Source organism: Pongo pygmaeus, chromosome 7 (assembly GCF_028885625.2).
Source record: "Pongo pygmaeus isolate AG05252 chromosome 7, NHGRI_mPonPyg2-v2.0_pri, whole genome shotgun sequence".
Classification (NCBI taxonomy): Eukaryota; Metazoa; Chordata; class Mammalia; order Primates; family Hominidae; genus Pongo; species Pongo pygmaeus.
This window is the reverse complement of record NC_072380.2, coordinates 120,666,063-120,810,241: the sequence shown is the minus strand read 5'-3', so window position 1 is coordinate 120,810,241 and position 144,179 is coordinate 120,666,063. Positions and strand designations below refer to the sequence as shown.

At 37.2% G+C, this 144,179-nt stretch overlaps 1 protein-coding gene across 1 annotated transcript; it reads left to right on the top strand.

The window, feature by feature from the left end:
* The first annotated feature begins 48,575 nt into the window (after positions 1 to 48,575).
* On the top strand, positions 48,576 to 101,800 carry EIF3E (eukaryotic translation initiation factor 3 subunit E). The gene is made up of 13 exons (XM_054498287.2): positions 48,576 to 48,802; positions 55,491 to 55,605; positions 57,333 to 57,450; positions 61,204 to 61,246; positions 62,303 to 62,407; positions 68,170 to 68,295; positions 68,970 to 69,094; positions 79,933 to 80,059; positions 80,878 to 80,979; positions 82,685 to 82,794; positions 100,038 to 100,140; positions 100,424 to 100,558; positions 101,620 to 101,800. Exons 1-13 carry the CDS (start codon positions 48,629 to 48,631, stop codon positions 101,656 to 101,658), a joined length of 1,422 nt encoding a protein of 473 aa, XP_054354262.1. The 5' UTR covers positions 48,576 to 48,628; the 3' UTR covers positions 101,659 to 101,800.
* The last annotated feature ends 42,379 nt before the right edge of the window (positions 101,801 to 144,179 follow it).

The window sequence follows — 144,179 nt, the reverse complement described above, 5'->3', positions numbered from 1 at the left end:
GGTGTCACATGCCTGTAGTCCCAGCTACTTGGGAGGCTGAGGTAGGAGAATCTCTTGAGACCAAGAAGTTGAGGCTGCAGTGAGCTGTGTTCGCAAGACTGCACTTCAGCCTGGGTGACAAAGTGAGACCCTTGTCTCAAAACAAAACAAAACAAGCAAACAATAGAAAAAGGTAGCCCTCTAGGTAGGTGCAGCTTCAGATGCTGGGCCCAAATGTATAATGTATGCAGTGACCTTGGGTAGCCATAGTACTGTCCTTTATAGCTACAGAGGCAGAAAGCTGGGCTGCTGAAAGAGCAGGATGGACCAGATAAGTGAGGGCAAAAACAAAGAATAAACAGAGAGAGAGAGAGAGTGTACTTGCGAGTGTGCTGCTGTCGGTTCCTGTCAGCTTTCCTGATACTGGGTATAGACCCTATAGAAACACTGTTGCTTGTGTTTTTCTTGGGAAAATCCAGTATTCTTTCAGTAAACTCCCTTTTTAGTTCAAGGGCAAAGTAATTCCTGTTTTAGGCATCTAATCCCTCAAGGCCCAGGGTAGCTTTTTAGAGTAACTAGCAATGTCAGGCACCTGGTGGACACATGTTGAATGTAGATTGGATCACTGGTTTTTAACCTTGACTGTAGATTAGCAATACCTGGAATGCTTTTAAACCTACCCATGCCTATGCTCTGGTTTCTCTTCAAAACGAATAAACCTACCCACCCCTGCATCACACGGGAAACCAGTTGAATTCAAACCGGGTTAGATGAGCGGGCACACACATTGATATTTTTTAAAGCTTCCTTTAACCCATTTGAGATAAAGGTTTATCTTCATTTGGTTAGATGTTATAAAACTATATATACTGAGGGAGAGCTGGTACCATACTAAGCCATTTTCATTTACTAACTCATCTGTGTTGAATCAGTGATCAGATTACACCATCTGGGGAAAAAATTGAATAGTTAGGGTAAGGGTTGCATTGGAAGCAGTGGAGGCAAGTGTATAAAAGAAAGGAAGGACAGGCACTGAGTTTAGTACATATTTATACCAAACAGCAAGTCACCAGGGCACAAGGAGTAGCTGCATAAGCCAGCAGCTGATCAAGCAGAAGGAAATGGGGTTACCATCGTCTATTTCATTTCAAAAATATGAAATTCTAATTTTAAAAACATATATTTTTTTAATTTGCTACAATTTTAGTTTGAAGGTCAAGCCAAGACAATGTGACATCCTGGTGAGATCAGCATAATCTCTAGGTCAGCATTAAAGCCCTATATTTAATTATTAGTTCTATATCAATAATTTAATGAGAAATGATGTCATTATTAGGAGGCAGCATAAACTTCTCAGAATACTAAAATGTGTATTTTTAAGTCTCTTTTCTTGATTTTTCCACACCTCTCCCTGAAAGCAAATATGCCTACATCCTGCTTAAAATGTTAGTACTGTGCCTCTTCTTAATGTATTGTCTTGTATTGTGGCTGTTTCAGTGCTTGTCTTTTGCCTTCTGTTAATTACAAGCTCCTGGAGAAAGCAGTCATGGTTTTAACCGTTGTAGCCCCCATAAGAACCATTCTTCAATTTACAGCATGTTACTTTTATGTGTTGTGTTAGACATATCAGTTAGGCATAAGTTCTGCTGCAAATAATGGTAAACCCTACCACAGTGGCTGAAACTATGGCTTTATTTTTCTCGTATAACAAGAAATCCAGATATAGGCAGGGCAATGTTGGTGCAGCTTCTCAAGGAAGCATTAGGGACACACATTCTTCTCATCTTCCTACCTCTGCTGTCCTAAGTATTTAGCCTGTCATTTTATGGTTACTAGTTACCTGCTGCACCTCTAGGCACTGCACTTGTTGAAGGCAAGAAGGAGACAGGTTCAAAAGACCAAAAGGGGCTGGTCACAGTGGCCATCTGTGTAATCCCAGCATATTTGGAGGCCAAGTCGGGAGGATTGCTTGGGCTTGGGAGTTCGAGACCAGCCTGGCCAACATGGTGAGACCTCGTCTCTACAAAAAATACAAAAAAATTAGCCAGTTATGGTGGCACATGCTTGTAGTCCCAGCTACTCGAGAGGCTGTGGTGGGAGGATCACATGGGCCTGGGAGGTAGAGGCTGCAGGGAGCTGTGCGATTGCACCACTGCACTCCAGCCTAGATGACAGAGCAAGACCCTGTCTCAGAGAAACAAACAAACAAAACAAACAAAAAAGACCAAAAGGAACATTCCAGTCCAGTCTATCCTAAAAGTTTTCCTGGAGTCCCAGCCAGTAACAGCTCATTGATCAGAACTAGACACATGGTTACTCCTGGGTCAATACTGGAAGATGTCTAGGAAGAAAGAAATTGTGGATAGGGTTGGGTCAGCCAGAAACATTGTACCACAATGTTTGAGTCTAATTGGAGCTGAAAGGAATACTAAAGATTATTTGGCACCCCCTACTGAGATCTGACAGTTGAGAAAACAGTGGCCCAGAAATGTCTGAGATCCATAGCCAGGTAATGGCAGAAGAGAGACTAATCAAAGATTCAGTTATTATAATTCCTAGGCCATTCACATTCCATGTATCTATACATGGACCATTAGAACTACCTGTTTTAGAAGCTACAATTCATTTCCAAAGATGGAATTTAGAACATTGGAACTTTATTTCAGCTGTCTGCAAAATAACCTCCCCCTTCCTATAAATCTTCAAAGCAACAAGTGGGAAGAAAGATCCTGCAGTCCTCTGACTTGAAAGAAGACAAAATAAACTGTTCAAAATTTCTGTAGGACATGTCCTTCATCAGCTGTCCTCTTGCTCTTTATAATATAGGAGGTTGTTTTTAAAATCTCAAATGCATAACAAATTCAATAAACAAAAATGAACATTCAAAAGTGTTCAAGTATAATCCCAGTTTGCTCTTCTTCCTTAGTATACACTGCCATTTAAATTTTTTCCTAGAAAAATTTTTTAAAAAAGTATTGTTGCTATCAAATGACCTTAATCCTGGTCCTTGGCCAAAAGCTAAACAAAACAAAAAAGGCTTTGCTAAGTGTATACCACTGAGAGAATTATCAATCATAATTTTTTAGTTTCCCTGAATGACCAGTTCTAGCTCCCTAGACATGATATGCACATTGCAGCAAAAAAAATAAAAATGTGTTTCCATTTTAAACAACTAATTTTCTACAAAAGTGTTATTACTTCTCTATAGCTGTGTGACTTTTAATCATTATGAGTGTTCATCAAGCACCACTAATACATCTTTCTTTGTGAAGTGTGATAGTTTCAGTTCCTATCCTCTAAGAGCTTACAATATGATATGTCAGCTAGCTAAATTTAAGCATGCAAGCTGAATTTAAGCTGGGTATAGTAGAGACTCTTTATATAAACATGTCATTGGAAGCTCTCCTAATACCACCATTATAGGCTACCAGTGTTATAATAAGCTTTTTTCATTATAGTAGAAATGAGAGTCAATAAAGTCAGGTTTATACAACTGAAGTTTAAAGCTACTCAGACCAAGGTTCACATCCCATACTATTATAGACCAGGATATCTTACTTCTTTGAGATCAGTTCTCATCTATAGTGGGGGTAAAAATACAAGGCTCCAGGTATTGAATTATAGCAAGAATTAAATAAAATAAGCTTAACATAGTTTCCCACAAAGAGTAAGTGCTGAATAAGTAACAGCTATTGTTATGTTTAGGTTGATATAATTAAACAAGACAGTAGATACATGTCTTTGAAATAGTAAATCACATTAAAACAAATCAGTCGTATTTTTATCATGTTCAAACATATTTGGGCCTAGATTATGTGGACTTACAATTTTTCATAAATACGTCAGTAGCCTTATACATATATGTTTAGCATATATGTTTTTATATCATTCATCCATCTGCTGTAATGTATAGTTATTCTATACCACTTTAAGGATTTATTCAGCAATAATCTGGCTACTACCACCAAACTCTGTTAGGGAGAATGATTTCTATGAACATTTTACTTCATAGGCTATCATTTTAAATAGAGGGAGGTGCAGCAAAAAGATGTTTTATCATAAATTTTGTAATAACCCTACATAGTTTTCCCAAGTCAATTTTAATCTGTTTGGGGTGTATAGTTTATCGGTTATATTTCAGTTTCCATGTCAACAGATGCAATCATTGCATACACATTCTGCAGCTGGGTAGACAGGCAGTCTCCTCTGAGACTTCAACTTGCAAATAAAGCAGTGTGTGAGTAACAGGCAAGCATTCTTCTCCAGGAGACTTAGCACTGCACTTCTAGGATACCAGTCTCAGGTGATAGCCAAAGCAAAGCTTCCAAATACAGCTCTTTCTCCAGGTTTCTCATGGAACAATTGAGACATCTTTAACCAGGGCATAAAGACACTTCCACTTCTGCTTTTAGAATTTGGTACTTAGGTTAAATAAAACACAATGAAAAACTGTACACTAAGTACCTGGTTCTCATCCATCTCTTAGGATTTCCTGTGTTTCTGAAGTGGAAATTTATAAAAACACAGTTGAGCTGTTCTGAAAATAAAACTTAGATGATGAAAAATAAAGTCTTAGAAATCACCACAAAAAAAGTAGGAACCAAAGAAATTTCTGTAACAAAAATTACCTAAGATTCTTTCATGATACTGTGAAACTGAGATTCTACATTCATTTGAGCTACTTCTAAACACAGTGAAATATTTTACATGTAATTGATGCATTTAAAGGAAAAATAATTTTACTTTTTGTTATGGAAATTTTCAAACATACACAAAATTAAAGAGAATAATGAAATGAGCCTTTATGTACCCACCTCCCAGTTCCTCAATTACCAATATTTTGGCACTTGTTTTATCTATATACCCCGCACAAATTTTTTGCCAGATTTTATCAAAGTAAATCATGTAATTTCACTCATAAATATCTACATCTCCAACTGATAAAGATTTTCTTAAAAAGTAACAGTTATACTGTCATCTATAATAGCTAAAAAATGAACAATACCTAAATATTAAAACATTCTATTTTAAGTTAATAATATAAAAGAGATTGATGTTGACAGTTGTATATTATGTTAAAGTCATAAGTAAATTACTTCCATAAAAAATTTTAAATTATTTGTTTTTCCCACGGAGAACAAAATACTTTGTAAACATTATCTGTTGTCCTGGGTTTTTCTCACTCTTTTTCTAGAGGAGGGATGTATAAACCTCTAGTTAGTTCCTGTCATTTTACAATAACAAGGATACCCATTAAAGAAGCTAATCTTTGCTGACTGACATAACATCAGGGATTCTCTGATTCTGTCTTCAGTTCCTCTTCAGTTGGCCCAGAAGTAAGTACCAAGAAGTTATCATTTCCATATGACTGTCATTGCTTAAAACTAGCTAGCATAAGCAGGACTGTGGCCATGGAAGTCAAAATCCACTAAGGAGTGTCAAACAACTCACCTGCCGAATCAACTAGAAGAGAAAAAGAAAAGAAAAAACAAACAAACAAAACTAGCTAGTATGTTCATGAAATCTATCCGTTTCATTAAAGGCCATTGACCAAGCTATTTCTCCATGAAAACCTTTCTCTTAGAACGACTCGTGTTCCATTTGTGGAGTACCAGTCTGCCTTTGCCTTTCCATGTATCAACTTCTATAGAGGGTGTTTCTGATGTTTCCCTTGTCAATCTGTTTGTGGCTTCTCTGCCTCTTTCTCTAGCTTTGGGGATGTCTTTATCTGCCTCATTTTTCTTTTTCCGCATTTTCATCTTTTGTTTCCTCTCTAATCTCTGACTCTCCTTCCTAGTTGTTAAATTTATTGAATATAAGGTGATATTTCCTATTCTTAATCTTCAAAATAGATGACAGAGGATAACAGACCTACATGTAAAATGTAAAACTACAAAACTCCTAGAAAATAAAATCAGAGAAAACTTAGATGGCCTGGGGTATGGCAATGAGTTTTTAAATACAACACCTAAGGCACAATCCATGAAAGAAATAATTGATAAGACAGACTTCAGTAAAATTCAAAACTTCTGCTCTGTGGAAGACAATGTCAAGAACATAAGAAGACAAGCCACTGAATGGAAGAAAATATTTGTAAAAGACATATCTGATAAAGGACTGTTACCCAAAATACACAAAGAACTCTTGAAATTCAACAATAAGAAAACAAACAACCTGATTTTAAAATGGACCAAAGACCTTAACAGACACATCATCAAAGAAGCCATATAGATAGCAAATAAGCATATGAAAAGATGCTCCACATTACGTGTCATTAGGGAAATGGAAACTTAAAAATGAGGTAACACTACACATTTCTTGATATGGCCAAAATCCAGAATACCAATGACAGCAAATACTGGTGAGTGGAGGAACAGGAATTCTCATTCATTTCTGGTAGGAATGCAAAATGGTGGAGCCACTTTGGAAGAAAATGTGATGGTTTCTTACTAAACAAACTTTAGCATATGATCTAATAATCACAATCCTTCATATTTATCCAAAGGAGTTGAAAAGTTATGCCCACACAAGAATCTTTACACAGATATTTATAACAGATTTATTGATAATTGCCAAAACATGGAAGCAACCAAGATGTCCTTCAGTGGGTGATTAGATAAGTAATCAGTAATCTATGGTACATCCAGACAACAGAATAGTATTCAGCATTAAAAAGAAATGAACTATCAAACCATGAAAAGACTGAAGGAAACTTAAACGCATGTTACTAAGTGAAAGAAGCCAAGCTGAAAAGGTTGCATACTGTATGATTCCAACTACATGACCTTTTGGAAAAGGCAAAACTATGAAGACAGTAAAAAGATCAGTGGTGCCAGAGTTTGGAAGAGGAGAGAGGGATGAGTAGGTGGAGCACAGGGTATTTTTAGAGCAGTGAAGATACTCTGTGGAATACTGTAATGATGGATACATATCATTATACATTTTTCCATAGAACGTATAACAATGAGAATGAATCCTGGGACTTTGGGTGATTGTGGTGTGTCAATGTAGGTTCATCAATTGTGACAAATGTGCCAGTCTGGTGTGGGATGTTGATAATGTGGGATGTGGTGCTTAAGTGGAGGCAGGGAAGTGGGGGAATTTGTATAGGAGATCTCTGTATCTTCCTCTTCATTTTGTTGTAAACCTACAACTGCTCTGTAAAAGACTTTTTAAAAATAAGAAATAGATAAAACAAAGTCCTTTAAAAAATTAATTTAAAAATAGATGAGATAAACATTTGGGGCTTCTCTAAAAGAAAATAAAATTGTTTTTCACTTATTTTTTTTTCTTCTTTCAGACTGGTAGCTCTATTAGCATATTTTGTTAGAATACATATTTAAGCATTCTAATAGTTAGCTAGCTATACATTGTATGTTTACTGCAGATGATTTCCGAAGAGCTCTAAGCAGTTTTCTAATTGGGAATTTTACTCATTCTCATGGCATGCGTGCTCATAGGACAAAATACATTGTATGATGCTCTGATATTTGGAAAGGGTCATATGGTTTAGAGAGCTTCAAAACATCACTCAGCGGATGAGTGCAGTCCCCTTGCTAGTGCTCAGTGTTTTACCTAGAAAATTTATAGTTATTCCAATTGGATTATGTCATTAAATACAGATTTTGTCAGCCTTGTTAAACCCTTACATCTAGAAGGCATCTTAGAGACTGGCCTAAAATTCTTTCATTTTACTCATTGGGAAATTAAGACTAAGGGAGGCCAAGGATTGCCTAATAAATTAGAAATGGAGTTAGAACTAGAACCTCAGTTTCCTGACTACCAGTCCAGTACTTTCTAGAACTTTCCTTATAATTTTGGGAAATAAGGAATATGTTGCATGGTATGAGAGGGCAGTGCTTGCTCTCATCAGTATAACACGCTCTGTGAGTTCTTTTCCCAGGGTCCCTGATCCTCCCACACTCTTTAAGCCAATGGGGTCTAGAACAAAGGATTATATTAGGACAGTGGCTGGAGCAAGAGTATGATGGAAGAAGGTTTAATTGGCTTTTGTTAGCATCATGCTGGAATGCAGCTAATGATAATGTATTAATACATCAGGATACCCTTGCAAGGGAATTTCAAAATAGAAAAATCTCTCAGTGGAGCAGAAAATATTGAAATAACTTGTAAAACAGCATTCAAGTTTACATCTGTGAAAGGGAAAAGATGTTCATTGTTTCCTCCACCTTTAATGATTCACTGCATTTGTTGGCCTAATGCAATTGTCATTTTTATTCTGTTTCATTAGTAAGTTCCCAAAGAGCCTGTCACTAGATTTGATTATATGATGACATGTAAATGAGAAAACATGCCACAATGTTTTTTGTGTGGATAAAATGTCTTGCTAATAACAATGGGGAAAATAATAATATGCAGGCCCTAAATACTTGTGAAAGTGCTTTAATGCCAATGCCTTTTGCTCTCCAAAAGCAACCTCAGGACATATGTTTTGGTTTTCAACCCTCAAAATGGATAAGCTCTATTTTAAGGCACTATTTTCAAAATTATTAGCTTTATTTATATTTATGTTTAAAAGAACTCCCTTTAGTAATATCATTTCAGAAACAAATAAATAATAATAAATGACATCATTTCATTGAGAGAGTAAAGAGTCAACAATTCATTGTAGTTTTTAAGTAGGTTAGAATTAGAGTTACTGCTGAAAAATCACTGTTCTTCATTCTGTGTTTCCAATGAGAAAAATAAATCAATATTAGAAAATGTCATTTTGGTGAGGTTATTAACAACCTTAAATTACAGGGAGGTTCCTCTAAAGAGGAAAAAAAGGATGATAAAACACGTCTACTTGAAATGGCTTCATAGTTTAAGCAAACAACATAACCAAAAAATGTCCCACCCAGCAGGAAATGGTAACAGCCTTAAAATAGTCCAGAGAAATAGACGGTTTCAAAAAAAAGTTAGGGAAAAAAATCAACCCACTACATCAATTGAATTTTGACTGAGACTGTCAAAGACTTGGGCTGGAAAAACATAATACTAGGGAATCTAAAACCCTTAAACAGTATTGGAAAATGCAGACCCTTGGGGAAAAAAATGTAGGATAATGCATAAAAATAAGGTATGGATACTGATTATATGCTCTAATTCCGTGTTTTTCTCTCACATTAAGCTTTGAGTATAAAACTGAACAATGTCACAATATAGCTACTTTAATCAATCTAACTAAAATACACTCACTAGAAGATATACTTCCAGATCTTTATACTTCACATCTAACTCATGCTGTGAACTACTAAAATTATCTTTACAAAAATATCCCCTGACACCCTGAAAAATGTTTGTAAATTGTAGCTCCCCCCTCCCATTATAATATCAAACAATCAAGAAATATAAATAATATGTAGTCATAGAAGTTTATATAATTGAAAGAACTGAGAACTTCAAAGTTGGTTTAAATGTTTATATCCTAGTTGCCAGTCCATGGGCTTAGATAGGTTATTTACTTTCTCTGAGCCTCAGTTTTCCTTATCTATCAGGTGGGACTAAGAATATTTACCCTATTGGGTCTCCTTTACCACTTAAGCAAGATTACATATATCTTAGTGCATGGTAGATGCTCAATTAATGTTTGTTTCTTCCATTTTTCTGATTAGGATGCAGCTCGAATTAAAACCTAGAATTTTTTTTTTTTTTTGAGATGGGGTCTGACTCTGTTGCCCAGGCTGGAGTGCAGTGGCATGATCTTGGCTTACTGTGACCTCTGCCTCCCGGGTTCAAGTGATTCTCCCAGCTCAGACTCCCCAGTTGCTGGGACCACAGGCAGCGCCACCACGCCCGGCTAATTTTTGTATTTTTTAGTAGAGATGGGGTTTCACCACGTTGCCTAGGCTGGTCTGTAACTCCTTAGCTCAAGCTATCTGCTGGCCTCAGCCTCCCAAAGTGTTGGGATTACAGGCGTGAACCACCGCACCCAGCCTAAAACCTGGACATCTTAAAAAGGAGGCCAGGCTGGGCATGGTGGCTCAGGCCTGTAATCCCAGCACTTTGGGAGGCTAAGGCAGGCGGATCACAAGGTCAGGAGTTCAAGACCAGCCTGGCAACTCCATCTCAAGAAAAAAAGAAAAAAGAAACAGGCCAGTGCTTTTTCCCCACAGATTACACAGACTGTTGTGATAAACTGGAGGGCCACCCTGGGAAGAAGGCTGGGGAATAAAGAAAAAGAAGCCCTAATAAAATTTAGACTGTTCAGATGGATAGTGTGATAAGCAAGAAGAGGGCTGTGTATGTATTAAGCATGGAAATGATGTGGCACCCCCTGTGTCTCTGACATCTAGTGTATCATAGGAATCTTGGTGGGTACACAAGTACTCTAACACACTGGGCTGGGTTGTGTTCTGCATTGCATTTTAATCTTTTCTTGCAAATCTCAATTTTTCTCAATGAAGCCTGGTAACTCTTTTTTTTTGTGGGGGCAGGCGAGTGGTTCTTTAGCAATTTAATTCTCAGTGTATGCTGTTGTGACATTTGTTTTACAAAACACAGGTAACAGTTAAGGGACTAGTTAGCATTTGTATAGAATACCGCCACCTTTTGGTTAGATTTCAATGAGAAAGGCAGATGCTTTAAGTGAGCTATCTGAAAATACATTTTTACAAAACTCTGATTGGGCCAGGCAAGAGCTATCTCAAATACATTTACTTTTATTTAACAATCCTATTCGTGGTTGGATATCGTATTGTCTGGTCAAGATAAGAGTGTTCCGTCTTATTTTCTACATACTCAGTTTCTGAAAGTGCTCTGGGAATGCCACTCTTTCAGCAACAACTGGATAAGCCTAAATTCGTAGTTGTTGTCTATGATATGGAAGGTTAAAGTCACTGCGGATGGCCATTCCTACTTAAGAGATGATGTTTTGAGAAAACTAATATATCCTCATCAGCTAACTGAAGCTTCACCATACTTACTGCGTGTCATCACTCAGACATTGCTATGCGAGGTTTGTATTTTTAAATTTTATTTCTTGGCCTATCTTTAAGAGCTTGCTTTACATTTTCACCAGCTTTTTACAGATGAGAAAATTTCAACTTAGGTTAAACACAGGAAAGTCACAGCTTGAGTGGGACAGAGGTGTCTTGGAAACCCTGTCTGATGACTCCAGAAACCATTCTCAGAAGACCTATGTTGTATTCCTGAAATAGTCATAATTTATTTCCCCTGATGTCAACTCATCTTCTAAAGTAGAAAACAAGAACTGCCATGGCAAATCAGCGGGAGGCTGACCCTGTCTTCCATTCTTTCTTCACCTACCCACTCTTGAAAATTCCATGTGCTCCAATGACTTCAATCTACCCACTTATTCATCCTGCAGCCCCTACCTTAGCCTCTCTCTCTCTCTCTCTCTCTTTTTTTTTTGAGACAGAGTCTCACTGTCACCCAGGCTGGAGTGCAATGGCATGTTCTCGGCTCGCTGCAACCTCTGCCTCCTGAGTTCAAGCGATTCTCATGCCTCAGCTTCTCGAGTAGCACGCCACCATTCCAGCTAATTTTTGTATTTTTAGTAGAGACAGGGTTTCACCATATTGGCCAGACTGGTCTCAAACTCCCAACCTCAAGTGATCCGCTCGCCTCAGCCTCCCAAAGAGCTGGGATTACAGGCATGAGCCACTGCGCCTGACCCCTTAACCTCTCTCTTAAATTCAAATTCCAAACCCACATCAGTAACTTCTGGCTAGAATATTTCACCATTACAGAGATTAAACTTGACTAAAGTGAATGCTCCTTTTTCTGAAATAATTTTCCCTTCCTAACTCTCCCTAAATCACTCCTGATTTTTCCTTCTTGCTCTTCCCCCACATCATGTCAGTTACATAATCCAATTAGTTGGTTTATTGATTTAGCTCTTAAATATTTACTGGATGCTCATTTTGTCCCCAAGCACAGGGCTGGGAGCTAAGAATTTATCAACGTAAATCCCTGCCCTTGAATGGATTTCAGATTCTTACTTAATGTCTTTCACATTCAATACTTTCTTTCCATGCCCACTGGCAATGTTTTAATCTAACTCATTGTCTTGTCAGGCCTGGTCCCTTGCAGGAGTTTCCTAGCTGGTGGTTTATCTGCTTCTATTCTCCCTGCTTGTCCCCAGGCTCGCCCCCATCCTTAGACAGTATCTAACCTTTCTATTTGTTACCAACAGGAAACTCTTTCTTGGCAAGGTTCTTCTTTGCTCATATGCCGTTAATTGTTGTTATTGCTGGCAGAATTATGTTCAAACCTATTAGTCTGTGTTTTAAGGATCTTTACAATCTGCTCCTCCATTTTCAGCCCTACTTCTTACCATAGGAATAGTTATTAAAGCATGGTCTTAGATTCTTTCAATCAGAATCACATAGGTATCTTATTAGAGATACAGATTTCTTGTCTGCCAGTGAATCACTATCTTGTGCTACATCTGAGAAACTGGAAAGCAGTCTCTGACATCCAGGAGCTGGCTGGGCTTCGCAGTGAGGCCATGATGTACTTCTGTTGAACACAAGCAATTTCACAGAAAGCCAACATTAGACAAGGCTGTTCGGTGATCATGATGACCAATATGTAATCAAGAAGAAACACAGACAAAAACAAGAACATTGGGCAAACCAGAAGAACAGACAAATATCCCCCATCCTGGCGAGTATGACTGCCTGTTGCTTCTTTACCAACTACAGTTTCAGCATTCTTTGGTTCGTCCCACCTTCTAGATAAAAATTATTAAGATACTTAATCATAGAAGCGCCTCTGCTTCGTGACAGCACCTAATCCAGAGCAAAAGCCTGCTTCCTTGGACCCTCCTCAAGTTCACCTAGTACAATTCGAAATCCTTTTTAACACCTTTTTACGGAGACATTCCATGGGTTTTCCACGGTGTGTAATTTTTCTCTTCGTAATTAATCCTTCAACTACAGATATGTTCCTGGTGGCTTTGGCTGGAGGGCATTTGACAGATCACATGAATTTTCATTTTACTGAGCTCCTAAAGTAATTCTGAAGTTGAGATTGAGAACCATGGCTACAACCAAGCTGTTGTCTATGTTTTTCTGTAAACAAGTCATATACATTCTTACTTATCTAATCCTTCTAGCCTGCAAAGATAACTTATTTTTTGTTTTGTTTTGAGACAGGGTCTCACTCTGTTACCCAGGCTAGAGTGCAGTGGCACAGTCATGGCTCACTGCAGCCTTCACCTTCCAGGCTCGAGCCATCCTCTACCGCAGCCTCCCAAGTAGCTGGGACTACAGGTCTGTGCCACCAAACCTGGCTAAATTTTTAATTTTTTCTTTTTTTGTAGAGTTAGGGTTTTCCCATGTTCCCAGGATGGTCTCCAACTCCTGGGCTCAAGCATTCCTCCCACCTCGGCCTCCCAAAATGCTGTGATTAAAGGTGTGAGCCACTGCGCTGTGCCCAAGATAACTTATGTCTTCCTTCATCACTGAAGGTCCCTGAGCTGCCATCCCACATCATCTCCCCTTCACTGAACTCATACCAGTGACACCCACTTGGAACCAAGTACAGACATTGTATTGCTCCTCACCCTTTAACATTCAGTTCACGGCCTTCCTCTAAAAAACTATGGCTGTTCAACACCAGACCTTCAGAGAAAAAGCAATTCCAATCGCATCTTCCTGAACCCTGCTTTGCAAAGTCGCTTTTTGGCTCGTACATCTTTTGTGATTGCTATTGCTGGCAGAATACCGTCCAAACATTTCGGCCTGTTATGAGTGAATCAACTGGGCTGTTTGATATCAGACTTTTCAGAGCAAAAGATAAGAAAGAGAGTGAGTTCTAGAAATACTGTCTCTCTGCCAGGGCCAAACCTAGGAAGAGTCCCCAAGGAAGGTTCCAGAGGACAAACAGGAGATGAAAAATCTGGCTTTGATGAATATGAAGGAGGAAGGTAATAAATGAAGAAATGAATGAAAAAGAATGAATGAATGCTTGTGCTCCTAGTGAATTATTTATCATCGGACAAGCCTGAATAGCCCTACATGCGGATCTCATTTCTTTCAGGTGTTTTATCTTTTTAAAGAAATCGTGTATGTAGTAACTGGGCTGGTGGTTGTTATTATTGTTTGATAACCCCTTTTTACCTCCATTTACTTACTCCTTCATTCATTCCACAAATATTTTTAGGAGACTTTTCATGTGTGAGGCACTGTGGTGGGAACTGGCAGTACACATTTAATCAAGAAAGGTCACTGCTCTCATTGAAAGCCCAGAATTTATTGGTGGAAATAGATAATTAATTATGGAATTACTCTAAATTGTGTTTAAAAAACAACTATTCAACTGCAAGGGAGGGACTCCTGGAAGAAATTTCTTTAAATGGACACCTAATGAATTAGAAAGAGTTAGTAATTTTACAAAATTGTAGTGAATCATATTTAAGATATGTATTAAGGTCTTTTTAAAATATGCTCTATATATCTACTTGTTCAAATGAAAATTTTTAAAGACCAAAGTTTTAGAAGTTATTTTCTAAGGTCTTACCTCCCTTCAATATACTGTGACAATTGCTAGCTGCCTGTTTTTAAGATATTGCATTTCTGTCTCTCCAGCATTTTTGTGCTTTGAATCCTTTTATGTGAGTGCATTTTTCTATTTTGAAAAGCATTCTGTATAAGAAAGTCCTATGGAGTCTTCTTTGGTAAGGAATATTACCTACTGCATAGTGTCAGATCAAAAAATAGACCCTCCATAGGGCAATATCATGACATGTCACTGGTAGTGCCTTCAAACAATCCCAGAAGATGCCACAGCTTAAGTGTACTATTGTTCAATTACCTTTTTTCCTAGTACTGCACAGACTATGTGAGTAGAAAATAACCAGAATGCAGAATCCATGTCTATCTGTTCCATGGCAGCATGTCTTTCCAACACCTAGCACCATTACTTGCGCCACATAGTAATATTCACAGCGTCAAGAAAATGACAATACATCTCCATAAGAACTGGAAAGAACATAACTAATAGTCTAGAGAGGCAGAAGAGGGTAGAAGCAAATAATCCAGAGGACCCTGAATCTCACTAGAGAGAAGACGGTGGCAACTTGAAATGATTCATGCATGGTGATCCAAAATTCTTGTGGCTTCAGAGAAGGTATACAGAAATAAGTCCGTATAGACTCATATTTCAAATAAGAATAACTTGTGGTTGGAGGGGATTATCGAAGGAGACATGATCATTTCCTTAAGTAGCCTACAGTCTAGCTAGGAGACAGGACTAAAGAATGAGAAACAACCTGGTAGCAATTAAGGGCTAGACCTGAGGTGCTGAGAGCTCAAGCTAAGATGGTGGCAGACAGAATGATGAGGAAGAAGAACGTGCTTCTAGAATCTGGAGTTGCATCCTTTTATATGCTGGCCCATGTCAATTTATCCATTTAAAAATATTTCTAAAGGGTAACAATGATGCATATTTAACTGACTGAATGCTGATAACTATAACAACTTCCACATCGACTATCTTATGGAGTCTTTCAATTTGTAAGGTAATTTTAGCTTCTCTCTAGCTGTGTCCATGCAGCCTTTAAGATTAAATACTTAGGTATCTTCTAAAGTGTGCCAATTTTGCTGTCTCTCTGATCCTGCAGGCTTGACATGCTGGCTATTAAGACCGACTTTAAGTGACCTACTTAATACGTTTCTGTCTAGTCCTGTCACTGAAGTGAATTCCTGGCTCTTCTTTCCAGGATGGGCTGGCATGTTGTGACTCCTGCCCTTTTGTATCAGTTACCTATTGCTGTACAACAAATTAACCCCCAAATTTAGTGGCTTAAAACAGCAAACATTTTTCTTACACAATTTCCCAGGATCAGAAATCTGGGAACAGCTTAGTTGGGTGGTTCTGGTTCAGTCTGTCATGAGTCTGCAGTCAAACTGTCAGTTGGGGCTGCAGTCATCCAAAGGCTTGAATGGGCTGGGAGGATCCACTTCTGAGATCACTCACATGGCTGTTGGGCAAGAGGCCTCAGTTTCTCAATTCATGGGCCTCTCCATAGGATTGTTTATGACCAGGCAGCTGGCTTCCTCCAGAGTGAATGATCTTAGAGACAAAAAGAGAGGGAGAGAAAGAGAGAGAGAGACAGGGAAGGAGAGAGACAGAAAGAACATACTTCCTTTTATGACATACACCATTAGTTCTACCTTATTTTATTCATTCAAAGAAAGTAAGTCTAGCCCATGCTTCATAGAAGGGGATTACACAAGAATGAGAATACCAAGAGTCAGGGACCACTAGCGGCTGTTCTGGAGGCTGCATACAAAACAACCCTTTATAAAGTGACTGTTCAATTATTTATTTGAAGTTGTTATCCTCATTTTCCCATGTATTTATTAACTCCCTCATGAAGTTAGAGTGAATGCTAATCTGTCTGCATGTGAAGCTATATGAAGTTAATATTTTATACTTTAACCTCAAAATGAGAGTTCCTCTTCCTCCTACTGACAGATTTTACCCTTTTGAGAATGAAAATATACTTGTCTTTTCCCCCACTTATTATCTTCCACTGAAAGCTGTAGGTTACCATTTCTTTCTTATTTTGATTTGTAAGGTTGTCAGGATAACAGCACAAAGCATTTCTTATACTCACAATGTCAAAAAGAAAATAGAGAATTCTTTCTCCTCCTTACTGCCAACTGAAAATATTCATATCCAAATCCTTCGCCACTCAGTCAACAAGCCAAAACCTATTCACTGTCGAAGTGAGCAACTGCCAAGAGTTTCTTCACTTACTTGTATCAAATAAATAAAGAACTGTACTAACCTGAGCATTGGTTTATTTTTTAAATAATTGAAACAATTTGGTGCTTGAGTCTTCAGTGTTTAAAGGAAGCAAAAATTAACCAACTGAAACAAAATGTATTACATATTACCATGGCTTGACTCTGGGCACGATTTTTTTGCAGCCAGAAATAAATTGGATATGGGAAGTCAAGGTCATGGCCTCTGGCACTCAGGACTTTATAGTCAGGGAACATATTAGAGCTTGGGTCCTGAAACCGTAACTGTTGTCAATAAGAAAGCAAAGACTGTTGCTTGATACCTTATTATGAAGAAAAAAAGCAAGCAAGAAAGCAAAGACTGGTCTGATAATACTCTTCATGCCTTTAAGGAGGTTGTGTAGATTTTGTCCTTTCTTAAATTCATGTCTACTTTGACAGCACTGAAATTGTCTGATGAAGAAATAATGCTTTTAAAATACACATTATGGGTATTTTAAAACAGATTCTCAAACAGATTTCTCCTGCCTTTGTAGATTTTAGATAGATTCAAGTATATGAACAGATTGAAGACAGAACTGTATTCCATTCTCACTTCCATCACAGATGTGCTAACTTTGGCAACATCTCTGAGCTTACTTTCCTTAAAAGTGAAATAAGAATAATAAATAGCTATACTTGGAGATATATTTTGATGATTGAAGTGTATTAAAATACTAGTAATAGGGCTCTCACATAGTAGATAGTAAAAAAATGTTGCTTCTTCTTCCTTTTGTGTCTTATCAAAATATGCTGGAAATAATTCTGCAAGAGAGATTCTCACAGAGTTGTTGCTTCATTTTCTGGCTCTACTGGAGAATATGGGTATGGAGGGGAGCTTTTCTACCTTCTGCATGCAGGACATTACATTGTTAACTGTATTCCGAAAGCTTAAAAGAGAATTGGGCTGAATATTTAAGTACTCCCCAAAGTCAATGCAAGATATAGGAAATTATGCATATTAGAATGTTATGCTGCAACATGATACATTAAGTCCCAGTGAAGCTGTGGTTCCTAATTCAGACTGTATTAAGTTTCTCTGCTTAAATTTTGTTATAGTGTAGATCATCGATATCAAGTGAATCAAGCCAACTATGAAAGCATCGGTAATAAGAGAAAAACATTTTAATGTATTAAGAAACCACTCTATGAAATTTTACACAAAACACACCGCTTCAGATACATTTGCTGGAAAGTTGCTAATGTTGAGTTTTATATTAATTTATGTTTACCAAATGCTTTGCAATCACCTTTATTACTCATCTTCAAAGGCTTTTGGTAATGGATCAAACCAAACCACTGACCTGGAGAAGCGATTTTGCTAAAGTAGAAGGCACCATTACCCCGCATTACAATTGAAAATTTAGGATAACTTGGTCTGCAGTCTTTCGTAGAGCCCCTTTCACTGTCAAAATAACCAAGCATAGTCTTGAACCTTTTTGCAAACATTCTATCTCCCATTAATTGAAAGCCATACTATCTCCTAAACTCCTTCTCTTTGCCCACAGAGCCAGGAGGAAGAATCAGCACACTCTTTACACTTTCTGCTCCTTCCAAGCTATTTATCATTCCACTAGAAACTTTCACTCAGATCCTTTTCCTACCAGAACTTAATGTAACCCTCTTCTTGTCATACCATCTTGGTTTCCTTGTTATAGCCATGCTTGATATATTTTTAAGCAATAACCCCAACTCTGCTTAGTTGTCTTCATCTCACACTACTCAAATTCACAAAGGACCAGTATATAAACCATGGTTCAACTTTAAAAATTAACAACGATACATATGACTATAAAGAAGACAATTACACATTGTAAAAATTAGGGCATTTAGTCCATGCACACCAATTTATAAGGAAGCCTCAGTAGAATCACAAAGCTGTTTGGTGAAAAGGAAGCAGAGTAGGTAAAGTTAGTTAGATGGTATTTCTAGTTTATGTCTTTCAGCTATAATTGCCTGGCACCCCTCTTCACTAAGGGCCATGCTGCTAAATAGACTGGGTATTTGACCAGTTTATCAGGAAGCAATGTTTTGTAACTACACTGAAGGTACACAAGCTTCTATAGTCTTTTGCCTCCCTCTTACCAGACCCCATATGCACGATTGAAAACATGGGATATATTCTTTAGCTATATCTTATCTTTTTTTCTTTCCTTCTTTCTTTTCTTTTCTTTCTTTTTTTTTTTTTTTTTTTTTGACATGTTCTGGCTCTGTCACCCACACTAGAGTGCAGTGGTGCAATCCGGGTTCACTCCAACCTCCATTCTGTGAATTTTTAAAGTTGAACCATGGTTTACATACTGGTCCTTGGTGAATCTGAGTAGCAAGAGATGAAGAACACTGAGCAGAGTTGGGGTTGTTGCTTAAACCTTGGCTCACTGCAACCTCCGCCTCCCGGGTTCAAGTGATTCTCCTGCCTCAGCCTCCCGAGTAGCTGAGATTACAGGCGCTTGCCACCAGTCTTGGCTAATTTTTGTATTTTTAGTAGAGACGGGGTTTTACCATGTTGGCCAGGCTGGTCTCAAACCCCTGACCTCAAGTGATCCGTGCCTCGGCCTCCCAAAGTGCTGGGATTACAGGGGTGAGCCACTGCGCCTGTCCAATGTCTATATTATATAATGACTTATTTTCCTAGGCTGGATACCCAGTAGTAGGATGGCTGGGTTGAATGGTAATTCTGTTTTTAGTTCTTTGAGAAATCTCCACACTGTTTTCCATAGAGGTTGAACTAATTTATATTCCCACCAGCAGTGTATAGTATATTTTGTCTTTTCTTTAATCAATCAGCATTTGATTGGAATTAGGCATTCTTACTTATAGTCACCTTGATAAATCTTGCATGGTCCTGTGTCACCTTAACTATTCATTTACAGGTAACCACATCTATTGATGGTTATGCCATGTTATTTTTTAAAAATTCGCCATGAGAGGGTGCTGAGACACCTCTTGTGCCCTACCCCACATCCTGTTAATGTACTTCTAGCCCAGCTGTTGCTATGACAACCAGTTGTGCAAAAGTATGATGTGACAGCACCTTGTCTCTACTGCAGTGAAAATTTCTTGTTTTCTGCATCAGGGAATTTTTGTTGTAGTGCCTGTGGGAACCTGTTCAGCTATTTTGACTCACTCGCAAACTTGGAAGTGTGAGTGAGTTAACACAATGAGGGGCAAGAGTCCCCCCTCATCCATCCCTTGAGTGGATGATGCTGAAGCGAGCTACACAGAGCTCCTCAAACTGACCCTATGTGATACAACCATATTAGTTGATTGCCACATTTCTTAAGACGAGTGTATTTTTTTTCCTCGGTTGAAAAATGTAGGATTTACAGATTTTGTTTTGTTTTGTTTTGTTTTTTGAGACAGAGTCTTGCTCTGTCGCCCAGGCTGGAGTGCAGTGCATGATCTCAGCTCATTGCAAGCTCCGCCTCCCTGGTTCACACCATTCGCCTGCCTCAGCCTCCCGAGTAGCTGGGACTACAGGCGCCCGCCACCACACCTGGCTAATTTTTTTTGTATTTTTACTACAGACAGTGTTTCACTGTGTTAGCCAGGATGGTCTCGATCTCCTGACCTCGTGATCTGCCAGCCTCGGCCTCCCAAAGTGCTGCGATTACAGGTGTGAGCCACCGTGCCTGGCCAGAGATATTTTTATGTCCATTTTCACATTGGCAAGATGTGCCATCATGACTTTTAGAAGTGTTGTATTAGCTTTCAAATCAATGTGAATATTTTTCAAAATGTTTAGGCCAATATAAAATATTTGGGCAATTTAAAACATAAACACAGCATGAGAAAAATTTTACTGAGAAAAATCAGTAAATTCAATGTTAAATTATCTGCATAATTCTGTTCAATGTTTTCACATAAAAAGTGAAAAACTGGGAGATTTGCCCTTAGAAATTAGATATTTTTCTACTTTTAATTTATAGAAACATGTTATGGAAACTAGTCACAAAATAAAATTACTACATTATAAATATAAAACATATAAAAGCCCTAGTACATGACATGTTCTTTGAATTGGCTTCAAGATTATTTTCTATTTGATACTTTCCCTTAAATATTGATAGAAAATCAGAGGTCAGCCAAACATCTTGGCAATGCTGAGAAATTATATTTTAAATGCAGTATGTAAACCCTCATTTTCATTTTCTAATCTTAATTCAGAGAAGATGGAAAATACAAGTATTTTAGTCCCCAAAGAAATATTAACTCCTCAAACTGGGCTGCTTTGGAATAAAAGTCCTGATGTGCACCCTGTGAACTCAGTTAATATCACTATGAGTACTGTAATTTTTACATTTCCTGATCTGTACTAAAATTGCAAGTATATTAGTTTAATATTTTATAGGGGTTTTGGAAGACTGCTCTTGAAATTTTCAAGGTACAGGGTTGTCATTTATCTGGAAGGAAAATTCCAGCATCTGACAATAATTCTCTGTAATCTTTCACTTGGCCGAAGGCTCTGATTGGTTATGGCTGTGGCTTTTCCTCAAACACAAATTGAACAATTTCACGAGAGGTTCATTTTTTTCTCTTTTGCTCAAAATAGCAAAACTATATGCCATATTATCCCTTTGTCTTTGTCCTAGGTTCACTAAACTAATAGGTCTAATCCCAGACATCTTGATTAGTTACCCAGTCACCACAGTTACTTTTAAACAGGGAGAGTTTTTATCTGAACACTCAACTTGGGCTTCATGCTCTGCAACAGTTCCACTGAACTTATTCTTTGTTCTCTGTGTTGTGGTTGTTTGCATTTTTTATTTCTTTGGCTTGGTGGCCCTACACATCCACAGGGCATTCTACTATTGACTACTGACAAAAGTCTAGTCAAATAATAAACCTTATCATACTTCTAAACTATTTGCAGGGGAAGGGTGGAGGATAACAGGTTTTTATTCAATTATGACCGGGTTTCCATAACCCCTTCCCTCCAAAACAATGTATGTAACTTCATTTTCACATGGTCATAAGAAACAGTAAAGTTTCCTATTTCTTATTTTTCATAGCAACATTAATAGACATTTGAAATTTGAAGTATATTGAAGACATACTTGGAAACTTGCTAGAAATAAAAAAAATCAATAAGGTAAGGGGGCAGGTGATTTTATAATGATAAAGGTCTGATTTTAAAAGTGGCATAAAATAATCAGAGTAAATAGCATTTACTGAGAACTTCTTGTTAGACACCTATGACAAAAAAAGAATCAGACGGCTTTAGTCATTTCCTCTTTACTGGGTTATTTCCATCAACATTCCGTAATATATCCCACCTTAAAAAGGAATCCTTTGTGCGTTTTGCTTTAAGGTACCTTCTTTACCTCTCCTTCCCATCTATAGAAAAACATCTTAAAAGCATCCATACTCACCATCTTCACTTTCTTTCCTCCTATTTTAGTCTTTCATCACCTCCACACCACTGAAAATACATTCTTCAAGGTCATCAATTCTTTTTTTTTTTTTTTTTAAATAGAGACAGGGCTTAGCTATGTTGCCCAGGCTAGTCTTGAACTCCCGGGCTCAAACAACCCTCCCGCCTCCTCCCAGAGTGTTGGGATTACAGGCATGAGCACTGTGCCGGACATCATTTCTTCAGCTGGAGTGCAGTGGCACAATCATAGCTCACTGCAACCTCCAACTCCTGGGCTCAAGAAATCTACCTACTTCAGCCGCCCAAGTAGCTGGGACTATGGGTGCATACCACCATACCTGGATAATTAAGTTTATTTATTTTTTGTAGAGATGGGGGTCTCACTGTGTTGGCCAGGCTGGTCTTGAATTCCAGGCCTCAAGTCTTCTTCCTGCCTCAGCTTCCAAAGTGCTAGGATTATAGATGTGAGCAACTGTGCCCAGCCAAGTTAATTAATTCTTATTGAATCTAGTAGTCTATTCTCAGTCCTTAACTTATTGTACCTTTCATGGAGCAGCATTTGATAATAATTGATCAAACTCTTGTTTCTTGAAATGCTTTTTTCTTTTGGCTTCAGCAACATTACACACTTTTTTTTCCCTCCTCATAACTGACCACTTCCTTTTTGGTCTCCTTTTCTACCTTTTTCTTCTCTTCTTGGCTGCTAATTGTTTAAATGCCTTAAAGATTGATCTTCACTGAAATTTAAGGTTTCTTTATTATTGTAGCATAGATCTTTGAGTTCTGTGGATCTAGAGATTCTGCTTTCTAAAGGAGAACATTTCCACTAGGGGCACATCAAGAGTCCAGTTGAACCATGAGCCAAAATAAACCACTTTTCTTTATAAATCACCTAGTCTCAGGTATTCTTTTCTAGCAACACAAAAACATACTAACACATATGACATTTTATGAGGTTAACAATCAATCGATATATATAAATGTTTGTTTGTTTTTTAAGAGACAGTGTCTCCCTCTGTTGCCCAGGCTGGAGTGCAGTGGTACAATTATAGCTCACTGCAGCCTCCAACTCCTGGGCCCAAGGGTTTATCCTGCTTCAGCCTCCCAAGTAGCTGGGATTACAGGTGTGAGCCACTGCATCTGAATTCATATTTGTGTTAAAAATTAATGAATGACACAGAAACAGGCTTCTGTATGTCACAGGAAAATATGTATGTGGCATGGATTTGAAAATAGGGATTTTGGAGTTAGACTGTTCTGGAATAGAGACTTACCTCTATTTTTAACAAGAGCTTTATGAAATGATGTTGGGCAAATTTCTTAACCACTCCAAGCTTCATTTTCCTTATAAAATTTATATGGAAAGTTATAAAATGGAAAAGATAATAACACCAATTTCATAAGATTGCTATAATAATTAAAATAATACTCATAATGGACATGTTATCATTAAATATTGGTCTCATTTGCTGCAACCTACCAGGCAGCAGACAGAATGCTGAAGACTTTTACTTGTAATTCTCATTCAGTCCTCCAAATAAATCTGATAAGTTGATGGCAATTCCATGAAGATTAAACAACAACAACAACAAGCTTAGATTCACAGAGTTTATTTAATTCATGTGATGATACAGTGTGTTAGTCCGGATAGGTTATGCCAAGCTGCAGTAACGAACCAACCCTAAAATTTCAGTGGATTAACTAATAAAGGATTGTTTCCAACACACACAAAGTATACTGTAGGTCCCATGGTTCTTCTGAGTACCTTCAATCCAACTTTTCTTCAGGGATCCAAGGCTGCTGGGTCTTGCATCTAGAACATCTTGAACACATGGTTCTAGTTCACTGCAACAGGCAATGAGTGAACTGGAGAATTGTGTTTGGCTTTTAAGTGCATTAGTCAACTGACATACAGCATTTCTAAAACCATAGCACTGGCCAGAACTAGTCATATGGCTCTGCCTAATTTTAAGGTAGATACAAAATGTGGGAGAACCTAAACCTGTTTAGTGAATAGTAAATATTTCTGCCACATCTGGCTGGTAGACTCGATTCAAAATGGCAGTATATATGCTTCATATCCTCCAAGGCTATATTTGCCAAATAAAATATATGATGCCCAGTTAAATTTTAATTTCAAATAAACGATGAATAGCTTGAGTATGAGTATATCCCATGCAACGTTTGGAGTATATTCAGAGTAAAAAATTAAGTGTTATCAGAAATTCAAACTTTTATTTGCTAAATCTAACAACTTTACCCAAGGGCCATATGTTTCAGACATGACTAAAACCTGTTACTAATATGAAGTGAAGAATTATTGCCCCTATCTAAAGGTATTTACAATCATATTTTAAAATTTCCAGCTAATAGGAGCACATCTGCAGATTGAACTTTGCTAGCCACTTGCCAATTCAGCTCACTGTATTATAGGGGTTTTTAAAAAGCCCTCAAATTACAAAAAAAAAAAAAAAGACTTGGATCTCCCTAACCTCCATCACCAACTGAGAATATGGCTAGCTTTCTGTAACTTATTTAGGTTGCCTAAGTTGCCTCTTTCTTTATTTGTAAAATTTGACTTGAAAAACATCAAGGGTAGCTTGTCCCTCATGAAATCTATTTTCCTATGATTCTATTGTGTTACATCATAGTATTGTGTCAGGATATTAGTAAAAACACACCACAAATAACACTTCTGAGTATTCTCTCTCTCAAAGTAACCTCCCCAGGCGAGGTTATTCTGATGATAATATTGTAGCTTAAATTGTTTTTAGAAAATATAGCGCATATTCTTTTGAGTATCCTCCTCTGGTGGCAAATTATTTTTCCATAAAGGTAGACTTGATTTTTGGAACCAAATAGAAGTTATTCAAAGTCAAGTCAATGAATGGTCAAACTGAAAAATAAATGTACATTATGGAATAAAAACGAGGTGAGTTTATCAAATAAATGAAATTGATTTATTTTGGAGACTGTTTAAAGCTCCATTTAAAAGCAGTTAGTTTTAAGGCAGAAGTTTAAAAATTAGTTTTGAGCAATGATCACATTGCTGGAACAAGTGCATTGCTTCCACCTTTGAAGGAACTCACACTCAACGGGTAATGAGCTCTGTAAGTTGATTACAAAAAGTAACCCTCTATCAAGAAACCAGTGATTGATTGCTATTCATGATAAAGTATTGAAAATACAATTCCACATGATTTATTACCTAAATGCTCTTGAAAATGACTTTTATCCTGGGAGAAATCTCCTTTTTGGTGAACTTTTCAACTATGTTTAAGAAAAGAAATACTCCATACTGGTGGTTTTCTACCTCCCAACAAAATACATACATATGTACGTATTTATAAAGCTTTTCTGATCTTATTCATGAAATGATTTTTTAAAAGTTCAAAAATCCATACATCAAAGATTATGTGACAAATGAAGAAACTGGAATAAAAAGGTTTTTTTTTTTCATGGAAATGTTCATTGGTCAAAATTGAAGATTAACTTTTTACACCAAAATGCAAAGATTCGAAAAATGAAACATATTTCTAGAGAGAAACAAGACAGACATAAGCAAATAGATCAAAACACAAGTTTGGCCATTTTTCTGGACATAGACCAATAAGGTATGTTTTATTGAAACAGCCACTGATAGTACTTAAGATTATCAAGGGCACCTCTGAGTGGTCCCTACCATTGTTTTTCTCATTTCTCCCTAACTCCAACTTTCTCTTTGCTTTCCTTTTTTTATTTTATGGGGTGCACCTATGTTATTGCACAGTGTCTATGCATGCACACACAACACACACATACGTATTGCGTGGTGTCTATGCATGCACACACAACACACATATACGTTATTGCATGGTGTCTATGCATGCAGACACAACACAAACGTGTTTAAGAACGTTAAAAATTCAAAGTCATTTTGGAGCATAATTCTGAAATATTTATCTTAAAATGTTTAAATTTTACATACCATGAACTAACCATTCTAATTTTAGGAATTTATCTTCATAAAACTGTAGTGGATTGAATTGTGTTCCCCTAAAAGACATGTCCATGTTCCAACCCCAGGAATTTGTGAATGTTACTTTATAAGGAACAAGGGTCTTTGAAGAAGATATAATTAAGGATCTTGGGATGATGAGATCATCCTTGATTATCTGGGTGGGTCCTAAACCCAATGACAAGTGTCCTTATGAGACAGAGGCAGTAGGAGATCACACAGACAAATGAGCAGGAAGCAATGAACAGGGAGGAAATGCATCCACAAGACAAGGAATGCCAGCAGCCATCAGAAGCTTGAAAATCCAAGGAACATTATCTTTATTTGAGTCCCTGGATTAGTGTGGCCCTCCTAGATTTCAGATTTATAGCCTCCAGAGCTGTGAGAAAATAAATTTCTATTGTTTCTACCCATCAAATTTGTGGTACTTTGTTACAACAGCCTCAGGAAGCTAATACAGAAATTATCCATAAAATTAATAAATATAATCAGTATAATTTTATTTATAATAGCAAAAGTAAAAGTGTCTACAATAGAGAGAGCATTAAAAAGTATACTATAGATATGACAGAATATGAATCCTGTAGCAAAATAATATAAAATATTCAATATATATAAAATGAGAAAATAGTTTGCTAAACAGCCTGCAAAGTATAATTCCATTTGTTTAAAAAGATATATCGGAAGGGTTAATATCCAGCATACATAAATAACTTCTACAACTCAACAACAACAACAAAATAGCCTGATTAAAAAATGGGCAAAGGACTTGGACAGACATTTCTCCAAAGATGAAATACAGTCCTCACTTTGGCAGCACATATACCAAAGATGATATAAAAATGACCAACAAGCATATGAAAAGATGCTCAGTATCACTAATCATCAGAGAAACACCAATTAAAAGCACAATAAGACATCACCTCACACCCATTTGGATGTCTACCATCCAAAAAAAAAAAATACCCAGAAAATAATAAGTATTGACAAGGATGTGAAGAAATCGGAATCTCTGTGCACACTGTCTGTAATAATGTAAGATGATATGGTCACCATGGAAACAATACGGCAGTTACTCAAAAAATTAAAAATAAAATTACAGTATAATCCAGTGATTTCATTTTTTGATATATTTCCAAAAGAATTCAAAGCTGGATCTGAAAGAGATAGGTGCACACCCATGTTCATTGCCGCATTATTCACAATAGCCAAGAGATGGAAGAAACCCATTGTTCATTGATAGATGAATGGATAAGCAAATTGTGGTATACACGCAATGGAATATTATTCAGCCTTAAAAAAAGGAAAGAGGTTCTGACACATACTACAACATGGATGAACCTTGGGGACATTCTGCTAAATGAAATAAGCTAGTAACAAAATCACAAATACTCTTTGATTCCACTATCTAAAATAGTCAATTCATAGAAAAAAAAGTAGACTGGTGGTTGCCAGAGGCTGAGGGGAGGGAGAAATGGATTGTTACTGTCTAATGGGTAGAGTTTCAGTTCTGCAAGATGAAAAGTTCTGAATATGTGTTACACAACAATATGAATATATTGAACACTATTGGAATGTACACTTAAAAATAGTTTTTGAAATTTACTAAATTGTATATTTTAAATATGTGCAGTTTATTATATCAATTATACCTCAATAAAGCTGTTTAAAAATATGCTGATGGCTGGGCACAGTAGCTCATGCCTATAATCCCAGCATTTTAGGGGGCCATGGCAGGAGGATTACTTGAGCTCTGGAGTTCAAGATCAGCCTGGGCCACATAGTGGGACCCCCATCTCTACAAAAATATATATTTTTTAATTAGCCAGACATGGTGGTGCACACCTGTAGTCCCAGCTTTTTGTGGGGCTGAGGTAGGAGAATGACTCCAGCCCAGGAGATTGAGGCTGCAGTGAGCCAAAACTGTGTCACTGTACTCTAGCCCAGGCAACAGAGCGAGACCCTGTCTCAAAAAAAAATTTTATATACACATATATATGTAATTGTAACCCTAGCAATTGATTAAGAATAAAAACTTCAATGTCAGACTGCTTGGCCTCAAATTCTAGCTCTACCATCTACTAGTGATTATGACCTTGGACACATTATTTAACTTTGTTTCTTGCCTTTCTCCTCTGTAAAAATAGTGTTTATAACAGTAATACCTAGATGAGCTAGTATTCATAACACAAGGTCTGGTCATAGTTTCTGCTAAATAAATGCAATGATCTATCACTCTCACTCTTGATGTATCTCTACAAATACAGATGGCCCCTGACTTACAATGATTCAACTTATGATTTTTTGACTTTACAATGGGTTTATTGGGATATTAATTGCATTTTTGATTTATGATATTTTTGACTTATGATGGCTTTATCAGAACACACCTCTATTGTAAGTTGGTATTAGTGATTATCTCTAAGTGGCTGTTCCACCAGAGACTTTAATTATGATCTTTTCAGCTTATCTTTTTATTACATACGTGTGTGATTTTTATAATAAAAGCTATGCAAGTTTTTTATACATACAAAGTAAGTCAGATGATCTATCTAGCATAGAAGTTTGTCTCTCTTGGTGATACTAACGAAAGACTATTTGAGCAAACATGGGCCGTGTATTATATTTCAGAAGTCCTAATATTATTAGTATTATTATTGAAAAAGAGAAAGATATTACATTTGTATGAGGAAAACAGAGTTTACAAAAACAGACTGCAACTGTTGTTATGGTTATTAATCTCCTGAAAATTATGGTTGATAATCTCCTGAAATTTTATAGTAATGTCATTAACTATTAGACTCACTTCCTAACTATGTGTAAACAATAGATTGGGTGATGGAAGAAGTACTTCATAGAGATGCCTTATTGATCCATTATTTTTGTAACACTGGAAAGAGCCATGGTAGATTTGGTGTTGATCCTGTTTTTCCCTCCAGACAAGAGCCAGCTCTGGCCTGCTCTATCTCTCATTACTGTGGTGACGGCTGTATCCAGATGCTAAACACTCCAGAGACACTCCAATGCAGTGTTAAAGACTCTGAACACTTCATCCCCAAAGAATGTAGCATTCCAGGAGAAAACAGGCCTCCTTCTGACACTGGTAAAACTGTGAAGGTGTGTGATAAATCAGGGATCAAAATGAGAGGCCACAGATTCTCTGCCCCTTATAGTGAATCCTGCTCTTCTCTTTTCAATAGAGTAACAGTCATATTTTAAAAAATAATAATAAAGCTTGTACAGACACACTAATGGAAACAATGACAAAATATATTCAAACATAAAGTGTTACAATAGCTAGAGGCTGTTCTAGATGGGAATCAAAGAATAAATAGCTGGAGATGTAACTAAGGATAAAAACATATGAAATGTCTTGGGCTATTTGAGGGGATTAGTTTTGAGAGGGTGGGCAGGAGTAGTTTGTCCTTGGGGCAATGGTTGCTTCCATTTTCTTTCCTTCTGTTTTTCCTTGTTTTTCTTCCTTCTTTTCTCCCTCCCTTTCTCCTTCCAGCTCCCACTCTTCCTTCCTTCTTTCCTCTCTTTCTTTTTACAGAAATTTTCATTTCTTCACTGCCACAAAACAAAGACAACAGGGTGTTCAAAGTACCATTTACTTGACTCATCAACCTCCTAAAGTAATATAAATTTTTTAAAATGTAAAATAATAAATGTTATCTATATCCAAGAAAAAAAATAGTGGCCAAAAATTCTTCTCTATAAGTTAGAATTCTTTTTTCACTAACAAAATCAAGTGTTTTAATCAAAAGTATGTACAAGATTGTTTCTAAAATGACCACTGCCCAAGTTTGCTAACAAAAATGCAAAACAGTCTGCTTCAGTACAACAGAAATATATAAATTATGGCCACAAATGTTAATTAAAAATTTCAAAACAATAAATTTACTTGTTTTGTTAAAGCATTATGTAATTCCTAGCATTTTTTGTTTCGTTTTGCTTTTTAATGAGGTGTCATTTATGTAAAGTACAGAAGTGTACATCTTGATAAATCTTTCCATAGTCTACAGCCATGTAACCACCAATCAGATCAAGATAGAGAACCCCTCAAAGACAATGTTTCCAAGTTTAAGTGTATAAGACTCTCGTGAGGATGTTGTTAAAAATCTAGATTCCTAGGTCACAATCCCAGAGGTTCAATATCGGTGGGTCTAGGGTAGGGTCCCTGGGACTGATTATTTAATAAGCACTTCCACTTAGAGAAACTCTGCCCTAGAAAGAAACCTAACTTAACTCAATGGCTCTAGAAGTTCTATTACTCTCTACTTTAAAGATAATTTATTGGGAAACCTAGGTGTTTTCCTACCGAGGAAGAATATATATGACATTTGCTATCCCTGTGTAATTTTAACTTTTAGCATTGCTTTTTCTTTCTTTGAGCCAGAGTCTCCCAAATGAAGTTTCTACCAGTCCATAGAAAAATGAAAATTAACAAGACCATAGTGAGTTATTCATAAAGTTAGATGTATCTAAAGGATTGTCATTTATTTTCAGATTATGTTCTTCCTACCTTCCGGACTTTCAAATGCTCTTTGCTTTACAAAATAATTCTAACAGCAAAATAGTATTGCCTTTTTTTCTTATTAATTCTGAGAAATTAAGAGATAGAAACACTATATTGTTCAACTTTGTAAAATCTGAGCTATCAAGCCTTCAGGTCTGCTCCTGAAATTTGAACCGATTGCCACCAAGGGAAGTAGAGTACTACAGCCTGTATGATTTTAACTGTAGAGGCATTTTTTTCTGCCAGAGCATGTCAAATTTAACTGCAGATTTTCTACTACAGTCTTCTGTCACTTAACATGAGGAGATGAGGATATGTTCTGAGAAATGTGTCCTTAGGCTAGTTCATCACTGTGCTAACATCAGTGTGTACTTACACAAACCTAGATGGTATAGCCTACCACACACTTATGCTAGATGGTATAGCCTATTGCTCCTAGGCTACAAACCCACACAGTATGTTACTGTACTGAATACTGCAGGCAGTTGTAACACAATGGTAAGTATCTGTGTATCTAAACATAGAAAAAGTACAGTAAAAATATGTACTATAATCTTAGGGGACCATGATATAGTATATGTGGGTTTGTCACTGACCAAACCATCATTATGTCGTATATGACTGTACTCCAAAAAACAACCTTAGCTTCTTTTCTCTCTATATAAGCAACATATGGTCTCTGTAAAAAACTTTCAAAGAATGGGAAAAATTAAATCAAAACCATCAAACCATTGTTAATGTGTTTATTTTTTTCCATTTAATTTTAGTCTTTTTCTATGTACAATTTTTTAAACAAGTCAGGAATGAAATGAAGATAGAAAGATAGATAGATTCATTACCACCTGACATTTTTCTTCAGCAGTTTCCAATGTCATTAAAAATCCGTTCAGTGTAGTTTTGTCTGTATAGTGTTCTATCTCATGAATGCATCATAATTTATTTATGTATTTATTTTTGTTTTTTTGAGACAGTCTCATTCTGGCACCTAGGCTGGAGTACAATGGTGCAATCTTGGTTCACTGCAACTTCTGCCTTCCAGGTTCAAGTGATTCTCATGCCTCACCCTCCTGAGTAGCTGAAATTACAGATGTGCACCACCATGCCCAGCTAATTTATTTATTTATTTATTTTTTGTATTTTTAGTAGAGACAGGGTTTCGTCATGTTGGCCAGGCTGATCTCAAACTCCTGGCCTCAAGTGATCCATCCACCACCTCAGCCTCCCAAGGTGCTGGGATTACAGGTGTGAGCCACCATGCTCAGCCTCATAATTTATTTTATTAACAACCTTTTACAATTTTTAAATTTAGAGGTTATTTCCACTTTGAAAAGAGGTCAGGAGTTCCAGACCAACCTGGCCAACATGGTGAAACCCCGTCTCTACTAAAAATACAAAAATTAGCTGGGCATGGTGGTGGGCGACTGTAATCCCAGCTACTCAGGAGGCTGAGGCAGGAGAATCGCTTGAACTCAAGAGGCAGAGGTTGCAGTGAGCTGAGAATGCACCACTGCACTCCAGCCTGGGTGGCAAGAGCAAAACTCTGTGTTAAAAAAAAAAAAAAAAAGATGTAGGCAGGGTGTGGTGGCTCATGCTTGTAGTCCCAGAACTTTGGGAGACTAAGGTGGGAGGATCACTTGAGCCCAAGAGTTTGAGACCAGCCTGGGCAGTAAAGTGAGACCCCATCTCTCTCTATATATATATTTTAAAAGTAAATAACACTACAGGGAATATTTTTATACTCACTTAAAGATAACATTTTGAATATATCTTTAAGATAGATTCCTTTTTTAAAGGAAACTGATACAAGGGATATAAGGATTTTTAAGGCTTTTGATATATTGTGATTCAATGACCTATTGCTGTATAATAAAATTTCTACAACTCTGTGGCTTTAGAATCACAGCCTTCATGCTGTTCTAAGGGAGTAGTAAAAAAGAAAAAAAAATAACAGCCATATATTATGTCTCTGCATGATGTTGACTGGGGTCACTCATGCAGCTGCATTCAGCTGAAGGCTCAGCCGAGGATGGATGTCTAAGATGACTTCACTCATATATCTGGCACCTTAGCTGGTATATTAGTCAGTTATTGCACTGCTGTAAATAAATACCTGAGACTGGGTAATTCTATAAAGAAAAGAGTTGGCCCACAGTTCTGCAGGCTGTACAGTGTACAGGAAGCATAGCAGCTTTGGCTTCTGAGGAGACCTCAGGAAACTTACAATCGTGGCAGAAAGTGAAGAGAAAGCCGGTACTTCACATGGCTGAGAGAAGGAGAAAGGTGGCGGGGCAGGTGCTACCCACTTTTAACAACCAGATCTCATGAGAACTCACTTACTATTCAGTATCAAGGGGGTAATGGTGCAAAACTGTTCATGAGAACTCTGCCCCCATAATCCAATCACCTCCCACCAGTCCCCACCTCCAACACTGGGGATTACAATTCAACATGAGACTTAGGAAGGGACACAGATCCAAACCACATCAGCTGGGATGGTTGGAAGAGCTGGGAGATGACTTGGCCTCACTCTGCATAGACTGTTATAATTCAGTAGTCTAGCCTGAACTTATCTATAGGGCAGCTGGATTCCATGAAAATAAACTTAGAAGCTGCCGGGCTTCTGAAGACCCAGACCTAGAAGTCAAAGCAAGTCATGGGGCCAGCCCATATTTAGGGGGAAGAGAAGTAGACTCTACTTTTTAATGGAGAAGCTACAGATTAACATTGCAGAAGGAGACTGAGGTAAGAAGAATTGTTGTGGTCATCTTTTGAAACTAATCAACCATATATCACCATATTATTATTTTATATAACACTAATTTACAATAAAAAAGTGTACGCAACATATACTTCCATCAGATTGCCATGAATTAAAAAGTGTCAGCAAGGATATACAGCAACAATAACTCTTATATACTCCTGGAAAGAGTGTAATCTTGAATGCCCACTTTAGAAAGCAGTTTGGTATTAACTGCCAAAGTTCATAGGTATATACCTGAAAAAATGGGTGCATGGGTAGACTAGAATATATGTAGAAGAAGGTTCATAGCAGCATCATTCATAGCTCAGTATAGCCCAAAACTAGAAACCCTAAACTTCATCGAGTCTAAAATAGATTTTGTGGAAATGTGAAATATTATAAAGCAGTGAAAATGAACAAACAATACACTCAGCAACATGAATGAATCCTTTACACATAATGTTGAACATAAAATCCAAGTCACAAAAGGATGGATACAGTGTGTTTTCATTTATGTGAAGTTCGCAAACAAGCAAAATGGAACTATGTTGTTTAGGGATGCAACAAATAATATAACTATAAAGGAAAAAAGAGAAATTGTTACCATTTCAAAGCTAGAATAGGAGTTTGCCCCAATGAGGATGAAGGAGGATGGAGAGGAGAATCTAGGCAGAGGAAACAGCATAACCGGATGATTGGAAGGAGCTGCTTAAATTTAAGGAAATTAAAGAAAGCCCGTGCACAAAAGGAAGAATAGGAACTTACAGGCCAATTTAAGGATTTTCAGGTTTCATGCTAAGAACAACAAAAAGCCATTGATTGGTTTTAAGCAGAGGATAATATAATCAGGTTTTCATTTTCAAAGGGTAATTTTGTCTATTGTGTGTAAATTGATTAGAGAAAGTCAAGAGTGGATACAGGGATGTAGTTAGGAATCTATTTGCAGTGGCTTCAGGTGAGAGATGATATGGGTTCAACTGGTGCAGTGACTGGAAAAGGTGAGAAAACAATAAATCTGAGATAAACTTGGAAGGTGGAATTAACAAGAGCTGATGCTTGGCAATTAAAAAAAAACAGACTGAGTTAGCATGACTTTTATCTTTTGGCACGATCAACAGGGTGCCATTGGTCAAGAAAGGGAACACTAGTGGAGGGCTGGACCTTGATTTTGGATTCCTGGGAGACATGCAATTGCAGATGTTAACGAATAAGTTGAATAAATGATCTGGAGCTCAGAAGAGGTGCTTGAGTCAGAAAGAGGAATTTGGGAGTCATCAGCACTGATTTTTTTTATTTTAATATACCATGGCAGTAGATGAAATGGGGCATAGCTGAAATACCAGGAGAGGTAAAATGACTCAGAAAGGACAGGTAGAAGCAAGAAGCAGTGAAGATATTAAAACTATCTATGTGCAAGGCACTGTGTTTGATGCTGGGGCACATGGATGAGTAAGATATGGACCCTAGTTTACTGCCAAGTAGAGGAAATAGACACTTTAGCATATTACATATATATTACTTGGTAAATGACAGAATAAAGATAAGTACAAGATGCTGTGGGAACTCAGAGAAGGGCAGTGAAGCCTGGGAAGTCCAGTAAGAATTAGCCAGTAGAAGAAAAGTGGGAAATGCAATCCAGGGAGACACAATAAGACACACAGAAGCACTGAGGCTTGAAAGAATATCATGTATGTACATGATTGCAAGCAGACCAGTATTACTAATGTACAAAGTTTGAAGGCTAAGTGACGGGACATCAGAGCAAAGAGGGAGAAAGACCCCAGTCATGGGGACCTTGGGTGCCCTGCCAAAGAACTTAGGGTTGAATCAGTAGGAATACAAGTGACATAGTCGTATTTGCATATTAGAAAGATTACTTAAACTGTGAGTGAAGAGTGAGAGTAAACTGAACACAGCTGAACTGGTTAGGAAAACAATAAGTGGCTGAATAGTGGGTGCTGATAGGGACACGGGAGAAATACATTTGATAAATATTTAGGACTGTTCTTTAATTCAATGAGCCTTTCTGGAAGGTCATAAATGCTCACTTCTAGTTTGTCCCAGTTTCAAAAGCAGTTGACTGGTATGTGGGGGAGATGACGGTGGCCCAAATTGTCAATCTCTGAATTCCTACACACACACCACACACACCACACACCACACACATACACAAAGCAACTAGACAGCAAAGCCAAAACGCCTAAGCAACATTTACAATAATGCTAGGGGACCTCAAAATACAAGCAGGTGGTGGTAACCCTCAACAGTCACAGACTGTCAGGTTCTGTGCGGGAGGAAGAAGGTAGCCGTGAAGCTGAGGACCGAGATCACTGCCAGCAGGTGAGAGTAGGTGCGGGCAGGAGCCTCAGCAGCCATGGGCTGGCGGACCACTGCTCAGAGCAGCCAGATAGGAGACAGCACATTGTCCTCTTAGCCAGGGTGGCACTCCTGCTGGCAGTCTGCGGGCACCGGAGCAGTCCAGCCTGCCTGTAACTCCAAAACCTGTGACTCGCCACTGCTCCCTCCCATCTGGGACATGGCCCCACACTGAAAAGAATCTGCTGCAAACAATCCAAAGCAGCATTGGGATAAATGAGATAAAGAAAAGTAAAGGTCCAGTGGAGAGGTCTCGGGGCCAGGGAATCCCAGAAAGCAAGCCACTGACGCTTTGACCACTACGCAAAAACAACAGAAGTGGGAGCTTCTTAAAATCAGAAAAGATTTCCTCCATTCCATCCCATTGTAAAAATTTGGGAAAAACTAGAACTGAACACCAGGAGAGTATGGAGGGAAAATCCCATACACAATTATTATTTAAAAAAAAAAAAAAAGGAGCAAATAAACATCTACAGACAAGGAAAGCAGGCCAGGAAGATGTGCCCACAAAACAGCTCAAAATAGTAACTTCACACTTTAAAACAAGTCTAAGAACATTAAGAAAATTATTCAAGATTTTGAATAATGGTGTTTTGTGGAAGAATGTGTTCACTGGGTAACTCATAAGTTACAATCAGAAAAGCTCAGCATTGAGGGGACAAAACGACAAAGAATTAGAGATAAAAGGAAAAACATATCCAACACAAAGATGAAATGAAAAGGAATACCAGGGAAAATAAACACAAGCGATAATGCCTTAAAAGAAATAGGAAGTGGCCAGGCACGGTGGCTCACGCCTATAATCCCAGCACTTTGGGAGGCGGAGACAGGCAGATCACTTGAGGTCAGGAGTTCAAAACCAGCCTGGCCAACATGGAGAAACCTTGTCTCTTCTGGAAAAACATAAATTAGCTGGGCTTCGTGGCACACACCTGTAGACCCAGCTACTTGGGAGGCTAAGGCAGGAGAACTGCTTGAGCCCGGGAGGTGGAGGTTGCAGTGAACTGAGAGTCCCCCACTGTACTGGGTGACAGAGCAAGACTCCATCTTAAAAAAAAAAAAAAAAAGAAAAGAAGTGAAAAAGGAAATTAAAAAAAATTAGAAAAGCAATATTTTTAAAATAAAAAAGAAATGAAGAGATAAAGACTATTAGTGAAGCTAGTAGTCTAGATAAACCTTTTCCAGCAGCTACAGACAGAGCTCTGCTTTGTATCTGCCGCTGCCTTAAAACCATCGTCTTAGGCATCTTTGTATCTCTGTGGCCTCACTTAGTTCTTGTCATATGACAAGAAGGTGATGAGAAACTGGGGGAGCCATTCTACATAGGAAAGTCAGGGAAGACTTCTCTAACCATATTCATAGCCTCACATTATCAGGTTAGTTTGATATAATGTTAAAATATTCAAGCACCCATGAATCCCAGTTGTTCCTCTCTGAACTAACTACAGGCCTCCTTTCCTTTTTCTTTATTCCTTCCAAAAGGTACATGGGGTATAGTTATAAATACACCTAATTCCAGACCTCATAGAACTCATAGTTTAGTGGAAGGGACAGATGGGTAAACAGGTAAGTAAATGCAACATGACAAAGGGCATACCACAACTTTGAACAGTATTACTGTTCTCGTTGGTAACTCTTCTGCCTTGGGCCTCTCGAAGTCCCTGGAAAACCCTGTTTTCCTGTTTGAATTCCAGGCTGAATATCTGTCTGGCTCCCTACATCATCTCAATATTTACTTTTTATTTTTTGGCTAGATCAGTAACTTGACTTGCATGCAATACTAGCTTAATTCCCTCATGGTCAGTTGATTATAGCATTGGCTTGAGATACATGACTTAATGTAACATGACAATTTTATTTTAAAATTACTTTCTTAAAGAGCCTGTATTTTTCACACCAAATATTTTAAATAAATGCAAAATAAGATTTTTGGCCAGATAATTCAAACTATTAGCCAAGAGAATGCATTCACTGGGTAACTGTCATTATTAGAAATCTATGCTGCATTCCAGTATCACTGTATTTCTATCAGTAAGCACAATCACCAACCACTTGGTCTGGTAATCAGGCAGGGAGTGTTTATCTGTACTGCAGGAATTTTTAAAGACAGATAACACAGACAGAATATTCTATAAGAGACACACAAAATTAGAAGTATTAAAACAAATACATAGGTATTTTAATTATGTTCTGAACTGGCTAGTGGTTTATATTAGCTTGTCAACTCTTCTAGCTTTACCACAATTCTTTTAGATTCCTCTGAGATACTCCCAATTACTGGAAATTGCTACCTTCCCCCAAAGAATGGGGTAGCCACATTCCAGGGCCTAGTGTTGCGGACAGATGAGAAAGAACAGTGACGGTTCCCCTTTCCCAATATCCTTCACTTCACATATTATGAGGCCTCAGAACTAGAGTAAAATTGACTGTCAATCCTAGCTTTATATGAGGTGGTAAGTGAAGAAAGAAGGGGATTAAAGTTCTCCAAAGGCATCTTCTCTCCAGGTGATTCTTTAATGAGGATGACAGCAGGATTGAGGCTTCTGGAAATTCTCACACAGGCATTAGGTGTAATCATAGGAAGTTCCAATAAGGTCCCTCAAGAGCAAGAGAATAAGGTCAGGAAAAAGTCATATTCTGAAGATACATACTCCAAGAAACAATAATTATTTTACAAAAAGACATAGAAAACACTTAGATGTAAGATACATATATATTTTAATCTAATTAAATTACTCCATTAATACTTCATAACGCATCTCTATGGTCGTACTTATCACACTGCAGCCGAATTCTAAGTTTTGACCTATCTGTCCCTTCTACCAACCAGTGAGTTCCTTTACGTAGGAACAGTATTTTAGTTATTTTTGTTTTGTCTTGTTTTACCCTCAGAATCTAGCGCTGTGTCTGGCTCAGAAGAGGGATAAAGAAAATGTGTGTTGACTAAATGAGCTGGAAATATAACGAAAGAAGGCAGACATTGAATTGTAATAGGCATCTGCATGTAGTATACAGGAAAGGTTATTTGATTAAAATGTTAAGGCTATTTAGAAATATCTGAGATATATGGAATCAGCAGATATGAACATTCTGATTGCTAAAATATGTGCACCACAGTAGTGGCAGGTATTCATTAGACTATCCCAAAACATAAGCCAATTTCTTTCAAGAACACATAGTTCTAGATATCCAGGTTTTGTGCACATTCATTCATTCATTTATTTCTAGAGCATTTACATTTATTAAATACCTTTTTTTTTTTTTTTTGGAGACGGAGTCTTGTTCTGTCACCCAGTCTGGAGTGCAGTGGCATGATCTCGGGTCCTGCAACCTCCGCCTCCCGGGTTCAAGCGATTCTCCTGCCTCAGCCTCCTGAGTAGCTGGGACTACAGGCACACGCCACCATGCCCAGCTAATTTTTGTATTTTTAGTAGAGACAGGGTTTCACCATGTTGGCCAGGCTGGTCTCAAACTCCTGACCTCGTGATCTGCCCGCTTCGGCCTCCCAAAGTGCTGGGATTATAGGCGTAAGCCACCGTGCCTGGCCTACTGAATAACTTTTATGTACCAGGTACTGAGATGGGAACTGGAATTATAATAACAGATATTCATAGTCTTTTGTTATCAAGATGCTTAGTAGGAGGAAACAACAACAACAAAAAAGGTAAACTAAAATGTTATAGGCTTTGAGGCCAGGTGCCATGGCTCACGCCTGTAATCCTAGCACTTTCAGACACCGAGGCGGGCAGATCGCTTGAGCCCAGGAGTTTGAGACCAGCCTGGGCAATATGGCAAAACTCCTTCTCTGCAAAGAATATAAAAATTAGCTGGGTATGGTGGTGCGTGCCTATAGTCCCAGCTACTCGGGAGGCTGGAGTGGGAGGATCACCTGAGCCCAAGGAGGCCCAGGCTGCAATGATCTGTGATTGTGCCACTGCACTCCAGCCTGGGCAACAGAGTGAAACTCCATCTCAAAAAAAAAAAAAAAAAGTAATAATAATGTTATAGGCTCTGAGATAAAAGTTTGTTGCCAGTAGAGAGTGGTAGAAGAGACTGATGACTTTAGATAAGTTTTGCTAATGGGAAATAGAGAATAAAAAGATGCTTCATCCAAATCTTAAAATATGACAAGGTGATCAACAGGGTGAGGACAGAAGAGCATTTTAGACTGAAGGAACTTTATTGAAGAAACAATAAACTTGGTGGCTTACTTGAGCAGAGCTTACTCTGGAAGGGGTGTAGGGTTCTGGAGAGATGAGGTCCCAAAGAACTTTATTTCATGGGCTAAGAAGTTTTGACTTTATATTACACAAAATTGGAAGTGACAGAGTATATTAAATTGCTAGGGCCACCATAAACCAGCTACCACAGACTGGTTGGGTTTAAGAACAGAAATTTATTTTATCACAATTCTGGAGGCTGGAAGTCCAAGATAAAGGTGTTGATAGGGTTGTTTCTTCTGAGGCCTCTCCTTGGCTTATAGATGTCCATCTTCTCCCTGTGTCGTTACGTGGTCTTTACTCTGTACATATCTGTGTCCTAATCTCCTCTTTTTATTAGGACATCAGTTATATTGGATTAGGGCCCACCCCAATAATCTCATTTTAACTTAGTCACCTCTTTAAAGACTCTACTTCCAAATACAGCTACATTCTGAGGTACTGGAAGGTGTGACTTTGACATATGAACTTGGAGAGAATATAATTCAGCCCATAACAGGGTTAGATCTAATTTAGATCGTCAAGACAGCAGTGTGGACAGATGCAAGACCAGGGCAGGGAGACCCTTTGGAAGACTATTGCAGTATTTAGTTTGTATGGGTGATGATCCCAAGGTTGGTTTGGTTGTTGTTTTATCCCTGTCATGGCTGATAATCTGAATTTGAACAAGAGACACAGAGGGAAGCATGGCAAAGGAAGATGTCAAAAGGGTCAACAGGAATATCATGTTAAGGATCACTGGCCTGCAGGATAGAATTCAGACTCTTTGGCACAGTCCACAGGCTTCTGACAATTTCCCTCTGATCCCTCCGTGCAGCAGACTCTTGTCCTGCCACTCAACACAGTGCACGACCTGCCCTCTAGCCATAAAACCTCAGTCTCCAATCACACTAGGCTTTTCCTCAAGGCCAAGCCTGTGTGCCTGCTCTGCCCTCTGCCTGAAATATTCTTTCTCCTCTTCTTAGCCAGCCAAACACCTATCTATTCAAGTAGAGGTAGTCAAATGTTGCCTTCTTCATGAAACTCGAACGTTCTCTGGCAGCGAGGAACTTCCTCCCCTAGACTCCCGGGAGCATTCTGCCTAGACACTCATTTGGTGCTATGACTAGTTTACATTTTACACACTTGCTGCTCTGACTAAATTGTAAACTCCTTGTAGGCTGGGACTGGCTTCAATAAATATTTGATAAATGTGTGAGAATCAAAGTCTATACCTGTTACCACCTAGACACTACCAGGTAAAGCCTTGCCTGTGCTTTCTCCGTGATATCTCTTTTTAACTAAAACACTAAGAAGAGATTAAAGAAAGTCAGATTTTCCATATATGGGGCTAAATCTCTCTTATAAAAAGAAACAAGATATTTTACAAACCAGCAAGGAAAATTCCAGGGGAAAAGCCAGGGGAATCAGCAGAGTTTCCAATCTGTCACCACTTTAATCCATCTTGTAAATCACTTCCAGTTTAATTTTAAAGGACAAAACACCACTGTCTTCATGTCTTTTTCTATTTAAGAATTTAACAAGTGGCTCCCTTTGCCTATCTGATCAAATCCAAGTTTCCCCATATGGTTTTGAAGACCTTCCATGGCTGGCTCTATTTTACTCATCAAATCCACTGCCTACACAACTGTCAGAATCACCTCCCTGAAACACAGACAGGATTATTCACTATCATACTCAAAAATACTTCAAGGCTCCTTATGACCTAAGATAAATCTCAAATTCCTCACATTAGTTTTCTACTCTAGTAAGCCCTCATTTAACGTTGTCAATAGGTTCTTGGAAACCGTGACTTTAGGCAAAATTAAGTATAATGACACCAAGTTGTTGGGTTTATTTTCCTCATCAATGTTATAAGGAAGCGACCTTGAATGAAATGACATTACTCGAAGACCTGCTGTACTTTGTTTCGCTTAAGGTTGCAGTTGCCAAGAACTACCGACAACATTAAGTGGGGACTTACTGTACTTGGCCCTGGTCTTTCTTGTCCAGGAATTCTCCCCTATAGACTCCAATCGTCAGCTCACTTCCCTAGTCGTCCTTCACAGATATTTCTTACATTTTCCTGTTTCTGTGCCTCTACAGTGTTCAAGTTGTTCCTGAACCACCTGTACTGTTCTCTTCCATATCTGTAGTACAAGTTAGCAGTCTTAATACAAAAGACTTCCAATCCACTAACCTTTCCATCTGCTCTACCTCCACTGATAATCAATTCCTGTTTGGGGTCAGTCTTGAACTAACAGCACCATCTGATATAGTTAATTGCTCTTTGCTGCTTGGGCCACTCTCCTCCTTTGACTTCTAGGACACCACTTTCTCTTCTTCCTCCTCTTCTTTCTTCCATGAACTGGCCGATCCTTCTTTAGCTTTTTTATTTGATCTGAGTTGTCCCAACCTCTACAAGTTGAAGTATCTAAGATTTAACCCTGCTAATCTCTTTTCTAAACACACGCATACTCAGATTTCATCCAGTTCCATGGTTTTCAATTTCATCAATAGGTTAAAAAGATCTAATTTTCTATCTCCAGCTCTATCTCTTTTCCCCCGATTCCAGATTCGTATGTTCTACTGCCTAATTAATATCTCCACTTGGATGTCAAAAAGGCATCTCAAACATAGTATGTCCAAAACTAAACACTTTATTTCCCTCTTCCCTAAAACTTGCATCTGTGATACCCTTCCTCATCTTAGTAAATGGCCCTCAGTTCTTGTAGATGTTAGAATCATCTCTGACTCCTCTGTTTCTCATCTAATCCATTAGCAAATTTTGCATTGAAAATATGTTCAGAATTGCACTGTGTCTACAACTCTTTCACTGCTACCACTTTGGTCCAAGCCATAATCATCTCTTTTTTGAAGTATTTCAATAGTATCTTTACTGATCTCTCTGTCCCTGCACCCTTAACCCTCAAGGTGGTCTTTCTAGAGCTGATTATGTAAACTCCTCTGCTCAAAACGCTGTTAGTAGCTTCCCATCTCATTTAGAATATAACCAAAGTCATTACCATGGCCTATAAAGCATTATGACATCCAGCCCACCATTGCTTCTGAGTCCATCCGCTACTACAGCTACTGTTAGTCAGCTCTAGCTTTTCTAGCCTCCTTGCTAATTCTTGCAGGACTCCAAGCACACTTCTGCTTCAGTATTTTGTACTTAATATTCCTTCACCAGGAATGTTCTTCCTCTAGATAGTCACAGGTTCTCTCACTTCCATCAGGTTACCTTTCAAATTCTACCTTATATGTCCGGGTATAGTGGCTCATGCCTGTAACCCCAGCACTCCGGAAGGCCAAGGCAGGAGGATTATTTGAGGCCAGGAATTTGAGATCAGCCTGAGCAACACAATGAGACCCTGTCCCTACAAAATTGTTTTTTAAAAAATTAGCCAGGCATGGTGGCACATGCCTGTGGTCCCAGCTACTCAGGAGGCTGAGGTGGGAGGATCACTTGAGTCCTGGCGGTTGAGGCTGCAGGTCAAGCTGATACCATGCTGCTGCATTCCAGCCTGAGTGACAGAAAGAGACCCTGTCTCCCAAAACAAAACAAAACAAAAAACAAAACCAAACAAAAAATCCTACCTTATAATTGAGGCCTTCTCTAACTACTTTATACAAATTAGCAACCTTTCCCCATCATTCTCTAGCCTTTACCTTGAGTCATTTTTCTTCATATCACTTATTACCACTTAACAAAGTATATATTTGTTAATATGTTTTTATCTATATCCTTCCACTTGAATGTAAGTTTTCTTTAGAGAATGTTGTTTTCTTTCCTTCTGTATTCCCTGGACCTAGAATAGTGCCTAGCATGTTGTAAGCATTTAGTTTAAATTGAATAAATTAATAATTATCATCTATAAGACTGAAAGCTCCTATGGCCACGGACTAACACTTATTGATTATATATTCCCAGTAACACCTAGCTTAGTACCTTGCATGTGGTAAAAGTTCAGGATGTTTGTCAAATAGAATTGCATCTTATTTCTCTCTGCTTCTCAAAGATGCTCTCTGTTCCTTTATGGAAAGTTTTCATACTGCTACCTGCTTCCTTCCTTCCTATGCTCTACCTCACTTCTGCCTCTTTTCCTGTTTGTATTTTATTACAACTTCCTGGGATTTCAGGAAACTTCAAATTACAACTGTTATTTCTCAACTCTTAGAGGCCACACAGACTATGCCCCACAATTTAGCAGCTTATACGAACATGTATTCTCTGCTTCATGGGCATTCATCCTTGCTTTCCCAACAATACTGTAAATGGCATAATGGTAGAGATCATATAATACTTCCATATCATTGAAAATGTACAAGGTGACATGCATTGTAAGCAATCGATAACTATATCAACTCATCCAGAATAGTATCTCCATTTGCTTACTAGACATGACCACTCGGATATTTAATAGAGATCTCATTTTGCCTGAAACAGAACTCCTTGTTTAAGTACACATGCATATTCCTTTGCCATTCTACCCCATATACTGGTCACCAGAAGGGACTCAGTTTCTTAAGCCCAAAGTGCAGGAATAAACTTCTTAATTTTGAGATAGAAGATTCACATGCAGTTGTAAGATCAACTTGTAAGCACAGGGGAGATCCCATTTGCTCTCTACCCAATTCACCCTAATGGTAACATCTTGCAAAACTATAATACAGTCTAGCACTTCCTCAAACTATTAAGCAGAGATGTAACCCAGCAATTCCACTCCTATACATATACCTGAGCAAATTGAAAACACATGTCCACAAAAATACTTGTACATGAATGTTTATAGTAGCATTATTATTGTTATTATTATTATTTTGAGACAGAGTCTCGCTGTCACCCAGGCTGGAGTGCAGTGGTGCGATCTCAGCTCACTGCAACCTCCACCTCCCGGGTTCAAGTGATTCTCCTGCCTCAGCCTCCCAAGTAGCTGGGATTACAGGCACATGCCACTACGCCTGGCTAATTTTTGTATTTTTAGTAGAGATGGGGTTTTGCCATGTTGGCCAGGCTGGTCTTGAACTCCTGAATTCAAGTGATACCCCCACCTCAGCCTCCCAAAGTGCTGGGATTACTATAGTAACATTATCCTTAATAGCCAAAAGATGGAAACTATATAAATTTCCATTTACAGATGAATGGGTAAACAATATGTGGTCTATAAATACAATGGAGTATTATATAAATACAATGGCCATAAAAAGGAATGAAGTACTAATACCTTCTACAACTTGGATGAACCTTGAAATCATCATGTAAAGTGAAAAAAGTGGGACACAAAAGGCCACATACTATACAATTCCATTCATATGAGCATCCTGAATAGGGAAACCTGTACCGATAGGAAGTGGTTGTTTAGGGCTGGAGTGAGGGGAATGGAAGGATAGGGGAGTTACCCTTAACTAAAGGGTACGAGGCTTCTTTTTGAAGTGATGAAAATGTTCTACAATTGACTGTGGTGATGACTGCACTTATCTGTGTATGTCTATGGAACTGTATACTTTAAGTGGGTGGACTGTATGGTATATAAATTTTATCTCAATAAAGCTGTTGACAACAAAACATAAATTACAGTACAATAGCACAACTAGGATAATGACATAGTTAAGATCCTGAGCATTCCATTACCACAAAAATCCCTGCTATTGCCTTTTATAGCCACCCTCACTTCCCTCCCACCCTCACATCCTCCTTAACCCTTGGCAGTCACTAATCTAGTTTCCATTTCCATAATTTTGTCATGTAAAAATATTATGTAAATAAAATAATTTAATATGTAACATTTGGGAACTAACTTTTTTTTTTTGAAATGGAGTCTCACTCTGTTGCCCAGGCTGGAGTACAGTGGTGAGATCTCAGCTCACTGCAACCTCCACCTCCCTGGCTCAAGCAATTCCCCTGCCTCAGCCTCCTGAGTAGCTGGGATTACAGGTGCATGCCACCATGCCCCGTTAATTTTTTTCTATTTTTAGTAGAGACGGGGTTTCACCATGTTGGCCAGACTGGTCTCGATCTCCTGACCTCAGGCAATCCACCCGCCTTAGCCTCCCAAAGTGCTGGGATTACAGGCATGAGCCACCGCGCCCGGCCGGGAAGTAACTTTTATTCATTCAGCGTAATTCCCTGGAAATTCATTCAGGTTGTTGTGTGTATAGCTAGTCCCCTCCTTTTTAGCTGAGTAGTATTTCTAGAAATTATTTTGATTTTTACTCTTCCTTATCCATCATATCCAATCCAGGAGCAAGTCTTGTTGGTTCTACCACCAAAGTCCATCTTGGTTCTTATCTCTTCTCTTTACTTGTATGAATATACTTGTCTATACCACCATTAGCCCTCGCCCAGTCTGAGAACATCAAACTGATCCTGCTGCCTTCACTCCTGCCCCTTCACAATTCATTTACCACACAATAGTTAGAATACATTTCAACTAAAAATCTTTACATCAGGCCAGGCGCGGTGGTTCACGCCTGTAATCCTAGCACTTTGGGAGGTTGAAGCGAGTGGATCATGAGGTCAGGAGATTGAGACTATCCTGGCCAACATGGTGAAACCCTGTCTGTACTAAAAATACAAAAATTAGCTGGGCACGTGCCTGTAGTCCCAGCTAGTCGGGAGTCTGAGGCAGAAGAATCGCTTGAACCCGGCAGGCGGAGGTTGCAGTGACGCGAGATCACACCACTGCACTCCAGCCTGGCAATGGAGAGAGATTCTGTCTCAAAATAAATAAATAAATAAACTTTACATCACTCTCCAAAGGCCTACCTCCTTCTTTTACTCATATACACATTCAAAAATATTTATTGAGTGCCAACTATATACTGGGCATTGTTTAGACTTTGGAGAAGCAGTTATTATATTTAAAATAATGACAAAATCCCTGATCTTGTGGAATTAATACAATAGTCAGGGAAGACCAAAAGTAAATAAAATAAGTAAAATATTGTAAAACAAAAAAAATAAAGCAGGAAAGCAAGATGAGAAGTTCTTGTAGGCAGGTTAGTTACATTTTTAAATAGACTGGTCAGGGAAGGTCTCATTGAGCAGATGACATTTGAGCAAAATATGAAGGAGACAGGGAAAGAGCTAGGCGGATAACTGGGAGAAGAACATCCCGGGTAGAGGGAATAGCAAATATAACAGGACAAGATGAAAGCAGGGTGGGAGTAGCTGAGGAACTGAAGGGAAATCTGTGTGGCTGGAGTCAAGTGAGCAAGAGGGGAACATTTAGGAGATGAGGTCAGAGAGGTAATGGGTCCAGATGATCTACCGGCTTGTTAAGTCACTTATAATACCTACTACATCTTTTACTCTAAATGAGATAGCAAGCCTTGGAGACCTTTAAGCATAATTTGACTTTTAAAACTTCACTCTGGCTGCTTTATGAAGAATAAAGCACAGGAGGAAGAGAAGAAGCAAGGTGATTAGTGAAGAGGTAATTCCCAAAATCAAAGCAGGAGATAGTGGTGGTGTGCACTAGAGTTGAAACTTTGGAGGTGGTGTGAACTGATTGGGTCTGAATATGCCTTAAAGATTAGAGTTAAAAGGTTTTTTGGTAGATTTCATGCACAGTGTAAGAGAAAAAGTCAATAATGACTCTAAGGTTTTGAGTCTGGGGAACTGTACAGATGGAGTGGCCATTCACTGAGGTGAAGAGTGCAGCTGGAGCAGGTTTGGTAAGCTACATGGGGAAACTTGGTTTGGGACAAGCTCATGTTGAAATGCTGGGTACATTTGAGTCTGGGACTAATAGTCAGTGTTGCGGCTATAATTTGGGAGTTGTCAATGTGCAGACTGCATGTAAAGGATGCTACCATTTAGGGCATTGGTGTAGATGGAGAAGAGGTCCAAGATCCCTGGGGCTCTTCAAAATGAAAAGGCCTAAAAGATGAGAAGTAACTAGCAAAGGACACTGCAGAGTACTTAGAAAAAAACCCCATATTCCTTACCATAATCATGACCTGACCCTTGTCAAACTCTTTAACCTTACTCCCCAGTACACACAGGCCATTCAATTTTTGAAACGCACACACTAAGTCCCTTCCTGTCTCATGGTCATTGTTTTTGCTGTACGTTCCAACAATCATGTTTTTACCCTGGCTGTAGTTTTAATCGCCTCCTTCTCTTACCACAACTCTCAGCTAACTTGTTACTCCATCAGACTTTTCTCTAATTTCCTTAATTCCTATCTGAGTTTTCTCTAACCATCCTAATTAAATAGGTCCAACCCAACCATCTCCACCAAATTATGGCTCTTACTATATGTGAAATTTGTTTCACTTATTTTCTGTCTAAAAACCCACCCTCACTTTAACAACTGCTTACAAAATGATTAGCGTATGCCAAATGAAAAAGCCTGGATATTCTTCCCTGTATGCAACTTCCTGGAGAGCAGGGGCCTCCCCATCTTGTCCTTTGCCGCATCCCAACGCAGTCACATTGCCTCAGCAATCAATTCTGAGCTTTCAGTAGTTATTAACGGAATAGATTGCAAGCCACTGACTGGTAATCGAAGGCCAGCATTAGAATGAGGATACCGACAAACTTACAAATAGAGAGATCTGTTTCCATCACTCGCGCCCTAACGCAAAGGGTGGGACAACCCGCGCGCATGCGTCCTTGTCCTCTGCTCTGCAGGGTAAACCTCGCCCTTTTCTTTAGGCCAGTTTTACCACAGCACATGCGCAGTACGGGATCTGTCTGTTCGTTTGTCGGCGCTACCAATAAAGTTTTAGTGAGCACAGACTCCCTTTTCTTTGGCAAGATGGCGGAGTACGACTTGACTACTCGCATCGCGCACTTTTTGGATCGGCATCTAGTCTTTCCGCTTCTTGAATTTCTCTCTGTAAAGGAGGTGAGGGGTCTTTGGGCGCGAGGAAGTCGTGGGGGTGGATGAGGTGCTGAGCAAGGCTGAAAGGCGGTGTCTGTAGCCCTAGGCCTGACACGTGCGAGGCGGTCGCGAGTTTGGTTCGTGGACGGACAGTAAGGATCTTCTGGTAGTTTAGCGTCGTCTCAGTTAAGAAGGACCGCAGTATTCGGCAGTGAGGAGGAGGGAGGTTACGGAGAGAGAAAAGACGTCTCTTTCACTTACTGAGGTGTCAGTGCGGGAGGGACTTTCGCATCATTTCTTCTCGGAAGTTGGCGATTCGCTGGTTTCGCTAGAGAACGTTAGAGCTTCACAGGCTGGTTTCTAAAAGCAACCTGGAGTGCTGTTAGAGCTTTTGATTTTTCTTTTGGGAACTGTGGGAAGCCTGGGCTTGGCTGTGGGTTTTTGCATTTCGAGTCGTTTGGAGTGATTCTCTTACACTTAAAATAAGTATCTAGCGCTTTAATTTCCATGAAGTTGTGAGTTCTTTGCGTTTTCTTGTTTTGGTTAAGTAGGACTTTCTAGAACAGCATATTTCGTCAGACGGGGACGGCGCTCCCCCGCGCCCCCCCAGAAAAAATCCCCCCAGTCTTTAAATGTGTTTTCCAGTGGATATATTGTACTGACTTCATGTGGTTTGAATTGGTCATTAATGTTCAATTATCTACTCAAGATACCATGAATAAATGTGTAATTCTGGAACTTCATGTTAAAGCATATGTCAGTCCTAAAAGTTTTGTTGGACTTGAAAGTTTTGGCTAAAAGAAAATTGACATTAGTTATACCGTGAGTTTATTGGGAAATTGATGCATTTTAATAATGCAAAGTAATTTGCAATGATGAAGGAATTTGAATTTTGGCCAGAAAAATAAGTGAATTTTGTTTCTGGAAGCAGACTGCAATATAAGTCTATTTAGGGAACTCTAGATTTGGGGAGTGGATTTTGTGTAGCAAAAGACAAAAAGCAGTAAAACAAAAACGTCCCACAAAACCAGCGTCCAGGTGTTGTGGTTCGTTAGACAGGTATAATCCTCATATTCATATGCACCTTTTCTAAACATAGACAACTCTAAAGTTGTTGATGTTAGGTAACGGCTAAGATCATTTTCAGTAAATGTCTAAGAATGTCTTGTCATGTAAAACTTTCTCTTGAAAAGATATATTTTTGCTTTGATTCTTCTTTTTACACCTGTATTTTAGACCTTGAGTAAAACATTCGCATCTGCATTATTTTCTTTTCTGGAAAAGTGAGGACAAAAGATCTAGTAAAAGTGCCATATTTTGAAAGCCTTTACCAGTTGCTTGTAGAAGTACTTCTGAACTAGCTGAACTTTATATATTTTTGTGTTCTTTATAATTTCATTTTTTCTATGGCAGACAGAAGGAAAGGAGGAATATGTAAATGTGAATTAGATTTTCATAGGGCTAGACGAAAACTATGAACTGCAGGCAGTTGAGAATCAGTAGGAAAAACTGCCCAATACCCACCTCTTTGGAGAAAATGTTGGTAAGATAGCTGTAATACACCAAGAGGAAGACAGATGCTGGAGTATTTAATTAGCAATTGCTAAGTACATTTGACTCTTGGACAGTACAGGGGTTAGGAACGCTGAGCTCTTGCAGTCAAAAATCCATTACAAGTTTTGACTCCCCCAAAACTTAATAATATCCTAATGCTGACAAGAAGGCTTACTGAGAACATGGACAGTCCTGTGTTGTATGTGTTATATACTGTATTCTTACAATAAAGTAAGCTAGAGAAAATAAAATGGTCTTAAATTATAAGGAAGAGAAAATACATTTACTTTTTAGTAAGTGGAAGTACATCATCATAAAGGTCTTCATTGTCTTCATATTGAGTAGGCTGAGGAGGAGGAGGAAAAGGAGGGGTTGATCTTGCTGTTTCAGGGGTAGCAGAGGTGGAAGAAGTAGAGGAAGTGGAAGGGAAGTCAGGAAAGGCAGGCACACTTGGTGTAACTTTTATTGAAAAGAAGTTGTGTATACGTGGACCTGTGTGGTTCAAACCCTTATCGTTCAAGGGTTAATTGTATAGGGCCATATAACTGTGAGAAATCCAAGATAAAACCCAGACATCTCACCACTAAAAAACTTACCTATCCTTTAGAGTTGAGTGTTTTTGATATAAGGTAAAAATAAATGTCGAAGAGGTGCGGGTAGAGTGCTATCAAAATTGAGATTTTGTTGTCTTCAATGAGCAAAGAGGACTTTGAGGAGGTGAGGCTTTGAGTCTTGAAGGCAAGATGGTTAGAATAGAGTCAGTGATCCTGCTATGTGAGGATACAGCAGCCCCCCCACACCCCCTTAGCAGTTTCAATTTCTGCAGTTCCAGTTACTCATGGTCCAAAAATATTAAATGGAAAATTCCAGAAATTAGCAATTCGTAAGTTTTAAATTGTGCGCCCTTCTGGGTAGTAGGATGAAATCTGTCTCGCTCTCTTGCTTAAAACTGGGACATGAATCATCCTTTTTCCCAATGTATCCACACTGTATATGCTAACTTAATTGTTCTATTTTGTTATTGTTAATCTCTTGTTCCCAGTTTATAAATTAAACTTTATCATAGGTATGCATGTATAGGAAAAAAACAGTAAATATAGAATTGGGGCTATCTGCATTTTCAGGCATCCGCTGGGGGGTCTTGGAACGTTTAGCTCATGGATAAGGGGGGACTATTACATTGCACCAAGAGAAAAACAGTTTCATGTATTTGTAGTACATTGGAGAATATAAGCTTCATGAGAGCAGAAGCTTCCTTGTGCTCTCAGCACATAATATGGAGTCTGGCATAAAGGCTTTTTATGATTGTTTAATAAATGATTGAATTAATACATACTTGTTTCTCACTCTTCTTTATTTTCATGTGAAGCAGAAGGCCAGATAGTGAAATATTTAGGACCCTGGGCTCTGAATTGGACCTTTCATGACTCTATCATTTAATACCTCTGTGCAGTCAGAGCAGATTCTTTTACCCTCTTAACCTTTTCTCATGAATAAAATGCTAATACTACCACCAATCTCATGGGGTTAGAAAAATTACATGAGATAATACATATAAAACACTAAACTCTTCTGGGACAGAGTGAGTACTCCTTAATGTTTTGTGTTTTGAGACAGGGTCTCTCTTTGTCACCTAAGCTGGAGTGCAGTGGCACAATCTTAGCTCATTACAGCCATGACTTTCTGGGCTCAATCAATTCTCCCACCTCAGCCCCCGAAGTAGCTGGAACTACAGGTGTGCACCACCATGTCTGGCTGATTTTTTTGTATTTTTTGTAGAGATGGGGTTTCACCATGTTACCCAGGCTGATCTCAAACTCCTGAACTCAAGTGATCTGCCACCTTGGCCTCGCAAAGTGCTAGGATTACAGGCATGAGCCACCACCCGTGGCTCTGAATGTTTTTTATTTTGGAAGACTAGCCCGTTCTATATTGGTATGGGATGGGAGGGGGAGGCAGTGAGGGTTTTGAGGAGTAAAGTAAAGACTGGAAATGGTTACTAAGAAACTGATCAAAGAAAAGTACAAGGATTGGTTAAGTGTGGAGGGCCCATCTGAGATTGGAAATCATACCTTAGAGCTAATAATGGTGGTCATTCTCAGGTCGAGGAGCGGTAGAAGGCTATGGGAGTAGTATAGACATATTTAGGGGTAGGCTTGTATGTAAATGTCATTTAGAGAAGCACAGATGTGATCGAATAACATTATTCCCTAATTTTGAAACATTTTCTAGTCATCCTTAGCCAGAACCTAGAGAATTGGTGACTTTTTTTCCAGAGTTAGTGATTGACACTGAATTGTATATAGTTGGAGAAATTAGTTTGAAAGAATCAATGATAGAGCTAAAGAGAAAATCTTTGCAGTAGCTAAAAATGATATCCAAACTAAGGCAGAAAGTGACATCAAAAAGGGTGTTACAAAAATTAGAAAGGGGAGGAAGTCTGAGATGATGAAGATTTTAATGGTAATGGTGGAAGGGATTATCAGTTTTAAGTTGGAATTCTTGGAGATGAGGGGTTATCAGTTTTAAGTTGGAATTCTTAGAGATGAGATACATGATGAAAGTTGTTATAATTTGTGGAATAAAGGAATTTTAGGGCTCAGGCTTTTAAAGAGTCATCAGTATGGCGTTATATTTGTGTTGAATGACAGCAGAGGAAGAGACAGCAAAAAAAGTTTCTTAATCTGTTAAAAAGTAATATGTTTTCAAGAGGTTGATAGACGACGAATCAGCAAACTATAGCCTGGGAATCAGATAGCAGCCTGTTTTTGTGTGGTTTTGGGGCTAAGAATAGTTTCTAACAGAGGAACATTTGCAAACATTAGCAATTATACAATATTAACTTTATACCCCAATTAAGTGAAATAATTTCTCTTGGAAAAGCATTCTATTCTTATTAATAGACCTGTATTACAAAAACTTTTAGTGTTATTATTTTTGTTTGAAAATTTTAAAAAAATTGTGGAAATTTGATTCTCCTTTTTCATGTGAGTACTTATATAGTATTTTCAATTGTTGCTTCTTGATACAAAGTCTGAAGTATTTGCTTTCTGCCTATGAGGCAGAATTGAGAGGCATATGTAGATTTGAGAACAGGACAGTAACACCTGATGATGGTAGAGGAGCAAGGCTATTGAATCTATTGTGGAGAGAGACGTGGCAAATTAAAAGTTATTAGTGGAGTGGGGAGAGGTAGCGTGCTTGGAAAAGAATGTTTTTATTTAAGATTAGGGTTTCTGTAGGGCAAAGTGATGAGAAGTTAAGGTTTTTCAGGTAAATTTTTTTAATCAGATACGACATTCATTCATAGAAGTACACAAATATAAATGTACTGGTCAATGAAACATATTTTTTTCAAAATGAACAGTGAATACATTTATGTGACCACCACTCAGATTAATAAATAAAACGTTATAGACATCCTTTTTTTTTTTTTTTTTTTTTTTTTGAGACGGAGTCTCACTCTGTCGCCCAGGCTGGAGTGCAGTGGCGCAATCTCAGCTCACTGCAAGTTCCGCCTCCCGGGTTCACGCCATTCTCCTGCCTCAGCCTTCCGAGTAGCTGGGACTACAGGCGCCCGCCACCACGCCTGGCTAATTTTTTGTATTTTTAGTAGAGACGGGGTTTCACCGTGTTAGCCAGGATGGTCTCGATCTCCTGACCTCGTGATCCGCCTGCCTCGGCCTCCCAAAGTGCTGGGATTACAGGCGTGAGCCACCGCGCCCGGCGACATACTTAAACCTTCCTCTTGACCCGTGTTAGTCACTACTCACACCCCCTAAAGGTAAGCTGTAGTCTGATGATTCATTTTGCCTGTTTTTGATTTTTACATAGGTGGAGTTAAGCATGTACCACCATGTACTGCTTTGTATGACCTCTTTCAGCATTGTTTGTGAGTCATCATGTTTTTAGGATAGCAGTAGTAGTTCATTGATTTGTCAGTGCCGAATGTTAATCTATTATGAGTATGCTGTGGTTTGTTTTCTCATTTTAACATTGATAGACTTGGCTATTACAAATAGTGCTCCTGTGTACATTTTTGGAAGTGCACTTTGACTATATGCACCCATTTCTTTTGGATGCCTCGAAACAGAATTGCTGGATCAAAAAGTATGTTTGGCTTTGGAGATAAAAATCTTACAAAGTAGTTGTATTCCTGCCAGAAGAGAATATGTTCCAGTTAGTCTACATCCACACCAGCACTGGTATTGTCAGGATTTTTTAGGTTTTTATTGTAATTTTTAGTATGCATTTCCGTATGATTAATGACGTTGAGAACCTTTTCATGTGTTTATTGGCCATTTGGTTGTCTTCTTTTGCGAAGTACCTATCTTTTAGCCATTTCAATTGCAAGGTCTGTCTTGTCTTACTCTTTTATAGGAGTTCTGCATGTAATTTGGAAGGTTCGGTTTTGCTCTCATGGCTAAATACCCTTTGACCACCTTCATCTTTACTGCTTGCGGGCAGTGAAATACTGTGGCATTTTCTTGGATTTTTCTTTCCTTGCAAAATTAAGTTCAGTACAGAAATCTTTTCTTTTGCTGAAGCATTTCTGTCCCTGAATATTTTGTAGAATCTTTACATATTACTCAGTACACTTCATGTTTATGTGAGTTTGTATATATATCTATTTGCTCCCTGTACTATAGGTTAAATTATGTTTTTTTGGATCCTTTGCAAAGCAAAAGCCTGGTCTGACATGGTTGACTTAAAAACTCGGTGCAGGTTGTTTCAGCAATGTGGATGGAGAAGCATATAGGAGTTTATTACTGATTACCTGGATGTGGAGAGGTGACAGCTATATGTGCTTTACAGAAAAGATGGCGTGGGTTTTATTTATACACAGCCTTGCATAGAAAGGGTAAGAGATGGTTTGTAGGGACACATAAAAAATAAGGTCGTATAAATCAGAAGTAGGTGGGAATGTCTATAGTAATTCTCTTCATTTTAAAATTTTTAGGTAAGTAAAATACTTTTACGTCTGTAGGTTGGTTGCTTGCCATATTGCTTGCCATTATTACAAGAGGGGAATGTTAATAGTTTATCGTATTTTATAAAGTATTTCTTGAAATCTATTTCCAGGTAAATTAGTTTTAGTATTAATCAGTTTATTTGGGGAACTTAAATATATTCATTAGAAAGTTATCTTCTTTTGCAGATATATAATGAAAAGGAATTATTACAAGGTAAATTGGACCTTCTTAGTGATACCAACATGGTAGACTTTGCTATGGATGTATACAAAAACCTTTATTCTGATGATATTCCTCATGGTAAGTTTTGTCATTAGAACTGAAGTTTGTCTTGTGACTTGAGGATGTGTGTATTAAAATTTTATGATTTATAAGAGAGCTTTAGCCAAAAGGCTTAATTATGATTTGAATGTTAATGTTCTTTGGGTGAGAGGTTATATAAAGGTTTCATATCTTCCGAAATATATTGTTTTCTCCCTGTGAAAGATGTGGAACTACTTTAAAATATGGTCGTCAGATGCCTTCATTTCATAGTATGTATCATCAAAGTTGTGCTTATGATTCACATTCCTTAGAATTATCTGAGAATGTTGCAGTTCTTGGGTTGCTAACTTTTTCAGTTAGTGCATTGTGTGCCTTAGAGTTTTGTTTTTTTTTTAATTTTGAGGCATCTAGTGTAGACATTGTTCTCCAAATATGGTCCCCAGGACCAGCATCATCAGTTCACCTGGGAGAGCTTGTTAGAAATGCAGGTTTTTGGCCACATACCAGACCTACTTAATCAAAACTGTTAAGTGGTCCTCTTAAGTTTGGGAAATAATTCTGTGTCATTTCTTCAACGCACATTACATTTTTAAAGGTTCCAAGAATTTTGGCAGTGGAGAAATACAGTATACTCTGTTTGAATTGGCATTTCTCAAAAGTTGATCATAGATCTTCTGTGTTTGAGAAAGACTGCTCTAGAATATACTTTCTAATATATAGTACAGAAATTATTACATTAAACATAATCCACGTGTTTGACTTGTAGTTCCCTGCAATAACAGTAGCTCTTCTTTAGTTTGTCATGGATAAACAAAAAGGAAACTATTTCTTAGTTTCTTTTTTTCTTTTTTTGAGACGGAGTCTCGCTCTGTTGCCCAGGCTGGAGTGCAGTGATGCGATCTCGGCTCACTGCAAGCTCTGCCTCCTGGGTTCACACCATTCTCCTGCCTCAGCCTCCCAAGTAGCTGGGACTACAGGCGCCTGCCACCATGCTCAGCTAATTTTTGTATTTTTAGTAGAGACGGGGTTTCACCATATTGGCCAGGCTGGTCTTGAACTCCTGACCTCGTGATCAGCCCGCCTTGGCCTCCCAAGTTGCTGGGATTATAGGTGTGCACCTTCGCCCCCCCAACCCGCCTATTTCTTAGTTTCTTAATGAAACATTAAGGTGTTACCAGAGTTGGTTATGTGCAAGTTTTCTCCACCTTTTCATAGTATAGTAAAAGGAACGATAGAATTTGGTTTGAGAGATTATAGAGCTGGATTTGTAGTTAAAAGAGATTATTTAATGGATTTAAATTCCATTCAACGTAGTTGATAGCCTATAATAGTAATATGTAAACCCCTCTGAGTTTTTCTTCAAAAACTCTGGGATAATATTCACCTAAGAAAATTAAATGAGAACAAATATAAAAACACTTGGAATGAAGTTTCTGCAATGGAGAATTAAATGATAGATAATTGGGTTCTACCCTTTTTTTCTTTCACATCCCTCTGTCACCCCAAGGCTGTATATTCTCTAGTTTCCCTCAAGAGTAGGAAGAGGATTCCCTTATCCTTTTTGTGCCTTTGTATTACTAGAAAAAATAAATTAGGGATCGGGGGACATTTCTGACTGAGTAGCCCGTGGCATATGAATATATTGGGGGTAAATAAATATATGTATAGTTTAAATACACTGAAAAATTTCCAGACATTCTCATGATGAGTAGCACAATTTAACATTCCTTAACATTGTAGTACTCTTCTGCATTTTTAATTAGCTTTGAGAGAGAAGAGAACCACAGTGGTTGCACAACTGAAACAGCTTCAGGCAGAAACAGAACCAATTGTGAAGATGTTTGAAGATCCAGAAACTACAAGGCAAATGCAGTCAACCAGGTAAACTTCTTAATTTTGAATTCTAAAAATTCTCCTTTCTGGATTAATACAAATGTTGATTCATACTTTATCCAGTATCCCATAGTAAAAGTTCATGGTTTAAATGAGTGCTTTATTCATTTTTAATTTTCATTTATCCTTATTTTGTAGGGGCAGTATAATTAATAAATGTTAACATTAATACTAAGTTTTTTTTAAAAAAAACTTCTTTAGTACTTATCTATACTGATTATGCTACAGAAATTCCATCTCCTGTTTCCCCCTTCCTGGGGACATTTGGCAATGTCTGGAGATACTTTTTGGTTGTCATAACTGGAGGGGTGCTATAGGGACCTAGTGAGTAGAGGCCAGTTATGTTGTTAAACATCCTACAGTGCATAGGACAGCACTGCTGCCGCTACTCCCCAACAAAGAATTCTCCAACTCAAAATGTCCATTAAGAAACCCTGTGCCACTGTGTGGTGGCTCACACCTGTAATCTCAGCACTTGGGGAGGCGGAGGCATGCGAATCCGTTGAGCCTAGGAGTTTGAGACCAGCCTGGGCAACATGGCGAAACCCCCTATCTTACCAAGAAATTAAAACCAACAAAAAGTTAGCCAGGTGTGGTGGTGTGTGCTTGTAGTCTCAGCTACTTGCTACTTGGGAGGCTGAGGTCAGAGGATGGCTTGAGCTCGGGAGGCGGAGGTTGCAGTGAGTCAGTGTCATACCACTGTATTCCAAAGTAGGTGACGTAATGAGACACCATCTCAGGAAAAAATAAAAAAGAAACCTTGTGCTTGGGCAATACCTAGAGCCTTAGAGCACATGAGTATCTTGTTATAAGAGAAACCTGAGCTCACTTTATCCCTGGCTACATTCTTTCATACGCTTCCAAGCTCCATGCCCAAGGAGGGTAGTTTTGAGCTGATAAGATTATTTTATTCCTAACTTCCCGTTACCTAGAAATAGACTTACTGTTTCATTTCCAAAGAAAACATGTTGCCTTAGTCTGACGTAGTACACGTCACGGGTGGAAGTCTTTTGGGTTACTAGAAACATTTAAAAATAAAATCTCTTACTAAAATTGAATATTGTCATTTGAGATAAATCCTAGCTACCAGTAAATTCACTTGAGGAATTGCTGGATATTTTGCCGTGCTATACCTTTGATTTCTATGTATTTAAACCAAATTTTTAGAGATTGGCTCTTAAGTTTTCCTTTGTGATTTGTGAAGGTGTTACCAGATATTTTTAGAAAAGCAACAAATATACAATTACTGTGCTATACTATAGCGTACTATACTGTACTATACTATACTATACTATACCATACTATAACATATAATACATACAAATGCAGTCAGCTCTTTGTTCTGCATCTGTGGATTCAACCAACTGCAGATTGAAAATACTCAGGGAAAGAACCTAAAAAATAACAATACTACATAAAAAATACAAAACTACAGTATAACAACTAACAACTATATGATATTTACATTGCATTAGGTGTAAGTAATCTAGAGATGATTTAAAGTGTATGGGAGGATGTGTATAGTTTACATGCAAATACTGTGCTATTTTACATAAGGGACTTTAGCACCTGCAGATTTTGGTATTTGAGAGGGCTGGTGAGTAGGGGGTAGGCGAGGTCTTGGAACTAATGCTCTGGGGATACCAAGGGATGACTGTATGAGGGAAAACACACAGAGATATATATACACACATTACACGCATAGACAGAACTATATATTATACTAAACTACTTTTATGCTTTTAGAATAAGTAATTTTAGATCTTCAGGTCACATGTAGGTGATTACAAAGGGACAGCGGAAGTAATCCAGATGTTAGACTACAACAGAAAATTTAGGATGCTGTAGTTTAGTCACTCAAAGACTGGGAAGTAATGGGATCAGAGCATGAATAAGATGAATGTAGATGTGTTCACCAGTTAGAAAAAGAGGATCCTTGTAGCTTAATAGGTACTGAGTTTGAGATAAATTAAAGGATCATGTGTTAAAAACTTGTAATCTTATTATATTTACAGACTACCTATTTTCAATGTAAAAACCTTTTTCTGACAATTCACCCTTTTTAAATTTCATTGAACATATAGTATTGTACTTCCACTTTCCCGGAAATAATCAGCCAGAGGACAGTGATTATATACGTGAGTGGTGTGAGTAGTGCAGTACAAAGTTATTCAGTGTGATCCACTGCAAATGTTCAGTTTTTGTTGAAGTTCCTCTATGTTGGAATTTCATGTACATTTCATATTCAGTATTATAATACACCTATATTAATTTTTATGGGGACATATCTCTGCTCCTTTAAATCTTCAAGCAAAATTGTGCTCCCAAAGACACATTATAGCATATTTCTTCTCGTGAGAAGGATAAGACAATGTTTTTGTTTTGGAAAATGCAGTCAGGTGCAGTGGCTCATGCCTGTAATCCCAGCACTTTGGGAGGCCAAGGTGGGTGGATCACTTCAGGTCAGGAGTTTGAGACCAGTCTGGCCAGCATGGTGAAACCTCATCTCTACTAAAAATACAAAAATTAGCTGGGCATGGTGGTGCACACTTGTAATCCCAGCTATTTGGGAGGCTGAGGCAGGAGGATTGCATGAACCCGGGAGGCGGAGGTGGCAGTGAGCCGAGATTACGCTAGTGAACTCCATTTGGAGCGACAGAGTGAGACTCCGTCTCAAAAAACAGTAATAACGAAAATGCTCATAAGGTGGGCAACTATACACATATATCCCTTGTCCCTTGATGTCTTTCTTTATTATCAGTTTGTCTTTTACCAGTCGGTCAACATCTCAAGATAATGCAAAGCTAATTTAAGAAAAATTAAATATGGCACTTGGTTATACCTAATGATTGTGTAGGGTATGTAGCATAGCTGTCATGTATATCAGACATGATTTTTAAATTTTTATTTATTATTTTTTTTGAGACAGAGTCTCACTCTGTCACCCAGCTGGAGTGCAGTGGTGCCATCTCTGTTCACTGCAACCTCCACCTCCCAGGTTCAAGCGATTCTCCTGCCTCAGCCTCCCAAGTAGCTGGGATTACAGGCACCCGCCACCATGCCCAGCTAATTTTTGTATTTTTAGTAGAGACTGAGTCAGGCTGGCCAGGCTGGTCTCGAACTCCTGACCTCAGGAGATCCACCTGCCTCGGCCTCCCAAAGTGCTGGGATTACAGGCATCAGTCATTGCGGCCGGCCAGGCATGATTTATTAATCTTGTAAATTTGTCAAATCATCCTTTTGAAAAATATTAACAGATTGGAGGAGGGGACAAAATTTATATATAGGATTAGTTTCTTCTAGTTTGTACATGGTACATTTATTTCAGTCTCTATAATTAGACTATATTATCTATTAGAAATTTGACCACATAGAGGAAAAACCATTCTCAGCAGATTACCACTAAGTAGACTACTGACCTTACTAGAAATAGTCAGAATCTTCTGGTTTTATTATCTGACAAACTGCTAAAGGCCTTACCTTAGTTGTGGTGAAACACACTAATTTTCATTTAGGGCTAAAGAAATGTGAAAGTCAATTTTAAAGTTTGTGGCTCTCCTTGTATACTTACTTCTTATATTCAGAACATGTAATGTCCTGCTTATTTTATTCTGGAAGTCTTTTAACATTTAAGTATTTATTTAAGGTGGCTTTGCGTAGGTAATAACTTAGAAGTTGGATATGCTTATTTTGTTTTCTGTGGCCTTTAAAATAATGTAATTTTTGTTTTTTATTATTTAGGGATGGTAGGATGCTCTTTGACTACCTGGCGGACAAGCATGGTGTAAGTGTTTTAAAAATATTTTAAAGTTGTCATGTTTTAATAATGCTGACTAAAGACTAGTTTGTACAGATAAGCTAATGGCTTGCCTAAGAATATAATTTCCAGATTAATTTATTAATTATAAAATCTGGTTATATTTTTAAAACTTCAGTTTTTATAAATTGTTGCTGACAGGAAAATATGTGCTTATAGCTCACCTTTAGATGACAGAAATTCTCAAAGCTTGTATTTATTCCAGAGTTGTAATAGTTGGCAATAATTGTTGGCATTTTATATTAGTGCCAATAGCAAGCTAAGTATTATATATTATAGGGCATAGGATGCCTTTTCTTATGGATTAACAAGTAAGGCAAACAGAATTAAATTTGAATTAGAAATGATTTGAGCAATAGAATTAGGTAGTACTTTGGCCACCTTGTGGAACACAGTAGCCTTTGAAATTATCAAGGTCTTTATAAGTCCCCAGATTCACAAATAAAGAAACGTCATAAGCTTTCCTAACCATCACTCAATCTCATTTCCCTTGTGTTAACTCAAAGCATGAGGCTTTGCATATAATTAATTATTTAAGGGGTCCCCAACTCCCAGGTCATGGACCAGTACTGGAGGGCTACAGAGCAGATGATCAGAAGGTGAGCAAGCATTCCATGTGAGCGCTGCCTCCTGTCAGATCAGTGGAGGCATTAGATTTTCATAGGAGCACGAACCCTATTGTGAACTGCTCATGCAAGGGATCTAGGTTGCAAGCTCCTTATGCGAATCCAGCTAATGCCTTGATGATCTGAGGTGGAACAGTTCATCCTGAAACCACCTCCCCGACCCCAGCCCCCATTAGTTTACTTCTTTAAATAACTCCAGAGGTCAGTTCTTTAAAAGTCTCCCAAAAGCTGCCACCAAAAATAAATACCATAATCAGAGATACATTTGACTCGTAAAATATACATTAGAAGTTGATGAATTAAACATTCATAGTTTTGACCTCAAAGACTTATGAATTACAATGGGGTTTTAAAACTCTAAATTAAAGAGAACTTAATCTTTTTTTTTTCTTTTTAGTTTAGGCAGGAATATTTAGATACACTCTACAGATATGCAAAATTCCAGTACGAATGTGGGAATTACTCAGGAGCAGCAGAATATCTTTATTTTTTTAGAGTGCTGGTAAGTATAAGTACTTGATTTTTTTTTTTTTTTGTCTTTTGTAGGATTCCCTTGGTTCTTCAAAACGTGTATATAGATAGATTTGGGTCTGTTCATTAAGTTTTCAGCAGTCATTGGCAAAAGAGAAAAAAGTAAAGAAAACCTTCCCACTCAAAAACAGAAACTAGAAACCTTGTTTCAGGGCCTCAAAATTTGGAGGGTGATTTAACTTGTCTTTGAAATCCAAAAGTAGGAATGATGTTATGATTTTTAGCATTAACAGAATCGTATCATGTAATGGATTTATTATTATAATATTATACAGCACAGTGAGTGGCACATTGTAGGTGCTTAATTAATATTGTTGAGTAAATCCATTATTCCTGATTTAATACTTTATGGTATATATATATTCCTTGAACTTGCTCTAAACAACTGTGGAATCCTAAGGGTATGTGAAATATTTTATGCCTTAGTAGTAACTTTTTTCCAGTTACCTCTGCCTTCAGCTATTGGAATATAAATATCAATGGTTTCTTCATTACGTGGGGTATAGTTGAGTTTAAATGGTACTATTAACCATGAAGTATCCTATTACCGTATATTTGACAGGCTTCTAGATTTAGTGCTTTTGTTAGAGAAGGAGAGTTGTGTGAAGCCAAATTAAAAATCAGGCCTTGGCCAAGTGTGGTGGCTCACACCTGTAATCACAGCACTTTGGGAGGCTGAGGTGGGCTGATCACCTGAGGTCTGGAGTTTGAGACCAGCCTGGTCAACATGTTGAAACCCTGTCTCTACTAAAAATACAAAAATTAGCTGGGCATGGTGGCACGCACCTATAATCACAGCTACTTGGGAGGCTGAGGCAGGAGAATCCCTTGAACTCGGGAGGTGGAGGTTGCAGTGAGCCGAGATGGTGCCATTGCACTGCAGCCTGGGTGACAGAACAAGACTCCATCAATAAATAAATAAATATATATCAGGCCTTCAAATTGATGTACTTCGTTCTCATTCTGTCTTCTGTTTAGGAAGGTGTATTAAGTGCCTTCTACAGTTATCAAAACATCGTTGTATTAACTAGCCTCTCATTTGAGAAATTATAATTTGTTACTCACCTTGGACTAGTAAGTAGGTACTTAAAGTCTAAGATTTCTTTTTTTTTTTTTTTTGAGACAGGGTCTTCTTGCTCTCACCCAGGTTAGAGTGCAGTGGTACCATCATAGCTCACTGCAGCCTTGAACTCTTGTGCTTAAGAGATTCTCTTGCCTCCTGAGTAGCTAGGACTACAAGTGTGCATCACCACTCATGGCTAATTTTTAATTTTTTTTTTTCCAAGATGGAGTCTTGCTATGTTGCCCAGGCTGATCTCAAACTCCTGGCCTGAAGTGATCCTCCCTCCTCAGCCTTTCAATGCTTTGGGATTTACAGGCATGAGCCTCTGCACCCTGCCTGTCTAAGATTTCTCTAGTTAATCCTAGAAGTTGGAAAAAGACCTTAAAACAGAGACTTTTTGTCTTCCAACCTTGGAAGAGTTTGTTTCTTTTTGCCTTTATTTTCTGGTGCTTTTTTCTTCACTTTTAGCTCCACGTGTTGCAAAATAAAGTCTCATGGCTGCTGTCTGTGGTTATTTTCTAGGAAATTAAAATTTTCATTTTGGAAGAGGGAGAGATTAGTATTACTGATTCAGGTAATTTCTACACTTAAATTGCATAGACAGCTTCACTTTTTGAAACTCCACCATCCTTTAAAGAAAAAGATTTTCTGTTTATTTCCAACTTTGCTTAAGAAAAACAACTTTTTTTCTTGCTTCCATTTGTAGATGAATTCTTAATTTACAGATTAGCTGTGGTTCACTTGCAAGTGCATTGAAGGTAATCAGTGATGCTAAACTTGTAGTAACTTATCAAAAAATTCCATCAGTTTTACTTTGAATATTACGAGGGATTTAGGAGAGCAAAAGTTGATTACTTTGGAAATGTAAACAGCTTAAACCAGGATTGTAAAATCAGAAGCCTGGTATGATTACAGGTACATGAAAAGAGTTGGTTATTTATATCATTTGTTAATGCTGGGAGTGAATTTTGAGAATGAAGATTTAGTGTCATGTTAGAGTTCCAGCACAGTAAATTTATTGTTGCTGGTCAGTGAGTGAATGTGCCATTTTGCTAAGACATGGAAACTTAAGGTAACTGCTGGAAATCCAGATATTGAAACTCTTCTAGCATATCCACCCTTGAAAGCGGGTTGGTATGAAGAGCCAACTGTAATGATGTGGAGTTTAGCCAGAGTAGTACACATGAACCTTTTGAGGATTAAAAAACTTGCTACACTGCTACAAAAAGCTTTTATTCTAACACATATAACACATTCTAGTGTTAATAGTATCACTATATTTATGTAGTATGGTTTTATATTCTGAAAATTTCTACAAGTGACAGGTTTGTACTTGTAGGTTTGGTGAATTTTTATGTTTTTTTTTTTTAAATATGAAGATACAAGTTAATTTCCTGTCTTAAAAAAATTTGAGGGTTAGTTTTAAACTTTTGCATTGCCCCTAACAAATCTTGTGCTGGAACTCAAATGATATTTTGATTAATCGACTGAATACTGTGATACAAACACTAAATTAATATGTTTTACATTAAGAACAGTCAACATAGAGTTACTGGAAATTCTAAAAAGTTACATTCAATTCATTTTAAAATTTTTGTCCTGTCTGAGCCACAAAACATTTGTGTTAGGCGAGAGTTTGTTGCTTCCTATTGGCGTATTGGCAGGCTAACAGTGCCAAGCTTAAAAGAATAGATATCTTTTTCTTTTGATTTAGATAGCCACTACCACAAGATCTGTGTATTTGTTTGAAGTTTTGTTAATAGCACATCTAAAAATCTTCTTTGGATTTGGGATGAGAAATGTCAGTGTTTTACTTTTTAGTTAATTTTATTTTTTGCGGTGGCCTTTTTTTATTTTAAATACTTTTCTGGTGGTTGATTATTCTTTTAAATCTATGGTTAGGGAAACATAAGCTATGAAAGAGCCATTGTAACTATGATCTGAGATTAGAATTTGACTCTCCAAATGACTTATTGTAGGTCAGTGTTGTATAAATTAAAGCTGTGTGACCGTAGAATCTGCCCTTAAAAAAAAAAAAAAGACTCGTGGATTTTAGAATACATTGAGGATTGTTCAGGTACACTCTGTTTGGTGTGAAACTTCTTTGATTTATACTCCAAGAAATGTGTTAATTGAAATAAAATGGCGAAGCTGGTTTGGTGGGAATTTTTGAACACTTTTGCTTTAAAAGTTATTAGCACTATTGATTATTTTGTTAAAATTTTCCCTCATTGTGGCCTTTGATCTGGCTCCATAATATACCCCATTCCCTTATTCAGCAGCTCTTTGAAATAAAAGTGATTTTAGTTCCTAGGACTATTTGTTATACTTTTGGAGCTGTCTCTTTCCCTCCCTCAGGATGTAAAATGTATTTCCTGTTTGTATATACCACTTCATTTAAAAATATTTTTCCTTGAGGCTCAAGACAGTATGAGTAATGATAATTTTTAGAGGCATTAGGATCTTGACTGAAATTTTGGCTCTGATGTACCCTGTTGTGATGTCACTGTAAGAATTGTGCATTTAATATCGATTTTCAAGCATAGTTTTGCATATTTTAACATCTGAAATCAGAAAGTGTCTTTACTGGCTTTTTGGTTTTGGAAACATACAATAATAATGTATGTTAAAATTGATGGCATTTTTGACTCAATGATATATTTTTATATTCAGATGTCCTTTATAAGAATTAAACATTTTATCCTTTGTAATTAGAACAATTATTTTATGGATTTTGATAAACTAGTTTTTAAATTTTCAGTGAATTTTGAAACATTTGTGTACTTGTGTGGCTACCATTAAATCAAGATAAAGAATATTTCTGTCACCTCAGAAAGACCCTTTTTGTTCTTTTGTGGCCATACTCCACCCATGGTCCTGGGCGTCCATTGACCTGCCTTCTGTCCCTGTAGGTTAGTTTTGCCTGTTCTAGAATTTTATGTATGTAAGTGGAATGATGTACTATGTATGTTTGTGTTTGGCTTATTTTTACCAGCAAGTTTTTGTGGTTCATGTTATTGTGTGTATCAGAAGTTAGTTTCTATTTATTGCTCAGTAGTATTTCCTTCTGTGAATTTACCATGGTCTGTTTAATATATTCATCTATTGATGGTGAACATTTAGATTACTTTTAGTTTTTGCCTATTAAAAATAAAGTTATTATGAATGTGCATGTACAAGTTGTATTGTGGATATACTTTGCGATAATAACTAGAACCAGGAGTGGTTCAAAATTTAATTTACACATCTAGTCCCTGTGTTATTTGCCTGCTCTTAGAGTGTGCCAAATGTTATTTAGTACATTTGAAAGGAAGAATCTCAGTATAGACTGAGTTTGTGTTGTGGTCCCCAATGTTTAGATCATATATCTGTAAATATGTATATAGATTTACATATAGATAAATATAAATTTACATACATAAACGTATGTGTAAATATATGTAAATCTGTATACATATCTCTGCGATGATTTTCATCATCATTTCAGTAACTCAGATTTACCAAGTTCTTATTCTGTATCAGGTGATAATTGTAATCTCTGTATGTCTTATGTCACTTATACAACTGAGGTGGGTTCTATCCCCATGTTGCAGTGAGGAAGCTAAAGTACAAACTAGCTGTTAAGTGTTAGAGACAGAATTCTGATCCTGCACATACAATTTAACTTGTAATTATGATATCTCTTGATATTTATACTATTATGTAAAAGTGCTTCTGTAAAAAATTAAATTTGAAATTTCATCTTGAGGTGTAGACATGTATTCTTCCCCCTCTACTACCCTTACTTGCTTTTACTGCTTTAGCACATCTGATCGGTTCAGAGTCAGTTTACCTACTTCTGCTGCTTTGTTTTGAGGGAGTCCAGCTTTGCTCATTGTTATTAGCCTGGTCGTCATGGATGTTTTGAGTTTGTGACTCTTTTACCAGTGGATAGAAGAGGTAGGGATGGCCCTTAGTCCCCTCTTTTTTTAGGTTAAGACTGTGGTGTAAAATTTATAGGTTTCATGATTAGAAGTGTAATTTGGGGCAAGTTACACTCTATATGTATTAGTTCCCATTTTGAAATGGGGATAAAAAATATAGGGTTTTTGTTAGGATTACGGGAGAACACTAACTTGTATTGCTCAGTACATAATCCTTCGATAACTATTAATTGTTAATCAGTGGGCCTGCTTTTTCCGTCTCCCTCTTTCCATACTGACTTCCATTTGTGTCATAATTTGGAAATATTTTTTGGTTCTGTACATAATTTCTCATTACATTGTAAATGAGACTCACGTGTCTTGATTTTCCACATCTTCATCCTAGTGATTTTAGTGACAAATTACATGTGAATCTAACTTGGTTTCTGAAGTTTTAGGTGCCTGAAATTTGATTAGTTGTGTATAAATTATCTGAAGTGGGTTATAGTAAGATGGTGCTGCTGTTTCCTAGTTATAAAAGTTATTTTTTATTTTCTTATCTAGACTGAATATTGAAGACCTGAGTATTTTTAGCAAAGGTTTTTTGAAACAAACCAGTGTGATCCAATAAGGACTTAGATAACTACAGTTTTTTGTAGAAAGCTATAGGTCTTTTAGTGGGCTAGAGGGATACGTGGGTATAAAACATACATTATGTTCATTTTTCAAGAGTATTCACAATATAATTAATTATGATTTCTTAAACAGGTTCCAGCAACAGATAGAAATGCTTTAAGTTCACTCTGGGGAAAGCTGGCCTCTGAAATCTTAATGCAGAATTGGGATGCAGCCATGGAAGACCTTACACGGTTAAAAGAGACCATAGATAATAATGTGAGTTCGACTTTTTCACAGTTATTCTCTGAAATATCTGTGTATCCTTCACACTTTCTGATGAGGAAAAACACTATGCATTTTGGGAATAAAAAAAAAATTCAAATTAGCTTTTGTTGACCTTACAAAAATCATAGTGGATTAGTGGCTTGACTAGTTTGAATCTCTTTGAACGAAATTGTCAGACTTCTTTTGGCTCTTAGAGAAAAAACGTAGCCTTCATTTCTGTTATACAGCTACTGTGCCCTTTTTTTCTATGCCAGTCAAAATGACACTGCTGTTAGTGCCACCTATTATTGAAAGTCCTATGCAGAAGACAGTTTTCATCTACAATTATCTAATTAAACCACTTACTATGAAATGTTCAGTTTAATTCTTGCTTTTAAAATGTTTTCTGAAATGATTATAATTTATAACTTCTGTAAGAGTTTATAAATTAGAATGTCTTCAGTGGACATTATTGAATCTGTCTCTAAGAACAGGGTAATAATTTGGAATGTCGAGGGATCATGCAGAGAGAAGGCATAGGGGGTCGGACATTGATCATAATGACCTTCGTGCATGCCTTAGAAGGGGCTCATTTTTAATTACAGTTTTGAAGTTAGTGATGTTTGTCCTCCTGCCTCTTTCTTATATATTAATATTTTTTATGTATATATTTTTAAATCCTTTAGTCTGTGAGTTCTCCACTTCAGTCTCTTCAGCAGAGAACATGGCTCATTCACTGGTCTCTGTTTGTTTTCTTCAATCACCCCAAAGGTCGCGATAATATTATTGACCTCTTCCTTTATCAGCCACAGTAAGTTATTTCACTGTATAATTTTGGCTTTGTTTAGATAAAATTATATGGAATTGTTTAAAATTAAAATACACTTTTCTCTATCATTTGGATTTGTTGTCACCTGTTTTTTTTTTTTCTTCATGTAGTAGATGTGCTTGTTACTGAAAAGTATGCATATGACTCTTAAGTAAATTATTTGACAGAGTGTACCCTAAGCCTTTTAAAGTGCTATTTAAAGTGTGGTCCCTGGGCCAGCAGCATAGGAATCATGTAGAATCTCAGGACTCACCCTAGAACTAAGTTAGAATCTGCATTTTAATAAGATCCCAGGTAACTCATGTAAACATCAAAGCTTTAGAAATGAGGCTCTAGGGCATACTACTTGAAAGGAATATGTGCATCTTTTTATATCATCTTTGCTCTGTCAGCCAGCTTTTGTTTAATATTTTGGTGATGAGAAATTCACTGCTTATGAACTAGACCATTCTTTTGTAAGCTAGAAATTATTTGTAAAATTTACTCTTCCAGTGGAACTCAAATACCTCTGAAACTTCTGCCCATTATTTCTTGTTTGTTTGGAATGACAGAAAACAAGACTGCTTCATGGAAACTGTTTGGATGTTTTAAGATAATTTTTTACTCCTCTCTGCTTCCTTCAGGCTAAATATCTCTAGTTTTATTAAGTAACACAGTTTTTCAGACCCTTTAGTATTTTTGATTGCCTTTTTAGATAATTTCTATTCATATTCTTACGATCTAGATGTTCATAATTGAAATTTTATTCTAGGATTGTCGTCTAAACTTTATAGATTACAGTGGCAATATTAGCTCCTGTTACTTGTATGTATGCTTTTACTAATATAGCCTAAGATTGCAATAGCAATTTTAGCAGTTGCTTCATGGTATGAGTTATATTGTATTGACTATATTATTGGGCAAATTTTACAATAACACTTTTTTTTTTTAGATAATGTCTGGCTCTGTTGCCCAGACTGGAGTGCAGCGGCGTTATCTTGGCTGACTGTAACCTCTACCTCCCGGGCTCAAGCCATCCTCCCCCTTCAGCCTCCCAAGTAGCTGGGACTACAGGCACATGCCACCATGCCTGGCTAATTTTTCTGTTTTTTTGTAAGACAGGGTTTCGCCGTGTTGTGCAGGCTGGTCTCAAACTCCTGAGCTCAAGCAGTTCTCCTGCCTCAGCCTCCTAAAGTGCTGAGATTACAGGCATGAGACACTGGGCCCAGCCCTACATTAACACTCTTAGTTCATACTTTTACTATTTGTTCATCTAAATGAAGATTTTATAGTTTCATTACATTTTATCTTGTAGAAATGAAAATGGTTTCATATGACAAATGAAATAAGAAGAATTCTAAATCATTAGGAAATACTATACACTTGGCTGATATCCTCCAAAATCTGAAATACCTTGTGTGGCATTATCAGATCAGTTAACTGAGGGAGGAATCATGGGGGGTTTTGCTTTGTTTTTAAATGATTCCATTAAAAGGATTATGGGTCCTGATGAATGTATTGGTCAGTATTTAAAAAGTGTGTGCATATGGGAATATATTCTAACTTTGTGGGGCAAAAAATCCCTTATTTGAACATCCAGTAAAGCCTTCCTCCTCAAACATTAAAGTTAGATAGATACACACTGAAAAGCCATTGGATATTTGGAAGGAAGAGAAAAATGATATTAAAATTATATTTGGGAGTATTTTTACCAGCCAGTGGTTCTTAAACATTTTGGTCTTGGAACCCGTTTACACTATTAAGAATTACTGAATGTAGGCCGGGCGCAGTGGCTTACGCCTGTAATTTCAGCACTTTGGAAGGCCGAGGTGGGTGGATCACCCGAGGTCAGGAGTTCGAGACCAGCCATGGTCAACATGGTGAAACTCCATCTCTACTAAAAATACAAAATATTAGCCCCACGTGGTGGTGGGCACATGTAATCCCAGCTACTCAGGAGGCTGAGGAAGGTGAATTGCTTGAGCTTGGGAGGTGGAGGTTGCAGTGAGCCTAGATCACACCATTGCATTCCAGCCTGGGCAACAAGAGCGAAGCTCCGTCTCAAAAAAAAAAAAAAGAATTATTGAATGTAATTTACTTTGCATTGGTTTTATCTCTTGGTGTATACAGTAAGTCCTCAATATTGTCTCTAGGTTCTTGGAAACTGCAACTCTAAGCAAAACAATGAATAATGAAACAATTTTCTTTCTCAACAGCTTCATAATGAAAGAATGTCACTTGGTTTTAAAGTAGTAGTTTCCAGGAAGGTACCGATTATGTTAAGGACTTAACTGTATTAAAAATCAAAACAAATTAAAAATTTTCTCATTAATAAATGGTAAATTGATTCAATTTAACACACAATAGAATTTTAACGAAAGTAACTTTGAAAACAAAATTAGTGAGCAGAGTGACATTGCTTTACATTTTTGCAGACCTTCAGTTGCTGGATTAATTGACAACTGGGTTTTCATGCCTGCATTCTTGCGGTCTGTTGTGATGTGCTTTAACTGTAGGATGAAAAACCTAGCTTCACACATGTAGTTGGAAAAGAAAGGTGTGTTTTATTAATAATATCCTTTTCCAATTATTGTGAATATTCTTTTTTGAAGATACAGTAAAACTCAGTAAGAAGTACAGGTACAATAAAACTCAACAAGAAATAGTTTTTAAAAGGTTGTTTGTAATGTAGAATCTGAAACCATGTAGTTAAACTTTTTGGGATCCTAAGCTGTACTGGTATCTAGACTGTATTGAGCTATCTTGCACTTGGAATGGATCTTTTTTACCCATGCATGATTTTATAGTATCATTCATTGGTTGTTTGGGAAATACTTACTGGTCCAGTGAGTTATGCAGGTATTCCAGTGTGTTGACATTATACAACACCAGAAAAACCACATTCATGAACGTCACTACCAGACCCATAGAAATGGCTTTAAGCATTGGAAAGCTTTCAAGCTCCCAGTGGCTGATACAAATTTTCCAAAATTCTAGTTTTTCTTGAAAGCTCTAATTTTATCATTTGTTTTTCTTGAAGGACAGGCTCACTTCATTTTCTAGAAAATGTCTGCCAGATTCCCAAGTCTGAATGTCTGAATAGCTTTGGTTTGTCTGCCATTCTTTCAAGTAAAAACAGTGTTCTGTGAGAAAAGCAGCTGGTTCATCTTGTTTCTCAGTTGCACAAGTACTTTTCCTTAAGGACAACCGTGACAGTGAAGTGTGTATACAGCAGAAGCACTTTATGAATACTTACCATTTAGTCATACAGAAGACTAGAAAGATTAGTACTTAAGGTTGAAATTTTTAAAAATTAATTTGTGCTACGTGATTCAAGGACATAGTTGAAACTTTTTGTGTGTTTTTTAAAACTGCAAAAGTGTGGTGGTGAAAAATATAGGGACTACTGGTATAGTTTGATGCCATTGCTTTGATTTACTCTAAAGTACAAGAAGAGCTTGTTTGTTTATAGTTTAGTAATTTTTAGTAACTTAACTGAGTGATATAACCATCACAAGTCAGTTTTAGAACATTTTTATTGCCCCAGTAAGAACCATCATGCCTGTGGAACTATTTTCTTTGAACAGAAACAGCCTGTGGAAAAGAAAACTACTCAGTAGTGTGATGACTTTTAGTTGTTTACAAAAGTACTGTGTTTACTATTTTCACTTGCTATAGAGTCATATTGCTGTCTTATTTTCTGTCTTGTTAAGTTTTCTTGCCTGATTTTGATTTTTGCTTTATTCTGACTTTTTTCCTAATGGAAATATACCCAGTTGACTTGACAGATCATTGTTTCACCCATTTCCTGGACTTCATATTCTTGAAGTGGGAGAGCTATTTACTGTTGAGATTGTGTGTAATTTGCATTTGTATGTCTATAATCAGTATGTGTTTTTCAGTTGTCTCTGTTTAAGATTTATGAAAAAAGTAGTTTTAATTTCTTACAGCACAGTAGGTGGTTGGTTGATTGCATGTTCAATGGATATTATATGTAGATTGTAAATTGCATATTTTTAAAAATTATTTTATTTTTATTTTTTTTGAGACGGAGTCTCACTCTGTCACCCAGGCTGCAATGCAGTGGCACGATCTCAGCTCACTTCAAGCTCTGCCTCCCAAGTTCACGCCATTCTCCTGCCTCAGCCTCCCGAGTAGCTGGGACTACAGGCACCCACCACCATGCCTGGCTACTTTTTTTTTTTGTATTTTTAGTAGAGATTGGGTTTCACCGTGTTAGCCAGGATGGTCTCGATCTCCTGACCTCGTGACCCGCCCACCTTGGAATCCCAAAGTGCTGGGATTACCGATGTGAGCCACCGTGCCCGGCCATACTTTTTATTTTTAATATAAAAGTACTTTAGAGATCATGTATACGTTTGTCCTTAAAATGAAAGTTTAGATACCAGTGCAAGTTAAAGTCTCTTACGTCACATATATTACCATTTCTGCCATAATTTATTCTGCCATAATTTATTCTGAATGTACACATTTGAAAAGTGTTGAACTTTTAAATGTAACATAATATATAAGATAAGGTAGCAGGTGTAAGATAGAGCAGTGTTCATAGGCTATCGGAGATGAGGCTTTGCCACTAAATGTAGATGCTGTTAGGAAAAAGAATCCATTTGTAATACAATGCCCTATTACTCTCCACTTGTAGAAAGAAAGATGCAAAGTTCAGTTAGTAAAAGAGTATTTCATTTTCTAAATAAAAATAATATGAATTTTCTAGAAATTTCAAGTTTTACTATTAACCAATCCACTATATGATGTCCAGAATTTGTACAGACAGACCTTTCCTGCTATTTTCCTTATATTTTCTAATTAGTTCCCGGTAAAAAAAAAACCTCTTTGTCATGCAGGTAAGGTAGTTTACCTGCTTTAGCTTACTCAGGATGACCTCCAAGGTCCTCATCTGGAGGTCTATTTAGTGTCCTACCTGTGTTTTTGTTTGTTTTTCTCTTTTTAAAGCCTGTCCTTCATGAAATGCACTTCCGTTTTTGTTCTTTCTTGTCAAAAGCCTATCTGTTTTTAAGGTCCAGCTCAGATTTACTTCCTTTGTGAAGTCATTTCAGTGTATTTTGTTTAGCTTGTACTTGGTGTTTAGTTATTTAAAGCTGTTAAAATAAACAAAACTTATAATAGCTTCATCTCCCCAACTTGTAAGCATAGTTACAGACAGAGTTGTCATTTTTCATATTCTTGTAGCACATAGTAGATACTTAAGTATTTTTAATTTGGTGGCATATTTTATGTTTTGATTATTAAATTTTCTGTGTTTAATTATGAAACACTGTAGAAAAACTCCCACAAAGCTGTACAGTTGGGGAAGAATTGTGCTAGAATGAAAAAATAAACTAAAACATTTTACTTACCTAGCTTGAAATCTCACTTCACCGCACGAATACTGAGTCTGTTATTTAAAAGAAAAAAAAAAAACTAAGAAAATTTGATTTCAAAACTGTGAGAAGTATGGCCTGCTATTACACAGCTTAGAATTCAAACTAGTAACATAATAAGTAATACAAGAGCATGTCTAATAAGTACATACAGTGGTATTGTACATGCTAAATACTGGAGAAGTTGGAAGCATCCAGTCCTTGAAGATAAAAATTGATCTGTCTTAAATTTGGTTGGACAGAGAAGAGAGATAAGCCAGGGAAGTAAAACAAAAGAGCACATTGGTCATTGGTAGACTAACTGTTAAAATACGTACCTGTGGTTTTGGTCATGTTTGAAATAAGTTTTTAATTGCTGATCCTTCAAGAATGTGAATTGAGATAACAAAATAATCATCTCTAATCTCCACTCCTATTCCTTCCTCTCCTTATCTATATATAGATGCATACACACCTAAATGTATATACACAGGATGGATCACTTTTGCCCTGTAAGATAGGGAGTCGGCCATGTTTCAAAGTCTGGCTGGGCATGGTAGCTCCTCCCTGTAATCCCAGGTACTTGGAAGGCTGGGACAGGAAGATCGCTTGAAGCCAGGAGTTTTGAAGCCTGCCTGGGTAACATAGTGAGACCTATCTCTAAAACATTTTTTTAGAAATTAGCTGGGCATTGTGGTTCACTCCTGTGGTCCCATCTACTTGGGAGGTTGGGGCAGGAGGATGGTTTGAGTCCAGGAGTTAAAGGCTTTAGTGAACTATGACTGTAACACTGCGCTGCATCCTAGGGGACAGAGTCAGATTCCATCTCTAAAAAGTAAAAATGCCTGGAGCCATGGTGATACTGTATACCAAGGATCTGCAAACTATGGACCATGGGCTAAATCTGGCCCATAGCCTGTTTTTATATGTCTGGCAGTCTAGAATGGCTTTTATATTTTAATTGGCTAAAAAAAAGTGAAATAATAATAATATTTTGTGATGTGAAAATGACATGAAATTTCAGTTTTAGTGTTCATAACTTTTTATTGGAAAACAGCGTGTGTGTGTGTGTGTGTGTGTGTGTGTATTGGAAAACAGTGTGTGTGTGTGTGTGTGTGTGTGTGTGTGTGTGTGTGTGTGTTCTGGCTGCTTTTGAGCTCTAAGGGTAGACCTGAGTAGTTGAGACAGAGATGATATGTTGCACTTTTGCCACCTCATACTCTTCTCAGTTTACTACAAATCCAAGTGATGCCAGTTATACCTGGACAGTGTTTCTCAAGTCCCATATTGTCACACTGCAACATTTTATTTATATGTTATTTTATTACCAGTGCTTATTTATCATGTCAAAACAGAGAAGTGAACTTCAACTGTGATTATAAAGCACAGTGGAGTGGAGATTTTTATTGTAGGAATTACAAAGCAAAGTACTAAACTGACACTGTAGGTAAGCTAATAATATACATCCACATTACCAGACTATAATCTCTTATCTACAACTGTCACATGTTCTCAAACTGACAGGAAAGCAACTGTCAGAAAAATTATAAGCTTTAAAAATGGAATATTAGATCCCAGCAGAATTTTTTCACAAAAATTAATGAAAGTGAGGCATCAAAATTTCTAGCCCAGAGCAGTGCCTCATGCCCATAGCCCCATCACTTAGGCTAAGGCAGGAGGATCACTTGAGCCTGGGAGACTGAGTGGTGATCATTTCACTGCACTTCAGCCTGGGTGACAGAATGAGACCCTGCTCTAAAATTTTTTTTTTAAGTTAAGTTACTGAGGGGTTCTTTTCTTTTCTTTCTTTCCTTTCCTTTCCCTTTTCTTTTCTTTCCCTGTTCTTTTTCTTTTTCTTTTCATCCTGTCCTGTTCTGTGCTTTCCTGTCTGTCCATGTCTCGCTCTGTCGCCCAGTCTGGAGTGCAGTGGTGGAATCTTGGTTTACTGCAGCCTCAGCTCACTTACTCCCTGGGCTCAGATGATCCTTCCTCCCAACTCAGCCTCCTGAGTAGCTGGGACTATAGGCTCACACTACTACGCCCAGGCATGAGTAGTACTTTTATTAGCCAAGTAAGGAAAGTCATTTTTACCAGTGGTGATCCAGTTAAAACATGTTTGATTTTAGCAGCCAGAGAAATCTGTCCAGTGAAATAAACTTGTTTAAAACTATTAACCTTTCAGCGAGAACAGTTGCTCTGAGTTGAGGATATTGAGAGCATGTTGATCCGGGGAGAGATTGAAACTGCCCCCAACCCGTTATCAAACACTGAACGGCTCTGGAAATTAACGTTTGCAGCAGACTTGATAATGTTTCTTAGTCTGTTCCATCTAAAATTGCAAAACAAAAGTGTTTATATGTAGAATTTATATTGCAGTAAAGTCATTTCAGTGACAACATGATACGAATCATAAGTAATAAAAAGCCAGCTGCTTTACACATTTTGTGTTCTGTCAGAAGTTAAAACACAAAGGGAGACGTTCATTCCTAAATAGGATTGTAGCACATGCATTTCCAAGTTCAAATTATAGTTGCAGAAAGTTTTAGACCTCATTGCAAGTACGAAGGAAATTTCTATATTTCAAAATTTAACTACAGTTGAATTGAAAGTGATTAATCTGCAATGTGATGACACGCTAAAAGATAATACCAAAATAATAGAATTGTACATGTCTTTCTAAATGTGCTCAATTAAAATAATATGCTTGTCAGTTGGTGTTTGATGTCAGCATTTACTGGTGTCTGTGCATGTTTTTACATTTTCCTTTTTTTTTTTTTGGGAGATGGAGTCTTGCTCTGTCATCCAGGCCTGGAGTGCAGTGGCGCCATCTCAGCTCACTGCAACCTCCACCTCCCAGGTTCAAGTGATTCTCTTGCCTCAGCCTCCTGAGTAGCAGGGATTACAGGTGCCCGCCTCCACACCTGGGTAATTTTTGTATTTTTAGTAGAGACAGGGTTTCACCATGTTGGCCAGGCTGATGTCGAACTCCTGACCTCAAATGATCCACCCACCTCGGCCTCCCAAAGCATTGGGATTACAGGCATGAGCCACCATGCCCCGCCTACATTTTCTTTTTTCTTTCTTTTTTTGAGGCGGGGTCTTGCTCTGTCACCCAGATTGGAAGTGCAGTGGTGCAGTTACGGCTTATTGCAGCCTCGACCTCCTAAGCTCAGGTGATCCTCCACCTCAATTTTATTATTTTTTTTTTTTGTAGAGACAAGGTTTCACTATGTTGCCCAGGCTAGTCTTGAACTCCTGGGCTCAAGCAGTCCTCTCACCTCGGCCTCCCAAAGTGTTGGGATTACAGGCATGAGTCATGGCACCTGGCCGTTTTTACATTTTCAAGGACTAAATATGTAAAATCTCATTACAGATTACATTATCAGAAAAACATTTGCAATACTTTTTAATGATATGGACTTCTAAATTTGAAATTAATTGAGCAAAATTATTCCCAGTGAAAGAATTCCATTGGTCTCATTAGTAGACCTATATTTTGGAAATTTGTTTCCTCTCTTTTTATAGAAGTATCTGGCATAATATTCTGAATTTTGCCTCTTGCCCACAAAGCCAAAAATGTTTACTATCTGGTTCTTTACAAAAATTTTGCTGGCTTCTGAAATACACTCACAGAAACAAAGAGTAGATTTCCCAAATAAGTAATCCGCCAGTAAAAATAATTAAGATGTATATGGTGCAATGGTATAAACTCAGGATAAGTAAAAATAGCTATGATTTGAACACATTATACGACAAACTTATAGAACTATTTATGTATAAATTGATTTTAGATAAATTAATGATGGGTCTCATAAATGCGCACTAAAATGACCTACTTTGTCTGAGTGGAGTGGCTCATGCCTGTAATCCCAGCACTTTGGGAGGCCAAGGCAGGCAGGTCACTTGACTCAGCAGTTCGAGACCAACCTGGCCAACACGGTGAAACCCCATCTCTACTAAAAATACAAAAAAGTTAGCCAGGTATGGTGGTGTGTGCCTGCAGTTCCAACTACTCGGGAGGTTGAGGCAGGAGAATCTCTTGAATCTGGGAAGTGGAGGTTTCAGTGAACTGAGATGGTGCCACTGCACTCCAGCCTGGGAGACAGAGCGAGACTTCGTCTCAAAAAAAAAAAAAAGAAATAAAATAAAAAAATAAAATTACCTACTTTAAAACTGATAGTAAGAGAAACAATCATGCTTTCCTGTGTTTGTACCTGAGCTCTCTGGCGAGAGAAGTAATTGTTCTAAATGAGTATTGCAATACAAAATTTTCATTTGAAACTCGAGCTTAATTTTTCACATGATGTAATTTAGCCAGTGTGTTTTTGGTGTCTTTTCCTAGAAATTATTTATTCTTGAGTGGATATTCTTTTTATACTTCACCTCCTTTAGAGGGCATTCAGGGTGGCTAAGTGGGACTAGATAGTATTAAGTGTTCGATTCTAGGGTCCTCTAAAGAGTTTAAACAACATTTTGTGGGAATCTGTAATATAGCAAAATACAGATTTACTCATCATTGCCTGGGGGAACTTAGAAGATAAGATATTGAAGCTGGATCTGGAAGGATGGCTAGGATTTAGGCTTTCAGGGGTATGTGTTTGGGAGACCAATCTGTGTGGAGTGAACTTGAAGAAAAGAAAGAGGAAGCTGTCATGGTAATGTGATGGGAGATGTAGCTGGATGGATAATTTAGGGCTTGAATATTCACCTAAAAGAAATGGACTTTATTGACAGATAATTCTGAGATAGGTATAGTGTCTGGCATTCAGAGGTGCTAAATTAGTATTTATTGGGTAAATAAATAGGGAGCTATTTGAGGAAATTAAGCAGGAGAAACAAAGGTAAACACCTGATTACAGGGCATTGTCCCATGTTGATCATCACAACAGCAAGATTTGCTAAATATTAGCCAAGACCCTGTTAACGTTTACCTGACATCTATCCCTTCCTAATTCCTACTGCTACCACTTTAACCAATGCCTTGTAATATTGTAATATTCCTTCCCCCTGTTGCTTCCAGTCTTTCATCCGCTGAATTATTTAATTTAAGTGCCTGATTTTCTCATTAGTATGAGTGCTTTGCACATAGGTTTTCACACATCTTTTTCTAATGGGTGAATGAAAATCATTGCTTAGTAGCCTTTTGGAACAGACTGACAGCATGTCAGTGAACCTTCCAAAATCCTGTTACTCAAAAATAATAATAGGATAATTAGCCTCTTGATTGAGTCTTCCATCTCACCCCATATTAAAGAAATAGTGGCTAGCATTCTCCTCATTTGGATTCCTGAAACTGGATTCTGTTTTTAAATTTCCTTGGAGGAGATTTTCTTACAATACCTATTCTTAAGTGTTTGCAGTCTTAGGCTAGCGAAATAGTACAATCTAATGACCTGCTCGAGAGTTTTCTTTATCTCACCCTGGGTAAGTTATTAAATAACTTTTATATTTTTTTCTTAGATATCTTAATGCAATTCAGACAATGTGTCCACACATTCTTCGCTATTTGACTACAGCAGTCATAACAAACAAGGATGTTCGAAAACGTCGGCAGGTTCTAAAAGATCTAGTTAAAGTTATTCAACAGGTAAAACTAAAATATATATTGATTTTTTTTTTTAAATACCTAAGCTTTAGGTCTAACCTCTTTTTCTAAGGTAAGACTTAGTTCTTAAGGTAAAAATGTTTTTAAAAATAGGTGGGAGGAATACTTGAAGTCTAGAAAAGAGAAGAGCCTCAAATGGGCTTTTATTTTCCTTGAGTCCAAGATACACAAGTTGGATGTGGTAAGAATGATTATTACTGTCTGCTAGATGAACACTTAATATACATTACGTGTATGTGTTTCTCTTATTGCAAAGAGTGAAGAAAATCTGGAACCTGGAGGTGGGGGTCATTACCTGTATAATTCTACATGGGTGAACTTTATATACAATACAGTTTCAATAGACCCCAAGTTGGGGAAAAGGTTTCAGGCAGCCATGCTGATTGATATTTAGTGAGCTTGTCAGCAAAACCCATAGATTAGAAAAATAACTTAAATATTTATTTAAGAGTGTATTAAATACAAAGAAGTTATTGTCATTCAGTAGGGAATGAATACCCTTATGATTGGGGAAGTTTATTACTGTTTATTGACCAAGGGAGACTTTTGGTAGTGGGGGAATTTGAAAGCTTTCAGAATGCTTCTAGGATGAGACTTTAGAGAACTTGGTTTGAAAGACATTATAAGCTTAAGGTGTGGTCTGGAATCAGGATAGGAACAATTGCTTCTAGTAGATGCTAGGTAATTTGGCTAGAAATTAATGGTAAAGAAGGAGAAAACAAGAAGATTGGGATATTCTGGGGCAATCTGCTAAACAGTGTTGAATCAGACTTACCTTGACCTTTGACTTATTTTTACAGGAGTCTTACACATATAAAGACCCAATTACAGAATTTGTTGAATGTTTATATGTTAACTTTGACTTTGATGGGGCTCAGAAAAAGCTGAGGGAATGTGAATCAGTAAGTATGAATTTTTATTTATAAACTAATACTATTCTTAAATTTTTGGATATTGTAATGTTAATCTTGCAGTGTCTTCCTTAAAATGATGAAGTAATTATAACAGAAATATGCTTATTAATCTTAAAAAGGCCTAAATAGCTCGTGTTTATTAACCTTAAAATGGCTTAAATGGCTTGTGTTTATTTATCTTAAAATGGGAATGTGCTAGAGTGATGACTTTTTTAATGTTGTTGCCATGTGTTTATCCCTTTTGTGAGGGGAGTTTGTTAAAACATTGGGAATATAAATTCACAGACATATCCATAATTTCATGTCTTAAATCTTGAATGAACATTTTTAATATTTCATATGCACAGGCAAGGTCACTTTGAATTGCAAATAACAACTGTGTTTTTAATTTTGGTTCATAGGTGGGCTTATCTTTAGAATATTTCCCATGGTTGTATTTAACATTTGTGATAAACCAGGCAATTCATTGTAGTTACGAATTTTATAACGGCAGTGTCTCTTATTGTTTAGTAGAAATTAAAGTACCTTTAGAACAACTGGAAGAGTTATAGTTGTTTTGAATAATTAGTTTACAAGTTTTAAGAAACTAAACTAAGAACTCTAACTGCTAAATGTAGTCGCATTTACCAGATTCACAAGTTACTAGTTATCAATATCATCCTTGGAACCAAAATTTTGGCACAAAATGGGCAATTTGTTGACAAATATCTTAACTTCTCTAAGGAAAAAAATGATCATGCAAATATCCATTCCTATCCATTCCCTGATGATTTTCTTTTTTTTTTTTTTGTTTTGAGACAGAGTCTCACTTCTGTCGCCCAGGCTGGAGTGCAGTGGCATGATCCCGGCTCACTGCAAGCTCCACCTCCCGGGTTCACGCCATTCTCCTGCCTCAGTCTCCCAAGTAGCTGGGACCACAGGCGCCCACCACCACGCCCGGTTAATTTTTTGTATTTTTAGTAGAGACGGGGTTTCACCGTGTTAGCCAGGATGGTCTTGATCTCCTGCTTGTGATCTGCCCGCCTCAGCCTCCCAAAGTGCTGGGATTACAGGCGTCAGCCACCACACCCAGCCTCCCTGATGATTTTCAAACATTAGACGGAATAGAAAATTAGAATCCAATATGGTAATTGGTGTTTTTTTTGTAGTCATATATTGCATTATTAAGGTAAATATTGGTGTATATTCATTATGCTAAGTGTCTAGGTTTTGATGTTAAAAGACCTAGAGGGCACTTGGTTGCTGTTCTTGAAATTAAAATATTCTCTCTTAATTACACCATCTGTGGAATAGTAGCCACCTTTTGCATTCTTTTCCTTTCTAATTTCTAAGTCTACTTAATATTGTAGAAATACTCAGGGCTTTTGGTCCATTTATAATTATTTTAAATAGTTGGAAGAGATACATTATCTGCAGAGCATTTACGTAGAATAATGGATAGTACCAAACTTCGTTGTCAGAAGCCTACTTTATTAAAGTTACCAGAAACATTGCAGTTTTTAGGTCTTTATCTTGTGGTATTCTTTTACTACTTATTTAAATCATTAAAGATTTGAACGCAGTGTTCTAGAAAGTGCTGTTGTATAAAACTCATGATTGTAGAATGGAAAAATAAAGCAGATAAAGTATTTGATTCACGTTTCAGGCAATTGCTTGTCAGCATCATTAATTTTTGTTGTATTTGTACATATAGGTGCTTGTGAATGACTTCTTCTTGGTGGCTTGTCTTGAGGATTTCATTGAAAATGCCCGTCTCTTCATATTTGAGACTTTCTGTCGCATCCACCAGTGTATCAGCATTAAGTAAGAACAGCGTGATTTGATTTGGATTTTCTACTTTAAAATTCCTGGAAATTTCCATTTATTGTGAATTTACACTTAATAGAATTCCAGTTAATTGGATTTTTATTTATTTTTACTTTCAGAAGAACAATGAAACAATTTGATAAAATTATTTAAAAACCTAACTTTTGCCACAGGTTCAGATAGTTTTAGCTTGAGTGGCATAATTTTTCAAAATACTAAGTTGAAGGCAATAGATGATTATCAGTTACCTTATTGAAGAGTAAATACTCTTGTACCTTTACATAAGGAGAAAAGTGGAGTAAACATTTCTAAAATAGTTTTCAACAGCAGTACAAAGGAGATACCCATTAAATTGGAAATTCTGTTGAAAGACCACTACGTTTGGTAATCCTTTCCATTTAGTTTGTATGATTTAATTACATATTTGACTTCTCCTGTAGTAAACTCTTATGGCATCTTAAAATGTTGAAAGATGGAAAAATTATGGTGAATTTTAGTTGTAATTTCCTGTTTTGTCAGAAAATTATTGGGAAAAAATTGTGAAATATACATAACCTATTAGAAATAAATTGTACACTTTAGAGTTTGAAAAATGACTAGTGCCCTTTGGGCACAGAGGAAGTCAAACAAATGTTTAAAAACCTACTACTTTAGTGTTTGCTTCTGAGGAATTGTGCATAAAACAAATTCTTTTTCTTTAATGCCATTTGTTTTTGCTTATCCGTACTTCGCTTGCCTAATTTTAGTGGGCCGTCTATTGAAGTGGTTGTCCAGAGTTAGAAGGATAGTATAATCATGGGATTTTTTCCTATGGGAATTGAATCCTTGCCTTCACAGTTTTATTAGCACTTTACTATAGCTTGCAGACAGAATTTTTTAAACCTGATTCTCTTACAAATTACATGAAAATTCCTAATAATGTAATTGGTTGTGAAATAAAGAGGTAGGTACATCATATGTGGGGCTCCGGTGGACAGTAGTAACTGAATTCTTGCATTGTTCTTTGTTTTTAAGGTTTGTAATTAGGGCTTGTGAAAGAGGGATGTTAGTATTTTGGTTTCCCTTGTAGAATTTTCTCCATTTCTCATTAGAATATGGTCATTTGGGTGTTTTTTGGTCCAGAACTGATTTAGCTACTACCCCGTTGTGGGCCTTTTGAAAGCTGACCTGTTGTTTTGCATCTTTAGCACCTAACATACTAACTTTGTAACACCTAATATGCTTTGTACAGTATAGTGTGAGTATACAATATAAATATTTGTTAAGTAAATTTCTTCTGTTCTTTGTATTAGTGAACTTGGCATTTTTGTCCATGATAATGCTTGTCTGCTTTGGTGTTTGCTTCCGAGGTACTATCAATAAGATTTGTTTTAGCTCTTTTCCTTTAACCCTGCAACCATGGATTCATTATTTTCTTTCTTGGGATTTGGTTTATTATCTTTTAAGAGGAACATAGATTAAGTATGTGTCCTCCTTACTGAAGGGAGATGTGCAGCTCAAAGAAGTTAATAGAGTGGGAATGTTTCTATATACCTTTATGTGACATTACCTAAGAATTTTTCAGACTTTTCTCCGTGTAGATTTTTATTACTTCCTTGATCTCTGTAGTTTTCTGCTAGACAAAAATGTACAAAGCATTTTCAGACTAAAGTCCTAGTGGCTTTCCAGAGTCTAAAAATGTTTTTTTTTCTAGTAGTAGCATTTTCTTTTACTTCAGTTCTTCAATTTTTTTTTCAATGTTTTACTAAGATGATTAAGAGTACATAGATCAATAATGTATGTTTTTCTTTTTCTTTCTTTTTTTTTTTTTTGTTTGGGAGACACAGTCCTGCACTGTTGCCTAGGCTTGGGTACAGTGGTGTGATCTCTGCTCACTGCAACCTCTGCCTCCCACGTTCAAGAGATTCTTGTGCTTCAGCCTCCCAAGTAGCTGAGATTACAGGCATGTGCCACCACGCCCAGCTAATTTTTGTGCTTTTAGTAGAGATAGGGTTTCACCATGTTGGCCAGGCTTGTCTTGAACTCCTGGCCTCAACTGATCTCCCTGCCTTGTTCTCCCAAAGTGCTGGGATTACAGGCGTGAGCCACTTGCGCCCAGCGTTTTTTCAAATACTCTGGTAGAATTTTCAATCTGAAAGAAATCTTAGGGATCTTCTGATCCAACAACACAGTTACTTTTCAGGTGAAGGACTTTTCAGTAGAATTTTCTGTAGTGATAGAAATGTTTTATATCTGAAAATGTGTTTCTATGTGTTCAGTACAGTATACTTCAAAGATGGCTCACATTTCAAGATCTTGAAGTATGGTTTCCAAATCTCTGTGTGACAGTGGGACTTATTTTCAAATGCCATATCATATATATGAATATATGTATTTATATATGTGTATAACCAGATCAAAGCAGAGCCCATTCACCTTGCCTATTTTACAGTTCTGTTCAGCTTCTCTCCTGACTACTAAGACACCTCTTTGGAACACAGTTTTACAAAACACTGACTCAGAACAACTGCATTGTTTTGTAGCCAGGAAATTTAAAGCTCAAGGACATTAAGCTAGGTCTTGATAGGGCCAGTACTAAAGGTATCTGACATTCATTGTACTGTACCTCACTGTAAATTCTTTTATATTGTGAACAACTTGTATTTTTAGAAATGTCAGGTTTAGATTAATTTGTCATTTAGTTTATCAGTTGAGCCAGAGGATAAAGATGAAAACCCTAAGTCAGTTTAACTCTTGTGTTTCAGAATCTTTGTAGAGTTTGTTTTATAAACTCCCTGTAGCCACCCTAAACCTTTGAATCAGATTTATTGAGTAGGCTATGCTATGATTTGCAGCAGGGCTGCTGTGCTGTATCTTGAGGGTGGTTATTCCGAAGCACAGCCAGAATCCAAAACCACTGCATTAGGTAATTACAGCCTGCTAAAGTAATGGAGTGAAAAATCAGTAATTTAATACTTTTATTATATAATGAATTAAGAAGATAAGCTTCTTCGTGTTTCTAAGGATGCTTTAGTGGGTTAGAAAGACAAAAGAAACTACCATCAGAGTGAACAGACAACCTACAGAATAGGAGAAAATTTTTACCATCTACCCATCTGACAAAGGGCTAATATCCAGGATCTACAAAGTACCTAAACAAATTTACAAGAAAAAATCAAACAACCCCATCAAAAAGTGGGCAAAGGATATGAACAGACACTTCTCAAAAGAAGACATTTATGCAGCCAACAGACACATGAAAAAATGCTCATCATCACTGACCATCAGAGAAATGCAAATCAAAACCACAGTGAGATACCATCTCACACCAGTTAGAATGGTGATCATTAAAAAGTCAGGAAACAACAGGCGCTGGAGAGGATGTGGAGAAATAGGAACACTTTTACACTGTTGGTGGGACGGTAAACTAGTTAAACCATTGTGGAAGACAGTGTGGTGATTCCTCAAGGATCTAGAACTAGAAATACCATTTGACCCAGCCATCCCATTACTGGGCATATACCCAAAGGATTATAAATCATGCTGCTATAAAGACACATGCACACGTATGTTTATTGCAGCACTATTCACAATAGCAAAGACTTGGAACCGACCCAAATGTCCAATAATGATAGACTGGATTAAGAAAATGTGGCACATATACACCATGGAATACTATGCAGCCATAAACAAGGATGAGTTCATGTCCTTTGTGGGGACATGGATGAAGCTAGAAACAATCATTCTGAGCAAACTATCACAAGGACAGAAAACCAAACACCGCATGTTCTCACTCATAGGTGGGAATTGAACAATGAGAACACTTGGACACGGTGGGGAACATCACACACCGGGTCTATCGTGGGGTGGGGGAGGGGGGAGGGATAGCATTAGGAGATATACCTAATGTAAATGACGAGTTAATGGGTGCAGCACACCAACATGGCACATGTATGCATATGTAACAAACCTGCACGTTGTACACATGTACCCTAGAACTTAAACTATAATAATAGAAAAAAGACAGTGGCTGGAAATAATACGTATTTATGTTGGGATTTTATAAATACAGCTAACATTTTAATTTGGACTCCAAGGATTTGTAATCCGTGATGATGACCAACAGAGCTAAAAATTACCTTTAAACATTACATGAGAAAAAAAGTACTTGTTCTTTAATCCAGAGGTTTTAAACCTAGTTATACATTGAAATCATCTGGAGAAGTAAAACAATAAGAATTTAGCTTAAAAATAATAGATTTCCTGGTTTTATCCCAGGCCTTCTGAATCAAAATCTCTGTGATGTAGGCTTGAGAACCTGGGATTAAAGCTTCTCAGGTGATTCTTTTGCAGTCAGCCTTGGAGAATCATTGCTGTAAATTAGTGACTTTATAGTACTGACAGCCCATTAGAATCAAATGGGAAACTCTAAAAAGTAATAAACAGAAATACTGAATGACTGAGCCTAACCGTTAAAAAACAAAAACATTCTCTGGAGGGAGACCCCATAGACTGTTTTAAAAAAAGGTCCTCTAAGTGATTTTGATGCAAGATCTGGCTTAAAAAAAAAAAAAAGTTAAACTGTTTATTTTGAGATGATTATGTATCAGTTGTAAGAAATGATAAAAAGACCCCCTGTGTCCTTTACTCAGTTTCTCCCATTAGTAACATCTTGCAAAACCACAGTAAAATATAGCAGCCAGGATGTTGATGTTGATACATTCAAGATACAGAACATTTCTATCACAAGGATCCTTCAAGCTGCTCTTTTATAGTGGTACCCTCTTCCCCGCCACCCTCTCCTTAATTTCTGGCAACTACTCATTTGTTCTCCATTCCTATATTTTTATTACTTTGAGAATATGCAAAACATTTTCTAAAAGTTAGTGTTCAGCTTCCTAAACGGCAAATATGCTATGTATCATGATTATGGTATAATTAATTACTAGCAACCTAACTAGTAGTACAGCTCTCCAATGAAAACATTACAGATGTTAATGAGTGCCTCTTTTGGCCAAACACGGGGTAGAAAGTAGTGAGTACACTTTCAAAGCACTTAAAATCCAGAGGAAGAAGCGGATATTAAATAAGTGGACAAATAAATATAAAGTTACAAATTATTGAAAATATTTGTAATTTTGGGAAATTTCAAAATTTCATATTTGAAATGACACATTATTAAAAATATGTCCATATCATTCTCTCTAGTCACTCTGCATTGGAGAACAATGAGAAGAAAATTAGATAGGGTCAGTAAATCCTGATAACTCTCCAAATGAAATATCTTTAAGCCCCAAACTAGACTTTTTTCCACTGAATACTAACTATGGCATATTATTCCATTCACTAGTTTATGCTGGCTTATTTTTGCCTCTAATTAGTTTAAAGCTATTTGATGTTCTGTCTTTGGAGGGGGAAGGGAAAGGATATGTCTCAGCTTCTTTTTCTTCCACCAAAGGACACATTTCAAATGCTAAAAATAGTATTATAAAACCCATAATTGTTTTTTTTTTTTAACTTTTTTTTTTTTTAATTATTATACTTTAGGTTTTATGGTACATGTGCGCAATGTGCAGGTAAGTTACGTATGTATACATGTGCCATGCTGGTGCGCTGCACCCACTAACTCGTCATCTAGCATTAGGTATATCTCCCAATGCTATCCCTCCCACCTCCTCCCACCCCACAACAGTCCCCGAAGTGTGATGTTCCCCTTCCTGTGTCCATGTGTTCTCATTGTTCAATTCCCACCTATGAGTGAGAACATGCGGTGTTTGGTTTTTTGTTCTTGCGATAGCTTACTGAGAATGATGATTTCCAATTTCATCCATGTCCCTACAAAGGACATGAACTCATCATTTTTTATGGCTGCATAGTATTCCATGGTGTATATGTGCCACATTTTCTTAATCCAGTCTATCATTCTTGGACATTTGGGTTGGTTCCAAGTCTTTGCTATTGTGAATAATGCCGCAATAAACATACGTGTGCATGTGTCTTTATAGCAGCATGATTTATAGTCCTTTGGGTATATACCCAGTAATGGGATGGCTGGGTTGAATGGAATTTCTAGTTCTAGATCCCTGAGGAATCGCCACACTGACTTCCACAAGGGTTGAACTAGTTTACAGTCCCACCAACAGTGTAAAACTGTTCCTATTTCTCCACATCCTCTCCAGCACCTGTTGTTTCCTGACTTTTTAATGATCGCCATTCTAACTGGTGTGAGATGGTATCTCATTGTGGTTTTGATTTGCATTTCTCTGATGGCCAGTGATGGTGAGCATTTTTTCATGTGTCTTTTGGCTGCATAAATGTCTTCTTTTGAGAAGTGTCTGTTCATGTCCTTTGCCCACTTTTTGATGGGGTTGTTTGTTTTTTTCTTGTAAATTTGTTTGAGTTCATTGTAGATTCTGGATATTAGCCCTTTGTCAGATGAGTAGGTTGCGAAAATTTTCTCCCATTTTGTAGGTTGCCTGTTCACTCTGATAGTAGTTTCTTTTGCTGTGCAGAAGCTCTTTAGTTTAATTCGATCCCATTTGTCAATTTTGGCTTTTGTTGCCATTGCTTTTGGTGTTTTAGACATGAAGTCCTTGCCCATGCCTATGTCCTGAATGGTAATGCCTAGGTTTTCTTCTAAGGTTTTTATGGTTTTAGGTCTAACATTTAAGTCTTTAATCCATCTTGAATTAATTTTTGTGTAACGTGTAAGGAAGGGTTCCAGTTTCAGCTTTCTCCATATGGCTAGCCAGTTTTCCCAGCACCATTTGTTAAATAGGGAATCCTTTCCCCATTTCTCGTTTTTGTCAGGTTTGTCAAAGATCAGATAGTTGTAGATATGTGGCATTATTTCTGACGGCTCTGTTCTGTTCCATTGATCTATATCTCTGTTTTGGTACCAGTATCATGCTGTTTTGGTTACTGTAGCCTTGTAGTATAGTTTGAAGTCAGGTAGTGTGATGCCTCCAGCTTTGTTCTTTTGGCTTAGGATTGACTTGGCGATGCGGGCTCTTTTTTGGTTCCATATGAACTTTAAAGTAGTTTTTTCCAATTCTGTAAAGAAAGTCATTGGTAGCTTGATGGGGATGGCATTGAATCTGTAAATTACCTTGGGAAGGATGGCCATTTTCATGATATTGATTCTTCCTACCCATGAGCATGGAATGTTCTTCCATTTGTTTGTATCCTCTTTTATTTCCTTGAGCAGTGGTTTGTAGTTCTCCTTGAAGAGGTCCTTCTCATCCCTTGTAAGTTGGATTCCTAGGTATTTTATTCTCTTTGAAGCAATTGTGAATGAGAGTTCACTCATGATTTGGCTCTCTGTTTGTCTGTTATTGGTGTCTAAGAATGCTTGTGATTTTTGTACATTGATTTTGTATCCTGAGACTTTGCTGAAGTTGCTTATCAGCTTAAGGAGATTTTGTGCTGAGACAATGGGGTTTTCTAGATATACAATCATGTCGTCTGCAAACAGGGACAATTTGACTTCCTCTTTTCCTAATTGAATACCCTTTATTTCCTTCTCCTGCCTAATTGCCCTGGCCAGAACTTCCAACACTATGTTGAATAGGAGTGGTGAGAGAGGGCATCCCTGTCTTGTGCCAGTTTTCAAAGGGAATGCTTCCAGTTTTTGCCCATTCAGTATGATATTGGCTGTGGGTTTGTCATAGATAGCTCTTATTATTTTGAGATACGTCCCATCAATACCTAATTTATTGAGAGTTTTTAGCATGAAGTGTTGTTGAATTTTGTCAAAGGCCTTTTCTGCATCTCTTGAGATAATCGTGGTTTTTGTCTTTGGTTCTGTTTATATGCTGGATTACATTTATTGATTTGCGTATATTGAACCAGCCTTGCATCCCAGGGATGAAGCCCACTTGATCATGGTGGATAAGCTTTTTGATGTGCTGCTGGATTCTGTTTGCCAGTATTTTATTGAGGATTTTTGCATCAATGTTCATTAAGGATATTGGTCTAAAATTCTCTTTTTTGGTTGTGTCTCTGCCAGGCTTTGGTATCAGGATGATGGTGGCCTCATAAAATGAGTTAGGGAGGATTCCCTCTTTTTCTATTGATTGGAATAGTTTCAGAAGGAATGGTACCAGTTCCTCCTTGTACCTCTGGTAGAATTCGGCTGTGAACCCATCTGGTCCTGGACTTTTTTTGGTTGGTAAGCTATTGATTATTGCCACAATTTCAGCTCCTGTTATTGGTCTATTCAGAGATTCAACTTCTTCCTGGTTTAGTCTTGGGAGGGTGTATGTGTCGAGGAATTTATCCATTTCTTCTAGATTTTCTAGTTTATTTGCGTAGAGGTGTTTGTAGTATTCTCTGATGGTAGTTTGTATTTCTGTGGAATCGGTGGTGATATCCCCTTTATCATTTTTTATTGCATCTATTTGATTCTTCTCTCTTTTCTTCTTTATTAGTTTTGCTAGCAGTCTATCAATTTTGTTGATCCTTTCAAAAAATCAGCTCCTGGATTCATTAATTTTTTGAAGGGTTTTTTGTGTCTCTATTTCCTTCAGTTCTGCTCTGATTTTAGTTATTTCTTGCCTTCTGCTAGCTTTTGAATGTGTTTGCTCTTGCTTTTCTAGTTCTTTTAATTGTGATGTTAGGGTGTCAATTTTGGATCTTTCCTGCTTTCTCTTGTGGGCATTTAGTGCTATAAATTTCCCTCTACAGACTGCTTTGAATGCATCCCAGAGATTCTGGTATGTTGTGTCTTGGTTCTCGTTAGTTTCAAAGAACATCTTTATTTCTGCCTTCATTTCGTTATGTACCCAGTAGTCATTCAGGAGCAGGTTGTTCAGTTTCCATGTAGGTGAGCAGTTTTGAGTGAGATTCTTAATCCTGAGTTCTAGCTTGATTCCACTGTGATCTGAGAGATAGTTTGTTATAATTTCTGTTCTTTTACATTTGTTGAGGAGAGCTTTACTTCCAAGTATGTGGTCAATTTTGGAATGGGTGTGGTGTGGTGCTGAAAAAAATGTATATTCTGTGGATTTGGGGTGGAGAGTTCTGTAGATGTCTATTAGGTCTGCTTGGTGCAGAGCTGAGTTCAATTCCTGGGTATCCTTGTTGACTTTCTGTCTCGTTGATCTGTCTAATGTTGACAGTGGGGTGTTAAAGTCTCCCATTATTAATGTGTGGGAGTCTAAGTCTCTTTGTAGGTCACTGAGGACTTGCTTTATGAATCTGGGTGCTCCTGTATTGGGTGCATATATATTTAGGATAGTTAGCTCTTGTTGTTGAATTAATCCCTTTACCATTATGTAATGGCCTTCTTTGTCTCTTTTGATCTTTGTTGTTTTAAAGTCTGTTTTATCAGAGACTAGGATTACAACCCCTGCCTTTTTTTGTTTTCCATTTGCTTGGTAGATCTTCCTCCATCCTTTTATTTTGAGCCTATGTATGTCTCTGCACGTGAGATGGTTTCCTGAATACAGCGCACTGATGGGTCTTGAGTCTTTATCCAATTTGCCAGTCTGTGTCTTTTAATTGGAGCATTTAGTCCATTTACATTTAAAGTTAATATCGTTACGTGTGAATTTGATCCTGTCATTATGATGTTAGCTGGTTATTTTGCTCGTTAGTTGATGCAGTCTCTTCCTAGTCTCGATGGTCTTTACATTTCGGTATGATTTTGCAGTGGCTGGTACCGGTTGTGCCTTTCCATGTTTAGCGCTTCCTTCAGGAGCTCTTTTAGGGCAGGCCTGGTGGTGACAAAATCTCTCAGCATTTGCTTGTCTGTAAAGTATTTTATTTCTCCTTCACTTATGAAGCTTAGTTTGGCAGGATATGAAATTCTGGGTTGAAAATTCTTTTCTTTAAGAATGTTGAATATTGGCCCCCACTCTTCTGGCTTGTAGGGTTTCTGCCGAGAGATCTGCTGTTAGTCTGATGGGCTTCCCTTTGTGCATAACCCGACCTTTCTCTCTGGCTGCCCTTAACATTTTTTCCTTCATTTCAACTTTGGTGAATCTGACAATTATGTGTCTTGGAGTTGCTCTTCTCGATGAGTATCTTTGTGGCGTTCTCTGTATTTCCTGAATCTGAATGTTGGCCTGCCTTGCTAGATTGGGGAAGTTCTCCTGGATAATATCCTGCAGAGTGTTTTCCAACTTGGTTCCATTCTCCCTGTCACTTTCAGGTACACCAATCAGACGTAGATTTGGTCTTTTCACATAGTCCCACATTTCTTGGAGGCTTTGCTCGTTTCTTTTTATTCTTTTTTCTCTAAACTTCCCTTCTCGCTTCATTTCATTCATTTCGTCTTCCAGGGCTGATACCCTTTCTTCCATTTGATCGCATCGGCTGCTGAGGCTTCTGCATTCTTCACGTAGTTCTCGAGCCTTGGTTTTCAGCTCCATCAGCTCCTTTAAGGACTTCTCTGTATTGGTTATTCTAGTTATACATTCTTCTAAATTTTTTTCAAAGTTTTCAACTTCTTTGCCTTTGGTTTGAATATCCTCCCGTAGCTCGGAGTAATTTGATCGTCTGAAGCCTTCTTTCAGCTCGTCAAAGTCATTCTCCATCCAGCTTTGTTCCGTTGCTGGTGAGGAACTGCATTCCTTTGGAGGAGGAGAGGTACTCTGCTTTTTAGAGTTTCCAGTTTTTCTGCTCTGTTTTTTCCCCATCTTTGTGGTTTTATGTACTTTTGGTCTTTGATGATGGTGATGTACAGATGGGTTTTTGGTGTGGATGTCGTTTCTGTTAGTTTTCCTTCTAACAGACAGGACCCTCAGCTGCAGGTCTGTTGGAGTACCTGGCCAGCTGTGTGAGGTGTCAGTCTGCCCCTGCTGGGGGGTGCCTCCCAGTTAGGCTGCTCGGGGGTCAGGGGTCAGGGACCCACTTGAGGAGGCAGTCTGCCCGTTCTCAGATCTCCAGCTGCGTGCTGGGAGAACCACTGCTCTCCTCAAAGCTGTCAGACAGGGACATTTAAGTCTGCGAAAGTTACTGCTGTCTGTTTGTTTGCCTGTGCCCTGCCCCCAGAGGTGGAGCCTACAGAGGCAGGCAGGCCTCCTTGAGCTGTGGTGGGCTCCACCCAGTTCAAGCTTCCAGGCTGCTTTGTTTGCCTAAGCGAGCCTGGGCAATGGCGGGCGCCCCTCCCCCAGCCTGGCTGCCGACTTGCTGTTTGATCTCAGACTGCTGTGCTAGCAATCAGCGAGACTCCGTGGGCGTAGGACCCTCTGAGCCAGGTGCGGGCTATAATCTCCTGGTGCACGGTTTCCTAAGCCCGTCGGAAAAGCACAGTCTTCGGGTGGGAGTGGCCCGATTTTCCAGGTGCCGTCTGTCACCCCTGGAAAGGGAACTCCCTGACCCCTTGCGCTTCCCGAGTGAGGCAATGCCTCGCCCCTGCTTCGGCTGGCGCACGGTGCACTCACCCACTGACCTGCGCCCACTCTCTGGCACTCCCTAGTGAGATGAACATGGTACCTCAGATGGAAATGCAGAAATCACCCGTCTTCTGCGTGGCTCACGCTGGGAGCTGTAGACTGGAGCTGTTCGTATTCGGCCATCTTGGCTCCTCCTCCAAAACCTATAATTGTTTATTAAATAACTCTTTCCATTTGTAATTTGGAACATTCTGTGTTAATAGATTTCCTGACTAAATGCCTGTAAGCACATGTGATAGTCAGCTTTATAAAAATGCATATTAATAATGTTTTATATGTTTTTATACAACCTTTTTGATATGTAGGATAAGTTACAAATCTGTTTACCATAAAGTTTGCAACATCTGTCAAAAAAGATTACTGTGTTGGGGTTTAATTTAGTATAGCTGAATCGTTTTATCAGCTATGGTATGTGTCTGAAATTTAAAAGCTGTTCTAAAATAATTCTTGGACGAGTTTTCAATTGTAGATGAAAACAAAGTATGGAAGTAATATTTTGGATGTGTATGATAAACATGTTGGAGCATGCATTAGTATAATTTCCCAATGGGGGTTACTTTAAGTTTTGAAGTTATTCTACTTTGCTTATTTTATTAAGTTATATTTTAGTTCTTAATATTTTTCTTAAAAGTTCTTATTACCACATAACAATTTACATTTAGAATGTAAATGTATGGAGATAAACAGTTTCAAAGGCCATTATCATTGCATTTCTGCATTATCAATAAGGTTCAGTTATTTATAAGGTTATAAAGAGATAATTTTCAGTTTTCACATAAGGATTTAGCATTTCTCAATTTTCTCCTGTTTTCTTTGTCCTATTTCCTCCCAATCATACAGTTAAACATAGTTTACACTTAACACTGATTCTTTAATTAGTTGTCTTTAACTAATTAGAAAAGACTTGGAGTACTTTTCTTTGGATATGCTGAATATTTGACCAGTAGTCTTCAGTGAAAACTAGACCAGAGGTTTCTATATCCGAATGGTTAAATCAGCAGTATTTTGAAATAAATTGTGCCTATCAGATAAAATTTGGAAAGCCAGGTTATTCAAAGAGGTAATTAATAAGACAGGTGAAATATCAGATCCCCAGGTCCTTATTTTTCCAAGTGTTTGTTAAGATGAGAGGGTGGGGGAAGATGGTGGCTATGGGAGGGTTCAGAAAAGGAAGATCATTTGAAAGATTAGGCACTGAAAACCTGAGAGAAAATCTAGAGTTGATACAACCCTAATCAGTTCCCTAAATTAAGACTTATATATCTTCTGTCCTTAAGTGGGATCTCTGGTATTTTTTACTTCCTGGAAACAAAAAAAGTATTTCCCTAAATCAAGACTTAAATTTATCTTGTGTCCTCAAGTGGGATGTCTGTTATTTTTTACTTCCTGGAAACAAAGTATTTCATTTTGTGCTAGAAGCATGAACATGTTTAATTAAATTGAACTGAGGATGAAAAATTTGTTTTTGCTTTGTCTTTTGAAATAGCACTTAAGAATTCAGTGCATATCTTATTTAACATATTCGATGTTGTGTTTTGTGTGTGTGTCAGTTGAGCAGTAGAGCTAGTTAGGTTAAAGATATTTATAAAGGATTTACAGAACATATTTAAATATCTACTTTAAGCTCCCTACAGGACAAGGTTGAGATTTTTAATGTAATCTAAATAATCTAGAAATTTGGGTGTTTAAAATCTAGATTGGACTAGATATTTTTCTCAGAAATTCTGCATTTTGATGGATTTTGTCTTTTAGTTTATTGATAAATTGAATTATTTTCAGTAACATGAGGTAAGCATGTTCTGGGATAGGTTAAGCCAACTTTTTGTCTTTTTAAAATTGGTTTTATTTCTCCCTAGCCACTAGACCACCAGGGACAGCCTTTTAAGCTTTGATAGGATATTACACTTTTATTTTAAAATCTGTACTATTCTGCATAAAATTGCTAGATTGGAAAAGAATTGTAGACTTTGATGATTTCTATTAGTCCTTTTTTTTTTCTTTGCGTTTTGTAGAGACAGGGTCTTGCTATGTTGCCCAGGCTGGTCTGAAATTCCTGGGCTCAAGCAATCCTCCTGCCTTGGCCTCCCAAAGTGCTGGGATTACAGGCCTATTAATCATTTGGTTTCTTTTACTGTGTGTATTTTCATGTTACTGAAACCAGATTATTTCCACATTGTTTAATTCAGTCAGAGTGATAATCAGTAGCTTAGATAAGCTGAGATGCCATCAATTATTTACTAGTATTCCTTGGGCCTTATTTCAGGTTTTTCTTTGACCTGATTCGCTTCGAAAAGTAAAGATCAACAAATAAAAGAACAACAAGCACAGTGCAAACAAAGATCCACAAAGTAAGATATGGCTCAGAGCATGCAGGCATTTATGGATCTTGATGCTTATTGCAAAATTACACCAGCTATGTTGGAATGAGTCTTAGAATATGGATGTAAAGAAAGAGGGAGGGATAGAGAATTCTAGTTAGAGTTATTACATAAGATGGAATTTTTTTTTATAGAGACACAGGATCTTGTTCTGTCACCCAAGCTGGAGTACAGTGATGCAATCATAGCTTACTGCAGTCTCAAACTGCTGGGCTCAAATGATACTCACACCTTAGCCTCTCGAGTATCTGGGACTATAGGTGCAGGCCACCGTGCCTCTGTGTGTGTGTGGGTGGGTGTGTGTGTCTTTGCGTGTGTCTGTGCGTCTGTGCCACCATGCCTGTGTGTGTGTGTGCACACATGTGCACAGAATCTCGCTGTGTTGCTCAGACTGGTCTCAAACTTCTGGCCTCAGCCTCCCAAAGTGTTGGGATTATAGGTATGAGCCACCACATCCAGCCTAGAATGGAATTTTCATTCTATGGTCTTAAAAATCTAAGATTAAATATCATTTCCTTAGGTAAGCTGTTCCCAAATCTCCAGATTAGAACTGGTAGACCTTTTTGGATTTCACATACATAGCTCCTTCCACTTTTTCTTTTTTCTTTCTTTCTTTTTCTTTTTTTTTTGACATGAGGGTCTCACTTTGTTGCCCATGCTGGAATGCAGTGATGCCATCTCAGCTCACTGTAACCTCTGCCTCCCAAGATCAAGCGATGTTTAAGTCAAGACCCCCTTGACTTAAACTCTGTAAAGGCTGGCAACAGAGGTTGTTTTGCCAATAGCATCTAACACAGTTGGTATTTTGTTGAGTAAATGTCAACAAAGTAAAAGGATTGGTTTGGTTTGGCTGGCATGTTATATTTCTGAAAGAGAATGATGGGAACTTGGAAAGTTAAAAGTGTTGAAAGGAATTTGGAAATAAACTGCGTATAGTAGTCTCCCCTTATCCAAGGGGATATGTTCCAAAACCCCCAGAGGATGCTTGAAACTGCAGGTAGTACCAAACCCAGTACAGACTAGGTTTTTCCCTGTCCACACATAACTGTGATAAAGTTTAATTTATAAGTTGAGCACAGTAAAAGATTAACAACAACAATAATAAATAGAACAATTATAACAATATGCCACCATCACTACTCTTGTACTTTGGGGCCATTACTAAGTAAAATAACGGTTCCTTGAACATAAGCACTGTGATATCACGATACTTGATAGCTGGAATAGCTGCTATGTAACTGATGGGCAGGTAGCATATACAGTGTCTATATGCTGGACAAAGGGATGATTCAAGTCCTAGGTGAGACAGTAGGACAGTACAAGATGTCATCATGCTAGCCCAGAACAGTGTACAATTTAAAGCTTATCAGTTGTTTATTTCTGGAGTTTTCTATTTAATATTTTCAGACTGGGATTGACTGCTGATAACAGAAACCACGGAAAGTGGAACTACAGATAAGTGGGAACTACTGTAGTTGGGTTGTAGAACTAACCTGGCAGCTGTGTAAGATAGATTGTAGAGACTCAAGAGGTAAAGTAGTTAGAAAACTAAGAAATAGTAATGGAGCCTGGACTAAGGTAGTGACTAGAATAAGAATCAATCAGACAGTAAATATTTATTGTCTCCTGTGTATGAGGCATCATGCTGCTAATTGCTGGACATAACGGCAGTGAATGAGGAAGATACGGTACGTGCACTTTGGTTACATGTATACAGTCTACCTTGGAAGCAGATATTCAGTAAAACAACTATAGCAAAAATAGGTGCTATGAAAGTACCTAACTGATGTGTCACAGATGGGAGAGGTGTCGTAGAAGGCTTATGAGGGTCTTATTTTAGCTGAGACCTGATAGCTTCCATGAAGATAAAAGACAGTGTATAAACACACATATATACATGCATTTATACTACATATTCTTAAATATTTTACATGCATATGTAGGTACTCTTCCATCAGCAGAACTGACAACTTACTTACTAAGACTGGTGTGTTTTTAATTCTGATAAATTAAGCACTGCAATGGCCCTCTTCAACCTGATCATAAAATTGGCAAAATATAAAATGCAGATTGGTTGATATCAAAGAGTATTTTAGATCAAGATCTTCATGGTCTGGTCTGCTCCCTCTGTCTCTTTTATCTGAAATTCAGTCTCTCTCTCTATATATATCTATATATCTATATATACATACTATATATCTATCTATATATATACATATCTATATATATCTATATATACATACTATATATATCTATATATACATACTATATATAGTATATAGCTCCAAGGAGTGCCCCCACAGTTTACAGCACAAATATACACAATACCCGTCAGTTTTATTTATGTTTTTTCTGAGATTATACTTATTACTGATGCTCTTTATAGTAGGTTTGCTTTTTTAAAAATTTTATTTCAGTAGCTTTTGGAGTACACGTGGTGTTTTGTTACATGGATGAATAATATAGTGGTGAATTCTGGGATTTTAGCTCATAGCTTAGCTCCCACTTATAAATGAGAACATAAGGTTTTTGGTTTTCCAATCCTGCATTACTTCACCTGGAATAATGGCCTCCAGTTTCATCCAAGTTGCTGCAAAAGACATTATTTTCTTCCTTTTCATGGCTGAGTAGTATTCCATGGTTTATATATGCCAGATTTACTTTATCCACTCATTAGTTGATGGGCACATAGGTTGGTTCCTAAGTGAATTGTGAATTGTGCTGCTATAAATATATCTGTACAAGTGTCTTTTTTGTATGTCTTCTTTATACAAAGAAACCTTTATACAAAGGTTTACTTTGTATAACCATTATATAGTTGTCCCTTGATATCCTTGGGGGACTGGTTCTAGGACCCTCCTGGTTGCCAAAATTCATAGATTCTCAAGTGTCTTAAATAAAATGGGTGATATTTTCATGTAACCTATGCATATTATCTCATATACTTTTAATCATCTCTGGGTTACTGTTAAAAATGTAAATGCTATATAAATAGGTGTTATACTGTATTGGTTTTTCATTTGTATTATTTTTGTGTTCTTTTTTATTGTTTGTTTGCTTTTTCCCAAATATTTTCTATCTATGGTCTGTTGAATCTGAGGATGTGGAACCTGTGGATATGGAGGGCTGACTTATATAGAGGGAACATCATAAAACCTTTTTCTCCCTTAGATCATTACTTGTTGAGCACCTGGCAAATGTAAAGTACTGTTCTAGAAGCTGAAGGGTTTCCCTAAATGCAGAATATGTTGCCCTACCCTCAAGGATTTTACAGTCCAGTTGGTGAATGGAATAGATCGTGCATAGTACAAGTCAATAGGCACAAGCACATGAACAAATCAGACAGTAGGGGTCATGGTATATAAGGGAGGGTGATCCAGAAATACCAAAAAGTCTCTATGCAGAGTGTGAGTCAACACTGTGTACATAAAACTAAGTTTTTAGGCCCAGTTAATTAACATTGCTGTTTTTACTTTTTCATTAGCATGTTGGCAGATAAATTGAACATGACTCCAGAAGAAGCTGAAAGGTGGATTGTAAATTTGATTAGAAATGCAAGACTGGATGCCAAGATTGATTCTAAATTAGTGAGTATTATGTTAGCTATGCCACATACTATCAGTTCCTGATTATACTTTTGGGAATTCTTAACTAGGACATTTTATTACCTCCTTTAATAATTTATTTTGTTTTAATGTAAAACAGTTCTTTGAAGGCAACAGAAGCCTCCTATTTTTTTTCTTCCTTGGTAAATATTGTCATCTCTGTACAGTGCATTAAAATATGCGCAAAGGTATGTCATGCTTTTTACTTACCTGAGAAACGCAGTCATTAACATTATAGGATCAATTTCCCTGTGTTTCCTTTTAGGGTCATGTGGTTATGGGTAACAATGCAGTCTCACCCTATCAGCAAGTGATTGAAAAGACCAAAAGCCTTTCCTTTAGAAGCCAGATGTTGGCCATGAATATTGAGAAGAAACTTAATCAAAATAGCAGGTCAGAGGTAAGAACCACACATCTTCTATTCTGTCTGGGATTTAGCAACCATGTAATTGTTACATGAAGTTTCAAAGTGTATTGATATGAGTTGTAGCTGATTTTGTTTTTCTCTTTAAAGATATGAACATTTTTAAGAAATTACTAAACAGAAAAGAATTTTTTCTTAGATGTATTATGTGCATTAAACATAGAAACTGAAAAAGAAATTGTGTTCCTAGTTTATTATAACTATTTTTCTTTTGCTTTGACTCTTCCTGTGTGACTTCGTTAACTCATTTCCTCAGGGTTTTCAACACATCATTTTGATACTGGCAGATGATAACTTACATGTGTAGCCCTCTTTCACGTGTTTGAAATGTATATTCTTTCTAAATCTAAAGAAATAGTTCAGTAAAAATGTTGATCTTATTATATGTATTAGTGCTGATCTTATACAAATTTCGTTATCTTTCATCTGATATTCATATCAAAAATTCTCCCATTTTGATAGAGATCCTGCATATTAGAGATTGAAGAAACTTGAATGGCCTTATAATTTTGGAATCCTAAACTATGTTGTTTAGACATTATGATTATGTGTAACTGGAGGGTAGGAAGTCATTAGGAAACAGTTGTGGGATATGCAGAAACCCCATTTGATTGAAATTTTAGGAACAAATTTGTGTCCGCAGAATAATCCTTTAGTTCAAATAAGAAGGATGCATTAGAATTCAAGTTGCATATTTTAGCCAAGTTTAGAATAACTGAGTCTAGAAAATAACTTTCATATGATGTTTTTTTCTGTATGCTTCAGGATTAATTTGTATCGTTTATTGTTCCAGTATTAATGATACTGTTATTGCTATACATTTTAATTGGCCAAAAACTATACCAGATAATAATTTTGATGTTTGTTTTGTCCTGAGTGGGACATCTGACATCTAGTAATTGCAGGAGTTAAGATCTTAGAATGGTTTGGCAAGAGACTATAGTGCTAAAGTAAATGCTGTGTCACTTTCTTCTATGTTAGTTTTTTTCCGAAAGTATTTTCTTTTCACCCTGTTGATTTCTTTTTGCATATTTTAGGCTCCTAACTGGGCAACTCAAGATTCTGGCTTCTACTGAAGAACCATAAAGAAAAGATGAAAAAAAAACTATAAAAGAAAGATGAAATAATAAAACTATTATATAAAGGGGTGACTTACATTTTGGAAACAACATATTACGTATAAATTTTGAAGAATTGGAATAAAATTGATTCATTTTATCTTGCTGTCAGTTTTCTTGCATGTGCAAGTTTGTGTTTTTTTAACTTTCTTTTTTGGAATAATTGTATTCAGAGGAAGTTGCAAAAATAGTACAGAGAAGTCCATGTAGGCTGAACCCTGTTTCCCTCAATTTTTTCACTTTATGTTACTATGGTACAGTATCAAAACCAGGATGTTGACATTGGTACAATGTGTGTATGAATAGCTCCCTACCATTTTATCACATGTGTAGATTTGTGTAACCATCACTGCAGCCAAGATAGACAACTGTCATCATGATCTCCCTCATGCTACCTTTTTGTAGCCGCACCTACTCCCAACCACCTCTAACCCTAGGAACCACGAATCTGTTCCTCATCACTATATTTTGTCATTATGAGAATGTTATATAAATGGAATTACATAATATACAACCTTTGAGATTAGCTTTTTTAATTCATCACAATGCTCTTTAGAGCCATCCAAGTTGAGATATATATATATACACACACATATATATACACACACATAAAATAAAATCAGTAGTTAATTCCTTTTTTATTGCCAAATAGTATTCCATGGTACTGATGTGCCACGTGGTTTAACCATGTACCTATTGAAGGATATTTTAGTTGTTTCCAGTTTGGTACTATTACAAATAAAGCTGTTGTTCCTTAATTTCTTAAAATGGCTCCTCAGTCACTCACTGTATAGTTATGGATATATACTCACTGTATAGCCGTAACTATACAGGCATATAAGTTGAATTTTATAAGTGTCAAATGTTAAATACAGACATACTGTTTACTGGATACTGGAGGTATTTAAGAGCTACAAAGCCCTCACTGGGTCCCTTTTTTACATAGAAGTGGCTTGATTTTTCACTCTGGTTGTTGAACTGACAGCCAGTCAGATAACAGAAACTTGTTACTGCTCTCAAGGAGGAGGTTCAAAGATAAAAAGATACATACTGTTCTTTTATTTGACATCTGATCAGGCCACCTTCCCTACTCAGTTTAGAGACTACGGTAGTTAAGTTGCATCTGCCATTCAAAGAGCATGGAGACCTCCCAGTACTAAACTTAGCATGAGGGTCTACAAACTTTTTTTTGTAAAAGGCCAGATACTAAATCTTAGGCTTTGCAGGCAGTATGTTCTCTGTTTTAGGTATTCAATTCTGTCATGTAGCAGAAAAGCAGCCTTTGTATGTAAATGGATGCTTATGGCTGTGTTCCAGTAAAACTATTTACAAAAACAGGCCAGGGGCCAGATTTGTTCACCTGTTGTGGTTTCCAACCCTTGGCTTGGGGTATTGGTACTTCTAAGCTTTAGTCTAAGAGTGCTGAAACTAGGAAGATTATTGGTTAGGATAAGCCAAGTGCTATTATTTTATTCATCTGTAACCAGTATTGTGAAAGTGCCAGGTATAGGGCAGGAAAAAATACATAAAGAAATAAAAGAGGATTCTTGGTAGTACAAAATGGTCAAGGATCATTGAGAAAGTACCAAAGTGTTGCAACAGTAACAAGATAGGACAGTAACAAGACAGACCCTTTATATATGTAGCAGCTAATTCCATGAATTAAAAGTTCTTATCTTTATCAAATAGAGCCATAGTTATGTAGAACTATATAAAATGGCATATATTACTCAGGCTATGTAGAACTGAGAAAGATGTTCTCAGCTGAGAAGGAAGGAAACAAGACTTCCATGTTTCCTTCACCAGTAACCAAAGGGCCAAAAGTTCCTACATGGAGACATCATTAATCACCGTTTAAGACTGTAGCTCAACCAAGCCACATTAATAGCTAACAAAGATTTCTGGATGATTACATAGCTCAGCAGCTAAAAACAATTATTAAATATGCCCTAGTGGATTAGTAAAAGCCCCAGGTAGGAAAAATAGGAAGCCAATAATAAGTATTTACCATGTGTCATAGGAAGCCAGTAGTAAGTATTTACCATGTGTCAGGCATTTTTATGTCCTCTGTTTCTCTAAATAAACTAACCTAAGGAGAAGGAAGGGAATCTTAACATTTGAATGCCTTGGTTAAGCCTGGAAATACTAAAATTTAGGTGGTATTATTTGTATGTTATTGATGAGGAAGCATACTCACATGGTTGCCTAAGGCAGGAGTCCGCAGCCCCTGGGCTGTGGACTGGTACCAGTCTGTGGCAGCATTCGATTCTCATAGGAGCGTGAACCCTAGTGTGAACTGAGCATGAGAGGGATCTAGGTTGCGCACTCCTTAAGAGAATCTAATGTAGCCTACCCCCCATCCGTGGAAAACTTGTCTTCCACGAAACCAGTGCCTGGTACCAAAACAATTGGGGACTGCTGGCTTAAGGTAATACCTAATACAAGTTAAAGTAACGAAAAAACTCTTCAGTTATGTCACACTAACCTTCCTTACATCATTCATCGTTGCTTTATAATTAGAAATTGCAAAGAGTTAAGGGATACATATTTAGTAGTTTGTGTGAGCAGGTCTTGATCACCAAACTAGGTGTCTCAGCACCATTATCTTCCAATAAGAGCAAAGGGTACTCTCTTTTTCTATGGGTATAATCATTGGATACAAGTGGCCCCTTACACACAAAACCTGTTGGAACATAGAAAACTCTGAAGAACATCTCTTTGATTTTTCTTTTTTCTGTTTATACTCTGCTCCTTCAAGACTATCTGCTATATGAATAATTAATGCTCACTTCTACCACTTTTTTTCTTTTCACATATTGCCATCTTTTGAACTTGAAAGATGATGCCACTATGGATTACTAGTATCAATTAGAAAGAAAAAAACTATATACAACTAATGGCCATTTTTGCACATTACCAATACCTGTTCGTCGTTAAAACCCATTTTTGAAGTTTGCATAATCAAAGTTACTTGATTTGGGGCTTAACCTTAAGTTTTGATAACAGGTAGGCTGTTCCAGTAAAGTATTGAGCACCAAATAAGTACTTCCTAATTTTCTTGTGCACTTTTTTTTTCTTTTTTTCCCATTCAGGAGTTAGTACATCTTCCTATGTGTTAGCAGCTTTTATAAACACATCAAAGAACAGCATTCATGAAACTTATGTTAAAAAAAAGTTGCTTTGAGTCCTTTAAAATTTTTTCTATGCACTCATAAGCATATGTATCTATGCTTTTTTAATATGAACTATACAAAAGTATATGTAAACGTCCAGTTTACAGAAGAAAAAAAAATGCATTTACCCAATACCAATACTTCCTACCTGCTACTGAGCTTAAGAAATAGAATGGTCCTAGTAATTGGCCCCTCAGTAATTGTATTTTCTTCTTTGCCCCTAAAAAGTAAACACTACCATAACTTTTGTGTTAATTTCTTTGTTTTTATTGTTTTATCACACACACACATACACACATATATACCATATATACACACAGTTGACCCTTGAACAACATGGGTTAGGGACACCTAGTCACCAGTAACCCAAAAGTCAAAAATTATTACATGGAGACACATAGAGTCAAAAGTCCATGTATAACTTACAACTCCCCCAAAACTACTAATAGCTTACTGATAAACAGTTGATTGATTAATAAATATTTAGTATGTTATATACTGTATTTTTATAATAAAGTAAGCTATAGAAAAGAATGTAATGAAATAAAATATACTTAACATTTATTAGGTAGAAATGGGTCATCATTATAAAGGTCTTCATCCTTGTCTTCACATTGAGTAGGCTGAGGAGGGGGTTGGTCTTGCAGTCTCATGGGTAGCAGAGGAGGAAGTGGAGGAGGTGGAAGGGGAGGCATGAAGCAGGCACACCTGCAACTTTAAGGAAACACTAATTTTTCTTAAAATATTTGTATATGATACTCATCCTTTTTTCTCCATTTGTGTAGTTTTCAGTGCCTGTATCAGAAGGGTCTACGCCATGAAGGAAGTCAAAAGCAGTCTTGAATAATCGGAACCCTTCTGTCGGATATCTAACATCAATTTGTGTTCTGGCACTGTTGCTTCTGCATTGTCTTATCATCTGGCACTGGTTCAGAAACATCTCCATTAAGTCGTGTTTTGTTAATTCCTGTGGTATGGTGTCTGTTAGCTCTTGAATTTCTCCAAGATCTGTATCTTGAAACCCTGCGCCCCCCACGTTTTTTGCCATATCCATAACCTCTTTCATGATTTCCTTGATTGGTTCTGTTGTAAATCCTGTGAAGTTTTGCACAACATCTGGACAGTTTTCTGCAGCAGGAATTTATTGTTTTGGGCATGATGGCTTTCACGGCTTTTTTTTTTTTTTTGTAACATGTATCTTCAGTGGTGTAATTCTTCCAGACTTTCATGATGTTCTCTCCATCTGGGTTGTCTTCCACAGCATTGACAATTCTTTCCATAGAGTACCATGGGCATTGAGGCTTAAAGGTCCTTATTACGTCCTCATTGAGAGGCTCAATTAAATGTAATGTGTTTGGGGGCAAGTAGACCACTTGAACACCTTTAGTGTTGAACTTACAGACTTCTGGTTGGCCAGGGGATTGTCCAATATCAGACAAACCTAAAAGGCAGTCTCTTACTGGCCAGGTACTGGCTGAATTCAGGAAAAAAGCACTGATGGAACCAATCCAGAAAAAGGGTTAAAGTTGTCCAGTCTTTTTTGTACAACCAAAAGACTGGCAACTGGTGTTTATCCTTTCCCTTCAAGCTCGGGGGTTAGCAGGTTTATTGATAAGGGCAGTCCTGATCATGACTTCTTGTGCGTAAGGCAGTAGAGTTAAGCCTATTTCTTACTGCCTTAAATCCTGGTACTCTCTTCTCTTTCTTACAAATAAGTGTACTTTTTCCCAGAATAGGGCAGTTTTGTCTGCAATTAAAAACTTGTTCATGCAGACATCCGTTCTCTTCAGTGATTTTCTTAGTGTCTGGGAACTCATCTGCTACCTCTTACAGCAGAAGCTGCTTCTCCTATCTTGACACTTTCTAAGCCCATCCTCTTTAAAATTATCAAACTATCCTTTGCTGGCATTAAATTCTCCAGCTTTAGACCTTCACCTTCCTTTGGCTTTTAGTTGTCATATAATGACCACTATGTCGTGAACCATATTAGAGTCTATAGCTATGCCTTTCCTATAACAATCCTGCACTCACATAAAAACTGCATTTTCAATATGAGATAAAAATTTATTTCACAAAAAGTACAAGATTTCTGTACCTGCTGGCATAGCTGCAGCAACAGCTTTATACATTTCCTTTTTTTTTTTTTTTTTTACAATAGTTCCTACGCTAGATTCACTTATCTTGAAATGGCAGGCAATCCAGATGCACACCTCAATTTACAGCACATATCAAGCAGTTCAGCTTTTTCTTGTAACGTCATGACTTCTCTCTGCTTCTTGGGACCACTTCCAGGACCACTAGTGGCATTTTGTATGGGCTCCATGGTGTTATGGTATGGCACTAAACGAAAAATACATGAGAACCATGAAAGATCACTTTTTACTGCAATATGCAATTTATTAGATGAACTGCTCACACAGAGATGGTAGCATCACATGGCATTTTAAGTGGATATTCACCAGAACTCACTGCAATAGCAACAAGAGGTGGCTATGAAAGTATTACAGTGATACAGTATGAACTACAGTTAATTTTATGCATGAGTGGTTTAATACTGCATCTTTACATTTATTTACATTTCTCTTGACTGGGAATGGGACCATGTCTGTAAGTGTTTGTGTAAGTTTTGAAAATTTTTAACTTTTTATAATAGATTTGTGTGTATTTTATGGTAGTAAATGATAAAATAGATGAGTAGCTACATATTTTTATACATTCATGACAACTTTATTTTAATTTTGTCAATATTTCTCGGCTACATTGTTGTCTGTGAGTTTTTTCAAATTGTGATGTGTTCAAGGGTCAATTGTAATTGGTCAATGCCTGTCCTATACTGTCATTTTCATTTATTTATGTATGATATCTATCTGGTTGACTACTGAATCCCTAATGTCTGGCTCTTATTAGGCCCTCAATAAATTATTGAATGAATGAATCAATGAATGTTCAGAATGGCATAATGGAAAAAAAATGGACTTGAAGGTAAAAGGTTAAAAAATGTATCTTTCGGAAAACTTTAGTTTTCTTTTATTATCAGGTGATCATGACCAAAATCATGTATTTCTTATTCTCTAATTTCCTAATCTGTCAAATGGCAGTACTGACTGCTTTGTGTGCCTGGCTATTTGGGATTAAGTACCAATAAATAAATTTTAAAAGCCACAAAACCCAGAAACATCATAGCCCTTCTCTACATGAGTTCACAGTTTATGTCTGGGACAGACACAGGAACATAAGATAAAATGATAAGTACTACTGTATGTGAAAACACTTAGACGTATGAAGTGCTTCTGTAAGATACATTTCTTAAAATGGTTAAAATCAGTTGAAGACCTGTTAAAAAATCATCAAGATATTGCAGTGTATGAAAAGTTTTATAAAAGTTATCTTTCTCTTGGTCTTGACCCCGTCTTGGTAATAGTGGAAGTAAAAATGGAGAGAGGCAGATACACTGTCTCAGATGTTTTTCTTCCTCTCAACTTCCCAGTTGTCAAACAAAAAGCTGGACAGCATACAAAACTATTGGACTTATAAACTGACAATACTCTGACCTTGTGTTGTTTGCCAGCCTATGATTGATCACCGCATATGACCACTGTTTTGCTTTCTAGCTGGTGGCTTGTGTGAACAAAGCATAGCGGTACAGATATCCTCAAATACCCTCACGTACCTTGAAGAGGTCACTTGGGTAGTAAACCCTTTTGGTTCCTGTGCCACTAACACAGGAGCAATTGAGAGCCTAAACTGGGTTTGCCTCAGCAATAGAGGCCAGTAGTAAAAATTCAGCCATAAAGACCAGCAGTAAGAAAAGTAGTCAAGGTCAGGCGCAAACTATCTGCTGGAGTGAAATGTTAGCTTCCAATGAGGCTTTAATTAGACTCAAAAAACATCCCGCTGTTAAGCTGTTTTGTGTTTCCCATGCATAATTTACTCCCATGCATTTTAATTCTCAGTGATCAAACGTCCTCTGGAAAAGCGCTAACTTCCTGGAGAGGTAGCACAAACACTGTTACGTTTTGATAATTTTTCATCTCATGTATTTAATAAACAGTTTGACTGTTAGAATCTGCAAGAAATAACATTAATCTAAGGCATCTCCTATTTTGGTTCTAAAACCATGACTCTTGTGCTGACTTCCATTTAGTCTGAAGAGACTGGGAGAACAATGCCAGATTGATTCATTTTGTTTTTAATTGTCGTAAAGACCATTGAGGGGTGAGGAGAATGTTGTTTGAATTTGACATTTTGAACTGGGAAACAGCTTGGAAATGTAGGCACAATTCCAGGTAAATAAGCTAAGTATACTTATGTGTGTATGTATATGTAAGTCTAATTGCTTAAAGGTATACCTCTAAGATTCCAAATTGATTGATGCTAGAAGGCAGCTGTGTGAGGACCAGAGGCATGGCTTATATGCAAAATGATATGGAAAAAAAATAATTGGATCCCAGAAAGACAGTGTTATTTAATCGGAATTTGAAATCTGGCAGCTCTCCTAGGAGAATAAAATACTATTGGATTGCATTTATTTGTGAACGTTTTTTATCTTGCCTCTACATTCCTCCTTAGGCACTGTAACTCTCCAAACAGAAGGGATAATAATAGATACTTGGTAGATACCTACTTGTTCACTGTCCATTCATGCATGCAGGTAGACAGGTGATGTTTGGAAAGTATCACAGCTGCAGTCTGGCAGAAAGAACAAGATTGATTCCCTCTGCTTTCCTCTACTGAGGGAGTATGCAGCTTTTCATTTCATTTTAGAGACAAATGGTCTGCACAGGAAGGAAGCACATGGGTAGCTGTGTCTTTGTTCGTTTGGCTAATGAGACCAGAGCTGTGGGTCCATCTCTGCATAAGCCAGTTAGTGTTTCTCTACTCCTAACCACAGATTTGCACTTGAACCTTTGCCAGCTGTTTCCCAAGTGCATGCCATTGGATGTGAGGGAGACCTGAAATGAGTGCAGATAGATCAGCTTAAAATCATCACAACTTTTTCAAACAAAACGAAGCGTAAAGCATGAAGCCCTTAATGGCAGATCAGAAGTTTTATCTTTGTGTATTCAAAGGTCAAAACATTTGTACCACATATGCTGCTGTCAGAGTATATGCTATATGATAGGAACAAAACTTAAGAAGCTGTGACCAACTTGAATATTGAAACTTTTGTTATTTTTATCTAAAAAAATTAAATTTTTGGTGGCAAGTTAGTGTAACCAGTCCTAGAAAATAGTGGTTGGAATGAGGATGATCTCATTGATTCAGAAATCATCAAGAGGTCTACAAAACCAGTATGCCTCCTGTTTTAATAGAGGACATAACTAGAGAAATGTTCTTAGTTGTCTAGCTCCCTTGCCCTGGGATTTGTGCCTAGTTCTTTGAGGATTTGTAGGACTCAGATTTCTCTAACAATCAATAATCCTTTTTATTTTCTTTATATTTTCACTTTTAGTTAACATCCATCTATGATCATTTATATGATTTTAAGTGAGTTTGAGAACAACCTTGTAATGTAAATCAGGTATTAGTCTTGAAGTTTACCTGGTTGGTTATTTGGCAACCTTTTTATCTGACCATTAGTGACTTAAACAACTCTGAGAAGAATAATTGACAATAAAGTGAAAAAAAAAAAAAAAGCATAGTCCTATACTAACAAAATTAATTCTAAGACACTGCATTCTCTTGTTAGAAAACAATGTGAAAGTTTAGATATCATTCATCAAAGTTTATTTTTCTTAAGTTATAAACTTTTTTTTCCCTTTTACAGTATCTGAGGAAAAAAAGTAAAAGAACTCTCTTTGGGATCTCTGGACAGTTGAATATACAAGGAAGAACTGTAGTCTTTTTTTTTTTTTTTCAGCTAAATTATCCTAAGAACACTCTGCTCCAACATAGGAATGCCATGGAACAAGAGATGGTAACACAAGATACACCAGGAGACTCGAGGTTTTGTGTGTTTGAAACTTATATTCTACTATAATTAGACTAAATTGTAGAGAAGCAAAACTAATGTGTGTGTTGTTTTTTTAAAATTTACCCAATGTTTTTTTGGTTCTGTCTTCTAGGAGTGAACAAACTCCTTTTGTTTTTTGTTTGTTTGTTTGCTTATTGTTGTTAAATGTTCACTCTTAAATTTTATAAAACAAAATTTTAAAGTTACATTAAAACTTTCAATTTTTTTGATTATATTTATTCATTCAAAATAGAAATGCCAAAGACATATAAAGGTACAAAGTGGTATGCAGCGTTTTTATGTCCTACATAAACTGATTTAAATTAGTAGGACTATTTTTATGTTTCAACTTTTAATTTTCTTATAAAAGTCAAGTAAATACAATGATTGTTACTAGCTGAATAGCAGATGAGATCTCAGTATTTAAAAGAACAGATTTCTTCTTATAAACTTGCTTTTGATTTTAATTCAAGAATAATTATGCTGGGTTCTTACGTATGACTGGACAAAAAAACATGCGGTTGTGTGTTTTGGCATGTGTTCTTCCAGATTTTTCAGTGATGCTCATGATAACCAACAAGGGAAATTTAGATTGTAAGGCCTTTTTCTATACCAGATTCTAATCATTGCTCTAAGAAAAATTTCATCACCTATTGGTTACTTTTGCTTGAAGACTTTATGTGTGTACATGTTAATTGATGACTTTTAGTGGTGGAGAATAAGGATACGAAATTCAGAAGAATAAACTTTTGAAACACAATCAAATAATACCTGCACAACACTTTGGGAGGCCGAGGCAGGCGGATCACGAGGTCAGGAGATCGAGACCATCCTGGCTAACATGGTGAAACCCCGTCTCTACTAGAAATACAAAAACAATTAGCCGGGCATGGTGGCGGGCGCCTGTAGTCCCAGCTGCTCGGGAGGCTGAGAGAGGAGAATGGTGTGAACCCGGGAGGCGGAGCTTGCAGTGAGCCGAGATCGCGCCACTGAACTCCAGCCTGGGCTGGAGACTCCGTCTCAAAAAAATAAAAAAATAAATAAAATAATACCTGCACAATACTATGCTTCTTTCTAGCCCTTTTGCTGTTGCTTGAAAAAGATTTGGGTAAGTAATTATAAACTGATTAAAAGTATAACTTTTTTATAACAGACTTTTTTCCCCCGTCATTCATGTTTATAGCTCTCTCCTGAGAGCAGAATTAAAATGATAAAACGTGGTTTTCAAATATATCACTACTATAAAGGACAAGAATGGGTGTTCATGAGTACATACCCCCCCAACACTTGTAAAAAAGTCTAGATTTTACTATCAAACAGAGATGTGGGTGTTGTGCAATCAACAAAGCACTGTTGTGCAATAATTAAAGAATTTTTAAACTGAAGATTAAATTGGAATGTTGTTATAAACATAAAGGAAATGGCCAACATTTTTCTTTGTATCAAAAGAAAACTCATTTCTAAAAATAAGCACCCTCTTAGTGATGACCCTTTAAAATAGTTTTAAGTGATTCCATCCACAGATGAGCTTTTGGCTCTGCAGCACTTTGCCATAAGTGGTTTGCTCTTTGATCCTGTAGCCTTTAATCAGGTGTGTATCTGAAAAAGCATTGGCATGGCAGTATCGCCAGCCAGCCTTGGAGTCCCTCTGAAAGTGAACATGGCATGAATGAAACATGCTGCTGGGTCCTGAGAGGTCTCCTTTGGTGGGTAAATTTAAGGAATGATGCTTAATTTCCCACTTCTAAATTTTATTTTATCAAATTGAGACAAACGTGGACCTTTCTAAAGTTACCAAATATAAAAAATCTCCATGGTGAAAAAAAGAAAAAGGAAAAGGAATGTGTTTTTGTTATCTTTTGTTTTTCATTTAACTTTCTCAGAAATCAGAATTAGGTGAAAGGAAGGATTGAGAATGTTATCTAGTCTGTTAAGTGGTTGTTACTGACCTGTAGCATTCAATTTCTTTGTAATGAGAAATTGGTTTAGTGTAACCTAAATGTCCCAATTTTATTTTACTTAGAATGTTATGAATATTGTCTTTTTTTAACCCCAAAAGAAGCCTTTTAGATATTGTCTTAAGAAGTACAAACACCAAAGAATTATTCCTTTACTCTTTTGACTCCACCTCCCACCCCGACTTGATCCCTATTTCTTATCACTACTGATTCTGTCCTCTATAAAGACGCCAGGTCTTGCTCTTTTCTTCCCTGTTCTTTTGCTCCCCCTATCTAAACAGTCATAAGCACTGTCTTGGGATTTTTTCCACCCAGCAATAACTTGGTGATTAAGGACTAGGCTTGAATCCTTCTTTGCCACTTATAAATTGGCTTTGGAGAAGTTACTTAACCTTCTTAAGGAATGTTTCCAGTACCTACTTTGTAGGGCTGTGGGATTAAATGAAAAAATTCACGTAAAGCATTAACACAGTGCCTGCCTTCCTCTTCCTTTTGGAGTGAATGCTTGACACAGGGTAAACACTCAATAAAGTGGTAGTTTTCATTGTTGTTATAAAACCACCGCCTTCTCTCCAATAATCAAGCCCTCATCATTTCTCCCCTAGAATATTCAAGTTAGCTAAATGTGTCACATGCCCTATGTCCTTCACAGTAAAGATCTGTATCCACTAACTTGAATTAGTAAAAGTACAATTTGTGTATCAACTCATGCATTTAGGATTGGGAAATGAAATATTGCAAAAAACGACTGTTCGTAACTATTTATCCTTTTACTTGCAGATGTAGGTGCTATCATCTACTATATCTAGGTACAGTCATCATAAATAGATTTATTTTGAAATAGACTTGTAAATAACTTTGAGAATGTATGTAAATGTTTTCACTTAAGATTATCAAGACTTTACTGTGTGTCAGACACTATGACTTAAGTGCTTTCCTTACATTATCCTATTTAATTCTCAGTGAGATAGTTACTGTTATCACTACTCAGTTTATTGAGAAGGAAGCAGGCACAGTGAGTCAGCTCAAGGTCATAAAGCTAGTGAACAGTAGAAAAGGATTTGAATCCAAATAGTCTCATTCCAGAGCCCATGCCCTTTAATACTAATCTATATTGCTTCCAGGAATAAAATAATTTAGTAAAGTTTATCCCTAAACTAGAATTTTCTGGGTATTGGAAGAACAGTTCTTAGAGGTTCACTTTTCAGAATGAGTAAGACCTACTATTTGATAGCACAACAGGGGGACTATAGTAAATACTAATTATACATTTTAAAATAACTAAAAGAGTATAATTGGATTGTTTATAACAGAAAGGATAAATGCTTGAGAGGATGGATACCCCATTCTCCATGATGTGGTTATTACTCATTGTATGCCTGTAACAAAACATCTCATGTATCCCATAAATATATACACCTACTATGTACCCACAAAAACTAAAAATTATTTTTTTAATTCACCTTTCAATATATTAAAAAAACACACCCAATTCTTTTCTAATAAATAGTACTGAGTCTGAGAATAAATGTTATCATTGGCTTTTCTTCTTTTTTTGGATAATTAATAAGGTTTTCTTATTCACTGATTCTCTGAAAAAAGAGAGTGTGCCTGAAAGATAGCACCTGAGTTGAGGAGACTCAAAATCATGATTTATGAGAAATAGTTGAAAAATCTGGAGATACGTAGCCTTGAGACACCCTAGGGGAAATAAAAACTTTTCAAATAGTTAAAGAGTTTAAATGTGAAGGGAGGATTAAATATGCTCTATGTGGCCCAAGAGGACAGCATTAGAACCATTTGTTAGAAACAATTAGATGAGAACTTTCTAACAATTGGGGCTATAACACCTTGGAAAATCCTGTTCTGATAAATAATGGCAAGACCTTTACTAATCAGGGTTGAAACTATTTCTACTGATCTTCCAGCTCAGAGATCTCATATTTTCAGGGAAAGGAAAGGTAGCTAGCTCATTTTTGGTGAGAATGTTGGAGATTTTTAAGTGTGTTCACTTTGCCTGAGATGAGGATATAATGTGAAAAGTACAATTTTTATAAAAAGTAAGATTATAAACTTAATAAACAAAAAAATTAGTATTCCATAAAACCAGAAACCTGCCTATAATCCAGTGACAAATATTTGGTATATTAATAGCATCTATTTCTTATGATTAAAAAACTAATATCATAGAACACTTATGGAAATTTATAAAGAAAAACAAACATAAGAAAATTAAGACCAAAGTAAAAAAAATCCTTAATTCCCTACATTATTATCATATATTTTAATGTATTTTTTCTTGCAGCCCTTTATTTTATTATCGTAATGTTTAATTTATAGTTTTTAATGAAACATACTTTACATATTTTTATAGGGCATTCTTTTGACGTAGATTATAGACATTACCTCGTTATTTTAATATTTCAGATATATACATTTTTATGGAGACTTATTACTCCATTTTATGAATGTTTCTTGATATATTTAATCAATTTCTTATTCACAAACAATTATGTATACAATGGTTTACTAGCATAGGTACTACTGCATTGAATCTCTTTGCATATTGTTAATTATCCAAATGCTAATTGTGTTCCTAGATTAGATTTCTAGAAGTGGAATTCATAATCCCCCCCAAAGTTCTTGGTATGTCTGGCCAAATTGACCTCTGAAAACCACATATCAATTTACTTTCTCACTATCACCATATGAGCTTAGATCTTGTTTTTTAACAGTCTGGTAAATTAAAGTTGGTAGATTATGTAGGCAATTTAAAATTTTAATTTGTTTTTCTTTAAAATTGGATTTCATATTGATTTAATATGTTGAATGGCTAATTACAATTTTTCTGTAGCACCTCTTTACATTTGCCCCATTTTTTAAAAATCTGTATTGCTAGTTTTAAAGAATTAATTCATAGGAATACAGGAGTTCTTTATATATGAAGGATGTTATACCTTTATCTATCATACATGTTAAGAACTTTTGGTTTTGTTTTTTGCCTTTCCATGTATTAATGTATTTTTAACATTCAGAAATTTTAATTAGTATGTAGTCATACTTCTCAGTTTTTGTGATTTCTTCCATTGCTGTTATTTCTTTTAAAAAATCCTTCATACCAGTTCTTTCTCAGACACCTTGTATCAGACATGGTTCAATCAGAGAAGAGAATTAGTAGGAGACACAGAAACCACACACACACTCGCATTTGATCTTATGCCATTGTGGGAGCTGGTTCAAGCAATCTCTGTGTGGCCACTGCCTTCATGTCTGATGCTGGAGCTTGCAGTCCGGAAGGCAGGCGGTCAGAAGGGAAGATGGAAATAAAGTGGGAAGACCAAAGACCAGGTGGAATCACAGCACTAGCTGGAGCCCGCTCAGGGACAGAAGGAAACCCAGGCTGGTTCTTGTTGCCTCTATCCTTAGGGGTGTTAGGTGTCTGCTTTTGGTCATGAGGTTAAACACACACATTGGGCCAGGAATCAGAGCAGAATAAAGAGGATCCAGGGGAAAGGGAAGCTTTGTAGTAGGCCTGGCCACTGCCTCACACCATAAGATGAGTCGGCAGACCAATGACTGTGTAAAAGCTACAATATGGCTGTGGTTTCACTTCCGCCCTCCAAATCCCCCATCAGAATCTCTCTAGTTCATTCTAACAAAAAACAAAGAAAAGTTGACATATTCCAAAGCCTCCACGCATCTATATTTTTTCTAGTTTTATTACATTAATTTGGGAAAAAATGATACCTTTTTATAATTAGCTGGTCTATTCAGGAGCATGGTACTTCTGCATTCAAATCTGATTTTATAGAAGAAAAGTACTATAATTTTGTATGAACTTTATATAATTTCTATTAGGATCATTTTATTTTTTTCTTGTTTCTAAAGCAAATGAAATCATTCCTCCCAATTTTTTTTTAGCCAATTGAAAGGAAAGCTATTATTTTTAGCATATTTATCTAGATTTTGCTACTTTGCTGAAACCCTGTTAATTTTAGAACTTTGTAAAGTTGCTTTTCATTTGTTTTCTAAGCATATGATTTTATTATTCACAAACAACATTTAATTCTTCTAACTCTGTTTTCATTCACTTTTATTGTTCTGCAATCTCTGATTGATGCAATGTTAACCAATAGTGAGGCCAGTGGACGTCCTTTTAATTTCCTTATTTTACCATTATGTATTTTTTATCTTGAAAAGTTACTTCTATTTCTTTTTTTTTTGAAAATTAGGAATCTTGTATGGAATGTCACTTGACATCTACTGACATATGGGGTGGAATATGTTAATAAATTTCCCAAAATTGAACTATCTTTATTTCTGGAATAAATCCTGAATTGTGCTAGTGAAAGATTTATTTTTTTAATGTACAGTTGAAATGTATTGCTAATAATTTACTATGTAAAAATTTTAATTTCTAAGTGAAATTGGTCCAGTTCTTTATCTGTCTCAGTTTCAGAGTTATGCTAATTTCATAAAATGAATTTAATCGCTTTACTTACAAACCCTGTGGCAGTGTGTATAGCCTAAGAAATATCTACTCTTTGAAAATGTGAAAGATCTTACCAGTAAAATTAGTGCCAAGCATTTTTGTGGGGCTCTTTTTTTTTTTTTTTTTGAGACAGAGTCTCACTCTGTGGCGATCTCAGCTCACTGCAACCTCCGCCTCCTGGGTTCAGGTGATTCTCCTACCTCAGCCTCCTGAGTAGCTGTTATTACAGGCGTGCGCCACCACACCTTGCTAATTTTTGTATTTTTAGTAGAGACGGGGTTTTGCCATGTTGGCCAGGCTGGTCTCGAACTCCTGACCATAAGTGACCTGCTCACCTCGTTTGTGGTAGTTCTTAAAAATTTACTTTTTATTTGAGGTAAAACATACACATGGTAAAGTGTGCAAACCTAACATGTATATAAATAACACCATGAAATTGTATATCTTTACACACACATACAGACACAAACACACATTTGTGTAACAACTACCCAAATCAAGATATAGATCATTTACAACAGGGGTCCCCAACCCCTGGGCTGAGGACCACTACCAGTTGGTGGCCTGTTAGGAACTGGACTGCATAGCAGGAGGTGAGTGGAGGGTGAGGGAGCGTTACCGCCTGAGCTCTGTCTGCCTCTTCCTTAGTGCATTAGAGGCAGCATTAGATTCTCATAGGAGCGCAGACCCTATTGTGAATTGTGCATGTGAGGGATCTAGGTTGTATGCTCCTTATGAAAATCTAACTAATGCTTGATCATCTGAGGTGGAACAGTTTCATCCTGAAACCATACCATCCACATCCCCATCTGTGAAACAGTCCCTGGTACCAAAAAGTTTGGGGACTGCTGATTTACAACATCCCAGCCAAATCTCTCCAGAAGTAATCACTGTTCTGATTTATCTATTTGATAATGTATTTGATTTGATTAAAAATTATTTGACTAATAATTTTTATAATATTACCTTTTATTTTTCTCTAGTGAGTAGTTTCAGAGAACACTTGTCCTTTTTGGATGCTGCATTAGTTTGCCAGGGCTACCGTAACAAAATGCCATGGATTGGGTGACTTAAACGACAGAAATTTGTTTTTTCACAATTGAACATTAAGGTGTCGGTAGATTTGGTTCTTTCTGAGGTCTCTCTCCTTGGCATGCAGATGGCCACCTTCGTGCTGTGTCCTCACATGGCTTTTTTCCCTGTGCACACACATCCCTGGTGTCTTCTCATATGTACAAATTTCTTCTTGTACATGCCTTGTAGGGACACACAGGCAGATTGGAATGTAGCCCACCCTAACAGCCTTATTTTCACTTAATCACCTCTTTAAAGGCCCTATCTTCAAATACAGTTACATTCTGAGGTACTGAGGTTTAGGGCTTTGACATAGGAATTTTGGAGGGACACGATTCAGCCCTTAACAGCCACCCCAAAATTTTGAACACCTTTCCTGTATTTTGGAGAGTTTCCCACTTCAGGAGTGCGTACTTTGAGATGGTAGAATCCAGAAACTGACATTTTGAGCATGTGCCAGGACGCTGCAAACTCCTATGCTTGTTCTGTACAACTTCAGAAGATGGCTTGCACATAAACCACAATGAGAAGGATTCCTTGCAGGGTTTTTCTGTGATCAGCTTGTCCAGCATATGACATAGACCCATTGTTTTCCATCATTTTGAAACTACTGTCACAAAGCAGATATTGCGGCTGGGCTCACTGGGCAGTGGACAGGGTCACTCAAGTTTCTGTCTCTGGAAGTTGCACAGTCCTGCTCCCAACAGCATTGAAATGGATTTCTGCTTTGTGACAGTAGTTTCAAGTGGATTGGTAGATTTAAATGCTATCTCACTGTGATTTTAATTTGCATTCCCTGATTTGTCAATTAGATTGAGCATCTTTTGTTATATGTGTATTTTGTTTCTGCTCCAGTGAAATTCATTTTTTTCTACCTTCTTATTAGGTTGTCTTTTGAAAAATAAATCACAATATTCTTTTAAATATAATTTCAACTTTTACTTAGATTCAGGGGCACATTGTATAGGTTTGTTACATACGTATATTATGGGACACTGAGGTTTGAGGTATGAATGATCCCATCACCCAGGTAGGGAGCGTAATAACTAATAGGTAGTTTTTCAGCCTTACCCCTCTTTTCTCTCTCTCCCCCTTTTCTCTCTCTCCCCTCTAGCAGTTCCCAGTGTCTATTGTTCCCATCTTTATGTCCATATGTACCTAGTGTTTAGCTCTCACTTATAAGTAGAAACATGCAGCATTTGGTTTTCTGTTCCTGTTTTGATTTGCTTAGGGCAATGGCTTACAGCTGCATCCATGTTGCAGCAAAGGACGTGATTTTATTCCTTATTATGGCTGTGTAGTATTACATGGTATATATATACCACATTTTCCTTATCCTAGTCACTGTTAATAGGCATCTAGGTTGATTCTGTGTCTTTGCTATTGTGAATAGTGCTGCGATGAACATACAAGTTCATGTGTCTTTTTGGTAGAACAATTTATTTTCCTTTGGATACATACCCAGTGATAGGATTGCTTGATCAAATGGTAGTTCCATAATATTCTTTATACATTATTGATTCTTCATTGGTTATATATTTTGCTAATGTCTATCTTTCACTTTTTTATGGAGACTTGATAAATACAAGTTCTTAATTTTAGCAGTCATATTTATTAATCTGTTTCTTTGATATGTACTTTGTGTTTTATTTAAGAAATCTTTTCCTGCATGAGGCCATAAAAATATTCTCTTATCTTGATTTCTAAACATTTTACAGTTTGCCTTTCATATGTGGCTGTGAAATACACCTGGAATTGACTTTGCATATAAAGTGAGGTAGGGGTGCTTTGCAACCCTGTCTCTGTCATATAACAAATGACCATTGAAAGATACCTGTTTCTAAGTTCTTTATTTCCTTATCATCCTCATATTGATTTTTGATTTCATTGCATTGTAGTCAGAGAATGAGGTCTGTGATTCCAATCTTTTTAAGTTGGTTGAGAATTACTGTATGTGTGTGGTCAGTTTTGATAAATGCTTCATGTCTGTCTGATAAAAAAGTATATTCTGTAATTGTAGGTGCATTTTCTAGACTAACATTAGATAAACCTTATGAATTGTGTTATTCAAATGGCCTGTATCTTCGTTATTTTTTTCCTGCTAAATCTGCCAATTGTGGAGAGAATTCTGTTAAAATATTCCACTATTGTGGCAGATTTATCTGTCTCTCCTAAAAGTCTGTTAATTGTTGCTTTACATGTTGTGAGGCCATGTTATTAGGGGTATACAAGTCTGGAACTGTTAACTTCCAGTTCATTAGTATGTAGTGAGCCTTTATATTTTAATGCTTTTTGTCATAAAATCTAATATGTACAATATTAATATAGTGACTTCAGTTTTCTTTTAATCAGTATTTCCTGGTATTTTTTCTAACATATGTTTTGAATGTAGATTTTTTTTTCTTAAATGTGTTCTGATGATCTTTTCCTTTTAATGGGAGCTTTTAGTTCATTAAGATTTAATTACTACATGGTATATAGATATAATTGCTATTAATATCTATGTATATAAATACATGATATATAAATACATAAATATATTTTAAATATTAACGTTTGTTTATACAATATATTTTTATTACTATATACCATATTTGGATATTTTTTCTAACATTTATTTTGTGCTTCCTCTTTGTTTTATCTTTTTTATGTTTTTTTTTCTTTGTTCTCTTCTAAGTGATTAGTTTTTTCTACTATTCTGGATCTTTTTTTTTTTTTTTGAGGCAGGGTCTTGCTCTGTCTCCCAGGCTGGAATGCAGTGACACATCATTTTTTTTTTTTTTTTTTTTGAGGCAGGGTCTCGCTCTGTTGCCCAGGCTGGAGTGCAGTGGCACGATCACAGTTCACTGTAGCCTCGACCTCCTGGGCTCAAGCAATCCTCTCACCTCAGTCTCTCAAATAACTGGGACTACAAGAATGCACCACCATGCTTGGCTAATTTTTTAAAAATTAATTTTTTTTTGTTATTATTATTATACTTCAAATTTTAGGGTACATGTGCACAATGTGCAGGTTAGTTACATATGTATACATGTGCCATGCTGGTGTGCTGCACCCATCAACTCGTCATTTAGCATTAGGTATATCTCCTAATGCTATCCCTCCCCCCTCCCCCCACCCCACAACAGTCCCCGGAGTGTGATGTTCCCCTTCCTGTGTCCATGTGTTCTCATTGTTCAGTTCCCACCTATGAGTGAGAACATGCGGTGTTTGGTTTTTTGTCCTTGCAATAGTTTACTGAGAATGATGATTTCCAATTTCATCCATGTCCCTTTTTTTTTTTTTTTTTTTGTAGAGACAGGGTCTCACTATGTTTTTCAGGCTGGTCTCAAACTCCTGGGCTCAAGTGATCCAGCTGCCTTGGCCTCCCAGAGGGCCGGGATTACATATGTGAGCCACTGTATCCAGCCCTGGATCATTCTTATCAGTAACTGCCTAGATCAGGCCCAGAATGGTGACCCATGCCTGTAGTCCCAGTACTTTGGGAGGCAGAGGCAGGCAGATCGCTTGAGCCCAGGAGTTCAAGATCAGTCTGGGCAACATGGCAAAACCCCTTCTCTACAAAAAACTTCAAAAATTAACCAGGTGTGATGGCTTGCATCTGTAGTCCCAGCTACTGGGGAGGCTGAGGTAGGAGGATTGCTTGAGTCCAGGAAGTTGAAGCTGCAGTGAGCAGTGATCATCCCAGTGCACTCTGGCCAGGGTGACTGAGTGAAACCCTGACTCAAAAAGAAAAAGAAAAAAACTCTATCTAGATCTATAATAAAACAGATATTATTCCAGGGACTTTTTTAGAAATATCAAATTGCATGTTAAGTGATCAAGATCTGGTTTAATTAAAATCTTTACCCATCTCCTAAACAATACATGAATCTTAGCATGGTTGATTCCAGCCACCTGGAAATCAACCTATACCTTATAAATATATTTTAATAATAACTTATTCTTATTTTTATTTGAATCTACAAAGACATTAGTCTTGCTGTTTTATACCATCAATATTTGTTTGAATTTATCCATATAACCTTTTCCTTCTTGTACTTGAAACTTTCTATGAGAGACCATGTTCCATGTGACCGAAGCATATATTTTGGAATTTCTTTTAGTGATAGTTTGTTGGCAGCAAAGTCACTACGTTTTTGCTTCGCTGAAGACATTTTTATTTCACCTTCGTTTTTAATAACTTTTTATAGACTTTCTGGGTATAAGATTCTGGCTGACGGTTACTTTCTCACAGCAAAATTGAACTCATTTCATAGACACCTGAGTTCATTGTTATAGAAAATTCTGCTGTCAGTCTAACTTTGATTCTTTGGAGATAATTTTTCTTATTTTTTAGATTTCTCTGAAGATCTTCTCTTCATCATTGATGTTCTGCAGTTTCATTGTGACATGGCCATCTTTGTAAAGCACTACCTGTCACAAATAATTGCTTTTTTTTTTTTTTTTTGACAGAGTCTTGCTCTGTCACCCGTGCTAGAGTGCAGTGGCATGATCACAGCTCACTGCAGCCTCAACCTCTGGGGCTCAAGTGATCCTCCTATCTCAGCCTCCTGAGTAGCTGGGACTACAGGCCTGCCCCTCCAAGCTTGGCTATGTTTTTTTCTTTTGTTTTAGAGAAAGGGTCTTACCATATTGCCCAGGTTGGTCTCGAGCTCCTGGACTGAAGCGATCCTCTTGTCTTGACCTCCCAAAGTGCCGAGATTACTGGCATGAACCACCATGCTCGGCCTCATTTTTTTTTCATGAAAAGATTTTGGATCTTCCATTCAGAACTTCTGCTCTAATCTGTACAGATTGTTCTCTGGGCCTCCTGAGCAGCTCTTGTCATGGATTTTCCTTCGTTATTTTTCTGCATTGGATCTCCAGTTTCCTTGTCCCAACGGTTTCTTTTTTTTTTTTTTCTAAATTTCTTTTCGATTTTCCTAGAATTTGTCCTCCATTGTCATCCATGGAAAGTTTGCATAAGGTAAAGTTTTTGGTTCTCGTATGCCTGAAAATACTTTTATCAACCTACACACATGAATTTTTCCTGAGAAATATCAGATTCCTATTCCTTTGTACATGAACTGATTTTTCTCTTTAGAAGATTTATGATTGATTTTCTTCTCTGTGGGCTTCTGAAAATGTATAATGATGCCTTTATGTGGTGGATTCTATCATACTGGGGATTTACGTCCTTCAGTTTTGTAAAAAAAAAATTGTATTGTTACTTTGAAACTTTCTTGTGTTTCATTCTCTCTAGTTCTTATTGTTACTCCTGTCAGTCAGATGTTGGATTTCCCAGACCGACCTATACTTTGTCTTGTCTTTCCTTCCTGTCATCTTTTTTTCTTTCTTTTTCCTCTACTTTTTGATAGATTCCTGTGACTTTGTCTTTTGACACATCTTATCTCATTGATTCTTGTGTTTTGGTCATTCCCCGTCTACTGGTGAGCTCATTAAAGGCATTCTTTATTTCGGTTACACAGCTTTTTATTTCTATCATTTCCTTTCGATTCTTTCTTAGAGTTTCCATCTCCTGGCTTACACTATGTATCTGGCCTTGCAAGTTGTCCACTTTAAAAAAAATTAGAGCCCTAAGCATATTAACCATTGTTATTTTTAATTCTCAGTCTGTTAATTACAAAATTTCTGCTATATCTGTGTCTATCTCTGATGTTTACTTCTTCTGTTCAGATTGCTTTTTGTTCCCTTGTCTTTTAGAGTGACTTGTAATTTTTTGTTGAAAGCTGTACATGAGCTATCTCAGAATAGGAACTGAGGTAGATAGGCCTTTAGTTTGAGGTTTTATGTTTATCTGTCTAGAAGTTGGGTTGTATCTACTGTTTGCTGTAGTTGTACATGTCAGAGGCTTCGATATTTTACAATGATTTTGTTTTATCTCCTTTGCTATCTTTGAACTTCCCTAGAAACTCTTAAGTAAAGACTGAGTCTTGAAATTCTTTTGGCAGTAATTTAGTGTTGTTATACAGGAATCAAGTTGATTTGATAATAAGTGCAGAGAGTGCAAACATTCTATAATCCTATGAAGTCTCAGTTTTTTAGTGGGCCTGTGTCCTCGGGCTGTGACTTTCACAAATGCTTCTCAACCTTTCTCCCCATTATGTGAGATAGGAAGGCTAGAAGGGGCTGGAGTTGAGTGATTTCCCTTTCCTCAAGTTAGGTTCATCTCTGATGAAGTATTTTCCCTTGCTTGATACGCCTTTTTGGTGGAGAATGCTCTGAGCCTATTTCAAATGGTTACTTTCCGCACAAACCTGGACGAACACAAGTGGATTTTATCTCTGATCTTTACCTGGTGGGACTCTTGGAAGTACAACCTACAGAGGTGTAGAGGTGCCCCCATAGACTTGTCCCCCAGGAGTTTTTAACGCTCAAGCTTGTCAACAGTAAGCCTTTAGTCATTTATCAAAATTACTGTTTAACTGCTCCTACCAGTTCCTGTCTCCAGTGACATCTGCTTTGGGTAAGCTGATCTGTATTCCATATATTTTCTTGTCTCTCCAGTTTTTTAGGATGGTGGCTTGTCCTATGACTTCAATTCTTTGAGGGATCGAAGAAAAGTCATTGATTTTCAGTTTGTTCAGCTCTTCTCTGGTGAAGACAGGCGAGATGACCTCCAGTGTCGGAGAAGAAACTAAAAGTCTCGACTTTGCCTTTTGACCTTTTGTTTGAAATTTTCATTGTATCTTTTATTTTTGCTTTAAATTTTAAGTGTTTTTTCATATTTTTCTTTATCATTTTTAATAGCATACTCTAATAACTGCAGTAGCTTTTCTTATCCTTTTCCCTCTGAGAAAGTTGTTTGTAGGGTTTTTTTTTTTGTTTAAGTTTTCTTCTGCTTTTGCTTTCTCTCTTTTTAGGGGGGTGGTTTCCACTCTTCTGTTTTGTTGTTTTTGTTGTCTTGTTTGCTTTTGCTTTTTTTTTTAAAAAAAAATTATTTCACTTGCCAAATAAATGGTGAGTGAAACTGGAAGGATGAATGGATGAAATTGCCTAGCAACAGACTGAGGAGAGAGTCTAGCCCTGAGAAACATTTAATAGTTTGATAGTGAAGAAAACAGCTTATTTTTATGGCTTCTTGAATTGAATATTAGTTCATTTACTTTTACTGATCTTTTAAAAAATAATAAAGATTATGAATTTGTCCCTTTGGATAACTGACTATATTCCATAAACTTTGATCTAATAGGAGAAGCACTCTTAATTTTGAAGCTGTTGAGGTTTTCTGTTTACATTTCTATTATTGTAAATTCATTGCTTTTAATTTAGAAATTATCCTGATATATCTTACTTTTGTGGAGTACATTTAAATTTTCTTTTTGGTCTGCTGGAGGTCAGAATATCAGTTTTGCTTGGATGCTTTAAAAAATGATATGAAGCCTTTACGATGTGGATAGATACTTTAATTTTTTTTTCAGTTTTTTATTTGAGGCGTAATTGATGAAAGAGTATACATTTACAGATATATATATACACACGTTTATATATTGTGTATATATACACACATTGTGAAATGATTACCACAATCAAGCTAATTAACATATCTATCACCCAATATAGTTTTTTAACTTGTGTTGAGAACATTTATCTATCATCATCACGTACTATAGATCCTATAACTTATCATGTCTAACTGAAACTTTGTATACTTTGACCAATACTATTTCATATCCCCCAGCCCCTGGTAATCACCATTCTGCTCTCTTTTATGAATTTGACTCTTTTAGATTACACATGTAAGTGAGATCATACAGGAAATTTAATTATTAATTAATTATTCACATTTCTATGTTATTTGCTTTTTCTATTTGATATGATGTAGAATTTATAGTGGCATGTCAAAATTTTCTATATAAAATTTATTCCTATGTACTTGTCATATATTTTAATAATCTTTACTTTCTATATTTGGATGCTGTGTAATTTGATACACAGACCTTTATAATTGTTACTGCTTTTTATAATGTATTATGCCCCCCACTCACACATACGTGTGTGTGTGTATCTCTTTTTCCCATTTAGTGCTTTCTTCCTTGAATTCTCTTTTTTATTAATGTCTCGACATTTATTTTATTTGTTTGCCTAATATGTTTCAAACGATCTGTTAACATTAAACTAGTATGTTATTTTTTATTTGCACCTCATACCTGAAGAATTAGTCTTTTATTTTTATCTAATCTGAAAATCTGATTTTTAAAAGGTTGAGAAAGTTTACATGCTATTTCTACATAGGTTGGTGTTTTAAAACTTTTTTTATTTTTTGTTATTTTTTTTACATAGGTTTTTATATAGTTGAATGACTACTATATAATTTGTATTCCATGCTTCCAGTTTTGCAGTGTAACAAAACAGTTTTCCTTGTAAAGACTTCTCATAATTATAGTGAATGACATTGATGTACTATAATTTTTCTATTGTTAGACATTAGGTTATTCCTTTTTTGTAATTATTTCAAGAAATTCAATTAATTTCTTTGGATTTTGATTTAGAATAGATTCTCAGAAGTGGAATTAATGAGTCAACCCACAAAAACATTTATAATAAGGCTTTTGATTTATAATTCCACTTTTTATTAAATTTAGTCTTCTGCCATCAGTGACTGAAACTGAATTTAAACAAATATACTAGAGTTTATGTATCCCAAAGTACATCCTCCTTGAAGTGTTCTTTCTGCACAGATAATTGTTTATATAACATGCTCCAAATACTGAAAATCTCCTTTATGAATTGCCTTCAAAGCCTAAAACATAACCTGTAGCTATTTTCATTGGTGGTAATCTTAAATTTTTAGAATAGATTTGATTTTCAGAAATAGAAGTCTTTTGAATTCATTTCTTATGACTTAGAAGTTAGAATAAACTGGATAAATTGCCTTTAATGAAAGTCTCAGTACATATCTACCTGGATGAAGCAGGATTTTGACCCACATCTGTCTGACTTCCAAGCCCATGTACTTAACCACTAGGCTTACAGTCAGCAGGCAAATATTTATGTAGTACCCACTATATTCTAAGCACTGTGGTAGGTACCAAGCATAGAGTAAGGGCCAAAACAGACATGCTTTTGGTTCTTATACCTCTAAGAGACTAGCTTGTAAGAAACTTTCTTCTTTCAGTTATACTCTTTGTAAGTAATGCAACTTAAAAAAGTTTCATCTTGTTAGTTTATAGTATTTATATACATTAGCTTGTGGTAGTGTTATTTTCTTAAAAGCAGAAGGCATTAATTCTTTTTATCTCTTAACTGCTATACATTTAGTTTTGCTTAGTGAGTACTTGTTCTAATGAATATTTGATTTTATATTGATCGCTTTGGTTGAAACTCATTTTAAACAGAGTGGCATTCTAAGTTACCATCTAAGCTGGAATATGTAATTGCCCTAACTTTAGGCGGTGTATCAGAGAAGGGGTTTTGACAGGGCAGTAAACAGGTACTTTGAGGATATTTAAATGGTAATAAGATGATAGAAAAATTAATCTAATTTTAGAGGACCTCAAGGTAAATTTTTATTTGTGGAAAAAGATCTTCATTAAGATAAAAAGTGGAAGTTTAATAAATATTTCTTAGGACTTCTTTTATTCTACCACATCGGAATTGGATACTTATAGCCGTGCCTTAAAATACAGATCAATCTTTTTTGAATCCCATACAGTAGTAGCATTGCTTTAAACATTATGGAAACTGCAGAAATTGGTCCTAGACATACAGAAATAACTTAGTCATAAATTTGGAACCTCCAGAAAGGGATGGGCATTGGGCATTTTCCAACTCATTTCTCTTGGCATTTATCATACTAGGGTCAAAAGACAATTTAATTTTAATAGCTTAGATGCTTGAATCATTTTTTGAGCCCTATTTTATTTTTCTCAAGTCAACGTGAGTGTGTGAATCAATCACTAATTTTAAAGGACATCTAGAAAACATTTGATATCATCTCCTGAAATTTCCATAATTTTATTTATTTATTTTTTAGAAACTATTTTGCCTTTGAGGGAAGTTGTTGTGTCTGGGCCATAATTTTATTTTGAATTCAGGATCACATGAATCATAGTAACTTCTTTTGATTAAGGAAAATTAATAATTAAGATATTTACAATATATTACTCTGAAAAATGTTTGCAACTATTTGAAATGTAAACAAAGATTTAGAAAGGCATATTTGGAGAAGATGAAAACCCACCATTTACTCATTTGAAGAGGCTGCTGAGCTTCCCAAACAGCCAAAGTGTTTTCTAATGCTTAAATGACTTTATTTTATTTTATTTTATTTTTATGGTTTTTGTGTATTTTATTTATTTATTTATTATTATTATACTTTAGGTTTTAGGGTACATGTGCACAATGTGCAGGTTGGTTACATATGTATACATGTGCCATGCTGGTGCGCTGCACCCACTAACTCGTCATCTAGCATTAGGTATATCTCCCAATGCTATCCCTCTCCCCTGCCCCCACCCCACAACAGTCCCCAGAGTGTGATGTTCCCCTTCCTGTGTCCATGTGTTCTCATTGTTCAATTCCCACCTATGAGTGAGAATATGCGGTGTTTGGTTTTTTGTTCTTGCGATAGTTTACTGAGAATGATGATTTCCAATTTCATCCATGTCCCTACAAAGGACATGAACTCATCATTTTTTATGGCTGCATAGTATTCCATGGTGTACACGTGCCACATTTTCTTAATCCAGTCTATCATTGTTGGACATTTGGGTTGGTTCCAAGTCTTTGCTATTGTGAATAATGCCGCAATAAACATACGTGTGCATGTGTCTTTATAGCAGCATGATTTATAGTCCTTTGGGTATATACCCAGTAATGGGATGGCTGGGTCGAATGGAATTTCTAGTTCTAGATCCCTGAGGAATCGCCACACTGACTTCCACAATGGTTGAACTAGTTTACAGTCCCACCAACAGTGTAAAAGTGTTCCTATTTCTCCACATCCTCTCCAGCACCTGTTGTTTCCTGACTTTTGAATGATTGCCATTCTAACTGGTGTGAGATGGTATCTCATTGTGGTTTTGATTTGCATTTCTCTGATGGCCAGTGATGGTGAACATTTTTTCATGTGTTTTTTGGCTGCATAAATGTCTTCTTTTGAGAAGTGTCTGTTCATGTTCTTCGCCCACTTTTTGATGGGTTGTTTGTTTTTTTCTTGTAAATTTGTTTGAGTTCATTGTAGATTCTGGATATTAGCCCTTTGTCAGATGAGTAGGTTGCGACAATTTTCTCCCATTCTGTAGGTTGCCTGTTCATTCTGATGGTAGTTTCTTTTGCTGTGCAGAAGCTCTTTAGTTTAATTCGATCCCATTTGTCAATTTTGGCTTTTGTTGCCATTGCTTTTGGTGTTTCAGACATGAAGTCCTTGCCCATGCCTATGTCCTGAATGGTAACGCCTAGGTTTTCTTCTAGGGTTTTTATGGTTTTAGGTCTAACGTTTAAGTCTTTAATCCATCTTGAATTGATTTTTGTATAAGGTGTAAGGAAGGGATCCAGTTTCAGCTTTCTACATATGGCTAGCCAGTTTTCCCAGCACCATTTATTAAATAGGGAATCCTTTCCCCATTGCCTGTTTTTCTCAGGTTTGTCAAAGATCAGATAGTTGTAGATATTTGGCATTATTTCTGAGGGCTCTGTTCTGTTCCATTGATCTATATCTCTGTTTTGGTACCAGTACCATGCTGTTTTGGTTACTGTAGCCTTGTAGTATAGTTTGAAGTCAGGTAGCGTGATGCCTCCAGCTTTGTTCTTTTGGCTTAGGATTGACTTGGTGATGCGGGCTCTTTTTTGGTTCCATATGAACTTTAAAGTAGTTTTTTCCAATTCTGTGAAGAAAGTCATTGGTAGCTTGATGGGGATGGCATTGAATCTGTAAATTACCTTGGGCAGTATGGCCATTTTCACGATATTGATTCTTCCTACCCATGAGCATGGAATGTTCTTCCATTTGTTTGTATCCTCTTTTATTTCCTTGAGCAGTGGTTTGTAGTTCTCCTTGAAGAGGTCTTTCACGTCCCTTGTAGGTTGGATTCCTAGGTATTTTATTCTCTTTGAAGCAATTGTGAATGGGAATTCACTCATGATTTGGCTCTCTGTTTGTCTGTTATTGGTGTATAAGAATGCTTGTGATTTTTGTACATTGATTTTGTATCCTGAGACTTTGCTGAAGTTGCTTATCAGCTTAAGGAAATTTTGGGCTGAGATAATGGGGTTTTCTAGATATAAAATCATGTCTTCTGCAAACAGGGACAATTTGACTTCCTCTTTTCCTAATTGAATACTCATTATTTCCTTCTTCTGTCTAATTGCCCTGGCCAGAACTTCCAACACTATGTTGAATAGGAGTGGTGAGAGAGGGCATCCGTGTCTTGTGCCAGTTTTCAAAGGGAATGCTTCCAGGTTTTGCCCATTCAGTATGATATTGGCTGTGGGTTTGTCATAGATAGCTCTTATTATTTTGAGATACGTCCCATCAATACCTAATTTATTGAGAGTTTTTAGCATGAAGGGTTGTTGAATTTTGTCAGAGGCCTTTTCTGCATCTGTTGAGATAATCATGTGGTTTTTCTCTTTGGTTCTGTTTATATGTTGGATTACATTTATTGATTTGTGTATATTGAACCAGCCTTGCATCCCAGGGATGAAGCCCACTTGATCTTGGTGGATAAGCTTTTTGGTGTGGTGCTGGATTTGATTTGCCAGTATTTTATTGAGGATTTTTGCATCAATATTCATCAAGGATATTCGTCTAAAATTCTCTTTTTTTGTTGTGTCTCTGCCAGGCTTTGGTATCAGGATGATGCTGGCCTCATAAAATGAGTTAGGGAGGATTCCCTCTTTTTCTGTTGATTGGAATAGTTTCAGAAGGAATGGTACCAGTTCCTCCTTGTACCTCTGGTAGAATTTGGCTGTGAATCCATCTGGTCCTGGACTCTTTTTTGTTGGTAAGCTATTGATTATTGCCACAATTTCAGAGCCTGTTATTCGTCTATTCAGAGATTCAACTTCTTCCTGGTTTAGTCTTGGGAGGGTGTATGTGTCGAGGAATTTATCCATTTCTTCTAGATTTTCTAGTTTATTTGCATAGAGGTGTTTGTAGTATTCTCTGATGGTAGTTTGTATTTCTGTGGGATAGGTGGTGATATCCCCTTTATCATTTTTTATTGCATCTATTTGATTCTTCTCTCTTTTCTTCTTTATTAGTTTTGCTAGCGGTCTATCAATTTTGTTGATCCTTTCAAAAAATCACCTCCTGGATTCATTAATTTTTTGAAGGGTTTTTTGTGTCCCTATTTCCTTCAGTTCTTCTCTGATTTTAGTTATTTCTTGCCTTCTGCTAGCTTTTGAATGTGTTTGCTCTTGCTTTTCTAGTTCTTTTAATTGTGATGTTAGGGTGTCAATTTTGGATCTTTCCTGCTTTCTCTTGTGGGCATTTAGTGCTATAAATTTCCCTCTACAGACTGCTTTGAATGCATCCCAGAGATTCTGGTATGTTGTGTCTTGGTTCTCGTTGGTTTCAAAGAACATCTTTATTTCTGCCTTCATTTCGTTATGTACCCAGTAGTCATTCAGGAGCAGGTTGTTCAGTTTCCATGTAGGTGAGCAGTTTTGAGTGAGATTCTTAATCCTGAGTTCTAGCTTGATTCCACTGTGATCTGAGAGATAGTTTGTTATAATTTCTGTTCTTTTACATTTGTTGAGGAGAGCTTTACTTCCAAGTATGTGGTCAATTTTGGAATAGGTGTGATGTGGTGCTGAAAAAAATGTATAGTCTGTTGATTTGGGGTGCAGAGTTCTGTAGATGTCTATTAGGTCTGCTTGGTGCAGAGCTGAGTTCAATTCCTGGGTATCCTTGTTAACTTTCTGTCTCATTGATCTGTCTAATGTTGACAGTGGGGTGTTAAAGTTTCCCATTATTAATGTGTGGGAGTGTCAGTCTCTTTGTAGGTCACTCAGGACTTGCTTTATGAATCTGGGTGCTCCTGTATTGGGTGCATATATATTTAGGATAGTTAGCTCTTCTTGTTGAATTGATCCCTTTACCGTTATGTAATGGCCTTCTTTGTTTCTTTTGATCTTTGTTGGTTTAAAGTGTGTTTTATCAGAGACTAGGATTGCAACCCCTGCCTTTTTCTGCTTTCCATTTGCTTGGTAGATCTTCCTCCATCCTTTTATTTTGAGCCTATGTGTGTGTCTGCATGTGAGATGGGTTTCCTGAATACAGCACACTGATGGGTCTTGACTCTTTATCCAATTTGCCAGTCTGTGTCTTTTAATTGGAGCAATTTACTCCATTTACATTTAAAGTTAATCTTGTTATCTGTGAATTTGATCCTGTCATTATGATGTTAGCTGGTTATTTTGCTCATTAGTTGATGCAGTCTCTTCCTAGTCTTGATGGTCTTTACATTTTGGCATGATTTTGCAGCAGGTAGTACCGGTTGTTCCTTTCCATGTTTAGTGCTTCCTTCAGGAGCTCTTTTAGTGTAGGCCTGGTGGTGACAAACTCTCTCAGCATTTGCTTGTCTGTAAAGTATTTTATTTCTCCTTCACTTATGAAGCTTAGTTTGGCTGGATATGAAATTCTGGGTGGAAAATTCTTTTCTTTAAGAATGTTGAATATTGGCCCCCACTCTCTTCTGGCTTGTAGAGTTTCTGCCGAGAGATCCGCTGTTAGTCTGATGGGCTTCCCTTTGCGGGTAACCCGACCTTTCTCTCTGGCTGCCCTTAACATTTTTTCCTTCATTTCAACTTTGGTGAATCTGACAATTATGTGTCTTGGAGTTGCTCTTCTCGAGGAGTATCTTTGTGGCATTCTCTGTATTTCCTGAATCTGAATGTTGGCCTGCCTTGCTAGATTGGGGAAGTTCTCCTGGATAATATCCTGCAGAGTGTTTTCCAACTTGGTTCCATTCTCCCCGTCACTTTCAGGTACACCAATCAGACGTAGATTTGGTCTTTTCACATAGTCCCGTATTTCTTGGAGGCTTTGCTCATTTCTTTTTATTCTTTTTTCTCTAAACTTCCCTTCTCGCTTCATTTCATTCATTTCATCTTCCATCGCTGATACTCTTTCTTCCAGTTGATCACATGGGCTCCTGAGGCTTCTGCATTCTTCACGTAGTTCTCGAGCCTTGGTTTTCAGCTCCATCAGCTCCTTTAAGCACTTCTCTGTATTGGTTATTCTAGTTATACATTCTTCTAAATTTTTTTCAAAGTTTTCAACTTCTTTGCCTTTGGTTTGAATATCCCCCCGTAGCTCGGAGTAATTTGATCGTCTGAAGCCTTCTTCTCTCTGCTCATCAAAGTCATTCTCTGTCCAGCTTTGTTCCGTTGCTGGTGAGGAGCTGCGTTCCTTTGGAGGAGGAGAGGCGCTCTGCTTTTTAGAGTTTCCAGTTTTTCTGCTCTGTTTTTTCACCATCTTTGTGGTTTTATGTACTTTTGGTCTTTGATGATGGTGATGTACAGATGGGTTTTTGGTGTGGATGTCCTTTCTGTTTGTTAGTTTTCCTTCTAACAGACAGGACCCTCAGCTGCAGGTCTGTTGGAGTAGCTGGCCATGTGAGGTGTCATTCTGCCCCTGCTGGGGGGTGCCTCCCAGTTAGGCTGCTCGGGGGTCAGGGGTCAGGGACCCACTTGAGGAGGCAGTCTGCCCGTTCTCAGATCTCCAGCTGCATGCTGGGAGAACCACTGCTCTCTTCGAAGCTGTCAGACAGGGACATTTAAGTCTGCAGAGGTTACTGCTGTCTTTTTGTTTGTCTGTGCCCTGCCCCAAGAGGTGGAGCCTACAGAGGCAGGCAGGCCTCCTTGAGCTGTGGTGGGCTCCACCCAGTTCGAGCTTCCCTGCTGCTTTGTTTACCTAAGTGAGCCTGGGCAATGGCGGGTGCCCCTCCCCCAGCCTCACTGCCGCCTTGCAGTTTGATCTCAGACTGCTGTGCTAGCAATCAGTGAGACTCTGTGGGTGTAGGACCCTCTGAGCCAGGTGTGGGATATAATCTCCTGGTGCGCCGTTTTTTAAGCCCGTCTGAAAAGCGCAGTATTCGGGTGGGAGTGACCCGATTTTCCAGATGCCATCTGTCACCCCTTTCTTTGACTAGGAAAGGGAACTCCCTGACCCCTTGCGCTTCCCGAGTGAGGCAATGCCTCACCCTTCTTCGGCTCGCGCATGGTGCACGCACCCACTGACCTGTGCCCACTGTCTGGCACTCCCTAGTGAGATGAACCCGGTACCTCAGATGGAAATGCAGAAATCACCCGTCTTCTGTGTTGCTCACCCTGGGAACTGTAGACTGGAGCTGTTCCTATTCGGCCATCTTGGCTCCTTCCAACTTTTTTTATTGTATTTTTTTGAGACAGAGTCTCACTCTGTTGCTCAGGCTGGAGTGCAGTGGCACCGTGTCAGCTCACTGTAACCTCTGCTTCCTGTGTTCAAGTGATTCTCCTGGCTCAGCCTCCTGAGTAGCTGGTAACCCGCCACCATGCCCAGCTAATTTTTGTATTTATAGTAGAAACAGGGTTTCACCATGTTGTCCCAGCTGGTCTCGAAATCTTGACCTCAAGTAATCTGCCCACCTCAGCCTGCCAAAGTGCTGGGATTACAGGTGGGAGCCACTGCACCCAGCCTGATTTTTAAGTTAACATATTAAAATGATATCATAGGTGATGAAACCGGTTTGAGTTAGGCAAATTATAAGAGCCTTATTCAAACCCAATCTTATTTTGGATTTGCTGCCTCCTAATGATGGTGAGTGCCTTGTATGTTACATGTTGGGATCTCCTAAAGATCCACTTGGAACTATCAATATAAGAATTTTTGGGGATTCTTGTTTAAAATGCATTGTTTGAAAACATCATTCTGATTGATAAATCTTTAGCGAGACTAAGAAAAAAAGAGAAAGAAAACCCAAATTGCTAATACCAGAAATTAAAGGGGGATATTTTTACAAGCCTTAAATAAATTAAAAGAATAGTAATACTGTAAACATCTCTACACTTATAAATTCTGCAACTTAAATTGACAGTTTCCTTGAGAGACAGAAATTACCAAAACTCATTCAGAAAAAAACATAGACATGAATTGCCCTATATCTGCTAAAGAAATTGAATCTATAGTTAAAGGCCTTCCAGAAAAGAAAACTCTGGTTCTATTGACAAATTACTAAACATTTAAGAAAGAAGTAACATAAATTTTATACACACTGGCCCAGAAAATAAAAGAAAAAGATGCACTTTCCAAACTCTTTTTACGAGGTCAGCATTGTTTTGATTCCAAAGCCAGACAAAAACATTACAAGGGAACACAACAGACCAGTATTTCTTATGAACCTTATCTCAAAAATCCTCAACAGTATATTAACAAATCCAGCAACATACAGAAAGATAATATGTGACCAAGCAGGGTTTATTCCAGGAATGTAAGGCCAGTTCAACATGCAATAATCAATCAATATAATTCACAGAGTAAAAAAGGAAAACCATATGATCTTCTTGGTAGTTATACAGAGAGCACTTGCAACATTCAACAACCAAAAAATTCACAATGAACTAGGAATAGAAGGAAACTTCCTTAACTTGACAAATGGCTTATACTAAAACTACAGCTAACATAATAATGGTGAACAACTGAATGCTTTTCCTCTTAGATTGGGAACAAATAACAATGTCTGCTGTCATAAACCTTGTTCAAGATTTTTCTGGAAGTCTTTGTCAATGCAATAAGACAAGAAAAAGAAATAAAATGTATACAGGCTGGAAAGGAAGAAATCTATTTATTTAAATGAGTTTATCAAGGTTGCAAGATACAAGGTCAACACATAAAAATCCATTTTACTTCTATATACTAGCAATGAACAATTGGAAATTTAAAAAAATTTAAATGTATTATTTACAATAACACTGAAAACAAAACCAAAAATGCTTAGGTATAAGTCTAGCAAAATATATGCAGCATCTGGATGCTGAAAATCATGAATTATTTGTGAAAGAATTCAAAGAAGGCCTAAATAAATAAAGATATATACGGTGTTTATGGATTAACAAATTTAATATTATTAAAATGTCAATGCTTTCCAAATTGATTTATAGATTCAGTGCAATTTCAATGTAAATTCTATCAGGATATTTCGCAGATCTTGACAAACTGATTTTAAAATGTATATGGAGCTGGGCATGGTGGCTCACGCCTGTAATCCCAGCACTTTGGGAGGCTGAGGCAGGCAGATCATGAGGTCAGGAGATCGAGACCATCCTGGCTAACACGGTGAAACCTTGTCTCTACTAAAAATACAAAAACTTAACAGGGTGTGGTGGCGGGCACCTGTAGTCCCAGCTACTGGGGAGGCAGAGGCAGGAGAATGTCATGAACTCAGGAGGCGGAGCTTGCAGTGAGCCAAGATTGCACCACTTGCACTCCAGCATGGGCGACAGAGGGAGACTCCGTCTCAAAAAAATAAAATAAAATAAAATAAAATAAATAAAATGTAAATGGAAAGGCAAAGGATGTAGAGGAGACAATTTTTAAAAAGAACTTTGGAGGACTAACACTACCTGATTTCAGAGCTTACTTTAAAGCTGCAGTGATCAAGATAGTGTGGTATTTGTGAAAGAATGTGTAAATATATCAGTGGAACTGAAGAGAGTCTAAAAATAGACCCATACATATATGGTAAAATGATTTTTGCCAAAGATGTGAAGGTGAAAAAATAATCTTTTTTTTCCTTGAGCTGGATGAGGTTTGAAAAATAATCTTTTCAGAAAGTCTGTTCTAACACTTGAACAAGGCGAAAATAATTCACCTTGACCTATATCTGATGCTTGATATGAATTTTACCTTAAATTGTACCATAGACATAAATGTAAAAGGTAAAATTATTAACATTTTGGGAGAAAACATAGGAGAAAATTGTTGTGACCTAATTTTAAATTAGGGCAAAAATTCCAGATACAATACAAAAAATATCAGTTCATAAAGAAAATTGACAAACTGAACTTCACCAATATTAAATGTTATTATAGTGTAAATGAGACTGTTAAGAAAATGAAAACACAAGCCATAGACATGGAGAAATTGTTTGAAAATTTCGTATCTGACAAAGACTTTGGATCTAGAATATATGTGAACTCTTAAAACTCAAAAATGAGAAAATGAGGAATGTAATTTTAAAATGGGCAAAAGATTTGAACCGACAGTTCATCAAAGAAGGTATACAGATGACAAATAAACACATGAAAATATGTTCAACATCATTGATCATTAGGGCTATGAAAATTAGAACTGCAATATGGCATCACTACTCATAGATCAGAATGGCTGAAATCAAAGACTGGCCATTCCATGTGCGCAGGAAGGTGTGGAGCAACTGGACCTCTTACACATGGCTAGTGAGAATGCAAACTAGTACCCTGGGAAAACAGTTTAGCAGTTATTTATAAAATTAAACATACATTTATACATTACAATCCATCATCCCACTCAGTCGTTTAACCAAGTGACATAAACACCTATGTTTACATAGAAAGCTGTATGTGAATATCTTAGCAACTTTATTCCTACTCACCAAAAACTGCAAATAATGCAAATGTCCCTCACCTGGAGAATGGATAAACAAGCTATGGTACATCCCATACAATGTAGCATATACCAATTTTTCTCATCAATAAAGATTGACTACTGATACACACATCAACATGAATTAATCTCAAATTCATCATGCTGAGATTAAGCCAGATTCAAAACATGATATTTCATGCAATTCCATCTATATGATATTCTGGAGAAGCGAAATTATAGGGAATGAGAAGAGACCAGTGGCAGCCAGGAGCCCAGAAGTGTAACTCAAGGGATTTGGGGTGAGGGTGGGGTTGATGAAACCATTTTGTATATTGTTCATGCTGGTGGTGAAACAACCCCATGCTTTTGTCAAAACCCATAGACCTGTTCACCAAAAAGAGTAATTTTTACTGTTTAGAAATTAAATAGAAAAAAAAATCCATCTACATCTCTGGATTTTTAAACTTGTACCATCCTCTGTTCATTTCTGTGTAGACTTTTTTTTTTCTTATTAACTTTTAAACTTCTCCACAGATGATTCATAAAGGAGCTTGTCAAATGGCACTTCTGTTCTCTCAGTTTACAAATTATTTTGTGTAATATAAGCAACAAAACAAAAACCAAGTGCCATTCTGGGGGCTAAGATTTAGCTACATTTGATAATTCTTACTAAAAGTATAAGATTTTAATTATTAATTATATTATAAACTATAAAATAATATTGATTTGTGATTGTAATTGTACTTACCACGCAATGGTTCTAAAAGTATTGTTTCACTTTCACTACCTACAGCAATGGATGTAGCAGAGAGAACAGAGATCTAATTGGTAACTTCTACTCTCAGGAAACAAGGAAGAAGTGAGTCATCTGAAGGACTGATGGGAGAAGAGAATGTGTTGATATTTGCCAGTGAGTTTTTCTGAATAGGGCTTTAGCCACATTCTATTTTTATTCCTGTACTACATCCAGTCACTTATGGTGACACAGAGAGCAGAATAGTATGGATACAAAATTGCCATGGCTCAGCCAGTACTGTCACTTCAACCAGTGATGACCTTTCTTTTCTGAACATCATTGCAAGTTGGAAAATCGGACTTCTTAACTTTCATTTCCCATCACATCCTGTAATGAAAAGTAATAAAGAAAAGAAAAGAAATTAGGATTTAACAAGGAAAAGTGCCAACATCACAGGGCTGGTGAAATCTACAGAGAGGCAGCATGGGATTACAGCAGGGCACAGATGTTAGGATCAGAGATACAGTATTTAGGTTGAAATCCCAGCCTGTCACTTACTAGCTATTTAGGCAAATTTCTCAACCTCAGTGAGCCTCATTTTCCTCACTTTTAAATTGGAAAAATAACACCCATCATAATAAATTGTGATGAGAATTAAGAAGATCACATAATAGACTGAATTCAGTATTTGGCCTAGTGAGAATACAGAACAAGAAATAGTTGTTAGTATTGGCTGTTATTATTTATAATTATACCTTTCTAAATCACTGTGGAATAATGAAGTTGACCATATTTAAGTTTCTGTCATCCCTTCCATGTTAACATTTACTAGCTGTATGACTTTGAGCATATTATATAATTTATCTGGCCTTAGTTTTCTTATCTGTAAACTGAGAATAAGTATAGTAGTACCTATTTCATAATATCTTCGTGAGGATTAAATAAATTAATACTTCTAAAGCTCTAGATAGACAGTGCCTGGCACTCAATAAGTACTCAATAAGTGTTAGCTATTACTGCTACTACTATTATTATTATCATTATTGTTATTGTTATTATTCTCAACCAAAGATTAACAAATACTGATTAAGCACTATTATACTGACAGTGTTGGTAAAAGAAAAGATTTGTGAGCTATACTGAATATTAAACTATGTAGTATTGAGTCTAAATTTGTAGCACTAAATACTCAAAGTATTTGACTGATTAATCAATGTATGCATTAGTAATTCAGAAAACGGACTGTGAACTAGTCAGGAATAATCAGGAAGAACAATAGTCAATATTTTGGGAGAACTGAATACTTGGGGGAAATAAAGGAAAGTTTCCTAGACTGGGACAAGTGGAGCAAAGTGCATATGGAGAAAAACGTGTTCACCGGCAGTAAGATAGACACAAAAAATTGCCCAAGATTGTAAAGTAATACAATGTATTACTATATAGCAGAGAAAATAAACTAATTATACCTACATATCAATGTGAAAAATCTCATAAACAGAATATGGAGCGAAATGCACAAATCACAAGAGAAAACTGATATTCCATTTCTATAAAATTCTAAGGCAAAATTAAACTGCATTGTTAAGGAATAACATATGTAAATGATAAAACTATTAACAACGATTATCACAAAAGTTAGGGCAGTGGTTACATCTAGGGAAGAGAAGAGAAGGGCAAAGAATGAGTTTCTGAGATATTAACAACGTTCTATCATTTCATAGTGTGTGTGTGTGTGCGCCTGTGTGTGAACTTGAGCATTTGCTTTACAACTGTTATTTTAACAAGTAAAAATCACTTAAAAGTAAGTGTGAATGAGGTCCAGGAAGTCAGCAAACCCAACCAGAGGGTACAGTATGTTGTGGAGTAGCAGGCATTAAAACAAATAAGGTGATCATCAATCCATTTCTTTGTTAGCGCTGAGCAGCATCCAATTGGTTGCTACCTCCATCACCCCCACTAAGCTTAAGAATCTCACCTTCCTCAAAATCCAGAGATAAGTAATGAAAGTCATCAAACAGAGTCAAGGGGTCACCACGGATGGTATTGAATCCTCCAAGAGGAATGTTACCTCTGACACCTAGCTAGCCCGGCGGGGGTGTCCGGTGCAGGGCAGGAGTGAGGCGTTGATAGCCGGAGGTTGTCTATCGATATTAAGGGCTTCCCCCTTACAATTGAGGCCCTTATTCCAGTTGACAAATGACACCTCACTGAAAAGGATGATGGAATTCATTTCGCTATCAAGGCTATGGCTGAAGTAGAGTCTGATCAGTCCTCAGTGGGGAAATGGAAGAAGAGATTGAGTGAGGATAAAACAAAGGAATGTACTTTTACTGTGAAGATCAGAATGAGACCACAGGCTGATATATGTGCAAATTTAGACACTTGGAGTTTATCTCCTGTGTCCAAAAATCTGCCCCAGACATTCCATTTCTCATTGCTGTCTTTCTTTTAAACTTGTTGTCAAGGAAATAAGATGCAAGCTGAGCAGGTGGGAACTAGAAGCAAAAAGTTTAATATTGTATGTGAATTCTTTTACAATCTAATGAGCAACAAAAAGATTCATTCTGAGCTCTTTATTATGTTTTAATGGCCAATAATGTAAAAGCTGGATATTTGAAAGTATTTTTGTGTTATTTGGTTTCAATTAAAACCTGTCTCTCTCTCTAATAATTATTCTGGGAACAAGGTAAATGTCCAAGACTAAATAAAAGGAACATCAGAATACCATAGCAGATAAGTCTTGCCTTGTTGTGATACCTATTTTGTTGTTGTTGTTGTTGTAGTATGTAAAGTGCTAGATACTTTACATAACCCCTCAACCACCTTTCAAAATTGTTAGTTTTTAGATAAGAAAGCGGAGGCTTTGTGAGGTTAAATAACTTGACCAAGAACATATAGTGAAGCTAGGAGGCCAACTCAGTTCTGTCTGAACTAAAAGCAAAAATGAGAGGTAATAGCTACTTTCTCAAGAAAAGAAAGGAGAGGACTTTACAGGGAGCTTTATCCAAGCTGGTCAGAGAGGTGGAAGGCCAGATCCCAGAGGGATTGCTATATTTAGGGAAAGTCTTTCTTAACTAGTGAAAGACTGGAAGGTGAGGCTGTTTACTGGGAAGAGCAAAGGTATGACAACTTCCTAAGGGAAAAAGAGATTCAACCCTTGAAAGAACTGGAAGAAAGTGGTAGTGGATCCCCAAACTGGAAAGACTCAACACAGTATATTTGGATATAGTCATCTGAGGCATTGATTATAGTCCCATTTTTGCCGCTAAATTGTAATTGAACTTTGTGCAACCACTTCACCAACTTGACAAATGTAAACTGCAATATATCATAATGTACTGAAGTTGAAGAAGTGAGTGAGGATACCTAGATCCATATCAGCCTGGCACATGGAAAGAGTAAAGAAATCACATCAAGCTAAATATTAAATGTTTATAAATCTTAATTTATTTCTTTTTATAAGATAAAAATAAACATAAAAAGAAGTGCCAACATTTTCTTCCTGCACTTCATTGAATTGTTTTACCACTCCATGGCTTTCAGGTTCATGGGCTGAATGAAATATAGGATAAGGCTTGGAGAATAACACTTCCAACTGGAGGCCTCTACATTGGCAAAAGATCAGCCAGGTCAATTATGTTGAGAAAAGTATTTGACTTTAGAAATACTATGAGGGGGGTGGTTAGGAGACAGAGATGCCACATGGGTTCTGAACTATACCTCTTCTGCAAAAATGCCCTGTAATTTTGAAATGTAGAGACCTTTCTTTTGGCCAGGCATGGTGGCTGACACCTGTAATCTGGGCACTTTGGAAGGCTGAGGTGGGAGGATCACTTGAGCCCAGGAGTTCAAGACCAACCTGGGCAATATAGTGAGACCCCGACACTACAAAAAAAAATACCCAGATGTGGTGGTTCACACCTGGTCCCACCTACTTGGGAGGCTGAAGTGAGAGGATCACTTCAGCCTTGGAGGCTGAGGCTTCAGTGAGCTGTGACAGCACCACTGCACTCCAGCCTGGGCAACACAGCGAGACCTGTCTCAAAGAAAAAAAAAAAAAAAATATATATATATATATATATATAGAGAGAGAGAGAGAGAGAGAGAGAGAGAGAGAGACAGAGAGAACCTATGATGGACATTACCAACTCAAATTCCTAAAGTGACCTCAATGAGTAAAATGGGTTGAATGAAAATGGCCACCCAGTCCTCTTGTTTTCTCATTTTGATAGGAAATATGTTTCTACTATAAGTCACAGCATGCATGCATGAAGACATGTGGCTTGTAACACTGCGTCTCAGTGCAGGACAAGAGTTGAGAGTGATGTGGATGATGTGAACTAGAAAATGGGTCAGCAGCTACTCATGTCTTGTTGATGGTTGTAATCCAGTTGTAATCCACTGGATGTTGATCCAGTCTTGCTAAATTTCTTATTTTTCCAAAGAGGCCAGAAATCCAACTATTAGGTAAAAATATCTTGATTAAAAAAAAGACTACCTTGGAACTAGGTTTTTGTAAAACACTGTAGGGACCACACAAAGCAGGCCGACAGCCTGATCTGCTCTGTAGTCAACTGGTTTGCAGCCCCTGACTTACTCCAATGCTAGAAACCTGGGCTTGCAAGTGGTTTTCTTATTTTTTTTCCTTAGGGCTAAAACTTTATTATTTATTAATCATTTTCTTAAGATAAATCCCTAAAAGTAGTATTACTGGGTCAAAGAGCATACATATTTTTAAGGCTTGTGATGATGCACACTGTCAAATTCCATGCAGAAGTATTATGCTGGTTTTCTGTCCCACAAAAAGTGTATGCCAACATCAGGAAGAATTATTTCTATAAATGATTTTTAGGATCGTATGAACAACATTAACTACGCCTTTATCTGCTGAAACCAACTTCTTTCTTTTTTTTTTGAGATGGAATCTTGCTCTGGTCCCCCAGGCTGGAGTGCAGTGGCACAATCTCGGCTCACTGCAAGCTCCGCCTCCCAGTTCAAGCGATTCTCCTGCCTCAGCCTCCTGAGTAGCTGGGATTACAGGTGCCCACCACCACGCCCAGCTAGTTTTTTTTGTATTTTTAGTAGAGATAGGGTTTCACCATGTTGGCCAGGCTGGTCTCCAACTCCTGACCTTGTGATCCACCCACCTCGGCCTCCCAAAGTGCTGGGATTACAGGTGTGAGCCACCGTGCCTGACCTTTTTTTTTTTTTTTAAATTATTATTATACTTTAAGTTTTAGGGTACATGCGTACAATCTGCAGGTTAGTTACATATGTATACATGTGCCATGCTGGTGTGCTGCACCCATTAACTTGCCATTTAGCATTAGGTATATCTCCTAATGCTATCCTTCCCCCCTCCCCCCACCCCACAACAGTCCCCAGAGTGTGATGTTCCCCTTCCTGTGTCCATGTGTTCTCATTTTTCAATTCCCATCTATGAGTGAGAACATGCGGTGTTTGGTTTTTTGTCCTTGCGATAGTTTACTGAGAATGATGATTTCCAATTTCATCCATGTCCCTACAAAGGACATGAAC

Excerpts from the sequence above, each read along its gene's own strand:
- EIF3E (XM_054498287.2), top strand. The coding sequence starts at position 48,629 with ATGCGCAGTACGGGATCTGTCTGTTCGTTTGTCGGCGCTACCAATAAA. Across the intron at positions 82,795-100,037 it reads CACCAGTGTATCAGCATTAA|CATGTTGGCAGATAAATTGA; the intron begins GTAAGAACAGCG and ends CTTTTTCATTAG. Across the intron at positions 100,559-101,619 it reads ATCAAAATAGCAGGTCAGAG|GCTCCTAACTGGGCAACTCA; the intron begins GTAAGAACCACA and ends TGCATATTTTAG.